This window comes from Ictalurus punctatus, chromosome 13, assembly GCF_001660625.3.
Source record: "Ictalurus punctatus breed USDA103 chromosome 13, Coco_2.0, whole genome shotgun sequence".
Taxonomy (NCBI): Eukaryota; Metazoa; Chordata; class Actinopteri; order Siluriformes; family Ictaluridae; genus Ictalurus; species Ictalurus punctatus.
The window spans coordinates 19,787,445-19,931,623 of record NC_030428.2 but is presented as its reverse complement, the minus strand read 5'-3'; the positions used below and the strand labels follow the sequence as shown (position 1 = coordinate 19,931,623).

At 38.9% G+C, this 144,179-nt stretch overlaps 5 protein-coding genes across 17 annotated transcripts in view; 4 read left to right on the top strand and 1 right to left on the bottom strand.

Annotated features, from left to right (window-relative positions):
• Window positions 1-35,510: 35,510 nt before the first annotated feature.
• Window positions 35,511-46,119, bottom strand: asb3 (ankyrin repeat and SOCS box containing 3). Its single transcript, XM_017484471.3, has 9 exons — window positions 45,511-46,119; window positions 41,293-41,451; window positions 41,097-41,209; window positions 39,220-39,352; window positions 38,782-38,959; window positions 36,592-36,798; window positions 36,243-36,512; window positions 35,905-36,038; window positions 35,511-35,764 (listed from the first exon to the last, which is right to left on the bottom strand). Exons 1-9 carry the CDS (start codon window positions 45,710-45,712, stop codon window positions 35,574-35,576), a joined length of 1,587 nt encoding a protein of 528 aa, XP_017339960.1. The 5' UTR covers window positions 45,713-46,119; the 3' UTR covers window positions 35,511-35,573.
• A 5,519-nt stretch (window positions 46,120-51,638) lies between these two features.
• Window positions 51,639-91,821, top strand: myo15b (myosin XVB). The gene is made up of 65 exons (XM_053685184.1): window positions 51,639-54,179; window positions 55,033-55,097; window positions 56,443-56,506; window positions 56,685-56,794; window positions 57,116-57,190; window positions 57,538-57,631; window positions 57,736-57,839; window positions 57,986-58,049; window positions 58,236-58,349; window positions 58,480-58,641; window positions 58,772-58,885; window positions 59,046-59,104; window positions 59,279-59,402; window positions 60,698-60,793; window positions 61,002-61,133; window positions 62,909-63,034; window positions 63,142-63,219; window positions 63,322-63,470; window positions 64,819-64,864; window positions 65,003-65,127; window positions 65,257-65,371; window positions 65,489-65,664; window positions 67,205-67,295; window positions 69,578-69,640; window positions 69,738-69,795; window positions 69,893-70,017; window positions 70,692-70,787; window positions 72,074-72,309; window positions 73,387-73,556; window positions 73,731-73,803; window positions 75,653-75,826; window positions 76,050-76,168; window positions 76,287-76,357; window positions 76,440-76,518; window positions 77,376-77,408; window positions 77,517-77,618; window positions 78,050-78,147; window positions 78,224-78,460; window positions 78,560-78,638; window positions 78,784-78,888; window positions 79,088-79,253; window positions 79,379-79,469; window positions 79,829-80,061; window positions 80,238-80,340; window positions 80,439-80,498; window positions 80,845-80,920; window positions 81,021-81,139; window positions 81,261-81,379; window positions 81,498-81,639; window positions 83,210-83,321; window positions 83,496-83,802; window positions 84,163-84,226; window positions 84,310-84,382; window positions 84,470-84,546; window positions 84,661-84,737; window positions 85,457-85,587; window positions 85,784-85,878; window positions 87,145-87,222; window positions 87,382-87,478; window positions 87,753-87,901; window positions 89,084-89,202; window positions 89,327-89,460; window positions 90,850-90,983; window positions 91,098-91,235; window positions 91,353-91,821. The coding sequence occupies exons 1-65, from the start codon at window positions 51,639-51,641 to the stop codon at window positions 91,422-91,424; spliced, it is 9,708 nt and encodes a 3,235-aa protein (XP_053541159.1). The 3' UTR covers window positions 91,425-91,821.
• A 2,394-nt stretch (window positions 91,822-94,215) lies between these two features.
• On the top strand, window positions 94,216-127,344 carry tmem94 (transmembrane protein 94). Of its 7 annotated transcripts, none has more exons than XM_053685094.1 (33): window positions 94,219-94,354; window positions 96,126-96,412; window positions 104,290-104,409; window positions 104,511-104,638; window positions 105,491-105,627; window positions 105,762-105,970; window positions 106,133-106,284; window positions 106,632-106,734; window positions 106,837-106,923; window positions 107,039-107,155; window positions 108,751-108,807; window positions 113,012-113,116; window positions 113,603-113,776; window positions 113,949-114,167; window positions 115,274-115,586; window positions 115,938-116,111; window positions 116,203-116,305; window positions 116,398-116,606; window positions 117,191-117,372; window positions 118,400-118,535; window positions 118,685-118,800; window positions 118,902-119,001; window positions 119,229-119,337; window positions 119,439-119,628; window positions 121,063-121,140; window positions 121,261-121,346; window positions 121,434-121,515; window positions 121,812-121,960; window positions 122,051-122,136; window positions 123,034-123,127; window positions 124,904-125,086; window positions 125,213-125,291; window positions 125,383-127,344. In XM_053685094.1, exons 2-32 carry the CDS (start codon window positions 96,389-96,391, stop codon window positions 125,283-125,285), a joined length of 4,095 nt encoding a protein of 1,364 aa, XP_053541069.1. In that variant the 5' UTR covers window positions 94,219-94,354; window positions 96,126-96,388; the 3' UTR covers window positions 125,286-125,291; window positions 125,383-127,344. The 7 variants fall into 7 exon arrangements, with proteins under 7 accessions (XP_017339593.1, XP_053541069.1, XP_017339594.1 ...); XM_017484105.3 differs by having other exon boundaries at window positions 125,213-125,313; window positions 125,426-127,344; XM_017484104.3 differs by having other exon boundaries at window positions 94,216-94,354; window positions 125,213-127,344.
• Window positions 127,345-128,167: 823 nt separating this feature from the next.
• On the top strand, window positions 128,168-141,991 carry tdrkh (tudor and KH domain containing). 2 transcript variants are annotated; one of them, XM_017484368.3, is made up of 15 exons: window positions 128,168-128,312; window positions 131,443-131,601; window positions 132,031-132,122; window positions 132,333-132,525; window positions 132,640-132,779; window positions 133,606-133,918; window positions 134,420-134,586; window positions 134,672-134,847; window positions 134,945-135,009; window positions 135,109-135,260; window positions 135,810-135,923; window positions 136,025-136,079; window positions 137,062-138,132; window positions 139,876-139,960; window positions 141,333-141,991. In XM_017484368.3, the coding sequence occupies exons 2-14, from the start codon at window positions 131,475-131,477 to the stop codon at window positions 139,929-139,931; spliced, it is 2,721 nt and encodes a 906-aa protein (XP_017339857.1). In that variant the 5' UTR covers window positions 128,168-128,312; window positions 131,443-131,474; the 3' UTR covers window positions 139,932-139,960; window positions 141,333-141,991. The 2 variants fall into 2 exon arrangements, with proteins under 2 accessions (XP_017339857.1, XP_017339859.1); XM_017484370.3 differs by lacking the exon at window positions 137,062-138,132 and having other exon boundaries at window positions 128,172-128,312.
• Window positions 141,992-142,766: 775 nt separating this feature from the next.
• Window positions 142,767-144,179, top strand: part of mbtd1 (mbt domain containing 1) — a 19,592-nt gene continuing 18,179 nt past the window's right edge. For 3 of the 6 annotated variants that reach the window (XR_008397673.1, XM_053685098.1, XM_053685096.1), the window contains exons 1-2: window positions 142,767-142,921; window positions 144,147-144,179. The exon at window positions 144,147-144,179 is cut by the window's right edge and continues 3 nt beyond it. Coding sequence is in view for 4 of the 6 variants with exons in the window: in XM_053685098.1 (XP_053541073.1) it covers window positions 142,901-142,921; window positions 144,147-144,179 (54 nt within the window). In the remaining 2 variants the exon portion in view is untranslated. Of the gene's footprint in view, window positions 142,922-144,146 lie in introns of those variants that run through there. The other 3 variants (XM_017483604.3, XM_017483602.3, XM_053685097.1) reach the window with 2 other exon arrangements.

The following is a 144,179-nucleotide window of genomic DNA, read 5'->3' as shown; positions in this document are numbered from 1 at the left end:
ACTGTATCTACTGTATAGACAAGTCAGTCCACAGGAACCATTTGTTACCAGCAGCATAAAGAGACAGAAATAGAGCTTGAGCAATCACAATACACTGACGCATTAACTGTTCCTAGACTCATTTTGGACTCACCCACACTTCTCCACTAATATTTCTCCTGCTCTTTCATTTCTGTGCAATATGACATGCTCTCTTTGATAAGTCATTGTGCGTGAATACTGTATATACAAACATTGGTGAATGTTGAGGAAGGAGGGGGTTTGATAGAGCTGGGGTTTGAGGTTGAGTTCTCATATTTCATAACAAATCTTTGTTCACTCACACTGAAATCATATTTAAAAATGATCTAATCTTAAATTGTCTATAAGCAAATTAAATAGACTAAATTAAAACAACACTGCATTTTTTTAAACAGTAAAACACGTACTTACGTACAGACTGGTCCATAAGGATTTGGACAGTGATGCAATTTTCAGGACCGCAAATATCTGGACAGTGACACAAGAGGCAAAATTACGAATCTTGTGTCAGTGTACGAATACTTATGGACCTACCTGTACCAGTGCTTGTTTAACAAATCCATAACTAACAGTTCTCATATACAGTATATACAGAATATCATGTCTAAACATAGTGATTTACTAAACTAATAATCATCCCTGCTTTTTCATACACACTGTAAACAATCAGAACTTGTCAGCTGACAGTAACTCACAGGCAGCAAAGTTGCCAAGTAGTTATTGTAATCAACATTTAAAGCATTCATATGATATTGTTTCTTTGTCTATTTTTTTTTTTTACATAGAGTGCGAAACTGTATTTGTACTTTAAAGACTTTGTATTGTTGTAGAAATGAGAGAAATTCTTTACAGTGCAGGCTGGTAGAAAGAAAACACATGGCAGATGGCATCTTGTGTTTTTGGCTTATATTCCAAATTAGCCTATTGATATTTTTTGTCATTGCCAAAGCAAAAAGACAACTTTCTCCAGATTTGAACACGTAGGAGGTTTTTGTGGATGACTAAGCTGTTATTTTTAAGACATCCCAAATAATATATGTGCAGATCTCTTCCTTGATAAAACTCAAGGAAGAGAGAGGTAAGGAAAAGCATTACTTACCAATAAGATACAATGACTAGCTGCCAGAACAGCATTAAGTTTTAGCAGCAGGCTGGCTAATAAACAACTCGCAGGAATATTGAATATCATTTTGCTAGTTGACAAAGCTAATTTTCATGCTAACACAGATAATATAATCACCGTGCACACTCTTTAAAGCCTCTGTAGGTGAAGCACATACTTAATAACCTGTCTGAAGAGCTGTATGTGCACTCCTGCTGCCCGGTGCAATGCTGGTGCCAGAGTCTGACACACTTCTACTGCTGTGGCTCCTCTCATCCTCCAGACCTGCCTGATTCATTCTGATCCTCTTCTCCTATTCTGCTCATCCTGCATCTTCATCTAAACTTTCTGCACCTGTGACTCAGCTCCTGTAGTAATATCCATTGCACTCTCTCCTGGATGCTCTGGATACACGGAGACTTAGAAAACAGGCTAACCTTTCATTTTAATGGATTTTTTTCACCTGGATCCTGTAGACTTGCACCTTTTAAGAATCATAAAGACTGCTGTATTTCGTCTACACGTTTAGCCTTTTCTTTATATCATGGTATACTGTAATAATTAAAGTCGCACCTCACACTGTCACCCAGAAATGGATGGGATCCCTTTTTGTGTCTTGTCCATCTCAGATTTTTCCAGTTTTCTGTAAAACTGCTTTGTGACAGTTTTTGTTTTAAAAAGTGCTATACAGATAAAATTGAGTTTAACTGAATAGAGTTGAAGACTAGCAGAATATTTTTAGTTCCAATACACTAGGGGGGCTTTTAATAACTGTGTTCTTGTTAATACTGCATCAACACTGATCAGTAAATTAACTGATGTTGTTGCCTTCAATCTCATTATCCTTGCAAGATAACTAAGTTCAAAATGGACCTGTTTTTGTTAGATGTGATTTGACATTTTATTAACTATTTTTCCTTTTAAGATGCAGATTACTGAGGTTGTTAGCAAACTGAAAGAAACCATGCATAAGCCCTATTCTGAAAGACACAGTATAGATCATACTAATATAGGTACCATGTTTTGCATGTTTTAGTTAGTCATATTTTGGTGGGAGAAAGTAAGCAACCCATTTGTTTCTATTTGCTTTTGATTTCAAATATATTTCTTAAAAAATAAAATAAATTTATTTAAAAAAAAATAAAAAATCTAGCCCAATACTTTGAATGGGTTGGTATCATTGTCAATGAAATTTCACCACTCCCATGTAATTGCTGATTTGCAATTCAAATTAGTCCATCTGGGCTGCTGCAACATAAATAAAAAAAAAGATCTTAGCTATAGAGTATGAAGCTTAAGGTTGGACTAAGCCCAATAAGACAGTCCGTCAGCTCTACAGCATGTTTGTAAAATTGCTTTAGCTGAGTGCTACTTGAGGATAAATAAACAGCAGTGGTGCATTAGACAGGCGGCCAGGAGTCGTAAGCAGATGTGTGGCTTGGCCAGGCGTAGCTGATTTTTCTCATAATTAGTGAGCCCTAACATAACACTGTTCAAGAGACTTCACTCCCCTCCCCAGACCTGAGCAAACAAAGCCCTGTAGCTTTACTCATAATGTAGCAACAGTAGTAATCCATGTGCAATTTCCTTTTTCAAATGCCACCACTGCACATTCACTCATGATAATGCAATCCTGAAATAGCTATTAAATTATCTGACCTCCCCACAGATTCTGACCTACTCTCTATACTCGCAAAAGAGAGAAGTCGCAGGTATGCTATTTTTTATTTTATTTTATTTTTTTGTGGAATATCATTAACCTTTGGGTAGATCTATTTTACAGATGATCCATAAAGAATGAACAGTTGCTCCAGACTAAAAGTGTGGCTTATAATCTAACACAGTATTTCTAAATGTTATGCAACAATGTGTTATGATCACAATGAAACTGCAGTCTTTTTTGAAAAAATACTTGAAACGTAGGGTGTGGCCAGTTTAAAAGGCATGTACCGCGATTCTTTTTAAAAAGAAATCTCACATGTACACCTTCTACAAAAAAGAATAAAGAAGAGGTTTTGTAAATTGTCTAATGTAAACAAAGCTAATATAGTTTGGGGAATCGTATACCATTACACACTTGTACTAGTTAAATATCTTAACCTTATTGGTTAGCATGTTTTCCTTGCACCGGTGGTATTGGAGGTTCCATTCCTTCCTCCGCCCTGCAGGGTTTGCATGTTCTCTCCGTGCTTTGAGGGTTTCCTCCAGGTACTCTGGTTTCCTCCCCCAGTACAAAGACATACACTGTAGGCATTTCCAAATTGTCTGTAGTGTGTGAATGTGTGTGCATTTGTGCCCTGTGATGCGTTTGTTCCCTGCCTCCTGCCCCGAGGTCCCGGAGGTTCCATGGGGAGCTCCAGGCTGTTTATCCTACACAGGGTCATGGGGAGCTCCAGGCTCCAGGCCAGAAAATGGATGGATGGTGCATGTTTACGGGAAATAGTAAAAACATGATAAAATAATAAAATAGATGAAATCCAGGCTCATCCTCAGAGTTATATAATAATGTGAGCATATGTTTTGTAAAATGTGAGACAAAGCCCCACTGCAGGAGTCCTTCATGTCAGCACTGACTGACTCTCCCCACTGAACAACTGGGCCATCTTTCCATCTGCATTTCATGCTCCTACACCCTTGCTTTATGTAATCTCCTTTATTTAATTTTGGCTCTAATTTGTCATTGCTGCTTCATTACTGCTTGCTCTGCTGCTTTGGCAGAATTGTTTTTCTTGCTTTGGTCGATAGAAAATGAGAATGACTTTTGGAGGCAGCCTGACATTAGCATCATTCAATATTCACCAAAGGTCTCGCTCCACAGGAGGGAGGGAACTGACTGAGAACATTACTAACAAATTTCAGTCTTTACAATCACTTTCTTCCCTTATTTCTCTTTTCATGCCACACTGGCACAAAGCAGTGAGGAGCTTTAACCCATTTTTTGCCTATCAACAGGGATGCAATTCTGAGTTTCATGCCAAATTGATGGATTGATACTAAAATTGCTGTAGAAAGTCGAAGGCAAATTTTTCTTTTTTTACATTTATTTATGCAGGGTGTGACACATTCTTATCTTTGACAACATGCTTTCATGTTTTTTAAGCAACCATTCTGATTTTGTCCCAATATTACCTGGTTTCTTCCCTGAAATGCAGCTGAATGCAAAAACCCAGCCTCAAGTCAAGTCAAGTGGGTGTTGTCAGCTCATCCATAGGACCATGGTGCATCATACAGCATATACCACAGCACAATACCTGCTCTAGGACTACAAAACTGCAATAGTGTAAGACTTGATACATGTCTACTGCTGTAGTTCCTTTCACCCTCTAGACCTGCCTGATTCATCCCGATGCTCTACTTCTGCTTGGAATTTTTGTACTTGTCAATCACGATATGCTTGAACACCATATTACATTTTTGCCACTGAGTTCACTGTTTTTAGTTTAAGAATGTTAGTTTCTTCTTTCTCATATTTTAGTTTGTTTCTTGAAAAGTTACATTCAATACTTTTGGCAGAAATTTAATTTCATATAAGTGCCTTGCTGATTTAGAATTTCAAATTCACCGTTGCCTCAAGATTATTCTGAATTCACATAAGCCAACTATTATAAAATGGCGCACTTATATAGCGGTTTAATCCAAAGCACTTTACACTGTGTCTCATTCACCCACACACACACACCAATGGAAGCAGAGCTGCCATGCAAGGTGCTAACTTGCCATTGGGAGCAACTTGGGGTTCAGTGCCTTGCCCAAGGACACTTTGGCACGTGGAGTCATATGGGCCAGGAATTGGACAGCCAACCCTATGATTAGTGGACAACCCGCTCTACCACCTGAGCCACAGCCGCCCCATTATGAAAACGTTTCACTGTTATAGTTCACTGTGTTGTTGTAGTAGTACGACCTTCATTTACTGCTAAGCCAGACATCAAGTACATTTAGAAATTCTTGACCTCCACATAGTTACCTTCTTCTTGTTGCTTTGATCAAATCTAATCAATAGTCAGGAGCTTAACTGAACAGACACAGGAGGTCGGGTCAAGTCATTAAAACTGGCTGTAAATCAGTATTTAAAGCTGTGGCTCTTGACATCTAACAAAATGGAGCTGCTATCAATTAGAAGAGAAGTCTAGTTCTTGTAGTTCTTGTAGTTCTTGTAGTTTAATTAAAGTTTATTTGTGTGATCAGACTTTTTGAAAATGTAAATACAAAAGTCTGATCATTCAAATAAACTTTAATTCAACTACAAATGCAAATAAACTCTAATTTTTTTTCTTTGAGTTTTAAGTTTTTAAAAATCATAGAGTCCCACCTATCAGATGTAGTTGTTAAACTGAGGCATATTCCGTAATAATTTGTAGCCCCTATTTTCACAATCAAGTAGTGCCATTTTAAAATATGGGTTGAGTTAGGATTAAAAAAAATTATCTCAAACGTTGAAATCAAATGTAAATTAGAAAATGGGACTTTACATTTAAGGTTTGCCTGGCTGGCAAGACCAATAATGTTATAATCATTGGTTGCATAGTTTGTAACCAATGGTTATAATGTTATAAACATTAACGTGGTTAGAGCTAGCATAATGTACCATAACTCAGCTCAGAAAACATGCACCATACTGACACACACACACACCTCAATATCTAATGCTCATTTATTTATTTTAGATGGTTTCTTTTTTCCTGGGTGTGAGAATCACTTATGGTAGCACATGTGTTTGCATAAAATTTTTGCATTAAAAACAAAAAAAAAAAACAGTTCCATAAAAAAATGTGTATAATGTATGACAGCTAATAGGCATGACTAAAGTTAAGTGCATATTCACTTTACATTCACCCATGCTATAATAGAGTGATTTGGGATAAGTGGTGGGAATGGTTGCTCTTACAGATTTACCATTGGTGATGGTATTAATGGAAGTATTGGGTACATCATTTGTTTTCATTCATTTTAATATCTCAGTAATTTTATATCTCATATCATATACTGTATATAATGTCACTATAGATTGGTGATAAATACTGTATATGATATATTATCCGAATTGTCATACCTTATATACTTGACGTAATGTTCTATGCTTAGTGGGGATTGCTTGGTGTTGGTGATATAGTTAGTTCAAAATGCAGGTTGTTTGTAGTTACAAACACTACTTATGTTAAGAATTTTTCATGCATACTAAAGTTAGCTACAATTTTAGTGCATGTTCCTGACTTATTATAAAATCTGTATAACACATTATGACATGAATATATATATATATATATATATATATATATAAAAAAAAAAGATAAATTAATTAAATGTGTACATGTTGGTTCCTTATAGTAAGCTAAAGCGTAATTTGTTGGCATAACGCAATGCTAATTGGGCTGGATGTAAGCCAGACTTTACCCATTTGTGCTCAGTTGCTATTTTTCAGGGGGCAGGAATGAATACACCTGTGCTGACAAGGATGGAATAGTGCAACAGGGGGTGTGACATTTGAAATCTGCCAGCACAGATGATCCTTTCCAGCTCACTTGGTCCAAAACCGAGACCCCCTGTTAGCACGAACACAGTGCCAAATCAGTACTTTCCTGATTTCAATCAAAAGCTTTAATGTCATGTTCCACTTTTACAACCCTGTTTTGCTGATCTGCACTTTTGCTGTCATCCCACTTCAACATGAAAAAACAGAAAATTTATTTTTTGTATGTTGTGTCAGACAACTGGTTATTTCTACCCATCATGACCCTGTCCATTATCCATGTCACACTACTTTTTATAACCGTGCTTACAGTATTGGCTCCAGATTCACCACAAAGATCCATCTATCCATTTTCTGTATTGCTTATCCTACATAGGGTCACGGGGAGTCTGGAGCCTATCCCAGGGGACTCGGGACACCCCGGATGGTGTTCACCACAAAGATAGATGATTGAATTAATACATTTGAAATGTTATATTTTGTAAGAAAATCATTTACTTAGGCAGTAACTTAACTCTTCCTACATGTCTTAGAGACAAATTGTAAGTATATCCCTTTATAAAATAGGTGTCAGGTGTGTCCAAACTTCTGACTCGTACTGTATATACGGAAAGTTGTAATAACACCCGTGACCTGATGTTAAAGAGGCCGCTGTCTTCTGAAACAACGCATGCCATTATCACAGAGGAATGGGTGTTTAATGGCCTCATAAATGATGTCAGGGACGAGCATTGTCATTTTTCACAGCTGTTGAGTTGGAATGAGTCCACATTGACACATTGGCTCTTAGCACGCATCTGCTGCACAACTGAGTCATCACGGCAACATGCAGCTAGAGGTCATGTAAAAAAAAAAAGTATTATTCCTCATTGGGACAAGCCAAATGGTCTCCACCAATACACAACCCCCCTACACACACACACACACACACACACACACAAACACAGGCACATACACACACTCTACAATGTTATTAACAGTTCATACTTGAACTGGAGTACTTTATGATAAAACCCCATCTTGTATCCTAATGCAATGTTACACACTGTCTATTTCTAGCTGATAGTTCTACATGCTTGGAAAATCTGTGATGTTTTGTGGTCTCGAGTCAGGCATCCGCTGTAATTACTGACATTCACACTACTCTCCTCTTATCTCTCCTGCATGGAAAAAAGTTCCCCATTTCACACTTACTGACCTCTCATCAAAAGCACCTATAATTGTTTAACAAATTAGGTTCTTCTTGGTGGCACAGATGAAGTATGACACCAAAATCTCCTGCATGAAGCCTCTCAGAATATATTTATCTAACTTGTGAAAGATCACACATACAGATCTCTTTAGTTTGAGAGTGTTTGTATTATAAAGTGCCTGTGCACCAACCTGAAGAAGAATTAGATACTGTCTAGCACTGGCCTGAGGGTATTATTTCGTGATCGTGATGTTTTGCTTACTGTAAATAGGAAGGTATAAATGGAAGGAGGTCTGTGGCAGCCTAGTCAGGCTTTGACACCCCTTCAGTTCCTAAGCACAGCTCCTTTTTGCCTCTCTTCAAGGCAACCGAAAGGTCAAGGGTGATGTATTATGTGACTATCCTAGTGATATTTTCAGAGCTTTTGTTCATGCAAGGCTATGATCACTGCAAGGAAACATTGGTTTAAAGTTCTTACACATTTTTTAAATAGCAACAACTTCTACAAATTCTATTACTTACTATATGGTTAGCATTACATATGAAACGTAATATATGTCACTACATACTGGTAAAACTCTACTCTCTTGTATGTTATACAGATTATATATATATATATATATATATATATATATATATATATATATATATATATATATATATATATATATATATATATATATATATATATATTAACATCAGCTGTAAAACATTGTACTTTTGGAAAGTAATATTTTATAAGTCCATGTGGTTTTCGTTGGAAAAAATCTTGCGTTAGAGCACTGTCTCTACCTTCAAAGATAAATTGCTATCCTCTGCTGACAAATAAATTAATACTTTAAAAAAAAACTTGAAAACAAGAAAATTGTTTTCACATTTCAATTAAAAGAATACGATTCTAATTTGCTGAGCGTATTTACTGTAACTCAGTATATCACACTGCTCTAGCCCTAAAATAGTCTGCAGATATTTTCCCCCCTAATAATATGTGCTTCATTTTCTAATGCACTGGGAAACCAGAGGAATCTTTGGTGTGGGGAAAGGTAAATCTAGCACCTTAAAAGATTCCCAAAAAAGATTTTGTTCCAAAATTCGATGGAATCATCTGCAATCCAAAGAACCTTTTAGAAAAATGTATTTCTATTAGTGTATCCTTGTTAATTTTATGCACACCAGTGTCTGTCTTGTCTCTGCTGCTCTCTGGCCTTGAACCACATGCGTCACAAGCCTGGCTCACTGTACACACATTCACCGACCACATCATGCGTGTATAATCAGTGATAAGCAATGAATCATTGTATATTACATAGAACCACTTCCAGTTCCACCCACAGCATTCGTTACTCTTTGTGGGTTATCATCATTGTACAGTAACACGGAGAGTTCACATGGAATTCAGTATTTTATGGTACACACCAGCATGTTTTTCTGCTAGCCAAAGCATGGATGGATGTTTTTTCTTTTCTCGATTAGGTTATTCAATGATATAACCATACATACAACAAACCTGAAATAGTTATGATGATGTAAGTATGAGACCGCATTAGCAGTACAGTAGGTAATATTAACGAGTTAGTCATAAGTCTTAATTTACATTTATGGCATTTGGCTGACGCCCTTATCCAGAGCGACTAACATTTATCTCATTTTATACAACTGACTAGTTAAGGGTTAAGGGCCTTGCTCAAGGGCACAGCAGTGGCAGCTTGAACTCACACCCCTCAATGGGTAGACCTATGTTTTAACCACTGAGCTACCGTAATCCCTACCCCTTAATAAAATAGTTACTGACCACTCCAAAATATAACATACAGTACATATGATGTAATTCCATGATGATATATGACCTCCATTCATATTTAGCACTTAACGGTTCTGACCTTTTCATTATTGATGAAGTGTCATTGGCTTGATTTAAACAGGGTCAGTTTCGATCAGACTCTATACATGGCATTTCTGTATTTTTTTCTTCTATAGTTCTTCAATGTGTTTAAGCAAGGACAAATTTGGTTCTATGCTCTTAGTTGCAATGCAATGCCACTATCTGTATCTGTTTAGTGCTCTAAATAGCTGGAAAGGGTTGTTGTTGTTGCTGTTGTTGTGGTTTTATGAACCCAACCGCTCTACCCTGGAGACACAGGAAAACACTTGGAAAATACTCAGAGGTAGAAATTCCAACACTGTCAACATGGCCTGTGAATTCTGTCTCTGACAGACCTCATCTACATCACTCAAGTTTCACATCAGACTCAACTAGAAATGTGCATAGGACTTTTGTGCATATGACTCACATGGCTATTATTTTTGTTTGTACATGTCTGTAATATATTCTAACAAGTTTAGTTTGTTCTGTTACCCACAATATAAACAAACGAGTAGAATACTTTAAACCACTACATCCCCGACCAGGCAATTACTAAGGAGGAGTGAATGAATGCTGTATATCCATGTTAATGATCCATGTTTGTTCATTCATTTGCATGTTCAACTTATATAGCCTCGTTCTAATACCTAAGGTTGCTTACTATTGCATATCTGATGTGCTTTTCGACAAGCTTCTTTCCCTCCCTCATATCCTGCTGTTAGCTGCTGAGCAGACAGTAGCTGTAGTGGGAGGAAAGAGAACAGCACATTGACAGGGCACCCTAGAGAGCTGCCTGTATCGCCTATGCCAGGAACCGCCACAGATTAGTCCAGTTAGCCTCTAATCAGAGACCCTCCACAATCCAGTGGCCCATCAGTGCTTTCACACACTCTGCTGGAGAGTCTACTGTTATTCTGTGAACAGATGAGTAGGTTTCTGTACAGCCAGTAAACTGGGGGAGTTTATGATTTCATTTGGCAAAAGAATTAAGGCTGACAAGTTAATAAGGTTTGATACATTCTTATTCACATGTGTAGGTTTATGTGGGATTTATTGACTCACCTGTGATATATTTAAATTAGACAAACTTTTTCTCCCCTTTTTTAATTGAATTTATTAAATGCAATGTATCCAACTACTATCACAACTACTGTAATAGAAAATCACCTTCTGACTAATTGGATTTGAAAAAATAAAGAGTGTTATTATTATTATTATTATTATTATTATATTACAGTGTGTATTTATAGAACCTTTTACTTTCAAGTGATCATGAGCTTGGAAGTGGACACACCTTCATTTTTACTTTCATTGATCATGCTCTACAAATGGACTCCCTGCAGCAGTACAGTGAGCTCTTATTGTTTTCATTGAGAAGGCACTCAGGCATACTCACACACTTGATTGAACAGGCATTTGGCCAGGTCATTTAGAGTGGCCAGTGGGCTGAAGGGAAGATCGAACTTCGAACCAAGTGGTGAACAAAGGAAGGCTAATGATGGAAGGAAGTGCTCAGGACAACTAGGTTTGAAACAAACACTAACAGTTAATTATCATTTCACGCACATGCTCTTAAAATATACACTGTTTCTCTGCTTTTCACCGTTTTCGTGGATCGTGAGATTACCTCTTCAGCAGAGCTTGACTGATGAGCTATATCGTAAAACCTTTCAGCACACATCCGACAGCTCAAACAGAGAAGAAGAGCACACCTTTGCTTTCCCACTCCTATGCCGAGGTGCTGTTGCCATAGCAACAGCCTCCCTTTACCCCATGGAGAGGTTCCCACGGCTGCCTCTCTCACAGTAACCATAATAAAAGGCACATATTTGTTCAGTCAAATTCCAGCCCGATGACCACAAGGCTGATCCCAGTTGGTCACCAAGCACAGACACTCGACATCCTAAGAAAGGCTGCGAGAGGGATGTTTCAGGCTTTCAGAGATGGCTGCTTTAAACCTTTGTCTTTGTGCAAGCATTACATAAATCTGTCCCTAGCCTGTCGAGCCGTTCTGTAAAGATCAGTGATGACACACTATGACTTGATAGGGCATGGCATTCACTTTCACATTTGCATATTTTCAGGGGAGCGATGAAGACATCAAATGTCAGATAAATGTCAAAATGCTATAAAATATTCAGCCTTTAAATCATTCATTTGAAGATGAATGAGGAGCACTGGCTCTGTTAGCTCAGCTCCTGCAGTAGAATAGCATTACACATAAAGAATTCATGACTATTTTTAACAATTGAAACATGAAATCATGGGCCTACATTTTGCAAACACAATAGCTCTACAAGCTCGGAAATGTTTCTTGGTAGAGACGGCCTGACTTGTTAAAGAAGAACAGATGCAAGAACTAAAAATACATTTCTTGCATGTAGGAGACAGGTTATCGAATGTAACAATTATTATTATTATTTAGAATTGCAAATGTTTTCTACAGCACATCGCATCACACCCTGTATTTCTATAAGCTCTGGAAGTCCTATGGTGTGATTTCACGCTTGTGTGTGCACACAGCAGGGCAGCATGGTATGGGGTAGAGCAGACCATTTGGGAGCTTTTCCATGGAGTCATCCCCTAGAGGAAAGCTCACAAGTTTGTCTCCTTGAGATCCACAGCTGATGGTAAGAACTATGTTTGGTGATAAAGCTGTATGATGATCAAACTGTTTGACACAACGTCTCCTCTATGTATTCAGTATGTTGCCCAGTCTTTAATAATTACAAACTCAAACATCTGGGGAATAAATAAAAGTGGGGAAAAACATGCACTTTGTGGGTGTAAGATATTATATTTGGGAAAGAACGTTTTTAAGAGCATGTGGCTTAGTGGTTAGCATGTTCGCCTCACACCACCAGGGTTGGGGGTTCAATTCCTGCTGCTGCCCTGTGTGTGCATAATATGTATGCATATTATCCCCGTGCTGTGGGGGTTTCCTCCCCCAGTCCAAAGACATGCATGGTAGACATGCCCAAAGTGTCCATAGTGTATGCTTGGGTGTGTGTATGTGAGTGTGCCCTGCGATGGATTGGCACCTTGTCTGGGGTGTACCCCGCTTTGTGTCCCATGCTCCCTGAGATGGGCTCCAGGTTCTCTGTGATCCTGTAGGATAGGTGGTATAGAAAATGGATAGATGGATGATTCAAAAAATCTTTGTTTTTTTAAAAGTTGCACTGCTATTGAATATTCAGCAACCTTAGCCTCTTGGGACCTGTTCAAATTGGAATAGTTTTACATGGGGAATTTGGGGGTTATGTAATTATTACTGCAGTATCTCCGGGGATTTTAGTCCTGTCCGAATCCATAACATCAGTATTTTTTTTTTTACAGTCTGCACATTCACACACCTGGAAAAATTTCCACCATCTAAAAAGTGATCAGTAGAAATAACCCCAGCCAATATATATCCTGTCTAAATTGTCAGGTTGGTAAAGATTCCATTACATCCTTTAGGAAAAGAGATTTTGCACTTTCCTTTACACTCAATCCAAACATATCATAAGTATTGACTGAGTTTAAAACACAGAGCAATAAAATATAGACAATGTTTAAAAAGATTTCTGGGAAGTTAAGGTAAGTTATTGAGCCTACATACATATTATGGTCATGTGACCTATCCATCTTAACATGTGTGACTATACACTTTACATTTATGGCATGTAGCAGACGTCCTTATTCAGAGTGACTTGAGCAGTTGAGGGTTAATGGCCTGTTGAGGGTTAAAGGCCCAGCAGTGTCTGATAGGCGGTGCTGGGATTTGAACTTTCACAACTTTCCGATCAGAACATGTCTTAACCACTGCTACACTACAACTAGCGGTTATAATAAAGGTCAAAACAATCCATTCGAATTAAAATTAGACTTTTTAGTGCAACAGCTACAGTATCTCTGTGATTTTCTACAGTTGTCCTCCTGCAACATTAATTAACGGACATATGTGTCACGTGATCCTTGTAATAAAGGTTAGGATGCACGTGCAGTTAAAGACTTTTAATAAAGAGAGACAGACAGACAAATCCACAACACGAGACAATAGCGAGGTCAAGAAACAGGCAAAGAGTCAGGCAATCTACAAACAGGCATAAACAGGGCAAGGCAAGAATCAAGACGAGAAACAAGAACAAGATCAAGGACCATGAAACAAACTGAGGAACATGGTATAAACACTTGGTACTGTGATAACACTAATACTTCATGAAGAGTGAATGCCTAGAAAGTCCTTTTAAACTGTGGTGTGATTGTGTGTGAGATTGGATGCAGGTGTGCGTGATTAGAATGAATGAGTGTTCTGGGAATTGCAGTCCATGACGGCCATGTTTGCAGGCCGCAGTGCAGGATGAGAAATGTAGTCACTGGTTTGCTGTGATATGACAATATTGTTGTAGTGTTAATTACAGTTGTTGAGTTACAGTTATTTTATATGTCTTAATAATGAGTCCGGTATTAGCCAATCAGATGTGGCTACGTCATTATACCGGAACTAGTTGACTGTTTTGATATGTTTTTAAGGGTGTATGCTCGTATGCTCCGGTGCAGATGGTTGTTGACAAATCCATCAGCACTGGGCAAGCATAACTCCGTTGTTGTATGTTTGTGCTTAATAAGTAAGTAAAGTTCCCGCAACGGATTCTCTTTGTTGTGCGTTTCTCTTCACGCCTCCATGGACACTTGTAAGCCAAGACGAAAGCACAACAATATGTTTATCCAGAAATCGTATTCCATCTTTATAGTACAGTACTTTTGACTCCCAGGGCCTAACTTGATCTGATCTGATCCAGACTTATATTCACTCGTTCTTGTAAGACATTTTCCTACTGTAATAGGAAAATGTCTACAAGACATTTTCCTATTACTTTGAATATAGTTGCTGAATGATTTATAGCAATTACTGAACAATATGCTTTAAAATGAATAACTGAATTCTGAAGGAATTAGCATAATGTATCATATGTATAATTAACACAGTATTTTTGTCAGTGATAATGCTTCACCTATGTACTCTTCAGTTTGTACATTACCTGAACATATCTGAACAATAATGCTTTAATGAACCTACCTCATACTGTATGATGCCTGTCACATGAATGTTCTGTGTCCGTTCTGCAATACCTTATTTGCCTCAAATTCTGGTCATTTTTGCTTTCCACTTTGATGTCCTGGAATGTAATTATAACTCTAGCCTGATCACTGACAGGTGTTTAAAGAAAATGAGTGCAAGCCCAGTCGAAAGACTGCAGAATGGACAGCCTCAAATCTTGGCAAGGTGAAGGGCTGTAATTTAATGGAGGATGACAGCTGATTATGTGAGCCTGAACGTCAGGTGAGGTGATTTTAATGATCCCTGATTACAGATCCTGCTTTCCTCTGCTCTCTCTGCTAATCTGTCCTTCTGAGCTGAACATGCCTGTCTCAAGCCCATGACCTCAGGCATATGCTTTACAGTAACCTTTACCACCACAGCGGACCGAGCTCTAAGCATGGAATAATATCTTGCATGAATTAGGTCTAATCTCCTCATGTTGCATATTATAGTGCAATCTTTTTTTTCATTCTTTTTTTAATATCTATACATTCGGAAAACTCTTAGCAGTTTGTGACAGAGGATGTAAGCAACCACATTTTCCATAAGGCAATGCATCAAAGATGGGCAAATGGGCTATAGTTTACCCTATTCTGCTGCTGCAGGATGAAAGCAGCTGCTTCAAAGCCATTTGTATGGAGGAGCGGAGCTTTATTTCTGGAGGGGGAAAGAAACGCAACACCATCACCATGGCAACTAGCCCAAGATGAAGACATTTTGAAACGGTGATAAAACATTAAACACAGAATTCAGCAAATACAATTATCAAGATGGTAACTGTGACAGTGGAGGCTAGTGAAAGGATCATTCTCCATATTCTCCAGTATTTAGCAGAGTCAGATATTTTGCTCACGGTATGGCATTTTCCTAGTCTAACATCTCCTCGAAGAATTCTGCTTTCAATATATCCTTGCTCTGGAGTTGTGAACGGCATACAGCAAATGAAGCTGATTGCCTTTGTCTTCAGAAGACCTTGAGAAGGAGGCAGCTGCACTTCAGCAGAGATTTTTCTTTTGTGGCTGGCCTCAATCAGCCAAAGCTCCATGTAGTCCCCTGAAACAGCCCTGTGAATTACCATGCATCTCCAGGTTGCAAGGAATCACACTAAACTCAGACAAAAGGAAGACAAGATAATTCACACAATTCCCTCATGTGACACAACATCCTCAGTGGAGAGCATGGAGAGAGAATGGCTATGCATAAAAAATGAACCAGGCAAAAGACTTGGTTTACTACAGGAGAATACATCCTCAATAATAATGATGTCTCAGGCACTAGATATACTCAAAAATACTAGATTTTTAAAAAAACCTTTGACACAAAGTAAAGGATAAGAACTGCAAGTTCTATCCATTGGAGAAATTCTGTTCATGCTTTATTGTGGCCACATTTGTTGTATCACATCACTTGTATACTTATTGTATTTAGGCAAAACCATCATTCTTTTCACCAGACCAGATTTATATGATGGGCTAGACAAGCATGGAGGACTAAACAGAGATGGAAAAGGATTTTTCTTTCTATAAATGTTAGTGAACTTCTTGTTTCATAAACAACTACATTTTATTTAATGCTTTACTTAACATGTATAACTGCTGTCTGTATTCTAGATTGTTCAGTGGTTAACATGAACTAGATAACAATGTTATCAGCAGTACCAAGTTTCAGCAATCCAGAGCCCTAACATAGCAACTTTCTCACCTATCAGCCGGTTGTTTTTACGTATTAAAAGTGATAATGTGGGATGATACTAAGGGTTGTTTTTTTAGCGCATGGTGTTTTTCACTGAAATTTAAAACATACCTTTGCAATATTTCAGCCTGATGGCTGCATCTGAATCATACAGATGATGTAGATAAATAATATACAGTACTGGGCAAAGTCTTAAGCACCCTATTGTTTTTAGTACAAACTTTGTTATAGATTTTTATTTTATGACTTCTACTTTTTCGACATTAGTTTTCCAGCACAAAATGAAATGTTACAGGAAAATGTTTGTATTTATTTGTTTAATCCTCTGTAAACATTTAACTGATTGATCATATTCTTTCATCATCCCTACTAAATGTGTCCTGTGCTTATACCTAAACGGTGAAAAGGTGAACTTCTGCGCGTATACTATGTGCTCAGTTAAGTAAATTATCAGCACAGTTTTCCATCCATTTTCTGTACCGATTATCCTACACAGGGTCGTGGGAAGCCTGGAGCCTATCCCAGTGGACTCAGGGCACAAGGCAGGGGACACCCTGGACATTGCAACAGGACAGACTTATAACCAAGAAATTTTTACTTTTGCTAGAGAGTCTGGTCCTTTTTGTTTAATAAATAATACAACACTGTTATGCAGAATTTTAACCTTAAATAATCCCGACAACTTGAAAAAAAAAAATGGCGATTGAAGTCCAAACCTCCAGCAGAGCCTATAATAGAGATTCTCAAACAGCAGTGTGATGTCATATGACAACAAACCGAAAGAAGAATGAGGCAGTGTTGGAGTTCACTAATAGCATAGCACAAGTATTAACAGTGCAGTGTTGTCGTGTGATTGAGAACCTTATTGGAGCTATAGTTGTTGGTGGAATTACTTCTGTTATGGGGGCTGCATTCATCACCGCTCTCACTCAACCTCACAGGTAAACAAAGACTGCATGGTAATCACTCTGTTCCTGTTTGCCATCGATCCAGCTAGATGATCAATAATCATATTAGGAGATAGTAATTGTGGCAGTTTGGGTTCCATAATGCCCACGGCAACTCAATGAGGCATACCACAACATATTAAGACTTAAGAAAGATTATTAAATTATTTTTATTTCATTTGTTGCCTATCAAAGGGAAGCTTGGCTTTCTCTTTCCTCTCTCATTCATTGAAAGGAAATGAATCAGTACTTTCCTTTGAGGTGGCATTTCAATAGATGTGTTTTCTGTTAATCCACTCAGTGACATATATCAAGGTATATCAAGGAAAGTTAGCACAACATTAGCACAATTCATTGTGAGTGGGAGTATAGGAAACAATGAAAATGAACAGTGCATAGTTCTGATGTATATATAAAGCTACTGTGCATGCAATTGTGTGAGGATATTTCAGTAAGTATTAACCATTTGTATTTCCATTTAATGTTGTGGAACATCTGCCAAACAATTTAGTTACTGTTATTATTTATATTATAGCAGCTATAAAAATCATTCCCTCAACAGCCTCTCTTATTTCACTCTCTTCAAGTTAATAAAGCGGTTATTAACAGGAAACTGGTGTTCTGTCCTGAAGACTCTCCCATGGCAGAAAACTTGCTGATATTGCTTCCATAAATGTTAAATAAATGTCTCCTTACAGAATACTTCACTATATCAACCATGATCTATTTTCCTTTGTTAAACACCCACCCATCCATCCATTTTCTGTACAGAGTCACCGGGAGCCTGGAGCCTATCCCAGGGAACTCAGGGCACAAGGAAGGGGACACTGTGGACATACACACACACACACACACACACACACACACACACACACACACACACACACACACACACACACATATTTACACACTATGGACAATTTGTAAATGCCAATCAGCCTACAACGCATGTCTTTGGATTGGGGGAGGAAACCAGAGTACCCAAAGGAAACCTCCAAAGCATGGGGAGAACTTGAAAATGCTACGCACAAAGGGTGGAGGCGGGAATCGCGGGCCCCAAACCTGGAGGTGCGAGGCAAACATGCTAAACACTAAGCCATCATGACCCCCTTTGTTATACAGCAACACATATTTTTTTAACATCCATTTATTGTTCGTTCTTCAGTCTTTGTGGAGCACAATTCAAGTCCCTGTGACTTAGATGTTACTGAAGAAATTTTCATGGCTTGGAATGAACACATCAATATAAACCTGCAATTTGAATTACAGCTGGAACTACAGTCTGAGCATTGGCACCCTGTCCAGGGTGTACCCTGCCTTGTGCCCGATGCTCCCTGGGATAGGCTCCAGGTTCCCCGTGACCCTGAAAAGGAGTAAGTGGTTGAAGATGGATGGATGGATGGATGGACTACAGCCAGAGCTGCTGTTATAAAACTAGTCAACCCTTTCTAACCAATCAGATTTGAGAATTCAACAGCACTGTGGTATAACAAAGTTTTCATATCAGAAGCCTACTGTAATGCATCCAGAATGTCTGGAGCTCCTGATAGGAAATCAGCAAGATTCAAAAAGTTCTTCCACAGTATCATTTTGCTCCCTTAACTGCTCAAAAAAAAGGACTTCATCTCCCTAAGGAACATTCCTCCACAAGATGTTATTTTTGTTCCAATTTCAAAGGCTTGCAGTTAAAGTTTATGAGGGGTTGAAAATGGATAATTAGCATTTAAATGATCTGACAATTCTCTTTTTCCCCTAATGCGGCTGCCACTGTAACCTTCTCTTTTGACGTTCTTACATCAGATAGTGCTCCGTTCTGTTTAAGCCAGGGAAGATAAGTCAGATATTTAAGTTTTCTGTTGGGAAAGGTGGAGGAGGGGAAGGGGGTGCATGGGGTCATGATTATGGACTTAACACTGAAGGTATGCAGTGGTGTGAAATAGACTGTTCAAACAAAAAGTTCAAATATGAGGCTAAATACACTGCTGAGCTCTTGGAGAAAGAGCAATTGAACATCATCTGAGGTAGGTCACTGTCAAAGTCATATGACTGTGGACAGAAATTCTCATATGCAAACACTGTCTTGTACAACATGATGTACTCCTAGTAACAGGACAGAGGATTGCATTTTAAAAGCTGATGACTGAAGTCTGGAATACAGTCTGGAGTTTACCACTCTCATCTAATACTCCAGAGCGCAGGAAGAAAATTGGTCCAATTTTCTTTAGATGCTTCCTTTGGCGCTTTTTGGAAAGACTAATGCAGATACCAAAAAGGAGCAGCACAAAAACGAGAGGATAGTTGGATGGGGGGAAAAATAGCTTTCAGGTCTATGTTGTAATTGCAGGCACTGCTCTGGCGACCTTTCTGGTGCAATCTCTTCCATCTTCTCCTTCCTGCCTGGCTCTGTGCTGCAGTGATTAACACAATGTCCAGGTGATTGACTGCAGTCATTATTTAAAGGGACGGTTACCTCGCCAGGGTATTACAGATTTCTCTCAATCAGCAACTTCTTCACATATTCAGCAACTAGTCTGCACCTGGAACCCACACGTGAGGCGAGTATCAACCCAAACCAATTATTTGTGCTAATCTACTCTTGTGAGTAATGAAGAACATGGGAGCTCAGCTATCACTGTACTGAATTAACAAAATATAGTCATAGATATCAAGTCATATAGACAGATTGCATGCATAATTTATAATATTGGGAGAGTTCTAATTTTCTGTTATCTATGCACAAAGGAAAATTGCACTGGCTAATGTCCTACATTCTTTAAATAAATAAATAAATAAATAAAAATGGGTTGTGAGTGGTTTTTGATAGTCAGGGGTTCTTATCTACCTAGAAGGGTTCTATGTGGAACCCTCTCTGAAAGGCAGGTTTCCATTAAGGGTTCTCCATGAGGGACAAGCAAATGTACCTTTTTTCGTATATACTTATATACAGTTGTGGTCATAAGTTTACATACGCCTTGCAGAATCTGCAAAATGTTAATAATTTTAAAAAATAAATCAATAAAAATAAGAGGCATCATAAAATTGCATTTTGGTTGTTTTTTTATGTATTTATTTATTTAGTACTGCCCTGAATAAGCAATATTATATACATATAGTCCACAAGACAAAATGATAACTGAATTTACACAAAGGTTCAAAAGTTTACATATACTTGATTCTTAATACTGTGTTGTTACTGAGATGAGCAGTGGCTGTTTTTATGTTTTGTGATAGTTGATTGATGTTTTGTGATATCGCGTAACTGGAGTGCAGTCGGATGCAATTGCAGTTAAAGGCTTTTATTTAAAGTCAGGCAGGCAAATCCAAAACAATCATCAAATACATGTCAAAAACAGGCACAGGGTCAGGCGATCAACAAACAGATGAAACGAGGTAAAGCTAACACGAGAAAAAAGAAACAGGCAAGAAGTCAAAAAACCGGCATGAGAGACATTAAACAAAACGTCTTGGTAATGATCTTCGGTAAATACTGAAACAATACTTCGCGATGATCAAAGAAACACGAGGGGTTTATATACACCAACTAATCAAAAGGGATAACAAGGAACCGCTGAGACTGATTAACTGATTAGGACACGTGAGGAAAACAACCAAAAACAAGGCAGGGGAGGAGACAGGACATGAATAAAAACTAAAGCACACATGGTAATGTAAACAAGACTAAAGAATGCACGCTGCACACTTCTGAATTCGGGGCGAGGCGGAAATCCCTGACACATGAGTCCCGTGTTTGTCCTGAGCAGTTAAACTGCCCACTGTTCTTCAGAAAAATCCTCCACTTCCTGCACATTCTTTGTTTTTCCAGCATCTTCTGCATACTTGACCCCTTTCCAACAGTGCCTATATGACAGATTCATCTTTTCACACTGAGGATGACTGAGGGACTCGTACAAAACTATTACAAAAGGTGCAAACATTCACTCATACTCAAGAAGGCAACACACTACATCAATAGCTGGGGGGTGTAAACTTTTGAACAGGTTTATAGGTGTAAATTGTTAGTATTTTGTTTAAATATCGTTTTTTTTATTATTATTATTTATTTAGTACCGCTCTTCAGAAGCTATATAAGTCATTTACAAGTCTCTGAGAAGACAAAATAATAGCAATTTACACCAAACATCCTGTTCACAATTAAGGTTAAAATTTTATTTTAAAAAGAGTTACCTTTAAAAAGAGTACTATGGTGGGGGTTTTCTTCAGTTACTGACATATCCTGGTTAGTGTCACTGCGGATTTGGAGCCTACATCCTGGGAACACTGGGCACAAGGAGGAAATACACCCTAACTGGGATGTCAGTCCATTGCAGGGCACCATGCACACACATCCACACAGGGTATGTTGTTCAGCAGTGGGAGCAAACCAGAGAACCCAGAGGAAACCCATGTAGGCTAGTGAAGACAAGGGGATCTGTGAGGTTAAAACGATGCCTACTGCACGACCATGCCAGCTATCATTTTATCAAATAATAATAATAATAATAATAATAATAATAATAATAATAATAATAATACTTAAAATTTCTGTCTCCAAACAGAGCTACTTGGTTTTGTAAGGTTCTGTCTGCTAGCCAGTTATAATCCAGGATGAATATGCAACATAGGCAGCCATGATCAATCAATATCCATGTTCTGTTTGCACACCGACAATAGAGAGCCTCAAGAAGAGACGTGTAGCCTCAGTATAGCGAGATGGATGAGAAAAATAGCATAGCAATAGTTTGGACAAACAGAATTGTATGGGGTTAGAATTGTTTCATAATTCCAAATAAATAGATTACGATCCATAAATAAATGTAGAGATTTACAATAAAATCAAATGAAACAAATTCACAAATGCATTGAATGAGATCCACAAATATATGTTAGTAGTTTCATAAAAATCAATTTAGTTAATTAATTAATTGATTAATTGATTAATTAATTATTTTTTTACAAATATGTTTTTCTGTCACAAACACAACTCTGCCTTGCATTCATTTGTGGATTGCGTCCTGTGCGTTTGTGGATTGCTGCACGCATTTGTGGATTTTTTATTTCTAGCATCAAGAGTGCACACAAATCCACAAATACTTGGACTCCGCCCACCATCTACTCAAGCCAGTCGGATAACGGCCACATTGCGCTGACCAATCGTACTACAATCTCGCTCCAACCAATCACGTTTTGTTTTACAATCAGGACAGGAACAGAGTCATATTGTACTGAAGTCACATATAATGAAGGCTCTCCAACGTGTTCGATCAGGAGGAATAATGACAGGAGAGTGGTTCTAACCATCAAACGGCATCACTGTAACAACATGTAAAAGAAAACACGCAACATTATGGGTCATAAATTCTTTATTTTAAGAGAATATATGTGTTCACCAGTGTTTCCTGCATCGCTACCGAGTACACGGTGAAACCTTAGTTCTCATTTTACAGTAAATTGAGTGTAGTGAGATTAAAAGACTGTGTATCGGGAAAAGATGGCATTGGCAAGAAAACGGTGTCCTCACAGGCAGCCTGCCATAACACAGCGCGACCAGCGTCATCCAATTCACAGGCTAATCATTACATTCTCTAAACAAACCATGCTAAAAGACTCAGGAACCTTTTCTAGGTTTTCTAATGAATACTTACTGAATCAGTGAATCAATCATTACTAAACCATCAGACCTCTCATCTATAATAACAGTGCATTTATGACCCATAATGTTGCTGGTTTTCTTTTAGACATTGTTACAATGATGCTGTTAGATGATATATGTGAGTTCATTGCAATATGACCCTGTTTCCGTCCTAATTGTAAAACAAAACGTGATTGGTTGGAGCGAGAACGTGCTACGAGTGGTCAGTGCAATGTGGCCGTTATCCGATTGGCTTGAGTAGATGGTGGGTGGAGTCCAGCTATTTGTGGATTTGTGTGCACTCTTGATGCTAGAAATGTTTCAAAATCCACAAATGCGTGCAACAATCCACAAACATACAGGACGCGATCCACAAACGAATGCAAAAAATGCAGAGTTGTGCTTGTGACAAGAAATATATATATATTTGCAAATCTCATTTTATTTATTTGTCAATTTAAAAAAAAAATTGTGAAACTACTAACATAGGCTATATTTGTGGATCTCATTCAATGCATTTGTGAATTTGTTTCATTTATGTAAATCTCACTACATATATTTATGGATCGTAATGTATTTATTTGGAATTATGAAACAATTCTAACCCCATAGGATTGTTCTGAACTTACAATGTGTAAACATTTACATATTACAAATTCAGCAAAGAGAAAATTGATATTGTATCTAATGTTAGATAACAATAGCATTACATATTACCAACATTAATTCATTAATGTTACATGCAATGTGCATAACAAACTCAACCTTCCAGTAGAACTGGGACTGAAGGTCAGCTAGCACATTTTATGATAATTTATGAGCTTGTGTGTGTGTGTGTGTGTGTGTGTGCGTGTGTGTGTGTGTGTGTGTGTGTGTGTGTGTGTGTGTGTGTGCACTCATAAACATACACTGTATGTTCTAATTTATGTTTAAAATTACTTCATTACTCAAACTTTTTAGATGGAATTTTACTGGAAAATATCACATCATAATTTGAAAGTGAAAATATCATACAGTTCAGAAAAATAAAACATATTGAAAAGCATTAATGATAATAATTTGGTCTTAATGAACTTATACATGCTTTTTTTCTTCCAAGTTTTGTAATTGAGGCTAAGGGATTGCGTAATGAGAACCAACCAGATAGAACCTGATAAATACTAACTGTATTTGTGTTTACAGAATTAAAATCATAAAGAATTAAAGTTATAAAATGAAAATAAAAAGTTATAGTTTGAGAATTGTGTAAATTTAACACAACCTTGAACTGTAGGCTTTTTAAGATATATATGCAAATTACAATATTTACAAAGGGTCAAAACTTATTTTCAAAAATTTTCAAAACTTAGGTAGAATCTTCTAATACCAAGGTTTCAAATTGGTGAAGCCTCATCTGCGGAGAAAACAGCACTGAGTCTCTTCCAATTTGCACCAATGCACATGCACCAATTTCTGGTCCAGACTTTTAATGTCTTCTTTTTATTTTTACATTATGCCCTGATTGAACACAATGGTATTTTATTAAATTTTTGCCATCGAACCTTTTTAGACATTTTCCTACTAAAGCACTTGAACAGAGACATAACTATGGAATTCATGCTACATTATGTTTCATTAAAATGTTTCATTTCTCCTGGTTAGTTCACACTCAAACAAGCACATAATGGCCTGTTTGAAAGGTACCACTGAGCAAACTCAATGACTGAGGAAACTCAAGACATGGGACATGGAATCACACATTGATGTGCAAAAACACATTAGCCTGGCAGTCAGCAGGAGCCATGAAAGACTGTGCTACTTCTATGCAGTCTGTGGAAGTAATAAATCCACTTCGATTGAGGAGACTGAAGCAGGTACCTTTACTCATCTAAGGGAACTACACTTAAATAAAGTATGCAAACTAATCTATACCACAGTGATGAAGATGTTTCTTATGCCCAATGTTTGCACAATACCTCTGATTGCTTCAATTCTCTTTTCTCAGCGTCCGAATGGCTTGCCTGTCTCCCATAGACAGCTCTCTGATCTTCATGTTGGCTTATCCTTTTTAACAACGAATGCAGTCTTCACAGGTGAAACTGAAGGCTAAAGCCAAGAGTAAATGTGTTCAGAGCTATTTATTGTTTAAACAATCAATCTAACAGGAAACACCTGGGTAACAAGGAATACCTGTCAGTCACATGTTCCAGTATTCTTGCTCGCCTACAAATTGGGTGGTCTCATGCAAAATGTGCTATGTTATATGTGCATCTACATACAGTGCATCCAGAAAGTATTCACAGCACTTAACTTTTTCCACATTTTGTTATGTTACAGCCTTATTCCAATATGGATTAAATTCATTATTTTCTTCAAAATTCTACAGACAATACCCCATAATGACAACATGAAAGAAGTTTGTTTGAAATCTTTGCAAATTTATTACAAATAAAAAGCAAAAAAAGACATGTACATAAGTATTCACAGCCTTTGCTCAATACTTTGTTGAAGCACCTTTGGCACCAATTACAGCCTCAAGTCTTTTTGAGTATGATGCTACAAGCTTGGCACATATATTTATGGGCAGTTTCTCCCATTCTTTTTTGCAGAACCTCTCAAGCTCCATCAGGTTGGATGGGGAACATCGGTGCACAGCCATTTTCAGATCTCTCCAGAGATGTTCAATCGGGTTCAAGTCTGGGCTCTGGCTGGGCCACTCAAGGACATTCATAGAGTTGTCCTGTTGCCGCTCCTTTGTTATCTTAGCTGTGTGCTTAGGGTCGTTGCCCTGTGGAAGATAAACCTTTACCCCAGTCTGAGGTCCAGCGCGCTCTGGAGCAGGTTTTCATCAAGGACGTCTCTGTACATTGCTGCATTCATCTTTCCCTCGATCCTCACTAGTCTCCCAGTTCCTGCTGCTGAAAAACATCCCCACAGCACGATGCTGCCACCACCATGCTTCACTGTAGGGATGGTATTGGCCAGGCAATGAGTGGTGCCTGGTTTCCTCCAGACATGACGCTTGCCATTCAGGCCAAAGAGTTCAATCTTTGTTTCATTATGGTCTGAGAATCCTTCAGGTGCCTTTTGCCAAACTCCAGGCAGGCTGTCATGTGCCTTTTACTGAGGAGTGGCTTCCGTCTGGCCACTCAACCATACAGGCCTGATTGGTGGAGTGCTGCAGAGATGGTTGTTCTTCTGGAAGGTTCTCCTCTCTCCACAGAGACACGCTGGAGCTTTGTCAGAGTGACCATCGGGTTTTTGATCACCTCCCTAACTAAGCTCCTTCTCCCCCGATCGCTCAGTTTGGCCGGGCGGCCAGCTCTAGGAAGAGTCCTGGTGGTTCCAAACTTCTTCCATTTACGGCTGATGGAGGCCACTGTGCTCATTGGGACCGTCAATGCTGCAGAAATGTTTCTGTACCCTTCCCCAGATCTGTGCCTCGATACAATCCTGTCTCGGAGGTCTACAGACAATTCCTTGGACTTCATGGCTTGGTTTGTGCTCTGACATGCATTGTTAACTGTGGGACCTTATATAGACAGGTGTGTGCCGTTCCAAATCATGTCCAATCAACTGAATTTACCACAGGTGGACTCCAATCAAGTTGTAGAAACATCTCAAGGATGATCAGTGGAAACAGGATGCACCTGAGCTCAATTTTGAGTGTCATGGCAAAGGCTGTGAATACTTATGTACATGTGCTTTTATAGTTTTTTATTTTTAATAAATTTGCAAAGATTTCAAACAAACTTCTTCCATGTTGTCATTATGGGGTATTGTTTGTAGAATTTTGAGCAAAATAATGAATTTAATCCATATTGGTGCTGTGAATACTTTCCGGATACACTGTACACTTTAAAACCGGCTAGTTCATTTAACTTGAAAAATTTGAGGAAACTAATTACTTCAATATTTTAAAGTTGATAAATCAATTTATTTAAGCCAAATACACTTATATATATATATATATATATATACTAATTACTTTAATATTTTAAAGTTGATAAATCAATTTATTTAAGCCAAATACACTTATATATATATATAAATTAACTCAATCATGTTATATTTAAGTGTATTTGGCTTAAAGAAATTGATTTATCAACTTAAAAATTTTGAGGTAATTATTTACCTCAAATATTTTGAGTTAAATGAACTTATCCGGTTTTACAGTGTATAAATACCAGGAAATAAAAGCTGAAATTCTCTTCTCATATTCATCTTTTGCGCTCAAACCCAAATATCTTGTCTACAGCAAAACCAAATGAATTGGCCTTGCCATTCCAATAGTTTTGGAGGGGACTGTATCTCATCTGTTCAGAGACCACGGCACTAGTCAAAAGTGGCAACATGACACACCATTACAAGACAAAACATAAACAGTTTGAACTGATTCATTTGTGTTATTGATAGCCAGAAACGAATCAATAATAGTTACTCAATAAAAGGTAACTGTTATCACCATTCGGTCAGGTTAGCTGCTTATCTGATGCTTTGTAAACATGGAATTTTATGGTATTGGACCTTTAGTTGAGTATTTTTGGTTGATTTACACTGCTAGCTCTAAAGGTAAGGTTTAGTCTGGCCGTACTGAACATCTGTAGTGCTTTATATGCTGCCACAGTGCAATTCTTTCTGAGAGTTTCTTGGATCATGAGTATAGTAGATAGTGCTCTACAGATAAAACATCAGGCAGCAACCCATCAATAAATAGAGAAAAGGAAACATCAAGACTAAAGACTAAAGCCCTAAGCCCTGTGGTCCTCCTTCATGTCTCCCTCGAGTCCTCAGTGGTACATGGGTGTAATAACAGAGCATTCGGGACACGGTCTCAATGTTATTACTCATAAAAGTAAAACGTTTGTCATTTTATGTTTAACAATGAATTAAGTTGCCATTTTGTCAGTCTTTTTACTGCAACAGAAACTGCACAAGAGCACACCTGCTAATATGGTCGACTGACCTTAGTGAAATCAGCTACGAAAAGATTACAAAAGAGTTCCATATCAAATCCTTTAGGCTGTAGATGAAATTATATATTGTCCTCAGTTTAATCGGACCACGAAAGTGGAACCCAAATGCTGCTCAATAACAAGTTTGAGTTTGTTATAAATACGCACCATTTAGACTCAAGACATGATGAATAACACTTTTAATTAATTCACAGTGATATTGTGAAAGTGTTATTTGGCATGTCCTACCTTCTTGGCTAGGATTTACTTGTAAAAAGAGATTTCTGTCTCAATGTAACTACTGTGGTTAAATAAATACTCTCATGGGCAAAAAAAAAAAGCCATAAAATGGCAAAATATTAAGCATTTAATGATCTTAACAACAAATCATTGGTCAGAAAATGAGCAAGAATTAAACAAATGCACTCCTGAGACCTTCTGTGCCACCATTTGCTCGTTTACTTTTGCTGCAGTGAAGTGTTCTAGAACCAGGGAAATTCACTTCTATAGTCTTCTTGTAGACAAAGATGAAATCATGATAATGATTAAAATGTTTGATATAAACTTCAAACTAACACATGTCTGGTGTATAATATGAAAATAAGGTAAAAAAAAATAAAATAAATAAATAACAATAAAAGAAATAAAAGAAATAAAAGAAATAATGTCCACCTATCCATTTTCTGTACCGCTTATCCTACACAGGGTCGGAGGAGCCTATCCCAGGGAACTCAGAGCACAAGGCGGGAGACACCCTGGACGGGGTGCCAACCCATCGCAGGGCACAATCACACACACATTCACACACTATGGACAATGTGGAAATGCCAGTCAGCCTACAACACGTCTTTAGACTGGAGAAGAAACCCAGAGTACCCACTGGAAACCCACTGGAGAACAATTAAACTCCGCGCACATAGGGCGAAGGCCAGATTCGAACTCCTAACCCCAGAGGTGTGAGACAAACATGCTAACCACTAAGCCCCCGTGCCCCTAGATAAATAAAATAAATATATATTTTTTAATTTATTCAAATAAAAAGCTGTCTGCAAATTTAACCATAAGGCTTAAACATTTAAAGAAATCAAAGGAAAAAGCTATCCCATACTAACTTATTTGATCTATTTGTTTAATTCTTGCTAATTTCCTGACCGGTGATTTGTTCTTTGACCATTAGAAGCTTAATATTTTGCCATTTTGGGCATGACCCATTTTTTTTGCCCAGGAATTTGTTACTGTTATGTGTTGCTCTGTATTCTCATTCAGTTTGTACTGATTAATGCTAGCCAATATTGCAAGATCTTTAGCAAGAGATCGGCTGCTGTTAAGGTCTGGGTCAGTGTGGGATTTGTCAACACAAGCACCACTTTGAACCCCCAAATGAGATATGGGATGCCCTAAAGCTTTGCAACACGCAACCACAAGACTGCACAAATGCTCTTTGGGACAGGACGGTTGAAAGGAACTTCACTACAGTAGATGGGGTTAGTGTTGTGCAACCTACCAATTAAGTCAGATAAGTAAGATTTGCAATGGACTTTATTTGCTAAGGCTGCTACAATTACAAACTGTGAAGTAATACTATTTCAGTACTGAAAACAGTAGCACGCTAACTATCTAACTTTGAAAATGTTCTAAACATTCCAGCTGTTAATTAACTGGTGTAAACTGTCTTGTCATGAGGATGATGTTGATGGTGATGACTTATTATTATAGATCTAGCTTGAGGCATGTTCTGCTTTGCCTGGTATGAAAGCATCTATTTTCACTGTTCACGAAACATTAGCTGTTAGCAAGCAGCCAGCTAGCCGGAAGGGATACCAGTATAGGCACTGAAGAATGTGGATACAGGCTGCGGATTTCCTGAAATAGGAAGACACTCTTAGATGTTGATGCTTGTTTGGTGGTTCACAGAGTGCAGCTTGCAGAGTCCTGCCACACAACTGAAATCGAAACAGTTTCGTTTTCTTGTTATAGCATCTTCATATATCAGTGGTGTTCCTGCTGCTGCGGTGCACAACACAATTGTATTGAAGATACAAGTCAGAGAAACACTGGCAAACAAAGTTTTCTACCTCAAGTAAATCATTTATATAGAGAGGATATATTCCCATCAGCAGGTCGCCAGGCAACAGTGTCCTAGTGATCCAGATCCATGGTGATAAAAGGATAATGAGCCGATAAGGGCACAGCATGGCTTTGAGAACCAGCCCGGCTTCTTACTGAAAAGGAAAATAACACACCGCCCGTACAGCATCCAGTCAAATTCAGCACGTTTTCTAAAATCAGATATGTGACCAAACAAAAACCATTACCTCTTAAAAGCCGACACTAAACGGGCCCAGCAAAGCACTAAATCAGTGCCAGCTGGTGTTAAATCTGAAAGCAGAGCTGAAATGTGCACACGTCATCTTAGGGTTTTGTTTTTTTTTCTTTTCTCACCAAGGAGAGAGTGCTGGCTTGATAGCACAGTGTGTAATGATACTGTCTGCAAGCACTAATCTGTATACCTCAAAAGCATCTTCTTCCATGTAGTCTTCAAAAGCCTGCTGCATTCTCTTCTACTCAGTGTGTTCCACAGTGTGAGCCATGTTGATCGTTAAGCAAAACCAGAGCCAGGAGTTAAACAAGGTGAAGAAGCTCTGGGCTGCGTGATGGTGTGCCTTTTTATATATCTCCGTCACTGCATCAAAGGTGGATACGTTGTACATAAGGGAAAGATCAATTATGTAGGTTTATTCCATGCACAATTCTCTGTATTACTTAGGGACAAAATAAGGAGTCTCCACTCGGGTTATATACGGTTGAAGTATCAGATTTTTTCATCAGTGATTTTCAGTGATCATGATAATCAATGCAAGGGCTGAACAAATTCTACTACTTATCAGTAACTATTATGAAAATGATTATGTTTGGGATTTGTAGGATGGGGTCTTATCATGGACAAAAAATGATACACATAGGAACACTCTCATTGAAAGGCAGCACCATTCTTGATTGCTATTTTTAAGTCAAGTGTTTCAAGCCTACAATCATCCCGTGTCTCTTCCGAGTGGCAAACATGATAAACAGAAAAGCTGCGCTTGTCTTTACCCAGCACTTCCATTCATAAAACCACATAAAACTTACGTCTCTTCATGTCATTTGCATTTTGACTGGACAATGTTTGATTAGTCTGTTTTCTTCAAGTTCCAACAAAGGCGCATGTGATAGTGATAAAGTATTTCACCTCATTTATGTTTATTACTTTTTTATATAATTTGTATTTCAACTGCTTCTTCTCAGTAATTGCTAATGACGACTTATGGATGTCAGCAAAGCGAGCTGAAGTAAATTAGCCCCAGTGCGTACACAATCTTGGGGTGTTTCCGACAGTGTAAACACTTGACATGTGTGAAGCTATAGTCTGGGTTAGAAAGAAATCAACTCCAAACTCTGTTTCATTCCATTCTGTGGCTTTTTGTATGGTGGTACTGCTGCTCTTGGTTCCACAAAAGTTAAAAAAAAGAATCCAAGCTAAACCAGTAAGACAAGGTGGATGCAAAAAATCAAGCCTTATTTTTAGGTATTTGCCTTCAAAGAGAGGGAGGATTTATCCAGAGTGGCTGCGGCTCAGGTGGTAGAGCGGGTTATCCACTAATGGCAGGGTTGGTAGTTCGATTCCTGGACCACGTGACTCCACATGCCAGTGTCCTTGGGCAAAACATTGAATCCAAAGTTGTTCCCAATGCCTTGCATGGCAAGCATGCTGCCATTTGTGTGTGTAAAATGTTTTGTAGAACTGCCAAGGTTAAAAGATGCTATATAAGTGCAGAGCATTTACCATTCCTGCTAGCCCATTTATTTATCAGCTGCTCCTTGTGCATTTACATCTAAAAACACAAACTGCTGGAAATTGAGGACTGTTCAAGGGCAACATCCGTCCTATGACATATTAAGAAAAATGTGATGAACAATGTATTTCTTCAATATATAATCCTTCAATAAATGCAGACATTGTGTGCGAGAGAGGAATTTTTCGATTGCAGTTAAAAAAAAGCCTGATTGCAAATCAAAGCCTTAACTGTTGGAATAAAGCTTACCAGCAGTACAGGCAGGACCTTAATGTCCATGATTGCCGATACCTGGCAGTCATGGTGTCTCCCACAGAGAAGCGGCCTGATTGTCTAGAACAAGGCTCCGAGTTCCTGAGACCCAGCCTCCACTTTGCTCAGAATTCAGAAAAGCAGGAGGTGAGCAGGAGCAGGAGGTGAGAGCTGAAATGGCCCCACTGAGAAATGGAAATGGAGTGCTGAGATGCTTAACAGAGCAATAGTTCCCCCTACTGTTGGCTGATGGCATTACAATTGTAACTGTCAGTACATTAACTGTCAGTACATTCCTTGGATTCTAAATACATATCTGGCCTTGCTAGAGTTGAGTAATGAGCCAATACTGGTTTGAATTCATTACAATTGATTATTAATATAACAGTTCAGAATGTAACATGTTGGGGGAAAATACAGTTCCAAATCAGAATCATCCATATGGCAAATAACTTACACAGTCATGTGAAAAATAAGTACACCCCATGGAAATTGTTGGCTTTCTTGACATATTTGGACAAACAAATATTTGATCATTTTTGAAACAGTTCCTATTAATGAACTTGATATATTTTAACAAAACCACAAGGAAAATTAGCATTTTCATTCATTTATTCAACAGAAATATCAACAGATGTGATATTCTTCTGTGGAAAAAGTAAGTACACCCTTGGCCTCAGAAGCTGGTATTGCTTCCTTTAGCAGAAATAACTTCTTGTAGGTGTTTTGCATAATTGTCCACCAGTTTCTGACATTGGCTTGCTGGAATATTTTTACCACTCTTCCATGCAATATTCTTTCAGTTACAAGATGTTTGAGGGTTTTCTTGCACGTACTGCCTGTTTCAAATCCCCCAACAATATTTCAATGGGTTTCAAATCTGGGCTTTGACTAGACCATTCCATAACCCTCCATATCTTCTTTTGAGACATTCCTTGTTGGATCTGCTAGTGTGCTTAGGATCATTATCCTGTTGAGGTCCACTTTAGGTTCAACTTCAACTTTTGGACAGATGGCCTCACATTACCTCAAGCACTCTTTGATATGATGCAGAATTCATAGTTGAATCAATCAATGCAAGCTGTCCAGCAACCGCAAACCATAACATTTCTACCACCGTGCTTCACAGTTGGTATGAGGTGCTTCTCCTGAAAAGCTGTCTTTGCTCAGTGCCAAACATGTCTGCTGTTACTGTGGCCAAACAACTCTATCTTTGATTCATCTATCCAGAGCACATTATTCCAAAAGGCCTGGTCTTTGCCTATATGCTCATTGGCAAATTGTAGTCTTGCAAAGGCTTTTTCCTGGCACTCCTCCCATGCAAGTCAAATTTGAGCAATCTCTTTCTGATTGTATAAGCATGCACTTTGACAGCTATAGTTGCAAGACTTGCTAACAGATCCTCTGATGAAATTTTGGGGTTCTTGGAGGCTTCTTTTTGTATCAGGCAATCTTCTCTTGGGCTGAATTTGCTGGGACGGCCAGTCCTGAGTAAATTGGTGGTCATTTGTAGCCTGTGCCATTTGTAGATTATTTTTCTTACAAAGGAATGATATATTTCAAATCATTTAGAGATCTTTTTAAATCCCTTGCCAGACTCATAGGCATCCACAACCTTATTTCTGACGGCCTTACAGAACTCTTTATATCTTGGCATGATTACACCACACACCTCAGAAACAAAGGAAACACCAGACACTAGAGGCGACAGTTTTAAATAAGACAGGTTTCACCTGCACTCCCAAAGCAGGTTCTAATCACTGTCATTGATAGGGTGTCTCAACTTTATTAATAGGCACTGTTTAAAAGAAGATCAAATGTTTGCTTGTCCAAATATGTTTAAAAAAAATAAATAAATTGAAAAAAACAAAACAAAACAAAAAACAATGTCCATGTTCCATGGAGTGTGCTTCTTCTTTCACGACTGTACGTTTATTCATTCAATCATCTTCAGTAACCACTTTATCCTGGCCAGGGTAGTAGTACAGCTGAAGCCTATCCCAGGAACACTGGGTACAATACACTCTGTGTATACATAGGAATACACTCTGAATGGGACACCAGTCCATCACAGGGTACCATGTGAACCCACTCATTCACACCTAAGCTCTTTAAAGTACTAGAAAACCTGACACCTACATGTAAATGGGGGGGGGGATGCAAAGACGGTAACCCAAGCTCAGGATTGAACCCTGGAGCTGTGAGGCAGCAACGCTACCTGCCACACATAATCTATACGAATGAAAGGAATACACAGTTGTTTTTCAAACTAATCACCATCTGGCACAATTGCATCTTATGTGTGTTTAGGGCAGACAATAATTTCCAAAAGACATATCCCTATAAAAAAAATATTATAATGGAAGTCTAAGAATAGATGTTAGGGGAGTTACATATCAAGTATTAATGCAAAGCACTTTTGTAGCTTTCATGAATATTTCAGTCAAAAGTGTTTGGAAATTAAATCTTAAATCTGTTAAAATCCATCCCTTCAGAAGTGTGGCTACTTTTTCAGGGGAAAGGATTTTGTGTTAGCAACAGGGTTGTTGCCTTTCCATCATGCTCATGGATACAACAAAACCATAGGAAAGCTTATATGAACTAGCATTAGAATTTACTATACTGTTATATAAATGACAAAAGACCAGCTTTGGTAAGACATTCTCACATTTTTGTTTCACCATAAGCACTATTGTTAAGGTTGTGATATTGAATTTGCACTGTATGAGTGTGTGTGTGTGTGTGTGTGTGTGTGTGTGTGTGTGTGTGTGTGTGTGTGTGTGTGTGTGTGTGTGTGTGTGTGTGTGTGCATGGTGTCCTGTGATGGACTGGCATCCAATACATGCTCTATTCTGCCTCATGCCCAGGATCCATCACAACCCTCTCCCCGATAAAGCAGTTCAAAACGACTTCATTACCTAATAAGATATTAAAAATGTTTGCTTACAGAATTTACCACTTGCCCTTAGACATCCCATTATAACAGAGTCTTAATAAACAGGTTATTTCTCAATACAGGGAAACGTGTTAAGATTCGTGTGTGTGCTAACGGCAAATGCTACAAGATGAAGCATAAAATACTTGAAATTCTGTGCGCCAACATATGGACAAGGAAATATTGAAGATGTTCCACACATATACACTGTGGAGTAAAAAGAAATACACTCCTAGCTTTTATCAGCATGCAGCGCCCTTCCATAAAATGTAAGAAGATAGTGTATAATAAAATATGATGACAAAGAAAAGATATGCCTCCAACCCGAACAGATGTGCCAGAGTCCATAATTAGCATTGGAAGAGAGTATGCGTCTTGTGCCTGTGTGACCTTGGAGACAGATAGCGAGGAGAGAAGCTGAGAAGGAGAAGGGAGATAACGAGGAGACCAAAGACACGGAGCAGAGGTGAATTTCAACTCCAGCTTTGTTTGAAAGCCTGCTGTGTAAGAGGAAATTGAACATTAAAAAGGAAAGGAAAACGTGAAGCAAGTCTAATTTCAGTAGTGTTTTATTAACATATATACAAAATACTGTGAGCGGAACATGCGAGATCACTTAATTAGCCGAATCTCGGTTAGCTGAGGCCGTGAACGTGTAAGCACTCGAGATGTCATTGAACTGGATGTAGTCTTGCAGAAGTGTGGGAACAGGCAGCTGCCGAACAAAGGCGGGTTTAGACAAAGCAGCACTGCCCACTGAAGCTCTTACAGCGAGTCTACACAGATGAGTCAGATCAGGAACACTCTCTGGAACACGGAGACAGGAAAGAGAGTTACAACACACAATGTACAATGGTGACATATGGAGCCATTTTACAGGTGAGATGAGAAGCAGTAATATTAACTCTCTCAATGTAGCTTGGTTGTGCCTTCTTAATGATCTTTACCAAAATGTTTATGTGGCGTCCAAGTGCCCTCTGCTCTGCGCTGAGACAGGATGTGAAGCAATGTTGATGGCAGAGTCTTCCAATTAATCAACTCCAGCAAGAAATTAAGTACTCTGGATTCAGCCTCTTGTAGCCTGCAGATGATTAAAACATCACATGGGAAATAATATACATGGAGGAGGTGGAGAGCAACATGCAAACCACTCGTTTTTCCCCACAAATGTCTTCATCATTTACTTTAAAAAAAAAAAAAAGAAAGAAGAAGGGGTAATCAGGATCACTGATGATTAAATATAAATCGACATGGAAGAAATCTTCGAAGCCTCTTTGTTTCTTACATTTTCTGCTGAAGGAGAAGTAGAGGGTCTAGTCCTGCTTTGAGCAGCAGTGGAAGCCAAAATGAAGCATGGGCCACTTTATTAAGCGCTGCCTGAACTAGTGCCTCCAGCTGCTCGCCCTTAGGCAGGCCAGAATATTCCAGGATGAGCGACAGATGTTCAGGTACGTGGCCCTGCAATGTCAACATGTATGTAGGCAGGCTGACGCAAGCGCCGTCAGCCAGCAGCATTTTTGTGATCTCTCTGCTCTGATGGAAATCACCGCCCGCACTGAGGATAAGGAGATGTACTATAAACACTGTAATACTGTATTAAAAAAAATGTAAAGTGTGTTTTAATGCTTTCATACTTCCAAGAGTTACACCAGAGAGCCATGTCTAACGGGCAGCGATATCCGAACTCACTGCAGCTCTGAGCATCTGGACTGTAGCCCTCTCTGAGAAGAGGCCGAAGGCTTTCCGCTTGACCACTAAATACTGCCAGATACACTGGACTGACTTTTCCTTCGCCCCGGTCACATGTCCGTTCCGTCACCGCAATCAATTTTTCTAGAATACTGTAGAAGGTTACAAGTAATAAGAGTATAGGTTAGTAGGACAATAAAAATAAAGAACAAGCCAAACTTGATTACTAAGTTTCATAAACTCCCCGGTTGTAAAGCCAGATGAAAATCTGATTTGTAAATATTTGATTATATCTTTTCATGTGACAACACTGAAGAAATGACACTCTGCTACAATGTAAAGTAGTGAGTGTACAGCTTGTGTAACAGTGTAAATTTGCTGTCCCCTCAAAATAACTCAACACACAACCATTAATGTCTAAACCGCTGGCAACAAAAGTGAGTACACCCTTAAGTGAAAATGTCCAAATTGGGCCCAAAGTGTCAATATTTTGTGTGGCCACCATTATTTTCCAGCACTGCCTTAACCCTCTTGGGCATGGAGTTCACCAGAGCTTCACAGGTTGCCACTGGAGTCCTCTTCCACTCCTCCATGACGACATCACGGAGCTGGTGGATGTTCGAGACCTTTTGCTCCTCCACCTTCCATTTGAGGATGTCCCACAGATGCTCAATAGGGTTTAGGTCTGGAGACATGCTTGGCCAGTCCATCACCTTCACCCTCAGCTTCTTTAGCAAGGCAGTGGTCATCTTGGAGGTGTGTTATCATGCTGGAATACTGCATATTGATCATGCTCTGCTTCAGTATGTCACAGTACATGTTGGCATTCATGGTTCCCTCAATGAACTGTAACTGTAAAATGTACATATCTGACTCATGGCTCTGCTCTCGTTTTTTATCCCTGGGCAGCCACAACGCCTTGACGATGTTGGAGCCTTATCTGTCACAATGAGCAGCACCTTGTTTTCTCCTATACCCCATGCATCTAATGTCTGATCAGTGGACTCCCCTGTGTGTGGGTGCTCTAATTGGTGCAGGTTAAGCAGATCATGGTGGACCTTGCTTCTGGGCGGATGATAAAACAAGCTGACACACCCATGAAAGATGCTGTTAATCCTCTCTTGCTCCAACCATCTACACATAGGGTCAGCTTCCTCGCATCCTTAATGATCTCTTTTCATTTTTGCTTTGCCTTATCCATCTTAGCTCCAATAAGGCTGTTGACCCTTGCAGCTCCAGGTGTTTTGAACTCTGGTTCGAGTAAAGTGGTGAACTTATTTAAGGCAATCGACTCACAGAGTTGTGTAGACATCCCAGTATCAATAAACATATTAACCAGCGCTTCCTCCTGCTTGTGGTGTTCCTGCTTATTTACTAACCAGCAGCTATCGGTTCGCCGTTGAAAGCACTGCTGTAGTGTTCTCCGTCCTACGGTTGTCTCGGTCATGCTGCCTAGCCCTGTAACGGGGTTAGGTTCTGTTTCGGGGGAGTCGGGCTTGGTGTTCTCCTTTACCTTATTAATGTAAGCTAGGTTTGTCTCCTTGTGCATGCTTCTCAAATGTACTTTCAAATTTGTGGGATTTTTCCCTTTAATAAATTGTCCACATATTTCACCACCTTCCACTGCAAGGCACTTGCTTTTATCTGACACACAGTCATATTCAAAGTAATCCCAAATAGGACTCTGCCGCTTTCTTCCGACCTTCGGCACCGCCATGATGCCAGGCGAGGAGCATGGACTATGCTGTGTTCAATTTGACATGGAATGTCGTAATTTCTGAGTTCCCAGTCGGAAATGTCAAGTCTGAAAGATATTTGCTCTATGAAAGACATTGACAAAGACGAAAACTAAGGACTTTTACTCAATAGTTTTATTTTATTTAAGTTAGTTTTGTAAACAGACAATACAGTTTTAGTTAGTTATCGTTTTTCTGTAATGCCTCGTTTTTATTTTGATTTCAGTTAACGACAATGTTTTTTCACACCTACTGTAGTTTTTGTTATTTCGTTCGTTTTCGTTTACGATTATAACCTTGGCTTTGGGACAACACACTGTGCATGTAAGTGTGACCTTTGCATGCTGCATACACAATGTACTGTATTTAACCATTAAACATACAGAATTTTCCGCTTACCTGATGCGACTGAACTGGGCTGCAGCATGGATGGGAAGCTGCCACTGGTCTTCATTGCAGTAGAGGTTTGGGTCCGCCTTATGGGCCAGAAGAAGCTCCACGCATGATAAATGGCCTTCCTGAGCTGCAATGAGCAGCGGGGTGGCCATGTCCTTCGCCTGGCAATTCACATTTGCACCTACAGCATTTACAGATAAAAATCATTCATGCTTGCACATGCTGTAACATCTGCAATTATAATTCTATAGCCCTCTCTTTTAATTCCCACTTGCTCTGCATTTCCCTGCTGATCAATATAGCAACTCAATATCATAATAAACACTAGTGTCATGCAGTGTGATATGGTAATGCTGTAATAAAAAGTAACAACAAACACTGCCCAGTACACAATACAATAATCATAAGCAGCTGAGGGAAATCATTGAATAACAACCTCACCAGCATTGGCAAGGATCTCTAGACACTGGTGATGTCCGTACTGTGCAGCAACGAACAACGGCGTGATCCCATAATCATCCATGGCTTCAAGAGAACACACGTTTACCAGAAATTTTACAATCTCTGTGTGGCCCTGGAAGAGAAACAAAAAAAAAGCATGAATTTAACTTGGCATCTGACATCTAGGCCAAAGCCTTCATTCCATGACTAATGACAAAAGAATATCTTTTGGTTTTAGTCTAAAGGTGGCACTATAAATCATTTTAAAATGGCACCGATAACCGATTGTGGAACTATCGGTCATGGAGGGCAAAAATCCATATCGATAGTTTTTTCCCGTTTGTGTCCGGTGCAGGAGCGGCTGAGAAGGGTCCGCTGTCATTATACAGTAGGAGAGCGACCTCCAGAGGCGAAATAAAAACTATGACTAATTTTGTTGTGTTATTTGAAGTGTTTTTTAAATTAATTTTGATGTCTCTATTTTTATTTGTTATTTGGAATGTTACTCTTTGGGTTCAGTTTAAATGTGTATCTTTTATTTACATTAATACTTATTAATAGTTAATATATACACTACCAGTGGGAACTCCTTTAATCCTGTTTAAAAAGCATCTCGGGGTCGATTGCTCAAGAAATCGGTTGAGAAAATGCCAAGAATACATTTCTGGAAATTCTAGGCAAAAAGGCTGACTACTTTGAAGATGCTAAAATGTTAAATTATTTTGATTTATCACCACAACATGAATCCCATAGTTCCAGTTGTGTTATTCAGAGTTTTGATGAGTTTATTATTATTCTAAAATGTGTTAAAAAAAATTAAGAATGAGTGTGTCTAAACTTTTGATCAATAGTGTATATTAATATTTATTTAATTTTAAAAAACACAGTACATTTTCATCATACAGTCAAGTAATGTTTATTTTTGTAAGAAAGTTCAGCAATATTTTAATTTGAGCGTTATGTTTTCATTCAGTATCAATTTTAAAAACTATCGGTTGATTAATCAGTCATCGACAGGTACAGCCCAACTTAGTTATCATTATCTGTAAAATCCACTATCGGCCAAAAGTATTTTTCATGATTCACAGACTCCTCTTTACAAAACCTCAGATGCGCCACAGAGACTATATTTTATTGACAGCTGTCGGCCTATAAGAACGACTTCTCTGCACTGTATATCCTGTGACCATATGAGCCACTGATTGTGCATGTGCTCATAAATGACCATTTGCAAGATACAGTACCCACTTATATCACAGCACTGTTAAATGCTCAGGGAAGAACAATAGGTGTTTTAACATAAGTGATAAGAGGATCTAACTTCTGGATGTTGTGGATGTTCCACAATATTAAAAGGAAATATAAAACCGTATATATCCACTCTAAAAAAATTATCACAATTATCACTTTAATAAATTTAAATGTGTATAATAATTACTGTGGTGTAAAAAGAAATGAAACATATTGGAATGTTCTGTTATTCAGATATAGAAAAACTCGGGGGTGGTAATCGCTTCGTGCCGAGCTGCAACACACCAACCCATCACTGATTATTTTCCTATAACAGTACACCCAGTCATGCTTTATTCCTTAAACAATGGGTAGAGGGTGTGATGTGATATCAGCAGCAGACTGCATAAACCATGACAACAGCCATGACAATAGTGGAAAGCTAAAGAGAAGCCAAGTATGCTTAACTGTCTCCTAGTATCTATGTTTGCTATTATAGTTGGCATGAAATGTGTTAAAATATCAGTCAGGGATGTTTCAGTCACGGTCTGCCCACTAGCGCACATGTTCCCAACCCTGGTCCTGGAACCAATGCTACAGATGGATTAAAGATACACAGTTAAAGTACAACTCTGACTTAAGAGTACCTTGTAAACAGCCTGATGAAGACAGGACCAGCCGGAGATGAAGTGTGTTCCATTAACCTCTGCTCCTTCGCTGACCAGCAGCTCCACGATTTCTTTATGGCCGCTATCCACAGCTTTCAACACAACAGAAAATAAATGCAGCAGGACAATACATTATGTAAAAATTAATCGTGCGTGTAAATATGCGAACTCGTACCGGCAAACAGTGGGCTGGAGAGGTCATTGGACATCTTGTTGAGATCTGCCCCAGCCCTTATGAGGCGCCGTGCTGCCCGGAAGTGACCGTTCTTCGCCGCAAAATACAGAGGTGTTTCCGAGTTGTGAGTCAGTGAGTTCACATAGTCTTCACCGCTATCTGGCGAGATCAACAAAAGGATATGTTGGAAAGATTAAATTAGTTCACACGTTATAGATGTGGCATTTAAACTTGTATTTACATATAGTAGGACAGTTTGCAAATTGAGTCATGTGACCTTTCAGGGAGTATGTGGAAGTAAAATGCACAGAATCATGTGTACAGATATATATTAACCTTATAAAATGTGCCAACGTTGAAATTTCATTTCACTATAATTGCCTAATATTTTCAGTTTTCTTTATTATCACGGCTTTATATATTAGTACTTTTTCCTCTCCAAAACCGTCACGGCTCGTCAGGTGAACAGAACTGTGGAACTGCTTTGTCTAGCAGGGTGATCATCAAAGAATTATGATTTAATCCGGATCAAATTGGATTGATTTTTTTTTTCTTCATTTATTTATTGGCTTTCGTTTTGGAACATACACAGTTAGGTCTGAAATTGTTGTGGGATTTATTATAGAGACTTATTTGAACAATTTTCCATTCAAACAGTAAATTATTAAGTGTTCATTTCGATAAATATAAACCATCACTTTCATTAGTGAAAGTAAAACTAATTTCAGACCATATTTATCTGAATGGAATATTTCTATTTATTTTTAACCAGAGAATGATGGACACTTCAGAAAGATCTTTAAAAACGTCACTGCTACAATATGTGTCTTCACTGATACAAAGAAAACAGAGCAATTTCACAGGCTGAGTAAATGAACTCACTTTATACTCGCATATGATGATGAGTCTTTATGGATCACATATACATTATAGCACAGTGAAATTCTTTTCTTCGCATACCTCAGCATGTTAGCATAATTTCACAGTGAAATTATTTTCTTCGCATACCTCAGCATGTTAGGAGGTTGGGGTCAGAGTGCAGGGTCAGCCATGATACAGCGCCCCTGGAGCAGAGAGGTTAAGGGCCTTGCTCAAGGGCCCCACAGTGGTAGCTTGAACCCCCGACCTTCCGATCAGTAACCCAGAGCCTTATGCCACAATAATAGTGCTTAATAATTTCACGAGGCAATGATGTGATCATACCAGCATGCATGTGTAACGCAAATATCAGTCAGAGGATAATGAACTTTGCTAAGCACAACTAATTCTCAGGGCACAAATTTAGAATTTAATAAAGCATGTCCCCATTAAAAAACCTTTTTTCCTGCAGCTGTTAAATCACCTGTTGTGATAACGATAATCAATCAGTACTGTTCTATATAGAACCTTGCAGGACAACATTTCACTTTTAATTGTAAAGGTGTGAAACAATGTACACACTACGTAGCCATTTTTAAGGGTAGGACTGTGCTGATGAGTCACTCAAAAATAAAAGTAGATTTAAAGTAACCTGGTTGGCAATAACAATGACCAAAGGGTTTTTCTTCTATTATTTCATTATTAATACAAGTATAACATTTTCTTCATCTTTACAATGTATAGTAAAGCCTAATTATACACAATTATACACACTTTTCTACTGTGCATACAATATATGTACAGTACTGTGCAAAAGTCTTACCACCTTATTTTTGTTTTTAGTACCACCTTTGTTATAGATATTTATTTGATGAATTCTGCATTACTGAGTCAGTACAAAAACATTTTAGAGAAAAGCAACATATGAAGTAAGAGACCACATTTCAGACAAAAAATATAATGTATGTTCCTGGGTTTAAAAGAAAATTTGCTGTGAAATGTTTTTCTTCTGTTTTTGTGTACATCTCATACTAAATAGTTTTAGATCTTTAAACGAAATAGAACCCTAAAACAAAGGCAACCGGAGTAAACACACAATACAGTTGTTATTTTATTTATTGAATCAAAACACCTATCACCAATGTGAAAAAAATAATTGCCCCATTAAATTTAAAATCTGCTTGAGCCACCTTTAGCAGCTATAACTGCAACCAAACACTTCTGATAACTGGAGATCAGTCTTTCACAGCGCTGTGGTGGAATTTTGGCCCACTCTTCTTTGCAGAACTGCTTTAGTTTAGTCACACTGGAGGGTATTCGAGCATGAACTGCCTGTTTAAGGTCGTGCCACAGCTTGTCTCAGGACAAAGTCAGGACTTTGACAAGGCCACTCCAAAACTTTTAATTTAGCTTTTATTGAGCCATTCAGAGGTGGACTTACTCCTATGCTTTGGATCACTGTCTTGCTGCATAATCCAGTTGTGTTTCAACTTACGGACTGAGACCGGACATTCTCCTTTAGGATGTTCTGGTAGAGAGCAGACTTCATGTTTCCCTCAATTATTGCAAGTTGCCCAGGCCATGAAGCAGCAAATCATCCCCACACCATCACCCTGCCACCATGATGTTCTTTTTGTGGAATTCTGTGTTTGATTTATTTATTTATTTATTTTAGTTACTGTCTAGTTCTACCTCTGTTTTGAGCAATGGTGTTGTTTGTGTTTTCTTTAACTATTACTTATATTGCTGTTATTCTTAATACTTATTGCTATGTTCTGTTTTGGCTGTACCACACGGTAAACAGAATGTTCAAATAAAGCATTTAAAAAATAAACTGAATAAGAAAGTGACTGAGAGACAAGATAAAGAAAATGTTTGTGTGACAATATCATCGGACCGACAGGTTTGTGGTGTAACTGTATGGAAAACCATTGAAATACTTTTTTGACTAACAAACTCAAAGTGGTTGTTTTCAAATTGTTACACAAATTTTATCCAGTTAAATGTTTTATTCAAAGAATTAAAAATGACAGACACTCAGTGCTGTTTTTGCAACAACTCATCAGCAAGAGTCCTTCATCTATTTCGGAGTTGTAATCACACTTCAAAATGTTGGTATGATCTTTGTAATTTTATTAAGACCAGCATACAATCCGACTTTGACTTTACTTATCGGCATGTGCTATTTGGTTTCCATAACTTTTAAAGGAAAGACTGTAATAGGTATTATGTAATAAACCTGTTGTTTTTGTTAACAAAGTATCATATACATAGATGCAAGTTTAGTAGTTCAAAACCGTGCATTTCTTTCTCCTTTTTTGCGTGTGCGCACACGTTTAGGACTTGTAGCCCCCACTGTTTTATTAGTCATTCAGTGCGTTTACATGGACAACAATAATCCACTCTTAACCCGATTAAGACCATACTTTGATTAAGAAACTACCATGTAAACAGCCATTTTTAATTACCTTAATCTAATTAAGGTCATACTCGAAGTAAGCAATAATCGAATTAAGACAGGTGGAGTACTCCTGTTTTAGTCGCATTATGGACGTGTATAACAGACATGTAAACACCTTAATCACATTATGAACGTCATGTGAGAGTTTTCACCACATTTTGTGACAGGACACGATCACACACAGCAGTTTTACGTTTTACGGTGAACAAGAGAGTTCGGCTGCATCCAAAACTGCATACCTGCCAACTATAGGCCCGTAGTGGGGAAAAATACATGTATCTCAGCTACTATATAGACAGTAAGTACGCGGTTTGGGACGCAGCCCATGGTTTCAAGCAGTTGTCTATGTGCACGTTCAGCATGACAAATAATTAACTGCACTTAAAGCGTTCATAAAAAAAATCAATAAAAACACCCAAAACTGTATACCGTACCATAATGAAGACGAACTGTATGTTGAAATGTGAAATTCTGGAGGGACGTCGGACGGCGTGGAGACGTAATGACGCGTGCTGTTAATCGCTCTATGTTCTATAACATGTAAAACGGGTACATGAGAGGAGTATTCTAAAAGCGACTCATGTAAACACCTTAATCACAATACTGTCTTATTCAGAGTAAGGACAATAATTAGATCATTGTTGTCAATGTAAACATAGTCATTGTCAGACAGTGTTTGATAACTAAAATATCCCTCCCTCCCTCTCTTTGCCAGTATCAGCCAGAGGAGGATGTCCTCCTGGAGAGTTTTTAATTTTATTTATTTTTAAACCACACCATGGTATCGACTTTGGTATCGAGTATTGTGTACTTTTAGTGGTATCGGTACCGACTACTAGATTTTTGGTATCGTGACATCCCTAATATATATATAAAACCAAAAGAAACGTGTAACTGACCGGAAGCAGTGAGCAGGAAGCGCACACACTGCGCATGTCCTCCAGCAGCAGCTTCATGTAAAGCGTTCCAGCCGCGGTTATCTTTCACATCCACCGAGTGGCCTTTCCTCAGGAGTTTCTGCACTAGCCTGCCCTCTCCTCTCCTCACTGCCAGCGCCACCGCCGAACAAGTGTCCTGATAACACTCTGTAAACATCATCATCACCACCACCTCTCCTCTCTCCACATGCCCTGCTGTCACATTAAGAACTCGGACACACCGCAAACTGATGCTCTAACTGATGTGGATAAAAAAAAATGAACACTAAACATCACCAGTAGTGTGAAAGTGTAACTACATAACAAACTCTTAGAGGAGATAAAAGCCTTATTCTAACACGCTACGAACTAATGTGAAGCGATAACTAAACAGGAGACCTGCAACATTAATGTCGCTATACAACTACTGGTTCAGGATAACTGCTAACTAGTTAAGTAACTATGAGCGTAAAGTTTATTATTTTGTTTTGAACGTGACGTCGGTAGTTTCTAACGAAAGAACTGAAGATATTTCTGCACCGAAAACAAACGACAGGAAGATGCTTCTAGAGGAAATTTACATCCTTTGTCAAAATAAAAGTCGCCAGAACACACACACACACACACACACACACACACACACACTCTCTCTCTCTCTCTCTCTCTCTCTCTCTCTGTGTGTGTGTGTTTCAGTTTATTTTCATCTGTTTAATTTTGTTATTTTGTTAAATAAAAAAAGAACCCCGTCCTGTGCTTACTCTGGTAATAGCACGAATAATTAAGCATAGCTAATGTGATTACTGTTCCTATTTTCGTTTTTTGTTTTGTTTTTTTAACAAAAGCAGAAATTATTATTTTTTAAATGATCATAAATTAATGACTTATTGCATCTCCTGCACCTCATGCAGCAATGTTACTTTCTGACAATGCTAAATAATTGATCACAAATAAGTAAAACTCAGTCTTGCGGCACAAATGCTTTACATACAACCCCAATTTCCGAAAAAGTTGGGATAGTGTGGAAAATGCTAATCAAACCAAAGAGTAGTGATTTGTATATGTACAAGGTATTTGATGTTTGACGTAATCAACTGCATAGTTTTTTTGAAGATAAACGTTAATTTTGAAATTGATGCATGCAGCACGTTCCAAAAAAGTTGGGACAGGGGCGATTTAGGACTAATAGCAATGTGACGAGTTGAAATAAGAAGGTGATGTGAAACAGGTGAGGCAATCGTCTAATCATAGTATATAAGCAGCCTCCAAAAAAAGGCCTAGTCCTTCAAGAGCAAGGACGGGTCGAGGTTCGGTAATCTGACAACAGATGTGTCAGCGAATGATCACACTTTGAGAACAACATTCCCCAAAGACAAGTCGGTAGGATTTTGGGCATTTCACCTTCTACAGTGCACAATATAATTAAGAGATTCAAGGTATCCGATCAAATCTCAGTGTGTAAAGGACAAGGCCGAAAACCAGTTCTGAATGTGTGTGATCTCCGATCCCTCAGCCTGTAATGGATAACCTGATATGGGCTCGGGGATACTTTGGTAAACGTTTGTCAGACGACACCATTCGCTGCTGCATTCCCATGACCTCTCTGGGCTCGGTCTCATCTGAGATGGAATTGTGTTTTATGGTCCGATGAGTCAACATTTCAAATAGTTTTAGGACAAAACAGCCATGTTCTCCGGGCCAAAGAGGAAAAGGATCATCCAAGCTGTTATCAGCGTCAGGTCCAAAAGCCAGCATCTGTCATGGTATGGGGGTGTGCCAGCGCCCATGGCATGGGTAACTTGCACATCTCTGAAGGCACCATTAATGCAGAAAGATATGTAGACAGTTTGGAGCAACATATGCTGCCATCCAGAGCAGGACAACGCCAAACCAGCACATGATTGCATAAGCAGAGAGTGCGGGTGCTAGCATGGCCTCCCTGCAGTCCTGACCTGTCTCCAATTGAGAATGTGTAGCGCATTATGAAGCGCAAAATAAGACAGCGAAGCCCCCGTACAGTTGTGCAACTGAAGAAATGCATAATGGATGAATGGGGGAAAATTCCGCTTGCTAAATTTAGCCAACTGGTGTCTTCACTCAGCAACCGAACGCTTAATAATTGTTATTAAAAGAACAGGTGATGTTACACAGTGATTGACTGTCCCAACTTTTTTAGAGTGTGTTGCTGTCATCAGATTTGAACTGAGTGTATATTTTCAAAAATAAATTAAATTCACAAAGTAAAACATCAAATAATGTGTTAATAATGTGTTTGTGTATTTGCTGGATGGACATGCTGTCGAAGAGAACAAGAGTTCATGAATTGTGCTAGCTTGTGGGTCAAATTGCATTCTATTGCAAATTTCTAACAATCTACATCAGGACTGATAGAAATGACTTTATTTTACCAGAACATTCTAGTTAATATTAGTAGTAATACTAGCGTCACTTATGAGTCTTTATTTATGTCTATAACATGTTTATGCCCTCCATGTGCGTCTGACTTTAATAAAGAACTCATTTAGAGTCACATTAGAATCTGAGAGCGAGCAGTTACATGAGAGTCATACATTTTATACATTTTAATGTACTGTGTAAATGATATTTACCACCTGTGGGATCAGATCATTTTATTAACTCGGGTGATCCAAAGTTGCATCCATTGTGCTATACGCACTTCTACAGTGAAATCCAGTAGGTGTAATGATATAAATATAGACTGTACTATGCATTCTTATGGAATTCACTGAGGAATGTTCAGCATCCAAGGAGACTATGAGGGTAGTGCTATTTAAGGTACTTAGATGTGCATGAGTAATAAAACAGATGCTGTCTATGCTTCATTGACCAGCCTGACAAGCAGAAGACAGGCCCTTAATGGTAAAATTAAGTCTATCAGATGACTGTAAAATTATAGATCATATACCAGGGATGTTTAGGTGTAGAAAAGTCCCTTTGTGAAGAAATGGCTTCAGGTTGGATCAGTTGTTATACTGTACATGTAGAGCCAAGAATTTGGTCATCTATTATTTAGTGCTGCTTTGTTCTCTAATAGGCTCAGGTCAAACACTTTGCTGACATCTGACTCCACCCTTTAAAGGGGGTGTTTAGACCCAACACATTACATGGACATAGAACAACTAATGTTTTGAGGAGAAAAAATGCACCAGAATGCAGCAAGAAAGAATAAGTTTCATTTTCCCTTGAAAATTCAGTGCATTAGAAACCTTCTTTAAAGCAGGTAGATAGAACCAGGCTTAATGCTTAATGAATTCCTGAGCAAGAACAGTGTCACAGTTGTCAGTTTTCTGTTTATTATGGCAAAGATTTAGTCTTAAAGTATACAAATAGAAAGGAAAACTTTTGAAGTTCTTTTATTTATTTATTTTTTACTAAAATTGGATTCAACAAAAGACTTTTCACAAACTTTTAATTTTTCTTTTCTGTTTATATTGTTTAGAATCAGAACAATATTTTTATTCACAAAGTACAATACAATATGATACAATACTATACTATACAATATAATACAATAGTGTGCAAAACAATACAATACAATACAGTAGTGTACAATACAATACAATACTATTCAATACAATATGGTACAATACTATGCAATATAATACAATAGTGTGCCATACAATACAATACTATTCGATACAATATGGTACAATCTATACAATATAAAACAATAGTGTGCAATACAATACTATTCGATACAATATGGTACAATACAATAAATGGTCTGCACTTATATAGCGCTTTTATCCAATGCGCTTTACACTGTGTCTCATTCACCCATTAACGCACACACTCACACACCAATGGTAGCAGAGATGCCATGCAAGGCACTAACTTGCCATAGGGAGCAACTTGGGGTTTAGTGTCTTGCCCAAGGACACTTCAGCATGTGGAGTCATGTGGGCCAGGAATCGAACCACCAACCCTACGATTAGTGGACAACCCACTCTACCACCTGAGCCACAGCCGCCACTATAATACAATAGTGTGCAATACAATGCAATACAGTACAATACTATACAATACAATATGATACAATACTATACAATATAATACAAAAGTGTGCAATACAGTGCAATACAATACAATACTATACAGTACAATATGCTACAATAGCCTGCAATACAATGCAATACAATACAATACAATACAATATGATACAGTAAGATGCAATACAATAGCGTGCAATACAATGTAATTGTACCTGCAGTACCTTCAGGTGCAATTACAGTTGAATTGTTCTGGTGTATTAAAGTGACTTATGTCAGCAGGGAGAGATATGGGAAGAGTCTTTATTTAGAAGTATTGTAGCCTGGGGGAAGAAACTATGCAAGTGATTTCAGGGCTCTTATTCTGGGTTTCTGTTTTGAAGGGAAATGCTGAAAGGGATGTTAGGAGTCTGCCTCGATTTTCCCTGTTCTCTTCTTCATGCTGGATGAGTGTAGCTCAGTGAGGGTTCGGAGCTAACAGCTAAACATTTTTTCTGCACTTCTGATGAGGTGCAGTAGCTTGCGTTTGGAGTGTGAAGTTACAGCACCGAACCAGACAGGAATGGAGGACGTGACTATTGATTATATGGTAGCTCTGTAGAATAGGACCAGTGGCATCTGTGACAGCTTAAATTTCTTTAGCTGTCGCAGAAAGTGCAGGTGTAGCAGGGCCTTCCTGATGATTGTGTTGGTCCTACTGGATGATGGTACCCAGGAATTTGTGTGGCTTGCAGTGCTGAGTGTGTTCTTCAGTTTAAGCACCAGGGTCATTGTTGATTTCAATAGTTTTAGATTTAAGTCCAGGTGAAGTTATCCAGTGTATAATGAATTAGACTTAAGTATAGCTTTTAGCAAGTGCAATGATTAGACTGTCCAAGTGAGAATATCCACAATCATCTTTAGTAACTACATAAGTCACTTAATCATTAAATTAATGTACAGATCACTTTCACACTTTAAAGGACTCTGCTTAATGATGGTTTTATTACTCATTTTTTCCATGTAATTACAGAGAAAGCTAAATTTATCAGAAGCATCTTTGGCCTGCTCAGATGTACAATTGGAATGCTTCAGCATGTCTGCTTTTCTGTCTCGGTCTCTCATATGTCGCCACCTTTTTCACTCCCTCAGCGCTGCCTCTCACCTTTCCAGAGTCTGTTCACCAGCTGTCAATATGAATGGGGTGTATAAGTGTGTGGGTTACCATGCAAACATGAATTATTCACAAGACCCTAGTGTTGCACTCGTCTGTTTTGGAGGCACTACAGAGCTGTTGGTATTACGAAGAACATTTCTGGTGGTCATTTCCTGTGATACCCAGGAAAGACAAAGATGCTTAGAACAGCCTCAACATGCCTCCAGTGCATCGATCGAGACAAGTAAGTAATATCATTCTGCATTGATGTAGTGGTCCAATGTTTTCTTTTATGTAATAAACTGGATCTGATGATTAAGTCTCAAAGCATATGTAAAAAAAAAATGTGTGTATATATATATATATATATATATATATATATATATATATATATATATATATATATATATATAATATACAGTACATGCACAACAGCAGGACTTTGGTGTATTTTGTGTATTTTGGTATTTTATTTTACAGACATGGGACATGGGACATGAATTATAGATGTAATCTCAGTATTTCAGTATTATTCATTACCTGTGATCAGAATGGAACCCAAAGTTAGGTAATATAAGGGATTAAGCAACTTTCATAAACGGGTCTAGCTTTTCACCCAAATCATATTACATGCAAGATCATGCCAGCTAAATAACTGAAATCCAGTCCTAATGATATCCATTAATTCAGGTGCACTGTTCATTTTAGCTGACAGAAATGATATATGATCTTGTCCCCTGCTAGTATGGGTCTCTTTACTGTTTCAGTTTACTACTGCAATACAAAATTGACAGTAGTAAAGTACAATTTATAGACAAACGTTAAAACAGTTGTACACAACTTGAAGACTGTCTGACTTAAATGTATTTGTCAATAACACGTAATAACACATGCAGTTAATCTGTAGGTTATATCCTAACATCTGAAAAACTGGAAAGAAGTCAACCAGGCAAATATAATTCTACATAATGTCTCCTGCAAAATCAGCAAACAAGGCAAGAGGGAGGAAACAAAAAGTCGAGGAAAGTAAGAAGGAAAAGGAAGAACCAATCAAAACCAGAAAAGGGAGAAAGGCGGGATCTGATATTCTCCCTAACACCAATGAGATTGGCACAGGAAAAAAGAACGACAAAGGTAGTGAGGTACAAGGCAAAAAAAGAAATATATTCAGTAAAGGGAAGTCCAAAAAAGATAAGGTGAAAAATGTAAAGACGGACCAAGCTGAGAAGTCACAAGATGAAGAAACTGAATCACCTAAAAGAAGGAGAAAGGGGAGGCAACAAAATGACAAACCGTTAACTGCTAAGGCTATTAGTAATGGAGTCACAAGCAAAGTAAGCAAAGGGAAAGAATCGAATCCTATTTTAAAACCCTCTGCAGTCAAAATAGCCAGCAAAACACATGAAGTTCGCATTAAAAGGCGTGGTCATAGAACAGTGGACTCAGAGGAAGATGAATCTGAGAGTGAAAAAGAGAAATCTGAACATTCTGAGGAAATGAGTGAAGAAGAGACAGAGGAAGAGTCCAAATGTGTCGAGGAAATTGCTGAGATAGAAGCAAGTAAAGTGAGCAGTGAGGAAGATGTATCGGACACAGATGTCAAAGTAATGGAAGCGGTGAATGTTGAATCAAAGAAACAATTGGAGGAAGGAGAGGAGGAGGCAAATGAAGCCATAAAAAGTGAAATTACAGTAGAGTCTGAAGAGGAATCCACCAGCAGTGAGGAGGAAGTAGAATCTGAAGAGCATTTCAGTGATAAAGCTGATGACAAGCAGGAGGAACCTACTCTTCCATCCAAGAAGCCGCAACCACTCAAGCTGGCTTCAAACCTCCAAGGCCAGAAAGTCTTGCTGAAAACTAAGATTCTATGTAAAAAAGACCCTATTACAGTGGAGAAGCCCAATGAAAAGGCTCCAGCTTCAGAAGAAGCTGAGATAAACAGGATGGCAGTCAGTAAGACTGATATAGTGAAAGGGAAGTCCAAGATCCTAAAATTGGCAAGTAAATCAAAGATAGTCAACAAGATAGAATCGATTCGGAAGGAAGAAGAAACAGTGAGTCCATCAAAAGTTTCAAAAGGTTTGCTTAACAAACAGTCCCTGATGTTGTTTACAATGAAAGGCAAGGGCAAAGATGATAAAAATAAAAATGCAACCAAGGTAGACCAGTCAGTGGATGAAATGAATGTAGAAACTACACAGAAACCAAAAACAGAAAATGTAAGATTGGGCTTAGGAATGGCAAGGATTGCCTCTCTAAGATACCAGGCAAAGAAGAAGAAAATGAATGAACAAACAGCAACAGAAACACATGAGACTGGAGATGCAGTATCCTCAAAGTCAACAGAACGTTTGATAGCACAGAAGAAAGGAGTGGCTACCTTGCATCGTGTCTCTGGCTGGATACAAAAGAAGATTCCCCGGAGGTCCAGTGTTCGGCGAAAACTCACTGCCGTCACGCAAGTGATTGGAATTTCAAGGTGGCTGCCTAGCCTGGTTTTGAAGAAGAAGAATAGTCCCACAAAGTGCAAAAAGTCCCTCCTCTGCCAGAAGATGGCCTTAAAAATGGCTGGCAGTTCCATAAAGACTAATAAAAGAGTACCAATCCCAGAAAATACAAAGACAGAATTGGGAACAGATACACAGGAAAAGTTTTCTGAAGACCCAGGAGAATCATGTGATGAAGCTTGTTCATCACCGCAAGATCCAGAAGAAAAGGCCAACTCAGGAGATGCCAAATATGCAATTGTATTTCCTAGAATGAACAAAATTGGCAAAGGTGAAGACACTGCTGCTTCTGCTAGCACTAGCACAGGCGACGGCCTCGCTCCAGAGCGTAAACCTCCCAAACCTGGTGCTCGCCTGGTGCTTCCAGTGAAGCCAGATCTTAACCTACTCAAATCTGTTAAGAGGAGGAATGCTACAATTCAAGCTGAGAGAAACTCTGAAGAACAAGTGTTCGAAAGTAGAAAAGAAACAAAAATTGACAATACAATACCAGCACTAGACAATAAAGATGATGTCAGTGCCTTGCAAACAGCAAAAGGCAAATTTGTGGGCTCACAGTTGAATCTTACTAAACTAGCCTTGTCAAGGCCTGTTCTGGCAGGAAGCAGAAGAATTGTGCAAATATTTGATGGTGACCAGAGGGATAAGAATTTGGGCCAGGCAGTTCCATCTGCCAAGGCTGAACCATGGACAGATGGTTTGGGGACAACATTTTATGAAGAGGAAGAAGATAGAGAAGTGGCTGAACTGATGGGTGATGGCCTTCTCCCATCAGCAATAGAACTCCACTGGGCTCAGCATCACCAAATGTGTAGTGATCCTCAGGACTGGCTGCGCAGTGAAAACCTGCCACCACATCAAACCAGAGAGAAACTCACTAAGTGGACTGTCTATGAAGATGACGAACATGCCCAAACGCTCCCTATACGTGATGGAAGAGGACCTTGGGTGTCAGAGGACCCAGCTCAGAATATGTTGGAGAGCAGGCTCAACAGCACACAGGTATAAATTGTACATGTATCTTGCATTGTTTGCCAACGAAATCTACTCCTAATGATCAATGATAATACATTTATCTGTGACGTTATGCATGATGTTATTTCAACGGCTTATGTTTCATCTGTTGAAGTTAGAGAATTCCCCTTTTGCACGTAAATACACTGTGCTCCTGATACTGTAGTACTAACACAAACCACTATCTGTATCTGTTTTGTGACAGTTTTTATTATCTCCAAATATTACTGTCTGTATTCAGATCTAAACTCAATGTGGGCATGGCCTAAAATGGAAAATACTTGAAAAAGCCCAGAGGTAGCAATGCTAGCACTTTAGCATGTTTTGTGAATTCTGGCTCTGACAGTTCCTCAACCTCAGCTACATCACTCGAGCTCTTAATTGGCTCCAACTAGAGATTTCCCACACAAGAAGTTGTTGTTTTCATTTGTACCTACCCATGATGTTTTCAAATGAATTTAGTTAGTTGTATTTCTCCAAATATAAACAAACTAGCAGGTGATTTTAAATCACTGTGGCCCTGACCAGGCAGGTACTAAGGATGCATGTTTGACATAAATGTAGTCTTCGTTTGTCCCGCAAGCTTCATGTCTGTCCGAACACACATGAACTTTCCAAATGAAAGTAAAAACCTGCTCACATGAATTTTTTTGTTGAGTCGAAACCAAAAAAGCAATATTGTGCATCTGTACACTATCCTTTCAATCTGAATAATGTATTCATATTTGCTTAAATCCCTATATACGTCCTCATGTGTGTACTGTACCTGCTGTGCCTGTTCACTGTTCAGCTGTTTATGATGTTATAGGGAGTGTGAGGCTGACATAAATCTCTACCTCAGGTATTCATGCCAGGAAGCAGCCAAGCTGTGGAAGTAGATGAAGTGGAGGACCTGTCACAACTTGAGTGAGTGTCAACATGCATTGTATTTCATAGTGCTGTTTCACAGGTAAGTTTGAAACTCCTGTTCTCTGGCTGGAAAAGATGTCCTTTCACGCACCCCTTTTGATTAGAGTAGCACTGACTTGTCACAGGAGTTCATCACGTCCATCTCGGAGTTCAAATCCCAACTTAAAACGTATCTGTTTTCTCAATGTTTTTTGTCCTAATGTGTTGCTATGTTTTCTCACAGTGATTGTACTATAGTACAGTGTTTTTTTTCTTTTCTGTGTCTGATTCATTGTTTTTCACATTTTGTGTTTGTCCATGATTGTTCATTGTATATGGTTTATTGTATTGATACTGTAAAGCATCCTTGAACTCTGGAATAAATTAGACATATTATTATTACTATTATTATTATTATTATTATTATTATTATTATTATTATTGTTGTTGTTGTTGTTGTTGTTGTTGTTATTAATAGTAATGGTAAAAGTAGCAGTAGTAGAAGTATTGTTGTTGTTGCTGTTATTATTATTATTATTATTATTATTATTATTATTATTATTATTACCCTTCATAACCTCCAGCAGTGGTGACAATCGCATGGATATCTTTGTGGTTGTAAGTATGTGTGTATGCTGAGGCCTTCCAACAAAGTCATGAAATGATGAATGAGGCAGTATTTGCAATCAATACTACTGTCATATAGCTATCTTTCACGCTTTCTGGAAGAAACTGGGGGTTCTTGCATACACTACGTAAATGCTATTCAGTTTCACTGCACCTAACCACCAGGGGCAGTGATAATCAACTGAATAACATACGCCACAATGTGATGAGGAACCACTTCAACGTAGGACTAACTAGAAAGGTATTTGTAGATGGGAGTGGCAATGTTAACATAGAATCTGGAGAAAGTGTGTGGTGACAACCAGGTAGCAGACTTCCTGGAGCACTTCATAAAGCCAAAGTTACATACTTTTTTTGGCTCATATATATGGAAGAGAACTCTCCTCCAAGCATTGTCAGCTGCCCCACAATGTTTCATAATCAGCAGTTCAAGAAGATAGGGTGTATTGTTTTTATGTCATGCACAAAGCTTTTGTCGTCTCTCCTTGTCACAGATTGGTAGCTGAACATATGTGGTTCTAATTTTTCTAAAAGGTTTCTGAAAGGGAAATCTTGTGTCATGAGGTTCTGCATAGAAACTTTAAGGGTTCCTACAGAGAGGCAAGCCAAATAACTTTTTAGTGTGTTAGATGAAGCCCTTTTTGAGAATTGAATACTGGTAATCTTTGGCAATTCAAATCTCTGGCATGATGAAGTTACAGTGCACATTATATTTGCTTTGCATGTATGTTTGCAGAGAGGTGTGTGAAAGTTCAGTGTTGCTGAATTTGAAGAAGCGGTTTCACCGGGACTCAATTTATGTATGTATTATCTATTCTCATCAATGGGTTGTACAAATTCCTGTAGTTTATAAACAATATTCTCTATTCTTTATACCTCTGTATCAAAACTGAATAAATAGCCTCTGCATCAAAACCTTTCAATAAAACACACTTTGCAGGCTTGCATTTTAATATAGTTCATTTTCATTTGTAACAGACATATATCGGCGATATGCTGATATCAATCAACCCCTTTAAGCCCCTCAGTATCTACACAGCGGAATTGAGACAGCAGTACCAAGGCAAGGAGAAGCACAGTAATCCACCGTAAGCAGTCAGAGGCTGTCCATGATACAATATTAATATTAGACCTCAACCGATAGCTGTCACTGATGTAATATATCTTTTTAATAACCGCATTCTACAAGCTTCTGTTTAGATTAGATTACATTACATTGCATTTTGCAAGTATGCAATGCGTCTTCTGTTTGATGGCATGCTTTAAGACAGTTTGTATCCTGTGTTCAAATATGCATAGGTCAGTTTCAGACCAGTATCAACCATGATAATGATACTCAGTATCAGATTAATGCATCTCTACTTTAAGGAGTTGTTTGACAGATCTTGTGATATTGTGTTTGTCTTTAGTCATGTTTATGCCATTGCGGATGCTGCATTTTGCCAATCTCAAAATACCACACAAGAGCAATGCATCATAATAAGGTGAGAGTTATTATTTCCTTTTCTCTTTAGCCAGCATGTGCCTCTAGTCATTATGGTTGTAACACAATGCCACTATGTGTATCTGTACCTGCATATGTTTAGTGATTCAATTATTAATATCTGTATCTGTATTTGGATTTAAACCCAAAGTGGCCATGGCCTAAACTGGAAAAGCTCTGGTCTTAAATTTCCTCAATTCATCACTCGAGCAAAAAAAAAAAAAAAAAAACAATGAATAGTGTACTCCTACATATATATATGTATTTGTATCAAATAATGTCTTGGTTACATCCATACAACCATGAATAAAAATGTGTGTGTGTTTGTCCTGTAAATCGTCTCTATAGTGGGCAGAGTGGATCTGGGAAGACTGAAGCAGCAAAACTTATTGTTCACTACCTGAGCTCTATGTATCAGGGTAGAAATGACAACCTGCGTCAGGTACTGGGAATAAAAAACATACACTGTCACGGTTTTTGCATTATATTTCTGTTGAGAAGAAATGGACCAGAAAATATTTTATAAAGGCTTTCTTGTTTCCATAGCCAATGGATGTTTTGCCCATATTAGAAAGCTTTGGTAATGCCAAGACAATACTCAACAACAATTCTAGTCGTTTTGGCAAATACCTACACGTACACATAAGAAGGTAGGTATAGTCCCTGTTAATGTGTGTATCTTATATGTATTATTTCAAATGTTAATATGTCTGGTTTGTGCTCTTCTATGAACAATGGAAATGCAACGATGTATTTAAACAGCTCGCTGATACAGATGTGTAAAATGTGTTGTCAGTGGTGTTGTTGTCGGGACTTCATTGTCAAAATATCTCCTAGAGAAATCACGAATTGTGTTCCAGGTACAGTTTGCTTTGTATTTTTATCTGTTATATTGGTTTTCATTTTTACATTTGAAAAATTGAGAGATTTGAATCTTAAGCAGTTTATATATATATATATATATATATATATATATATATATATATATATATATATATATATATATATATATATATATATAAGCAAGAGTCTATTCTGTCTTGTAGGCCAAAGAGGAAAGGAACTATCATGTGTTTTATGAGTTGTTGGCTGGAATGAATCAATGGGACAAGCAGGATTTCTACCTGCAGGGAGCCGAGACTTACTACTACCTCAACCAGGTGGGAATGCAGTCTTATGAAGTGCAATGATCTGAAGATAGAGTGCCTGCAAATCTGATATACTATGACATACCCTTGCATCCAATTATATATAGTAGAAATAGTTTGTTTTGCAATATTGGTAATGCAGGGCGGAGCCTGTGAGCTGCAAGGGAAGAATGACCAGCAGGACTTCCTGCTTCTTCTACGATGTTTGGAAACAATTGGCTTACGTGCTGATCAGATAAGCACAATTTGGGCCATTCTGTCATCCATTTTACAGCTAGGCAACATCTGCTTCAGCTCTTATGAGGTGTGTTCAAAGTTACTGTAATAATTAAATGCTTACACTACATAACTTTTTTATACAGTGTGTGTGTGTGTGTGTGTGTGTGTGTGTGTGTGTGTGTGTGTGTGTGTGTGTGTGTGTTTGATATATCCAGAGTGAGTCGTTTGAGGTGGCAAGGATCTTTAGTGAGGCTGAAGCTCGCAGAGTGGGTAACCTATTACAGGTGTCAGCTGAAGCCCTGCAGACTGTTATTACGCACAGAGTTACAGTGAGCACCATCCATCAGCCAACACTGAAATATTCACTTAAACACTTACTTTCAGATATCCTGTTCTGATATATTATCAACCTCTCCTTATTCCTTGCTGGCAACACAACATGGATGTCAAAAAGAGACACTGTTGTCATTATCTCACCTCTGTGCACAGGAAACCACTTATGATAGGATCTACTGCCCCCTGTCTGTGGAGTGTGCCATTGAATCCAGGTGGGGAATGGCACTAAGGTGTTAAAAATACACTCATGTAGAAAATTTATCATCACTCTTTAACTTTTTAAACTGAGGTTTCTTTCTTTCCAAAATATCTATGTTAGACTGTGTGTATGTATACATATATACAGTATGTGTATGTAAAGCACTGCCTGTCTGGTTGTGAATCAGGGATGCCATTGCCAAGGCCCTCTACGCTGTGCTCTTTGACTGGCTGCTTGAGCGCATCAACGAGTGGTTAATCCCCACAGAGATGGACAGCACTGTTGGCATCGTGGACATTTATGGTTTTGAGGTTAGGCTTTGATATTCCATGATGATATCAATAATCTTTGACATCGATTTCATATTGCCACATGATCTAGCACACAGATCCTCTTACAACAACAAAGCTTTAAACCTGGGTGAGATGAAAGTTAGTATTTATGAAAAATGGGATTTAGATTTAATTTATGCAGTGCCTTTCTCGAACTCAGTGTCACTTTACAAAGTCCAACAGTAAGTTTCACATAACAAATCAACAAATAATCAAAACATACACACATCTTATATAACAAAAAACAAATAATCATCGTATGCAAACATCTTATACAACGAAAAACAAATAATCATCATAATCAAACAGCTTATACACAAAATCAATTAATAATCATCACATACAGCTTATATAACAAAAACATATAATCATCACATACAAGCTTCTTATACAACAAATAAACAAACAATCATCATCATACAAACTTCTTATATTAAAAAATGCACAAATAATCATCACATACAAACAGCTTATATAAAAAATAAACAAATGATCATCACGTACAAACAGCTTATGCAACAAATTAGTGAATAATCATCACACACAAACTTCATATACAACAAGTGTTAATCATATAATGATTGACATAATGGAGATAGAAGCATTTGGATAAAGGTACAGTGAGATGTCTGAAAATAGATAGTAATGGTGTATCAAAGGAAAGAAAGGAGAGGAAATGGCATATATTAGATGTATGGATTACAAAAGTTAAAGTTATTTTTTAAGCATAACTTTGAAGTTATACTTTATAGAGCATGTTCTGCTAGTTTTATTGAAAATGATCACTTTTAAGAGTAACATTGTTGTTGTTTACTTGTTTATACTGGCAAATCCATCAGGGTGGACAATCAGAATTAATCTTCAAATCTAAAAATTTGAATCAGAGGTTGAAGGTTTTATGGCAGATTTGATGAGCCATTTAAAAAAAAAAAAAAAAAAAAAAAAAAAAACAAATAACAAATTTCCTTTAGATCAAAACTGTTTTAAATGTAATCCACTTTGGTACACCTCATCCATAGTCTGGCTAATCCTGGTCTTCACACACTTCTGCAAATTAGATGTGAGTAGGACAGAAACTAAACTTTGCAGAATGGAGGATGTTCTGGAACAGAGTTGTCCACTAAAGTGTAAAAAAAAAAAATCTCAAGTTCTTTTAAAATATTTTAACCCAATATCATCACTCACCGAAATAGAGACTGTGATAAGTTATATTTAAAACTATATATATATGCACTGCTATATGAGCTACATTTTTAACAGACACTTTCTTACAGGACCTCGGTGTGAACAGCTTCGAGCAACTGTGCATTAATTTTGCCAATGAGCAGATCCAACAATTTATGAACAAAGCACTAGTGTCACAGGAAGAGGTCAGTATGTGTACACTATGTTTATTTACTGAAACATTTCAAATAGCATGTATCGTAAAAACGTCATGACACAACTGATGTGTTTATCCCTAAAAGGCTTTCACTAGTAAAACACTGTTTGTCTGTAAAAGATGTAAAAGGTGTGTACATCCATTGTACATTTATTTCTGTTTCTTGTCATGGCTTTGTGGCTGGCTTTGTGTTGTAGGAGGAATACAACTCTGAGCAGATCCCATGGTATCCTGTGACCCTGCAGAATTTCCATCCCTGTCTTGAGCTCATTTCCGCTCGGCCGTATGGCATCCTCCGCATCCTGGATGATCAAACATGTCTGCCTCAGGTAGTTACACACCTCATCCTTGTTTCTGATAGAACTGAGTGTAGCTATTCATCCCACTGGTGTCTGATATCTGGCAGGGAAACCAGATTTCTAATATTTAGCCACAGTCTACCATTCTCATTAAATACACACTGTGTGACATGAAAATGTACTTTTAAATGAATCATGTACATTTAAATGTTACAAAGATATATTATTAGAAACCTAGAATAATAAATTGTTTAATCATTTGAATGAGGACATCTGTATACCTTTATCCGGATACTCCGCTTTCCTCCCCCAGTCCGAATACACGCATTGTAGGCTGATTGGCAGCTCTTAATTTTCCGGAGTGTGTAAATGGGTGTGTGTGAGATTGTTCCCTGCAATGGGTTGGTACTCCATCCAGGGTGTCTCTCGCCTTGTGCCCCAAGTCCCCTGGGATAGGCTCCAGGCTCCCCCACAACCCTGTGTAGGATAAGTGGTATGGAAAATGGATCCCACTCATATACTCAATTTCTAACACTCATAGAAGTGCTAGAATCTATAAAAACATAACCTAATCATTTGGAAGGACTCCAACATCCTCCTGCCATTCTTAACACCTACACTGTAAAACCGGATAGGTCATTTAACTCAAAAAATTTGAGGAAACTAATTACCTCAAAATTTTTAAGTTGATAAATCAATTTCTTTAAGCCAAATACACTTAAATATAACAAAAATTTAACTCAAACTTTGTAATTTAAGTGTATTTGGCTTAAACAAATTGATTTAACAACTTAAAAATGTTGAGGTAATTAGTTTAAATGCTAATGTGAATTGAAATAGAATTTTCATATTCTTAGTGATTCATATAAAGTAATCAAACCTGTCAAATAGATCTCTCTATATTGGACCATGATAGATTAAGCTTCTGGCCATTTTTAAGTCATCGCAAACTGAGTTCATACAAACAGTCAGTGAATCGGTTTTTGTACTGAGAAGGTGTCTGTTGTAAATGTAAACACGTGTTAACAAATTTGACCCAAGCACCAGTCTACAGTACGTACCGTATGTTCTATATGTAAGGAATAAAACACAGCAGGGCATGCTGTTATAAGAAAATAATCAATAATGAGGTGATGTGATACTATTACCATCCCAATGTTCGTTATTTTCATATAACAGCCAGTCCTAAAGTGTCCTCTTATACCACAGCAGTTTGCCAACAATTACAAAATTTCACACATTCACACCACAGTTTAAAAGGACTTTCGAGGTATTCACTCTTTGTGAAGTATTGAGTGTTATCACCGTACAAAGCGTTTGTACCCTGTTCCTCGTTTAGTTTCATGTTCATTGATCTTGCTTCTTGTTCCTCGTTCTCGATTCTTGCCTTGCCTAGTTCAGGCCTGTTTACAGATCACCTGACCCATTGGCTGTTTCTTGACCACGCTATTGCCTCATGATTTAGATTTGTCTGCCTGCCTCTCTTTATTAAAAGCTCTTATCTGCACTTGCATCCATCCTAACCTTCATTACGTGGAAAGCGTGACAATGATGTTATACTCTTTATCCATTTAATGTTATGGAATGTCTGTAAAAAACAAGTTAGTTCCTGTTATCACTTATATTGTAACAGCTATAAACAACTGTTGTATAATAAATAACAAATTAAAAAAATTAAAAATCATGTATTTTGAGTTCAGAGGTACTTCAAAACATTTTTTAAATGCCAACAGACTAGGACTGAGTTGTTCTGGAGAGATTGTGTGTCTTTTTTTCCCTCACCCTTTTTTCTTTCACTGTGTCAGGCTACAGACCACACCTTTCTGCAGAAATGTCACTATCACCATGGCAACAGTCCCTACTATGCCAAGCCCAAGATTCCTTTGCCCGTCTTTACTGTGTATCACTATGCAGGAGCCGTTACCTACCAGGCAAGCAGCTAACTTCATAATAACATGCTTTCCTCCATTGATTTAGATTTCATTATTCACCTAGTCACGACCACTGCTTCAAATAACTGTTGTACTCCTTCCAATAGGTTCACAACTTCCTGAATAAAAACCACGACCAATTTCGTGCAGAAGTATTAGAGCTCTTTGCACGCAGTAGATTACAGGTAGAGTCTCAGCTGCATTTTATTTTGCCTTACTAAACATACTCAAGTGAGGAATGGTGGATTGGATATGTTTCTCAAGGCTTATGCATGTGGTGTGTCCAGATGGTGTCAGGTCTGTTCCGTAAGGTGCAAGAACACTACATCCACCAGAAACAGCTGCGTGCCAGAGGGAGAGGAAACCGGCACCAGGCTTCAACTGTAGCTGCACACTTTCAGCAATCACTCACCGAACTCATCACACGGCTGGACAGGTCTTCAAAAACTCTCCACCAATATACTTATGTGTTCTCAGTGAACTGTGCTGTATTCTAAGGACCTTATTCATGTGATCATGGAATCAAATACAAAAATACATTTTAAAAAAAGGCATTAGATCACAGAATTGGGGTGTGTGGGAATGCCAGAATTATCGTTGGTAATTTCATGAATTGGTCATGAAAGTAAAAAATGGTAGGGTTAGAAGTAATACATAATTAAATACATATGGTTAAGAGGTACCCAGTCAGATTAACTCATCTCATCCTCAATGCTGTGACATTTGTGCAATGACATAATGTTGTCCTCTCACAGCTCCAGGGTCCCTGGTTCAATCGCTCAGGTTACTGTGTGGAGTTTGGCATGTTCTTCTCATGTCTATGTGGCTTCCCTCCAGGTTCTATGGTATCCTTCCAACTCCCAAAAACATGCCAGCAGATGAATTGGCGACTCTAAATTGGCCGTAGGTGTGAATGAGTGTGTGAACATCTGTTCCATACAGGATGTATTCCCATGTTCTGCCCAGTGTTGCTGACATAGGCTTTGGATCCACAATGAAAGTCAATGAAAAAGGATTAAATGCAATTAGATTTTTCAAATATAGCTGGTACATTGACATTGTAGAGGTAGAAATATCTGGCTTCATAAAATATGCTTTCTACAGTATGTGCTATATGTCTGTCTTTTGTTTTTATCCCATATCCCCATTTGATTACCTTCCAATTCCCACCCATCAGCCAACTCTCCCATATCATACAATAGCTACCAGCTGGGGAGTTTGAGGGCTGACACGTTATATGTGAAGCCAGCCAACCACGTCTTTTAAATTAAAGCTATCTACACGTACAAACCCAATTCCAAAAAAGTTGGGACACTGTGTAAAATGTAAATAAAACATAATGCAATGATTTGCAAATCTCATAAACCCATATGTTATTCAGAATCGAACATTGAAAACATACAAAATGTTTAAACTGAGTAAATGTACCATTTTAAGAAATAAAATAAGGTATTTTTTAATTTGATGGCTGCAACACGTCTCAAAAAAGTTGGGACAGGGCAACAAAAGGCTGGAAAAGTAAGTGTTACTTACCGTAAGTACATTCTATTTTTGTTTTCATTTAACACAGTGTCCCAACTTTTTTGGAATTGGGGTTTTACATGAGCTCACAGATGCGCAGTGGACTAGAATGAGATTCTGAATGAGATTATGCTAGTGTTATATCAATAAATTACACTTGCATTCTTGCTTGAATTAAAATAGACCATTTGGTTTATGTTTCTGATTCCTAAGTTGGTAAAAAGAAAAAAAAAGTTTATATGTTCTCTCTGCCTCTCTTTCAGGTGTAAAAATACATTTATCCGATGTTTTAAGCCGAACTACGTAAAGGTAAACTCTTTCAGCCTATTTTATCTACACCAAATTACATATACTTAAGTCATAAAATACCTCATTTACAATGCCTCGTTTAAAATGCAATCATTTACATGGTTGTGTATTTTGTTTCATTTCTTCATACTGTCTTAGCTCCCTGGAATATTTGACGTGGAGTACATCGCCACACAGTTGAAGCACGGAGGAATCCTAGAGACAGTTCAAATTAGAAAACAGGGATTTCCTATCCGTATCCCATTCAAGTGTTTCATGGAGAGGTGCTGAATTTATTGTTATTGTTAATGTTTAACAAGAAGGTAATTTAAACAAAATGAGGTTCTGCGTTTATTAAGCAATCATCTCTCTTCAAAATCTCTCTCTCTTTCACACACACTCACTAATGCTAGGTTTGGTGTGCTGTTAGCACAGCGGGCTGTAAACCTCTCTGATAAAGAACTGGTCGTTTCCTTGCTGGAGTCCATTGGTGCTGAGGACACGCAGTATCAATTAGGACTGACCAAGGTACAGCAAAAATGGAGCATTTCTTAGGGGACAGGCTCATATATGTAGTGTCTAAAGACAATTTAGATAAATGTATGCTCTTAAACTCGCAGCTATAATTAACCCTCACACTCTCAGGTGTTTATGAAGGAATTATTGTACCAGCAAGTGGAGCAGAAATGGAGTAGCACTCAGACATGGGCAGCCATCATTATTCAGAGGAACATCCGTGGCTTTATCTGCAGACGCAACTTCCGTTTCTTCAAGCAGAAAGCCATTATACTCCAGTCCCACATCAGAGGTCACCAGGCCAGGTCAGATCTGAGAGCACAGCTGGGTGGAAAGCAGGAGATAAGAACAGTATTTTAAACTGAAAGGGAAAGTGAAAGTGAGAAAGTTTAAACTGAAAGTGAAAGTCCAGGTTTCCTGAACTCCAGTTTCCCTCCATGCTTTGAATATAATAGAAATTGTCTTGACATTGTGTGCTATTGTCTTAAGCATTTCTGATATGCATATTCTTATGCATGGGGGGCATGATGGCTTAGCAACCCATGAGGTTGGGGGTTCAAATCCCACCTCCACCCTGTGTGTGAGGAGTATGCATGTTCTCCACTCCAGGAACTCCAGTTTCCTCCCCCAGTCCAAAGACATGCGTTGTAGGCTGATTGGCATTTCCAAATGAAATAGTGTGTGAATGTGTGTGCAGTTGTGCCCTGTGATGGGTTGGCACCCCATTTGTGTCCCGCCTTGTGTCCCGAGCTCCCTGGGAGAGACTCCAGGCTCCCCGTGTAGGATAAGCAGTATGGAAAATGGATGGATGAATGGATATACTTATGCATGTGAAAAAAAAAATCTGAAAATATTTTAGGATACAGTTTTGGCAAAATTGATATCTTTACTACATGAAAATATCATAGTAAACATCATGTAGTACATTTCCTTCTTTATGTTTGATTCTGCATGTTTTTAGACCTTTTTATTCAAATGGGATTTTGTCAAACAGTGAATATCACGCTTTGATCAAGTTGTTGGATAGCTACTGCATGTGGCATAGAGAAATACACATAAACCTAATCAGGCTAATCAGTTCAGTTGATTCAGTGAAACTGTCCATGATGCCAGAATGAAAGTTTTAAATGTAATTTACTCCTTTTTAACATTTGGGGGAAATTGAATGCTTTAACTGAGATATACACTACCCCCCCCATCCCCCCCCCCCCCCCCCCACACACACACACACACACACACACGTTTTAGAATATTAATAAAGTCATCAAAACTCTGGAATAACACAACTGGAACTATGGGAATTATGTTATCCAAAATAAATCAAAATTATATAATATTTTAGCATCTTCAAAGTAGTCAGCCTTTTTGCCTAGAATTTCCAGAAATGTATTCTTGGCATTTTCTCAACTCCCTTTCTTGAGGAATCCCACTGAGGTGCTTTTTAATCAGTATTAAAGGAGTTCACACCTACGCTGGATACTTATTGGCTGCTTTTCGGAATATTTCACACCGAGTCATCCATTTATATCCATTTATATCCATTTATTCATTTTTTTTGTAAATAAAACATTCATTTTCTAATGAAAGATATATCTTTCATTAGTTTATATCTTTGTCTATAACACTAAAATTATATCTTTCTCGACAACACAATTATATCTTTGTCTACAACACCGATTTCAATTATTTAATCATACACCAGATCAAAAGGCTTTTAAGATCATGAGAAACATTTCAGTCAAGTGTCCCCAAACTTTTGACCGGTAGTGTATGTAAATGTATTTAAAGAAAAAAAAGATATCTTATGATAAGCAGTAACTGTTATATATTGTCTCTCATTTACAGGAAGTATTATAAGAGACTGAAGCACTCCTTTAACCAATTCTGGGCAGCTCTTATGATTACTAGAAATACAATCAAGAGACGAAAGTGGAGGGTAGGTACATGACAAACACTCTCTGTTTGTCCTTTGTGTCTGTCACTTCTCTCTTTCTCTCTCTCTCTCTCTCTCTCTCTCTCTCTCTGTGTGTTGCTCTCCTTTCTTTCTCTCTGTCTCTCTCTTTCTCTTCCTCTTCAGTGTCACATATAACATCATACCATATATCACAGAGACGACTCATATTGGGCTGTCCTGTGTTGTGCCCATTGCTAGGCAACCAGCACCAGTTTATTACTCAACCCGTGTTATAAACTGCAACCTCACCCTTCTGTCACTTTTTCTAGACTTGGTTTTTATATCTCCACAGCTGGGTCAAAGTATGAGTTTACATCACCTGCCACAGGTCTCATTAAATGTAAAATCTGTTAACTGATTAAATATTTACCACAGTACTAGATCTCACCACCAACATAATTAAGGATACAGTGAGGGAAAAGAGCCTTGAATGATTCAGTGGTGTAGCGATACATAGACAGGGGGCATGAAACACATGCCCTAATGCCAGTGGCCAGTGTCAGTGACCTTGCCTAAATATACAGTCTTTTATCTTAGTGAGTTGTAAGACAGATTATATTAATATTTATGTATATTATTTATAAATAATATTTGTTCATTTGTATGCCCATAGTTATGCAGTTTGAAGACATTAGTTGAAAATTGATTTATTTCTTACTCATTACAATGCATCCCATACATTAAACGCCACTGCAACAAATTAAAATTCCAACTAAAACCAACCACCCTGCTTATTTAAACTAAAGAGGGGTGTGTTTCCCAAAAGCATCGTTAGCCAACTATGGTCGCAAGTTCTGTCGCTATTAACATAGGTCAACAGGTTGGTGTTACCTGTAACCATAATTCCAACGAACATTCACAAACTGCATCACAATCTTGTGTGGCTGGAGCTACATCTCTCCACCTCACATTAGCTAATTAGATGATTATAGTTCAGAGTAAGAAATGCATATGTATATGTATATGTATATGTGTAGATGTATACTTCAACATATTTAGATTTATACTTCAACAGCTATAGAAATTTTCCATAAAGAAACTGCAGGGATGTTTAAAAAAAAAAACATTACAAAAAAAAGTGCATACTCCCTAGTCTTAGTGCGTCATGAGTACTGTTACAGCTTGGTAATTTTTTTCCTGTCTTTATGCCCTTTCATCTTTGCTCCCAATAAGCTTCCTCTCTCTCTCTCTCTCTCTCTCTCGCTCTCTCTGTCTTTCGCTTTAAAACACACACCTTGTCACACTCCTCTGCCGTTTGGACTTCAAACCCTCTCTTTTAGTGAGATGTTACATGTATTATTTGCCTGCGTCTATTAAGAGCGCTTCTCGGCTGGAAACTTCTCGTGTCACACCATTTCTTTAGGTATGTTCTGTTTCGTCTCTTCTGGAGTTTATATTACAGTTATCCAGTTAATGTTTCATGAAATGTTAGCAGAATGTGAGAGTGATTTAGAGAGAGTGAGTGAAAAAAGATGGGTGTTCGAGAAGTTGTTGATTGCAGCTTATCTACAGCATAACTTGCAACATACTTACAGTAGTCCTTCATGTAGTCATGGCTGGGTTGTCTTTTTCTAAAATGAGGTGCTGAAATAATCTCGAAGCATGTTGAAGCATTAGATTTCTGTTTAGTTGTTTTCTTTATTACGTATCCATTTCTTGCCATTTCTTGTCAGTTTAATTAAGATTGGGCAATGTCCTATTTCACGGCATAATATTATGACATGGATTTTGATTGTTTACTTTCATTGTTTTAACTGAGAGCAGCGAAGAAATGTTTATTTGATTTCAGTGCTAATTTGTTCAGGATAAAGTGGGTTACTATTAAGAAGATATTCTAAGGAGACATGACTGGAGAGAGCAAATCTTTGGGATTTCTCACTTTTCTCATGAAAAAAACATCACACCTACAGTATAAGACCTGTGATAAACATGAACGAAACAGTGAAGGACATGTCATATTGATACCCAAAGATTAGGTGGGTTGATTAGGGTTGGCCTTGTGGACTTTTGTTCCATGTGACTTGGATGTTTGGGGTGGGGCAAGAATGATCCAGGTATATAAAAGAAGCTCTGTTTCCAAGAATAGCACAGTGGAGAGAGCAGGTAGAAAAGCGAACCTGAGAAAGCATGTTTTACACGAATGAATGAAAAGATGAAACACAAAAGAAACTAACTCGACTACAATAAAAGGATTTTGTCATTCATAACAAAGCCATTCAGTGTTTATTAGCTAGTATAATACTGGCTTTGCTTTGATGTTACAGGAACTCAACAAGAGAACCAGAGCAAAGCAGGTGGTCAAATCCCAGTCTACCTATTCAGGGATGGTACGAGTTCTTTTCATTTCAGCTTTCTTTTCACCCTTTTTTCTTAATCGCTCAAGTGTTGCTCATTGTAGTTTGTTTTAATTTTACTATATTTTAGGATGTGGGAATGCTGGAGATCCCAGCTGATCTATCAGCTCGATTGCGTAGTTCAACAGGTACAAGTTCGTAATGTGTTATTAATGTGTGGACCGCATTCCATTATCCAACAACTTTCCTTTCATTTCTTATTCCTTATATCATCATCCTTCATAGGGCGTCCACAGGGGTCAGGGGTCACAGAGGTAGCTCCACCACAGGTCAAAGCTGAGCACCGCCTCTCCCTGCCTCCTGATATCGACAGCTATCCATTCTCCCGATACGCCAACACAGTTCTTAAGGTACGATGTGTACATAAATGTATTTTTAAATGTGTGTATTCTTATTATGAGTGCTGCGTCAATCAGTATGTGCTGTGTTCATGGTTATTGTTACTGTACATGTACATGCTGAGGCCAAAAAATTGAATTTCTGCCTGTTTTGGGGGTTCCCATGTTCAGTATTTAATTTATTTGTGATGTCACAGTCCACGGTAGCGGTTAATGGCTCGTGTACACTCAGAGCTTTAAGAATTTGCAGTTTTTCATAGATATTTCTTTATGAATCTTTCTTTACCTAACCTACTTGGTTTAAATGTTATATTTTTATCGTGGCAGTTGTATATGGTGTTTTACTATCAAAAAAGCTTTAGCTGTGCTGTCTGTTTTATCCAGTGTTATTGTGGAGAGGTGTGAATTGTTTGGGCTCACACCCCTCACGTTTCCCATCACCCTGCTCAGCAGCATCTAAATCCAGTCAAGATACTCTACGCACAGAAACCCAACAGTGTCCTGACTAATCTTTTAACAGACTTGAATTAAAATAATTCATTTGTTTATATTGATTGTAAATATACATCTGATAAGTCAATTTCCATTACGCAGTGGAATGGAACTCAAGTGTACTGGTGTAAGGGGTTAATTCTGTCAATAATTGCTATGTATATCAGGGATGCTCATATTTCCCTCTGTTGCAGGATGGATGGTGCCAGGCTCAGGGTCAGGCCCTCCAGAGACCTCTCACCTCTCTGGAGCCGGGGGATGCCCGCATAGCTCTGGAGATATACAGACTGGTCAGTGAAGAGAGTGTGCCACACAAATGTACAATTAATCACACAGTCATGAGCTCTACATGTTGGATTCTATGACTATTTCAATATTCCAAGTTTGGTATTGTGATGTTTTGAATACATGTTTTACATTTCTAACTCAGTTGTGTGCTACTGTTTTGTGTTTAGAGGATATATTTCTGTCTAGAAGCAGGTTATATGTATTGTGTATTGGTTTGTCATGAGTCTTGGTTTTTCACTGTGTTTCTATTTATTTGTTTTCTCTTTTTTTAATGCATCTGCACTCACAACATCTGTCGGTGCAGAAATTTTACCTTTTTTATCATTTTACTTTGGGGCAAAATTATACTTTTGTTACTGCTTTTATTAGAGTGCCTCTTTACACGAACACAATGCCAAACTCTTTAAAGTAAGTCCTGAATTTCTTGCTACACAGTTTTGTGGCTCTACATTATTTATTTCAAACCACTTAAACATACACTGTCTCCAGATATGAACTAAATATTCCGTCAAAGGCTTTTGAACATGGTACATTTTAGCATTTCGTCAAATGACCTCATTTTAAAAACTCTAAACCAAGGAATTGTAAATAAGTGAACTGAGGAACAATCCAAATATAGTTGGAAAAGGCCAAAATCATTTATCACTTTAATTCGGCACTTATAACACACAGCATTTTATGATTGTGTTATGATTTATACTAGTACTGCCTATTAATCTTTTATTTCTAGGTTTGACAGATTTGCCTTCCAAGTTCATCTGCCTTTAATAAAACACTCATTTAGAGTTGCATTTGGATCTGAGAGCACCCAGTTAATAATTTCCCCAAAGATTTAGATTAGAAAGATTAGATTTTGTTCGAGCTGTGCCAAAAAAAAAAAAAAATGATTAGACTGTAATGCAACATATTAAACTGCTTACGCATCTACAAATGTGCACAAGAAGATCGAAAACACCATCATGTTATTTTGATATATTGATAAGTGAACTCTAATCAAATATAATTATGAAAATGTCACTTTCCTGAGTCAGCAACACTCACTCAGGTTTTTAAAGGGAAACAGAGGAGCTGATTTGATTGTACTGTATATCACAGCGGCACACATAACCTCGTACTGATAATGTGTTCGTTCTAACTGAATCTCGTTATAGCTAGCCAAGTTACATCCTGCTCCTGCATTATCATGAAAATAGCAAGGATACATCGTCCACACCACCATTCTGCAACTTAATCACAAAAAAAATAACGACTCACGAATAGCGACTGACTTTTTTTTCTTTCTCTCTAGCTTCTCCGCTTCTGTGGAGACTCCGAGATGACTGGATGGCAGGAGCAGATGTTGGGGAATTACATAGTGGAGAAAGGCCAAAGCAGACCTTCACTCAGGGATGAAATTCTGGCTCAGCTAGTCTATCACACGTGGGGTTGTGAGGGTGAGGAGGGCTCACTGAGGGCCTGGTTTCTCCTAGCCTCCTGTCTCAGTGCCTTCACACCATCTCCTTCACAGGATAAACCTCTCCTCAAGTATGTGCACCAGTCTGAAGTATGACAGTAGTGTAAGATGTGATAACAGTGTGTGATGTTTATTTTGAGTCCTATTGTTTTTTTGTTTTGTTTTGTTTTTTGCCATTTGGCTAGTACTGAAGCACTGAACTATTAAGTGAAAAGGTGGGATCAAGAGCTGTTAAAAGTATTTCTTGATAGAAACAACCAATATACACTGCCAGTTAAAAATCTTTTGAACATGTGTGTTCAAATATATACCTAAATATTTGCATTTAGGATCTTACTCATTTCCTACTCTCAGATCCTTTTGGTTTTCTAAATGAGAGCTTTTTTTGGAAAGTCGTTGAGACTAGACAGTGTTAGTATTAACTGTATGACAAATAAATGTGCTACAAGTGTCTAGTTAGAGTGATCCAGTGATTCCAGTTAGAGCTAGAGTTTTTTTTTCCCAGTAAATAAATAAAATAACAAAAAAAATTATTCGCTTATACCTATTTCATACTTATTTATTTATTTATTTATTTATTTGTAACTATTTCATGAAGCTTACAGAACAGGGAAATGAAACAGGAAGTTAGAGTAAAATAATTCAAAACAGGGTGGTGTGATACTCAAAGTCTTCTGTCCTGAAGAATTTCCTGTTACAAAAGTAAGCTTCTCCATATCAATGACTATACTGTATGTTTTTTTCTGTCGTATGTTCCTTATTGGATGTTTTTGACATGTTTATTATTAGTAATAGATTATGTGAAGCTTCTGCCATACAGGTCCCTGTGAATGTGTTATTTCTGTAGAAGCAGTAGCATATTAGAATAAGTGTATTGATATAAACCAGTGATTTACCTTACTGTACACACAGCAAACCTTAATACATTCTGACCAATCAGATTTGAGAGTTCAACAGTGCTGTGATATAAATTGGTTAATACAGTGTGTTCAAAAGCTTTTGACTGGTAGTGTATATTAAAGAATTGTTACCAACTAGGAGTCTCAACTTACGTTGTTAAATTAAGGGATGCTTTCATTCTCCCTTTATCACATCATCATTATCATCATCATCATCAGTCTATTGAGAAATTCTCCTGTATCTGTCAGGTATGTGTCCGACCAGGGTCCAGGAGAATATCGCTCTCTGTGTCAGCATAAGCTTCTCACATCTCTCCAGCTGCCATCTCCTGCCTGTAGACAACACCCCCCTACTCAGCTCGAATGGACTGCCAATCAGAGAAAGGGGAAGATGGTTGTGGAGGTCAACACCTTCATTGGTTAGAATCCACTAGGTGGTTTTTCTTGGAAAATGAAACAAAATGATCACTGGTGATACAATTGAATGATACATGCTACATGTATACATGATACATGACAATGCATGCTCTGTGCTTGCAGCTGTTTAAGAACCATTTAAGAGCAACAATGTTAACAATATTGTATTTCCATAGAGGAGAAGCTAACAGCAGAAGTGGAGTCCTGGACCACAGGAGAACAACTGGCATCCTGGCTCCTGAGCTTTAGGTCAGTAGAGCTATGTTTACAAAGATATTTGTAAAGAAGTACAAACCTACTAAAGATTGTGTGTGTGTGTGTGTGTGTGTGTGTGTGTGTGTGTGTGTGTGTGTGTGTGTGTGTGTGTGTGTGTGCGTGTGTGTGTGCGTGTGTATACTGCACTGTGAATGTCACACGTGAACATCTGCTTTAGTTATGCACTACACATGCGTTATTGTAGATCCTTTCACTATATAGTTCTTTGTGTGCTATACATTGTAAACACAGAATAATTACAATGGCTATGGTCTTTCTGCATAGTCATAGACAAAGGTAATTGTAGTACTCTAAACCTAAGGTGTCCTGCGTAAGTATTCACCCCTTGAACTTTCCAAATATTGTAGTGTTACAACCTGGAACTGAAATGGACTTAATTGAGATTTGATTTACACAATATGTCTGACATTTGAAAGTGAAAAATATTTTGTGTCATACAAAGTTTAATTAAAAAAAAACAAACATTTAAATTCAAACATTTGTTGGTTGCATAAGAATTCACCCTAGGGCAATAATTGCTAGAACCCCTTTTGGCTGCAGTTAGAGCTGCAAGGCTTCTGGAATATGTCTATATCAGTTTTGTACATCTGTATCCTGGTATTTTTGCCCATTCGTCTTCAAAGAACTGTCCAAGTTCAGTCAGATTGGATGGAGCCCATTGGTGAAAAGAAATCATCAAGTATTGCCACGGTCTCTCAATCAGATTGAGGCCTGGGCTTTGACTGGGCCATTCTAACACACCCACGTTCTTTGTTATGAATCACTCATGTAGCTTTGGCAATATGTTTTGGGTTGTTGTCCTGTTGGAAGGTGAACCTTGGGGAACCATAGCTTCACCTTCCAACTGCTTCTTACTTCTTCAGGTTCTCCAGAGTTACACTTGGTCTCTTGGCTGGTTTTTTGACTAATTCTCTCCTTACCTGGTCACTGACTTTTGATGGATGGCCTCATCTAAGCCGAGCTGCTATTGTACTTTGCAAGATGTTCAATGTTTGTTTTGTTTTTTTGTTTGTTTTTGTTTTTTTTATGACCAAACCCTGATTAATACCTTTCCCGAACTTTGTCCTGGAATTGTTTTCTTAGGTCCTTGGTCTTCTTCATGCTGTTTTAGTCATGTTCTGTCTGGGGTCTTTCAGGAGCAGCTGTGTTCATATTAAGCCCCATATGACACTTTAAATGTACACAGGTGGACTCCATTCACCTAAATATGTGCTTTGTGATGGTAACTGGTTGCACCAGAACTAAAGCAAACATTTTACAAACAAAGGTAGTTTCAGGTTTTAATGAAAAATATCTTCAGTCTTAATGTGGTTTGTGTAACACACTGGCTACATAAGTCTGTATACTGTACTATTATTATTCATTTATTCATTCATCTTCAGTAACTGTTTTATCCTGGTAAGGGTCATGGTGAATCTGGCAACAGTACCAGGAACATGAGGCAAGAAAAAACCCTGGATACACACACACACACACACACACACACACACACACACACACACACACACCTAGGGACAATTTAGAATAGCCAATCCACCTACCAGCACATATTTATACATTATACAGAAAACTGCACACAGACAGTAAACCAATCTTAGGTTTGAATTGGTGACCTTGGAGCTCTGAGGCTCAATACTACCTACAATACTGCCTACTGCACCACAGTGCTGCCTTAAAGCATTATTAATGAAATATAAATGTATTTGTAAAAATACAGCGAAAATAATTAGAATTCTAAAGGTAAAATAGAAATGACATATAGATAAAAACAACACTAGAAACACTAAAAAGTATTCTAACTGAGGGAATGTGCTTTCTTCAGAGGAGTGCCTGAGCTTCAGCGGGGCTGGACTGTGTCTCTGCTAGCTGAAGAGGGCTGGTCTGATCTAAACGGCTGTGACTATGTGATGGATCTTCTGGCTGGTGCTGAGATCGATGTTCCCTTGGGACAAACATCTGCATACCCTGATTATCTTTTCAGTGACATGGGAGACAGGTGTGTTATATACAGATTCAGGCATTACTGTGTAAATTCGCTATTTTAATTATAATATTTGGACTGGGGAAAATAAAAGTGAAAAATACATGTGCATATTTTCTCACCACAGATTAAGATAAACCCCATTAAAATGCTGTCTAGTCCAGTATTGAAAAATTACATGTATTATGTAACTTGGTGGTATGGGTTGGTTGTATATTTTCTGAACACTCAAAATCAGGATGATGGCCTCGGAGTTGGATGAGTTTATCCCTCCTGCCCCCTCCATGCAGGCTCCTGGCCTGCCTCCTTCTCAAGCTGCTCCATGGGACACTTATGGTCAGTATAGCACATCTCAGAGTGTGATAACTGCATGAATGTGCTGAAATGTTATTAGAATTACTTTAAAGCATTAATAATTAGTCACATTCATTTCTCGCATTTGTATTAGAGTCCTCATTTGTATTTCTCCTCCTAGGAGCCCGTGCACCTAAGTTGGATTCCTATGTTGATGACCTTTTCGATCCTGTGCTGGATCAGGGACCTCCAGTAAGTGCAGTTTGTAGAAATCTAAATTTGAACATTTAGTTTTGTTAATTTGGCATACTGATGAGTTGCTGTGTGGCTTTAGGACTTTGAGCGAACGGCCATGCTGAACCGCAGGATGAGGGGAGGAGGAGGGATGCTCCCTAGCATGTATAATGGATCAGGTACACTCAATACAACCCATGTATCATATTTATTTAAAGCATAAATAAAATGCTTTAAATACGATCTCAAATAATGAGTACTAATTAGTTTAATAATCACTTCAATTGTTTGTGCAGCTAGTAGGCATGCTGTTATTTATTAAGTAAAATAATGGTTTTGTTTTGCCTTCAAATGGCAGGAAAGCTCTTCTGCAAATTTAATACCTGTCCCTCTGACATATTAATAAGCACTCATCCCAAAATATTCCTTAAGGCAAAAACACAACATAGACACAACAGATTATTTAGCTTATTTCTGCCCATTTAAAATATACAATCCTTCATCGATCCTGTTAGCAAATCAGGTTACGTTTACACATTTTAGCCTAATCTTATCAAGAATTTTGACACAAAACAGAAAACATTGAGAAAACTGCAGAAAACACTAAAGCACACTTATCAATTGAAGCCTAAAGGCAGTTGTTGAATTCAATCAATCAGTGAAAACATTTTAAATATGTTAGCATGAGACATGACAGAATGTTTTGACAAATCCTTTGCTTTGTAGTTTTATCCGATGTTCAAATACAGTAAAAAGTGATTTTGTTGCTTACATTTTTCCAAATCTTCCTGAAGCTATTTCCTTCTCTAAAAGGTTATATCACACAAAGTTAAATTAATTAAGATACCTTTGACTGAAGATGCCATAAAAGCATTATACAAACACTAAGTTGCCTTAGAATTCCTTTCTGAGTGAGTTTCAAGTAGACACATTTTCTATTGTTTCTTCAGTACACAGAAATTCTTGTCTGTGGTAATGGTACATATGCTACTGATGTAGTGGATAAAGTTAAAAACACTTTTTCTTTGTTTTACAGGAGTTCCTATGCCAATGCCAGCTTATAATATGGGTGAGTGAATTGTATTGCACTGACATTATAAGTCCACTGCTTTGTGTTTAAAATGGCATTAGATGGTTATTACATGCTGTATTTTGTCATTTTTCACATTTTTCACAGGAATGCCCATGAATCCAGCCATGCCAGCCTATGGGGCCACACCAATGATGCCAAATATGATGCCTGGAGTTGCCCAAATGCCTATGATGCCACCTATGCCATGTATGGCTTCCTTTACCAGCCCTTACCAAAGTATCTGACAAATACACCAGAAGTGTCGACATTTATGGTTTAGCTGTAGCAATTACACTTTTGACCCCTTGCTATAGTGACACAGGAGACACATGAAAAGCAAACTTTTCTGCATTTTCAGCTAAAGTCGAGTCAGACCAAATATGACTAGATTTCAGCAGAATTAGAAGAAAAGCTCATTCACTTCAAGGGGTGTGAAAGATGCACATTTGTCCACTGATATATGTTAGGGATTTAATGATAAAATTCAAGTTGTTCTCTCTACCTGCTAGAATTTTCTTGTAAACAATGTTGGCACCTTTGAATACAATATTCCTTAGGACGTGTGATCATCAGTTTTCATAATGCCCAAGTTCACATTCCTTGTTTCTTTCCCATAGCTATGGTGATGCCAGGTGCAGTGGCACAATCAGCTTTACCTACCAGCCCTACAGCCGTCAACCCCCAACAGCTGGCTGAACAGCAGCAAGCTTTCATCAACCAGCAAGCGTTGCTCATGGTGAGGATACACTCTCCGTCTAGTTGGTGTTGTCAAAGCAGTAACTCTATTAACCATATGATGAACGTCCTTCCAGGCCCAGCAGATGACACTGCAGGCAATGACACTGTCCCAACAGCAGCAGCAGGAGCAGCTGCAAAAACAACGCAAGCAACAGCAAAAGCAGCAGCAACAGCAGCAGCAACAGCAGCAACAAGAACACCCCCAACCTCAGAGTTCACAGAGCACCACCCCTCGAGAAGAGCCCACTCGCACCATAGTGCATAAACCCCACAATCCACCTGTGCAGCATAACATCCCAGTGGTAGAGCAGGTAGGTGTTCTTGTATGTTCTGTCTGATTTTACATGTGCTTCTAGTTGTCATTCTGTATGAATTCACAAAGCATTAACCTATAAACAAATTTTGTATAGCCTGCAAGAGAAGACAACTCTGCCACTGCACAGAAGCCAGAATCATTTCAGGAGAAGAGAGCTTTCTTCCAGAAGATTGGTGAGATTTTGGTGCTGTTAGATCTGGTATTGTTAGATTAGGAAGGTAAAGCCTGAAAGCAGACTAATAATTATGCAAAATGTAGTTCAATAATCTCAATTATACCCATTGTCCTCACACTGAATTGTGTTTTTGTATAACACAGGAACTCAGGAACCCCGTTCAAAGCCCCCTCCGAGGGTCGCCAAACCACTTATCTATGCCGCCCCATCAGCCCAGGCCAGAGCTCCTTCTCCAATTAAGCTAGAAGGTGAGGACCACTTATGCCGAAAAAAATAAAGTTGTGTTCTTATATGGTATTTTATCTCTGTATTGTAATGTAACACCCTATCTTGTTACTTGAGTCACTTGTGGCTTACTGAATGCCCGGTAATTACAGCATTTAATAAAGCAAAGAACAATTTAAAAACATAATCCTTATGCATCATCTCCTGTGCTGTCTACTGAAGTGAAACCACCTCCAGAACCCAGTAAACCACCAGAGTCACCAAAACCAGAGGACGAATCCCCTCCACTGTCACCTTCTAAACCAGAACCCAGCAGTAACATTCGAGACATCATCAGGCAGTACCAGAACCGGCCTCCTCCAGAGCCCAAGGTTTATGAGCCTGTCAGGTAAGGCTGTGATCATCTGTTATTTGCATGAGACAATGTTAAACTGCTCTTATCACCTGTCAGAAATGAATGAGGTAACAGTGTTGGGTTATAGTAATGGTGTGGCTGGAATTCGAACTCCTCAGGGTTCCTGCCAAGCACTTTGCAAAAAAGAATGACCCTAAAGAGGAGGCACTGGCCATTCTCAGAGCAAAAGGAGCAGCCTCTTCAGAGAAGGTAAAAATATTCCGACAGACTTACTCTAACATTGATGCTGTATTATTTTTAAAGCAAACATCTGATACTTATCTTATATATGCATGGATTCAAAAACACAACTACCTCATTTTGAAATGATATGTTGCAAAAATTCCAGCATATTAAAAATAAAGTATAGATAAGTCCAGAAATATTAGCAGCCTTCAGGAAAAGAGGAAACTACTTAGATTTCTATAATAAATTAGATTTCTCATTCTTGTAAGTACCTTTTGTTTTAAATAAAACAAATAAATAGTAGTAATAATAATAATATTAATAACAGTATTTATTCTCAAAAACAGGAACAAAGGGTTGCTCCTCCACCACAAAAAAAAGAGCCACTATTTTCTCCTCCTCCTCCTCCTCCGGCTCCTCCGGCTCCTCCATCAAAGCTTGAAAAACCTGCTCCTCGCTCCATCTCCAACAACATGAAACAGAAGCAGCGCTCTCTAGCTGACCTCTTTGGTTCCCAGCGCTCTCAGGCCCCTCCCACTCCTCCTCCAGAACCTGCCCCTATTCTTCCAAATAACATCCCTGACCCACCCCCCATGGCTGCACCTGGACTAAGTGAGTCAAATCATGCACATTTAGTTCCTGGGTTGCTTTGATGTGACGTAGTGAAAAGTGGCAAATAAAAATAAAGGACTATATCATGTAATATAAAAAATAACAAATTTTTTTTTAAAAAGCTACATTATGTATTACGTAATTATGTTCATATCTCGTTTGTTCAGGTCTGCTTCAGAGAATGGGCAATGAGGAGAGTGTTCGCTCCCAGCTGCACAGATTTTCTGCTAGTGTCTACTTCTCCTTCACACATATGACTCGGAAGCTATTCTTGCGAAAAGAGGTCTGTTTAGAGAGACACCAATGATGGATTGCCTTCAAAAGCAGTGATCATTTGGTTTTGTTACATATCTTATTGGATCTGTGTTTACCTTTATCCAGTTGTTCTACCCCAGAGAGAAGTTCACTCACCCATATATCCTGAATTTACTGTGTGAGCAGGTAAGTAACAAAAGTAATGCCTTACAATGACCTAAGCAGTATGTAAAGTAGAGTACAAAACTTTGTGCACCCACTGGCCAAAATGAATAAGGCAAAGATGCAGATGTAATTTTCCATTTTAATTGACTACAAGCCATTTCTGAAAGCCGAATATTATACACCACCGTTTTCAAATCACATCTGGAGGCTGAGAGTGTCATGACAAAACGCTCTGTCTTTTGGTACTTCTAAATACATGAGAGATGCCAACTTTTACACTCTGTACACACTGGGTCTCTACTTGTGGCATTTCTGAAAGGTAGATTTTTTTTGGCATCCTACTGTAATGATTCTTTATGAACTCTAGATTATGAGAGACACCTACTCAGATGCCTGCGTGCGAATTTCACGTGAAGAGCGGCGCAAAATGAAAGATTTGCTCGGTAGGAATTTCAACAAGCCACTCTTCCGACTACTATAATCATCCTAAAGTTGCTGGTCCTATCCTGGTCTCTATCTGATTGCTTTTCTGGTCATTGACAGCACGCTTCCACGTCGGAACGAGTATCAGCGCTATGCAGGATGACGCCATGAAGAAGAGGGTTGTCATGGCAGCCAGAGACAACTGGGCAAATTATTTCACACGTCTCTTCCGTATGAACGTAAATAAGTTCCTATCCTTTTGAAATGAGCGCAAATCAAATGTCCCAAATTCGACACACACAAACACACTTTCAGATCTAATATCTTTTGTGCATCCATGCGTATGTCTTCCTGTGGCAGGGTGGAAACCGAGGCGATACTCAGATTCTTGGTGTTTCACATCGGGGCATCAAAATGCTGAAGATAGTCAAGGCATCAGGCATCAACCCAAAACACCTGAAACTGCTCCGGAGTTACAGGTATCGTAAAGATTAAGTAATACACAAGCATTTTCAAACGGGTCGAAAATATATCTTTGGGGTTGTTTGTTTGTTGTTTTTTTTACATTGGTGTAATGGATTTTTGTCATTCACGCAGCTATGCAGAAATGTTGTCTGTGGAGCAGAAGGGTGCTGAGACCGTTGTAATCAGCCTGAAAAGTGAGGAGCTGCAGCTACGCTCACCACAAGCCCCTCAGATAACTCACGTGCTGCGTCTCTTCCTCATCGAGCTGACCAAGGTGCTCATTCCTCATCCTTCTTATAATGACAGTGTTCAGAGAACTGCATAATCCTTCAACACGGCGTGCAAATGCAAAGTTGACACTCCATGTACATATGCATGTAAGAGTGTTGAAGGGCATGTGTGTGTGTGTGTGTGTGTGACAGAGAGAGAGAGAGAGAGAGAGAGAGAGAGAGAGAGAGAGAGAGAGAGAGAGAGAGAGATTAAAAAGTCAAGGTCTAACCCTTTTTGGCCCTATGGCTCTATAAACTTTGGTAGATTATCTTAACAAAATCAGGTTAACTCTGTCTTCTTCTCTTTTTTTTCCTTTTTGAGTCTTGTGCTGTGTGTGAAGTTGCTTCCTCATTCACTTTTTCACTAGTTACTACTGTATATAGGGCATCAGTAAAGGAGACTCCAGACTGAAGTGGCTTCGGAAACACAGCATTGTGACCTACTGATACATAAACAATTCGTTCATTCAATTCATTTATGGAACTAGTCACTCAGGTATCCATCCTGAGAAGTAAATTTCAAGCTGAATGAAATGGCTATGCATTTTCGTGCAATTGTACACTTTACTGTGCATTATGAGTAAGATTATAGTGCACTGTCCAGAGTATACAATATAGAATACAGATAGCACTACAAAAACAGCTGCACGCCAAATAGTGCACTAGAGGGTAAAGAGGGAATTCAGACAAGGGGGTAATTAGACCGAAATCTAACCAAAACCAAAAGCTTGTCACATTCAAGTCGTCTCTTCTTTACTGTTCATGTGCTAAACGTTGTCAGTTATAGAGCAAATTAACAAACGTATATAAACCTGATCTGCTTATTGTTGCCATAATGTGTTCGATGAGTTTGTGTTGTGTTCAGTTCGAATCACTGAATAGAAAGTTGAAATAATCCCAAATGTCAAAAGATGGCATAACCACCAGACCTGAAGAGTTTTAAAAATTTTGTGTACTATGTAAGTAATAAAACATGATGGATGCGCTATTATAGGAAAATAATAAACGACAGGTTAGTTTGTTATTGAATATTTTCCAATAACTGCATATGCTGAAAAGTTTTATTCTTCTTATACCACATCAGTTTACCAAGGCTAACAATTCTGTGTTTATTAAAGGCATGGTCATTTAAAAAAATTTTTTTATCTGTTTATAGTTATCTGTAATGTTCGGTAATGTTTCCACTGTAGTTTTACTGAGAAGCCGGAAAGCCCTCTGACCGGAAGAGTTAATGAAAGAGTCTTACCGCTGACTGATAGAAAGCATTGACACTTAAGGCTCCTTTCAAAAATGCTAAATAAACGTCTTCTCAGAGAAGTCATTACTGTGGCATACATTTTTCAATCTGTTAATGTTGAGCGCCCATTATATAAATCCCGATGTAACTTGTTACTACAGAAACTTATTAGAATGCGTTCATTAACATAGACTAGTGATTTGTCTTGTAGCCGGTAATACCGTTATAAACAATTAATCAACACCTTCTGACCAATCGAAATTGAGTATTCGGCATGGCTGTGGTATAAATTCAACTAAATGTTTGTTGTAAATCATGCTTCATCTGTCTCTCTTCAGGGTTCAGATTATGTTATTGCTCTGAAGAGCTATGTGACAGATGACAAGAGCCTGCTTAGCTTCCAGAAAGGTGATGTCATCAAAGTGCTGCAAATGGACAGCCTCCAGGATGGTGAGTTCTCCATTTCCTTTTAGATGAACGTCACGGTTACAGTCATCAAGTCAACAGAAAGATTGGTGTTATTATTATTATTATTATTATTGTTATTATTATTATTGCACTTTATTGTATTGCATTTGAACTGCATATGTCAATGTGTGCTTCATTTGTTTACCGTCTCTGCAGGATGGAAGTTCGGCTCGACCGGAGGCCGATCTGGTCTTTTCCCAGCTGATATCACTCAGCCTTGTGCACCTCCAGACTACCACAGCATGTGCATGGACCGACAGATTGAGAGGAAAAAAAGCATGAGGACCTCTCGTACCTCCCTGATGGCCCCCGGTAGACGCTCGGCCCGCATCAGCACAAGTGCCGAGTCAGTGGCCAGTGAGCGCAGTGTTGAGGTGTTGTCAGTCCACAGCTCAGAGATAGAGCCCCAAAAGTACCACATGACTGAGTTTGCCAGGAAGTACTTCAGAGAGGCTATACTGAGGTTAATACTTTAAAATTCTCTCACTGGGTGGTGTTTATTTGAACGCTGAAGTTGCATGAGTAAGGCCTAGGGACTTTGTAGGAACATAATCAACAACGTGGTGGTGTGATGTGGCCTGATGTGAAGTGACATTACTGTTGCAACCCCAAAATCGATTCTTTAATCAATAAAAAAAAGTGTTTTATTCAGTAAAAATTGCCATTTTAAAATGTATGAGTCAATGACCTGTCATGCTTTTTAACTGTTTACAGTTACAGTTAATGTTGTGGAATGTCATTGAAAAAAAGTGAAAAACCATATAACAAGGGCTACATTCTTGAAACATGAATAATGGTCTAAAAACTTCTCTCCTTCTGTTAGGCCAAATGAGAGAGGCCAAGCCAATGGAGTTAGAGAGCTGGAACAGATGGTGCAATACACAGCTGTATGTATTACATTTAACAATATATGAACGGTTATAAAACGGTAAGCATGTACTCGACCACTTACTGTCGTTTTCTCTCTCAGGAACCTATCAATGAGTCTCTAATCCTGTTTACAGACAACGAGCTCAGCATTCTGGGTGTTCAGTCTTTCATACGTGAGTGAACCCACACAAATGAATATTCTTACCCATGTAGGCTTCTCGCCTGAAAATACATTTCTGTTTCTGCTTCCTTGTGTGCAGATGTGATGCAGTTCATGACTGACCAGCCCTTAAGGAAGGACCAGACAGAAGGAAAGTGTGTCGGTTTTATTCTACAGGTGACCCTTTTATATTAGTCAGTGCAGTAAATCCTGTGTATGTGTATACTAGAGAATTCAGAAGTCAGAATATGTGTGCCGTTCATCCACTGAATGTGTGATATGATTACTCAGCTTGGGATAGAGAATGAGTTCCTCAGGGATGAGCTCTACTGCCAGATCATCAAACAGACCTCCAACAATCCACGCAAGTAAGTGGTGTGTGCACATGTACAGTATATGCTCTGTATCTTGGGTGTTTGGTAGGAGACAGGTATGTCAAAGGAGTCTGAGGGACAAAAAAGGAATGGTCATCATTCGAGAGTTAAGAACCATGTATCCATGGACCAAGGACTTTTTCAGGAACCTTTTTTATTTTTTAGATTCTGCTCCTGAATAGGAACTTTACTGCAGACCAGTAACTGCCTGCTCAAACATAAAGTTCATAGAATGATAAAACTATTATAAAGCCTGCTAACACACAGTGACTAAAGCTTGTTTTATAATAAAGGCAGCATGGCGTTTGTTTTTGCGATGTTTTAGCTTAGTTTTGACAAAAGTAGGAGTTTGTGTAAAAGTTCAAATTTTAGTGGTATACTCACACACACACAAAAAAAGATCTGAATCCTAAAATTGCACTAAGATCATAACATACCAAAGCAATACCAATCAAGAAAAACGCAACCTTAGTCCTCCAAGTTCGCTGTGCTGCTGTGCTTTTTCTTTACACTATAACATTACAGCAAGCGCACAGTTTGTGCCATTTCTGTTATTTCACATAAGGAGCCCTGTAGTATGGTGGAAACCCAAAACCAAAACCTCTCCACAGTTTGTGCTAAGACTCAGTATCAAGCTTTCAAAATAGGAACGTGAAGTAAGTAAATGTAGAACTGCGGATCAGGTGAGTCACTTTTGTACTGGATCTACGCAGGGAGAGTTGTGTACGTGGTTGGCTTCTGCTAAAGCTGATCACTGGCTTCTTCCCCTGCTCCTCGACAATACTGCCGTATGTGATGCACCATCTACGAAGCTACAGTCAGGACTCCAACCACCCTTACCGAGGTACGGTGTTCACCTCAGATCGCCTGTTTAAACATGCAGAGAGTGTTCCTAAATAATACATTACTAATAGTAATAGAGTTATGTTTGGAACCAGTGATGGTCATGTTCAAATACTATGCATCAATGTGATGTGTGTGTGTGTGTGTGTGTGTGTGTGTGTGTGTGTGTGTGTGTGTGTGTGTGTGTGTGTGTTTAGACAAGTCTCATACATGTGAAAATAATCTCAAACATTCACTCACCTACGGAGGACGCAGATATATTCCTTCCCATGTGGAGATGGAAGCCATGTTGGTAAGTTGTAAATATTTAAGCACATTGCCTTATATGTGAGGCGGTCTGGGAAAACCCATTGAACGCTACTATGGCAAATTTTCAAATTTTGCTACCTCTATTTTAAGAAAACATAAATGTATACTATTTCACTGTGGTAACTTTATTTACTTCCTAAATCCTGATAACATTAGGAAAGGAGCCAGTAAAAACAACTACAAATAAAGGCTAGTATAAAAATAGATCGTTTTCATAGTCATGTTTACTATTTTTAGATTTTTTTTAATTACATGTTAAAAGTTAATTGGGTAAAGATTTGTTAGAAATTTGACAAAATTAGATCTCAGTAAGATTTTATTATTGATGTTTTTACTCCTTGAGCCCGCCCCCATTCCTGCCCATGTAAACAAAGCTCCGCCCCACCAAATCCTACGGTGGTTCAACCAAACTCAGCATACTAACTAGAGTTAGTATTAGCAAGGACTGTCATGGCATCACTTTCAAGACATTCTACTGATTGAAAGCCAAACTATTACTCTATAAAGATACAAAATTCAGCTCATAATGATTTATGAGGATGTTCACAAGTGCAGTCACTGTCCCTTCTTCATGTTGATTAAAAAAAAAAAAAAGAAGTATTTACTTGATTTATAATGTAAAGCTGACCAGTCAAAAAAATCAAAGCTGTATACAGATTGTGTTTATGTACCTGTCCAGGAGCAAGATCACGAATTCTACCAGCTTCATTGCCTTAAGCAATAGCAAATTACTCCATCCTGGAAAAGCACTGCCAGTGTTTATTCTGGTTTTACAGTGTTTCTTGTCACTAAGGGTTTTTTTTGAAGCACAGAGTGGTTTTTGTTTCGCTCACATGAGAATTACAGGGCTGCACTGGTCGCTTGCTGATTTGAGACTAATATGTGGGTGGAGTAAAAGGGGCATTGGGGAGTGTCTATAAAATTACTGACAAGAGGCACATCCAAACAGAAACAATCCTTCTGAACCGCAAACTGTTTTTTCTGTGAAATTGGTCTGGAATCTGCAGTTTTCTCCCTTTTTCACTTTTGGGGGTAACATATACCCCCCAAATAATTATTATAAATTATAATAAATGGTAATTAAAACATAACTTTACTTCTGATTGAGATACATGCAAAAGAGAAAAGAAAATCAGTTCAGGAAAGTAAACATGGATAGTATAAATGTCAAAATTTGACCATGTAAAAGGTAATGCAAATACTAGCATGATGGATGTACAGTATATGTATCTATATTTTATCTATGTAGGCAGGTCGGACCACTAGGCAGTTGCCAGTAATGCTCCCAGGCGCAGCGGAGTTCCCATGCAAAGTCAACAGCTTCAGTGTAAGCAAACACTTTGCTTTAATCTTTGAAATTACAACACCCACTAATAAAAAATCCCATTCCAAGCAGCAATGATACAAGGGTGAAAATGTTCATATGAGGGGTGTGTGTGTGTGTATGTGTGTGTGTGTGTGTGTGTGTGTGTGCGCGCGCATTCAGGTGGCGAATGAAGTCATGACAGACATTTGCACAGAGATGGGTGTGAGTAATCCAGCTGAGGTGAACGAATTTTCCATCTTTGCCACCCGTGGACAGGGTAAATGCAGCCGTCTCTCAAACTCCCTCTCCATATTTTTCTCTCATGTGCGTTTATATTTAGCTTCTCTACCCACTATGTAGTCACACAGTGTATTAAACGACCACACTGACCCTAAAACCACTCTACAGATTGGAAGTATACAGATACTGCAATCCATCACTGCAACTCTCTGTGTGAAAACTTTCCATTAAGGCAATCTTGTGTTTTCATTCCAATCATATCCCTTGTCTTCTGTTGTTATCACCTCACATCACACCTCTTCCCCTTTTAGATGGACAAGTTCGCCCCATTCACCCAGATGAGTATCTGTTTGACTTCCTGCTGGATGATGAATCAATCTTACTCTCGTTCCATCGTCTTGTCTGGAGACATCCCCTGCATTTTGAGAACGAGCTCTATGTCGAGTTTCATTACTATCTGGTATTGTCACATTCTCGGGCACAGTTACTGTATATCGTTTATTTTATTCTGTGGAGTGCTGAAGAATTGAGGCAAAAGGAAAGAAACTAAAACGAACAAGCCAAAGAAAGTTCAAAGATGTGAACCGTTATCATACTAGCCTTTAAGGGCAATCTCTCTGGAAGAGTTTCTTTTTGTTTACATTTCTGACATAGTTGTATTATGGTTTAAAGCACCCTTAAACATAGTGATATCTATTTATCAATATATAAATTCCCATTATAAATTCCCATTTACAGAATTCTCAGTCAATTCAGTTTTAGTTCTCCTGGGAGATGCTTTACTGATCCCATTAACTGCACTCTCTAAAATGCTTGAGAGCTTGAGCCTTTTTCAACTTTTCATAAATAAATCATAAATAATATTTTACTCAGCATACAGCAATTTTAAATAAATTAAGTAGAACATGGGGAGAGTCGATAGGGATGCAATCGACTATCAACTTGCTTTTCACAAGACAAGCATGAAATGGAGTTACTGTTACCACTCCGAAGTGGATTAGTTTCGTATGACAGCAATTTGCAAACACTAACCATTTTTAATTCATTTTAAAAAAGCATGAGAAAATTCATATCTTTTATAATGATGTTTAATTTTGTGGAATGTCAGTGAAACAAGTTATCACATATGTAATAACGGCTATTTAAAAAAAAAAATTCTTAATATCTTGAAGTTAATAAAACAACAAAAACTTGTACAAAGAAACCACACACAAAAATAACACTTCTACGTCCTGAAGACTTTTCCATGGCAGAAAACTTCAGTCACTTCAAAAATTACACATATTTTTAAAAAAACAATTATGTGGAGCATCCGCTCGCTGTATATAGTAAATCCCTGTGTGAGCTGTTACTATAGACAAGTTAACATTGTAGAACATGCACATTAATATAAACCTGTGATTTGCCTTGTGGCTGGAACTACTGTCAGAGCTACTGTCACAGAAAACGAATCAGTATCTTCTGACTAGTCGAGAATTCCACATTACAGTTGTATAAATAATGTGTAGGCAATGGTCTACTTTTTCATTTTCTTACACAAAAAAGGGGATGCAAACTTTTATCCCATGCTTAAAAGTCAGACCTAGCTGTAATTGGTGTTGTCATGAAGACAGACAGGTGACTGTGTTGGTATTTCTCTCAGATCTTGGCTGATTATCTGAGTGGGAAATTCCTCCTACCTGGTAACACACTTCAGCAGCAGGTGGCAGAGTTGGCTGCACTTCAGCACCTCGCTCAGGGCTTCAATCACCAACCTACACAGTAAGATCTAGTATCAGAGACAGTATTATGTACTGACTAATATATCTCGGGAATATAAACTCCATGAATTGCTTTAGATCATGTATTGTATTGTGCACTTATATGAGATTTGTAACCCATTTAGGCAAGAGCTCAAGCAGTATTTTCCCAATATGGATGGAATCAGAGCCAGTGACCAAAATCTGTACAGTGCTACACTGAGACACTTTTCTCTCATTGCAAATGTCAAGCCTGCTGAAGCTAAAATACGCTTCATCGGTCAGTGATCATTTATAATCGCATCTTTCACATATCTTATACGCATATGTGCCAGTGTGGGTGCAGGTTTTCATTCCAGTCAAGCAGGAGCCAAACCTGATTCCACCTGTTTAATCAGATGAGCTTGGCTGTCAATAGACTCAGCTGTGGCTTCTGCTTGGTTTGAATGAAAACCTGAACCCACACCGGCCCTTTCCGGATGAGATTGGGCAGCCCGGTGTTATAGCGTCAGTCTGTGGGCCAGGATCAGTGGTCACCAACTGTTGTCCTTGAGATCAACCTTTCTGCAGGTTTCAAAATCTAAAACACCTTTTTTAGCTGATCAAGAACTTCTTAAGGCAATGATTAGATGGTCAGGATTATGGCTGGAGGTAAAGTCTTTCAGGAAGGACGATCTCCAGGAACAGGGTTGGTGCCTGGCCAAGATGGTGCTCAGTTTACATGTCAGCATAGGATAAAGAAGTATTTAAAAGTAAAAATCTCACCCATCTTAGTTTGATTTTCCTCATCTACAGCCAGTTGACATTCAAATAAAGCATTTTTTCCTAGCAAATCCAAGAAGATTGATCAATAGGACCTAGGGCTGCAACAATAACAATTTCTTTAGGCCGAGTATGACTTTAAGAACATGTTTTTGGTCCACATTGGTACCAATACCAGTAATGATACGGAAATCAGTAACCAACTTAGCAATCAGGAGAACCGTGCAGCTTTTTATTTTGCTTTTTTTTAATGTTGCATGTGCTCCTAGAAATGAACTCCTCATGCTGGATTTTATGTTTAAGATGTTATAGACTTTAAACTGGATCTTTAATAGACAGTGCGAGGACGGCTGGCCCGAGTGTGCAGAGTAGTATCAGAGAGTGTGGTCATTAAAAATTCCGTGAGTTGCACCCTGCAAAGCATAGACCTGGAGTGCACGTGTCTCAGTGCTCACCAAACTGAAGTGCTCACATGCACGACAACTTCTCTTGACTGCTCCATGCTCAAATACATTTGTGTGCATGCAATTCATGGTAGCTTGCCCTGATTTTAATGACTACACTCTCTATTAAAGATACTGTTTAAATCCCATATTGTAGGAAGATGCTGTAGTATCTCCTCTTGATATTTTCACAGAGCACTGTTTGCAGTCTGCTTTGCTTTGATTGTTATTATTAACTGTGAGTAATAATAATTGAGTCCAGATTGCTCTCATTTCATGCCATCTGTACATTAGTGTTTACAAGGCTTAGGTCACTTAATATCACTTGGTATTGGATGATGGTATCAAAGCATGTTTTATGAGTACAAGGAAATGATCACAGTTTCTTAAACATATCCAATACCAGTATCTGTGTAGATGTACTGAGGAACATTGATCCTCTCTTTATTGCTTTTTTTTCTCAGAGACTCTCAGTTTACTACACCTCTTTGGCTCAAATATATTCATGGCTCAGAAAGTCAGCCACAAAGGTTGTCCATCACCCTGTGTGGTGGCAGTTAATCATGAACGCATCAGCATTCTTCACCCCAAGACACAGGTAGAAATACCAATAATCTGACATCAGCTATGCAATTAGATTATTCTAACACAACCGCTTATTTATGCATGTGTTACCAATGTGATGGCCATTTTGTTTCTGTTTAATTTGTAGTTGTCAGCCTTAACAATTCCAGTGGAACAGGTGAAGTCCTTGAGATCTGTCAGTCCCAAGAAGGAAAAAGTGGCAGCAGTAGAGATCAACTTTGGCAACCCACCACATGTTAACAAAATCTCTATTTATTTGCAACAGGTACAAAATCTGAAGTAGCTTCTAATACACACACTACGTGGATTGATACATGCTGTATACTTTTGTTTTAAAGAGATATCTAAGTTTTGTGAATATTTTGTTTTCCAACTCACCCAGGCAAAGGAGCTTTGCCACACCATTGCTATAATCATGGAGCTAGTGCTAGCATCTACCAGGAACCACACATGAACATTTTATTAAGCACTACACCATTCTGCGAATGGCCTACTCACCAGCAAGCAGCTCAGTGCCTGGATGAATGCTGATGAAGAATTTGAAGAGTTATTACTAATGTTTACTTTTAAAAACTATTGTGAGAATATGCACAACAGTTCATTTCTCTATGGATTACAATCTGACCCCCTTCCTTGTGATTAGTTTGATTTATTCCTTTTTATCCTAAAAACGTAGTCACCAACTTGAAATTGTACTGAAGTCTGAAATTTCATTGGACTCAAATGTTTTATATAAATGTTTGTTTATTTTTGATTTTTGATTATTCCTTTGTTTTACAGAAGAATAATGAAGGCAAGTATATAGTCCATGCAATAAATTATTAAACCATTATTAAAACAAAATTCAAATATATATTCTCAATATGTCTATTTAAGTCTTCAATTCTGAAATATGTATGTATGTATATATATATATATATATATATATATAGTACATGTCACTCTTCATGTAAATTATTCTCATCTTTGTGCTATATAAATCCAAATATTGTGTTTGTTCTGAATTTCATTATATTGAAAAGACGCATTTAATTAAGTAATTATGTCACGTGTATCCAGACGTATCACTTGTAACATAAAAATAATGATGATGATGAAGTGATAGAGTCTCACTTATAGTGTAGGGTAGTGTAGTTACCACCCCAAAGCTGATAATTTTCCAATAAAACAGTGTTATTCTTTTTATTCCTCTTCCAGCCATTTGTTAACCCTAACAATTGTATTATTTATTTAAAAAATTCATTTACAGTTACATTTTACATGGAATATCCACAAGACAATTTAGTTCCTATTATAGGAACTACGATTAGTTAAGATTAGTAGTTCCTAATCTTTGATATGACTTTATTTCGGTAACAAACACACACCAGCCTCTCTTTTGTTCACACTCTTGAAGATAGTAAGACCAAAACAGCAGCGTGTCACATTAGAACCCACAAACTGCAAAATCCTCTCTTCTGAATTCTCCCATGTTGGAAAACTGAATTAAAATTTAAGTAACAGTTTTATCTCAGACTGTTATGAAGCACAGACACTGGAGAATACTTTCAAAAATGCTTAAAGAAAACATCTTTGAAAGAAAACTTCACCATATCAACAATTACACACACACACACACACACACACACACATAAACAAACAGTCACATTTTAAATCCGTTTATGTGACGCGTCTGCCGTACAATTATGTGTTAGTGATGTGTCGTTTATGAATGATTCGTTCAATTTGAACGAATCTTTGATATGACTCGGGAACAGCAAGTTGTCTCAGAGAGTGATTCGTTCATTTCTGACCGCACATGCGCTGCAACATCCCCATAGGTTCTGTACAGGAAACAGAAATGATTAGTTCACCTCTCGAGTCTTTGGGTTCGAGTGGTTCATTCACCACTGCATTCAGCCTATGGGGCAGTCACGGGATGAACGAACGACTCGAACCCAAAGACTCGAGAGGTGAACAAATCATTTCTGTTTCCAGGGAACAGACATGGCAAATGTGACGTGACACAACAACGACTCGGATCTGGAGGTGAGGTGAACTAACACATTGGTTTTCAATGTGGGGACCGCCAGGGGGCGCCCTGGTGGCCTCAACAATTTGGTGTGCCCATCCCTCCCACTAGTATGTTTTCTATTTCTCACTCTCAGACAACCACACACACACACACACACACACACACACACACACACACACACAATCAATTCCTAATGTAATGTAAAGATATAAGATGTAATTATTAATTTTTTTTAAAAAAAGGGGGATATATTCAGAAGTCTGTATTTTTAATGTGTTTTAAAGACATCTTGCAAAAGGGGGGCCTCGGTCAAATGTTAATGCCATGTGGGGGGCCTTGCCCTGGAAAAGTTTGGGAACCCCTGAACTAACAGACTGCATAACCTGAAGACCCAGCTAAGCTATAAATTAATCACTTCTGTTTCTCATAATTTGGCCTTGGCTGCATTAGCCTATAGTTTATTATTATTCTACATGTGATCAACGTTTGTGTAAGTACTAAATCCATCCATCCATCTTCTATACCGTTTAATCCTTTTCAGGGTCATAGGGAAACCTGGAGCCTATCCCAGGGAGCATCGGGCACAAGGCGGGGTACACCCTGGACAGGGTGCCAATCCATCGCAGGACACAATCACATATGCATTCACACACCCGTTCATACACTACGGACACTTTGGTTATGCCAATCCGTGTACCATGCATGTCTTTGGACTGGGGGAGGAAACCGGAGTACCCGGAGGAAACCCTGCAGCATGGGAAGAACATGCGTAAGTACTAGATGTGTTGGGCAAATTAACATGTAACATTTTAATTATATTCTGCTGAAATGAACGTGACGACTCGAGAAAAAAAAGACTCGTTCATTTTGCTGAGCGAGATTCAAAGATCCGAGTCAGTAAAATGATCCGAACTTCCCATCACTAGGCTCTGTGTAAATTATTACTAGAGAAAAACATATCCGATGAGCGCATGAATATGAACCTGTGATTTGCCTTGCAGCCGGAACTACTGTAGTCCTGACCTGCTCTTATAGGATATGACGCAACATCTTCTGACCAATCAGATTCCAGAATTCAACATACAGCCGCCGCAACTGTACGTGACGTCGGCTGCATTTACGCCTGCGTCTTTCAGACCAATCAGATGAGAAAACAGAACTAAAGTCCCGCCCATTCATAGATCTTGGCCAATGCCGTTCGTATTCAGTTGCATACGTAAGAAAAAAACAGTCAAGCCCTGTAGAATGTGTAACATGGCCGTCTGGAGGGAGAGGAGTACAAGGTTTAGGGGACAGATATTCGGCATTAGTTCAGCTGTGAGACTGACGGATGATGCTACGATTTATTCATGATGTAACTATTCTTTTCTGTAAGTTAACACTATTTGAAAGAGTGTTTGTTTTTGCTTATTTCGTATTGCCAACGCAGCAACAATTAGTAGTTACAGACATTATAATAAGCCCAGGAGCTGGGAAGTGGCTGCTCGCTAGCGGATGGGAAGACTTCTCATCGGCGCTTTATCCATAATCTAGGGGCACTTGATAGGTTATGAAATAATGGATATCGTGAGCACTACATATCAAACAGAGATTGAATTGGGATTTGCCTACGGCGCAGTGTAGTAATACTACAAAGCCGAGTGACCAGCAAGAAGAAGGAAATATTCTGGACATTCATTTGTAAGAATTGTTGTGTAGTTTCTTTACAGTGCAAGTTTGAAACATTACCTGTCTGTAACATCTGTAACATTGCTAATCAGGAGGGCGGGTTATCTGTTACCTCGGTAGATACAAAGTTACAGATGAGTTCAGTAGTTATTTCAGAGGTGCCACAGCTGGCCAGATGTATATTTTTTTAAAGCATCTAGTTTGGTATGCATTTTGTAACTTGTAAGTAGCTCATTTAGATAAAGTAGTAGGCAAGTCATGACAAGTTAGTAGAGAATGCACATGCCAAGTGAATGTACAGGCATGCAGCTCACACTTCTTGCTCTTGTCTGTGTTCATGCATTCATTCTACCTCTGTCAAGCTGATATGATATGATATGATAGTTGGTATGCATTTAAAAGAAACTCTAGATTTCCAGACAGTAGTTAACCTGGTGATAGCTCACACTTTGTACATGGAAACTAAGCTGGTGCTGAGTAATACTGCTATATACTATTGTATTGTACAGTTCTGCAAAAGTCTTGTAAAGAAACATGCAAAGAAATACTATAGTGTTATAGTAAATACTATAGTATATTGTATACCGGAGTTAAAACTGTTGCTAGAGAAAAACATTTTATTGAGAAGTCCAATGTCTTAACCGCTGCGCTTCAATTATTTCAATTATTCCTCTTGGCTGAAAAGTACTTATGTAGATGTTAGCAGAAATGACCAGAGAATACATTTTTGGGACATAGGATCGAGTTCAGTTCAGTAATGCTATATAACTAGTGAAAAGCCTTTACATAAGTCACAAATCATAAATTCATTAGCTAGCCCATCAATCAAGTGGGAGTCCTCGTGTGTGTAGTGCAGCAGGCGGTGAGTAGCGCAGGCATGTGCTGCTCCACCATGAAGCAACATTTAAACATAAACATGTCAGTAGGATTATTATTCGTTTTCTTTCTCTCGTCAGTGGATGGGAGAAATGAAGCAGGTAACCATTTTCTCAAACACGTGCTATCTAACGCTTAAGTAAACATACTCAACCTACTTGTCCATAGCCTGTCCTGGGTGCCCAGGATAGTCGTGATGCAGATCACACAGGACACAGATGGTTTTAATGCCTGCCTTCTTCATGCCTCTGATATTTTGCTGTAGAAGTTTGCTGAGAATTGTCTTCGCTTCCCTGAAGGTGTCTGTATCACATGTTTGCTAACATTCAGACCTCTCATATTGGTAACAAGTTATAAAATGAGGGGGGGGAAGAAGATCTGTGCCTTCTTACTGTACTATTAAGTGGATGTGGAATTGTTTTGTTTCTTGAAGATCTCTGGCATAATTCACAACCTTTCATCTGTAACGTTTTATAACATCTAAACCTTTCCCTTGTTAAAGATTATATATGAGCTAGATTTGGTTCCCTGGACGACGTTTACTTGCACAAGTTGACGTCATTCTGTTGTTGTTGTTTTTTCCCTCTACCCTCACAGATTAGTGGTTTCGGCCCATGTGAATAATTCTGGCTCGTTAGAAAGCAGTGTAGCGGAAGGGGAACCAGTGGCGGTGGTTGACGCTCACTGCATGCACGCTGTCTCTCAGAGTGAGGTTGCTGTTTCTCTTCTCACACTGGCAGTACTGTTAGGATTAGCGTTTGGGAGCCGGCGGACGTGTTTACCTGCAGCAGGACGGGACTCGGCCCTGACGACCAGCGCCGCGTCTCCTCACGGAGCATGGTGAGAGAGCACGGGTCACCATGGAGCTGCACGATAAGATGCAGGTGAGTTCCTGCGCCGTCTTCACTCTGGGGATGAGGGCACGTGATAGATGTGCATTCATTCATTCATTTATTTGCTTTTATTCAAAGCAACTCGCAATTGAGCTGAACAGTTTATGCTTCAGGGCTTGCTCAAAAGGCCAACACAACGCTGCTTTTCAGCTCACAACTTTCTGATCAGTAATCCCGAGCCCTAACTGTGATGCACCACTACACATTTGCTACGATTTTACGGTTTTGTCTAGCGAGCTTTTCCCAGCACCACTTCTGCTTTCTGTATACAATCCTCAACTGAGCTGTAAACATCCGACTTCTCCACATGATCCTTGTTTGCTGCTTGTTGATTTGTTGATAAGAGAAATTCCGGATTTAAAAATAATCTGAATTATTCTCCTGCGAACTGGAGAAATCTGATTTTTACATGGTTATATATTCTCTGTTGTGAATATTTATAGATTAGTTTTTAGGACTATGTTTTGGGGGAAACATGACAGCAAAGGCACAATTAATAAATGCTTTTGTTAGGGTGACATTACGTCCTCTTTTTCAGACTTTAAAAAAGTATCCAGCTGGGATACTTAAATTTGGGAAAATGTCCAGGATTCGGCTTTAGTTTCATTATGATATGCGTATGGTCTATACTGTATCATGTATGTGCATATTTGCGTTGCTTTAACCCCTCTCTGTAATTCTCGCCTTCTCGCACAACAATTGGTCGATTATAAAAGTCTTGCAGCAACTATTGGCCAAATTCCTCCCTCTCGACCATTAGCCTACTCTCAGCGAACGTGTGAATATCTCGACTCAAGGTAGGGGTTCGGAAACAAACGCAGATTTTCTAACAGGTTTTATTTCAATAAACAAACAACCGAAACAAAGACACAACGACAACTAGGCAAAACACTGTGGCATGGAAGAAAATACACGGGAACATGGAAGACGGAAGTCTAATACAAACGAAAGACCGAGAAACAGTGCAGACAATGGCTATATATACAAGTGTGCTCATTAACAAACGTGAAGCAGGTGCAGGTGGTCATGTGACATGTATGGCAGTTCAGTGGCTGATGGGAACTGAAGTCCAGCGTTTCCTTGATATATGACAGTGAAGGTGAAGAGCTGTTGTGTACGGCTTCAAACAGTTGCGTGACAATAGCAGCAAATGAAGCCGTCCTGCGTCCAGAGTCGAAACAATGTCCATGCCCATATAAGGTCATTTTTAATTTCATGTTATCACATTGCTTCGTATTACACGGCCATTAAAATGTGTCAATGATGGCTGAAGGTTCACTCGTGGCAGCTAATATTTTATTTTATTCCATGAACATTCAAAAGAAAGAAATGTAAAACATGGGCAGAGTGAAACCAATTTTATTTATATTTATATATTTATGTGATGCTAATAGTGTGTCTTTTTCAGTGTATTAAAGTCTGCATTCAGAATAACACTGCTTTGAACGCTGTTAAGACACACCCCAGACACCACCACCCCCATCACCAGTGATCTTTTATTTATTTACTTACTTACTTACTTACTTATTTTATTAAAGCAAATCCAAACATTGAACATGTTTTTATCATATTGCTTTTCTCTTGACTTTATTTACATATATGACCTTGAAGTAATCCAAAACTAATCAGATTACATTACTTTCATATTGTGATACTTGGATTACGTTACTGATTACATTTTTTATGGCGTAATTTGTAACCGTAACGGAATACATTTTTAGTAATCAAGTAACCCTCCCAACCCTGAACATTAAACAACTTATTATTCGACATATTTATTAGTAACGGTTTAAAATGAAAGTTCCAAAAGTACCAATATTTCAGATATCTCAATATCTGCTGAAAAATTTTGTCTCTTTCTCTAGTCACTTTCAGTTATCTACATTTTGAAAATAAATACAACTAGAATCAGTTTTTCTGAGTATGAAGATGTTCCCTTTGGCACTTGCTTAGTTCCGCCTGTATTTCTCATCAGTGTGTAGGAAGGAGAATCTCCTCACTAATTTGAATCTCGGAGGATTAAAAATGATGCGGACGTCGAAGATCACGAGGAAGAATAACTTTATTGCGGTGTAGCAGTGACGAAGTATATGAAGCACTTCGGGTTCAAGTGAATCTCGAGCAATATCAGCTCAGACATTTTAAACTGTCCTTCAAAGCGGTTTTTCCCACCAGTAATGTCAATGAAGTCTCGTTCTGAATGTAAATCAAGGACAACAGCTGAAGTGATCACTTTTTAAGTGCTCACATTACTAGCTATGTTTCCATGCAAGTTGCGAATTTAACTTTTAAAATTGGAATATCGCATTAAAACATTTGCGAATAAAGCACCGTTTCTATCCCATGTGTTGAAGAGAACCAAATCATCACTTCCAGGGAAACTGGCACAGAGGGTGCTTCTCGTTTCTTATTTGTGCATTTCCTGTCCTTGCGTCCTAGCTCCACCCCAATAGCACGCGAGGGAAAGATGCAAGGATGAGATGCTAGGAGAGAGGAATCGAAGCGAGTCGAATGGAATATCCTCGTCACTTAACGATGGCCGTGCTCAGCTGGATTACCTGGCTGCGCTTCAGGGATCTGCCCGTTATGTTCTTGGAGTTTGGTTAATAACAACATTCTTAATAAAGCTAAATGTATGTCAAATGTCTGGGTCCTTCCACAATGAATTAATGTACGATACATGATTTAGCTCGTCTTCTGTGCAGCTTTGCATGTCCCGACACGCAAGGATCAATTCATTACAATACTCATTGTAAGCATATTATTAGTTAATTATATTTCACACAAAATTCCATCATATCATGAAAGGACTTTTGGTTTAAGATTGTGGCAGATGTAAAGGAGGAGGGGAATTTGTACATGTGTCAGGTTTTTTCGACAAGAAACACTTCGGCATGGGATACACCTGTGTATCCTCGCTCCTAGCTCATCTGGAAGCTTCCTCACCCCTCGCTCCTCACCTCCTCACGGTGCAGTTAGAGACTTCGATCGGTTTCCGGGTCATGGGCTGGAGGACAGAGGAGCGAGGAAACTTCAGTATTGAGTATTAATACTGTTAGGATGTTGTTGCAACTGGGGAAGTCACTGTGGCTTTTTTTCCAATATAACAAATGACTTGCGCTTCAGAACACGCAGCTGAAACGTTATCACAAACCTCATATTATCTTGTGATCGGAGTCGGATGCCTGACGCCTGAGACAGTTCTGGGAGGTAAATATACCGAAACATTTCCATGATAGAAATGTCTTGGGCATTTCAGAGTGACAAAAAGATTATTTGAGATGCTGTGCAGTGAGTTTGGTCCGCTGTTTAGTCCAGTTTTGCGACCCACTGCGCACCAGTTCTGTTGCCGTTGCACTGTTTTTACTTTTCTGAGCCAGTTAGCCAATCATATGATTTGTTGAGGCAAAGTCACGAGTTTTTTGATGCGCATCGAGGAATTTCTTTGGTAAATGTGTTTCCATCAGATGTCCTTCTGAATGATTTAATAATTACAATCACGTACCCCTTTGTTCAGGGGTGGCGTTTGATCTCGCACTTCCCCTTCCATTCTATATTTGTTTGAATGACACTTTAGGTGGTATTATCCACATGTCGCTGACACGGAGATGAATTAGCCGTATGATAATTAAGCCTTTTTGGGGGATGAGCTTGTTCTTACACCTACCTTGGAGTGCAATCTGCTTAGAGGCTGTGTAATTTTTTTACAGTGTGCTTTTGAAACTTGGTGTCAGTTTTGCGAATCCTCAGCTTGTTAGTCTATTGATTGATTTCTGAGCTGTGGGAAGGCATAGCAGTAAAGGAGAGGTCCAGCATGTTGCTTGTTGGAGCTGTGTCTGGGTCACTGAGGATGCTGTCTGTCCCACGTTTATTTTCCAGCCCACAGCGCCGCCGCTGAGACAGCAAAGTGCTTCATTTGTTGAAACGGATGAATGTTTGCTATGCGGAGGGGTAAGGGCATCTATTTAATGGCCCGAGCCTTTCTTTTTTGCAGTCTGTGCATCCCTCTATTCACCCTAAACACCTCTCAGCACTGCATGATCTATGTGGAAGATGTCCAAACTTTATGAAATTATTCTGTACGATCTTTTTATTCAAGCATACGTGGTTTTTTTTTATATAGATTAACACTGCACACTAGATGAATACTACAGGAAAGATTAATCGGCTTTGCTTATTAATCGGCACTGATTAATCGGGTCAGCTGTCATTATACAGTACGAGAGCGACCTCTAGAGGTGAAATAAAAATGACATCAATTTTGTTGCGTTATTTGAAGTGGTTTTGATTCATTTTGGGTATCTCTATTTTTATTTGTTGTTTGGAGTGTTACTCTTTGGTTCGGTTTGGACGTACATCGTTCATTTTCTTTAATATTTATTAATAGGTAATATATATGAATATTTATTAGAGATGCACCGATATTCAATTTCTCAGACAATACCGATAACCGATTATTCAGAGTGATATCGGCCGATACCAATAGTTCTGCCTTTTAAACCTTCTTTTAATTTAATAATAATTAATTCCACAATTCTGTTAGAAATGCAAATAAAAACTTTATTCTCTCCATTTCAACAAGTTGTTTCACAGTAACTGGTCTCATAAACAGAAAACACATTACTCACATTAACATTAACACATGAACTCAATTCTGAAGATTAAAGTAAGATTTCTTAACTTATTGAATGTTATTCATTCATATTAACAGAATATAAAGTGACTGCATTGTAAAAAAAACAACAAAAAAAAAACAACCTCCTGTTAGGCTTCACACTCACTCACCACAAACAAAAGCATTTCTACTTCATCACAGACATCAAACTTGTAACATATAAACCTTTTTATATTGCCGAAACGCCCGCTTCACTACTGCAGCAACCGGTATAAAATTTTAGCGGTGCAGAGATTACAGAGCTTACAAACTGCAGTTTTATCATCATTCCGCACAAGAGACATCATCTTTACACACAGCACAAAATTGATGTGTTTTCCCGCCCTCTTATAATCGACCCTCATCATTGGATGTTTCTAAACCATTGGCCGACGGCTGATAGCGTCAAAAATTGCCTTTATCGGCCGATACATCGGTGCATCTCTAATATTTATATATCTATTTCATTTTTAAAAGGACAGTAAATTTTCATGGTACAATCAGTACTGTTTTTATTTCTGCAATAAAGTTCAGACATATTTTACTTTGAGTATTATGTTTTCATTCAGTATCATTTGTAATAACTATCGGTTTATTAATCGGTTCTCGCTATCTGCAAAATCCACTGTCGGTCAACCTCTAATGAATATTATCCTCTGAAAAGCGACGAAGTTTTGGCATTCTGCTCGTTAGCGGAGCGGCTCAGTGCTCAGGGGCAGAGAGGTGGTGTCTGGACCTCACAGTCTGGATGCTGAAACAGCAGCATACATTATCCAGCAGCCCCCGCTTTGTTCAACACTTTGTCCTGACCTACCCGCACACACTCCACACACACTGTCGCGTCAGCTTAACAGCTTCACACACGCACTTGGCCATGATCCTGAAAGATGCAGCTCGGTTCTGGAAGGATTATGTGAGTAGGCTGTGTGTTAGAAGTGCCAGCATACTGTAGAAAAGCTGTGCTGGTTGTTCACCTCGAGTGTCTTTACCTCCCTGCCGTTCGAATACGAGGACGCATTCCATCTTGAGTGCTTCTAGGTTTATTTTGTTGTTTTTTTTTTTACATTTTATTTATAGTGATATGTCCAATTATGTGAAATTGTTCATTATTCTTTGTATATGAGAGAGGCAACAAAAGAGAGTGAGTGAATGTGTAAGAAGCCTAGGCAGGCGACAAACCTGCAGATGTTTGCACATGCTCCCTCAGTGTGGGGGATTTAACTCAGTATCTCTCTCCAGCTGCTGTGGGAAACTGTTGGGTTTATTTATAGACGGTTGCTCCATGCATGGCTCCAGTGTGAGCCTGGCTAATACACAAGTGGGAGTGAGATTACAAAGGGGTGCAAAAAGATACTCTGGGAACACACTCTCCTGATTTTGGCCTTTTCAGGCAGTGAAAAGAGTAGTTGTTGTTTTTTTGCCTTGCTCAGACCATGAAACACCCATCAAAAGATGTGCACTTCCTGAGATGTGCATCGAAATTCAATGCATGTTCAATTCTACATTGCATAAAGTCTTGTAGCATTGAATTGCAAAAGCAGCCGGCGTGCACTCTTCATAGCAGATGTGTTCGATTTTTCTTCCATGCATCAAAATCCTGCCTGCATTCGCCCATGTTTTATTTTTGTTGTCAATTTTTAATCAATAGAGAAAGGTCTGACTAAAGAGTTTTAAAATCCACTACCCGCACGAATAAATAACGCTTTAACGAGAGTTTAAACGCTCACACACAATTATGGAAGTCTCTGTATGGAGTAACTTCCCAAAAAGAGAAAGTTCTCAGTTCATCCAGCTAGAGGAAGTGCTGTTTCGCAGATGGTACATGTACTCAACCCATGTGCTACTTTGTTAAAGCACCAAAGTATATCTAAAACATGAAGACATAATATATCATATATGGCTAGACAATATTCCATTGCTGTTATTACGGTTTGGTTTCATTTTTTTTCCTCCGTTCTTTTCCTTGTTAAATACTCTCACGATTATTGAATAAGAATTCTGAATATATATTTTGAGATGACTCCACTTTGGTAATTAAGCTATAATTGTACATATTATACATCATGAAAATGATGGTCTATATTTAGGATACAGCAAGTTTTTTTTTTTCTTTATACGTGTGAATAATTATACATATGCTTGCTGCATTAAAAATGTGCAGTAGTGGCTCAGTGGTTAAGCAGTTCCTCCAGGATTTAACGCAAAAGCAAGTAATCTCCGTAATATTCTGAGGAGCTTGCTCCAATTACTGTAGATTTGGGCCAAGAAGTGTCATGTGACGTCTTCACAACGAGCGTGCGTCGGACTTGAGTACAGCTACAAGTTCTGAATTACCAACGAACATCACTGCGAAAGACAATTTCATGCAAATTGCAATTTTGCCAATTCAAGTAGTTTTCTACAAAAAAATCTCAGCGAGTCGCATTTTTGCAGAGAAATTTTGAAGAAACACAACAGCAGCAAATCATTTTTGGCCATAACAATCGCAAAAAAACCCTCTGTGAAATCCTGTATGGACTGGTTAAAGTCTCTGGGTTACTGATCAGAAGCTCGAGGGTTCAAACCCCAGCACTGCTAGCTGCCACATTTGGGCCCTTTATTAAGGCCCTTCACCCTCTCTGCTTCAGGGGCATTGCATCATGGCTGACCCGGTGCTCTCGTCTGGGAAAAGTCATCTTAGCAGGTGAAAATATCTTGAACATAGTAAATATGAAATTTACCTAGTATTTCTTATACAATTACAATGAACCCATCATAAGATTGTTAAACCTATTTCTGAGCGTTATTGCTCATTTCACGCTTGTAGTTTTCTTGTAGTTTCTATTGGCAGATCATTTCTCTTCTTTCTAGAGCTAAATGCTTAAAATGAGCAAAATGATCTGCCAATAGAAGAAGACTATTTCAAGCTTTAAATGAGTACAGGTGGCTCGAAATAGGTTTAATAATCATATATATTTGGCTTATTGTAAACTTCTAACAAGAAATACTATATTCAAGGTATTTCCACTTGCTAAGATATTATTTTTTGCAGTGTAACTGCTACTGGGATACGCGATGAAAAGCATCTCTCTGTACTGTAACGTATATCTGACAAATAAATGCTTCTTAAGTTTTTAAATACGACACGACTGCGACACAGCGAGGCAGCCCAGTAGGGGATTCGTGTTATGATGGAGTACTTGCAGTGATGTATTATTATGGCCCTTTATTTAAGGAGGAAGGAGTGACTGTGTTGGGTCTGACTACAGCCCAGGCTTTAGGAACACTCCGGGATCAGCTCTCCAGCCTCCTGGAGCAGCATCAGAAGCCCAGCCAGCGTAGATCCACCATCCAGGTAATTCACTCCAGGTCTACTATATTTTGCGTCATTACGTATACCATATGTGTACGACGGTTTCAGCTGTGTTTGATTTGTATTTGTATTTGTATTTGCAGGAGCTGTGGGCGAAGAGTTTCCTCCACCATAATGACCGTCACTCCTGCTTCCATTGGCCTGGAGCTGCTTTCATGTTGCTCGTAGTCTTGGGATTGCTGTGTTGCCATGGCAAGCAGCCAAAGGGCAGGTGAGTTAGGCTGAGGGTGTGTCTCAAATCCACCTGCTCCTGGATGTTGTAAATTACTATAACAAACACAAGGAAGTGAACTGTTTGGACCATAAAAGGGGTAAATATGGACCATAAATATGGGCACCCAGTTTATGGCGGAAATCTTACATCAGGTTTTGTGAACAAACAGGTTTTACTTGTGTATAATAGCAGTATAGTAACTTCTGGATAACTGACTGCTTAAACAGATGTTAGAAACATCCGACAAGAATATATTGCGTATGTTAAAAATCAGAAGGCCTCAACATTTATATTGTACTTTTAAAATGTTCGAGAAATAATGATGTGTGTTCTACAGATATTGAACTGGGAGGCTATTCTGCTACTGCAGTTTAAATATTATATCAACATATTTTTGTGATTATTTTTGTATTTTAATACTTTTTTTTTTTACTATTTGCCAAAAACAAGTCTAATATTATAATATATTATAATATTTCTAGGTAAAGCTACTATTATTTATAAGCCACTTTGTAGTGTCATAGTGTGGTCAGTAAGATTTAGTTGGTGAAATGATTTTAGGGCTGTTTCTTTTTTTATTTTCGATTTTTTAAGCATGTATTTTATATCAGTGTGTTGATTGAATAAATGTCTCCTCCGCCCCTAAAATGCACTTAATTGTACCCATGTGGACATTTTAAATTGCATTGTGGAGTTAAGGACTGCGTGTGCTTTAGGTTTCTACAGTGGGAGCAAGCGGTTGATTTTGACACACTTGACTTAAAAAGCGAAATATTCTTTAAAAGAACAAATCCGATTCGATACACGATTGCTTGCGTATATACAACTGACCGTCCTCTATCTGATCAGTGAAGGCATTGAATTGGTGAATGCAGTTGCGCTCTTTCTCCTGCTGCTGCTCAACCTCGTCCTTATTGGACGTCAGCAGAGACTGAAGAAGAGCGAGATGTTGCGGCGACTGAAGTCCATCATTTCAGATCTGAATGGTGAGGGCTAATGTAAACTGTCAGTAATGTCCTATTTTATTTCTATTATACGACCATCGATAGGTTCTACTGAATAACCCGGAAACTTTTACTGAACTGACTTTTTGACATTATTTTCTACACAATCTTATTAGCTCACTTGGAAGGGAGTGGAGGGCAGCCAATCAGATGGGCCTCTTCTCGATACCCTGACTTGTACACACCTTCCTCTCTGTCCTGGTCTCTGCACTGGACGTACCGTGACGAGCAGTTGGTTAACCTACCTGTCAGTCTGTTGGTGGAAGGTGATGTCATTGCTCTCAGGCCAGGCCAGGAAGCATTCGTCTCTCTTAGAGGCATTAAGGTGATTTTGTGTTAGTGTCTAATTTCCTGTGGTTTAAGTTCGTGTGTGTGTGCGTGTGTGTTAGCTGATTTGTTATTGAGATATAGCACTATGCACCACCCAGGAGACATGTTTGTTGTATGACCTTCCCTGCCTGTCTCACCTTGACATGCCTGTTACTAGGATGATGAACACATTGTGCTGGAGCCTGGAGATCTGTTTCCTCCATTCTCCCCTCCTCCCTCCCCTCGAGGAAATAATAGAAAGGGGCTCCACAGCCCCCAGCAGCACCGCCTCTTCAGGGTGGTGCGCACACCCATTCTTGACAATATCAGGTAATTCCCAACAGCAAACAAGAATTATAGCAAACTAAAATATGGCTTTGTATTGTATTCATGATCTCTGATAAATGTTGGCGCATTTTAATAAGATGCATTTGTATTTCAGGAACGTTTTTTTTTTTTTTTTGTGGTGGGGGGGGGGGGGGGGGGGGGTTAGTATTTGATATGATTGCCATGGGGTAATATTTTTAAGGGTAGATGCACACTGAAAGCTAGCTCTAGATCTTGCTCTTGAGGACATGTACTATATGTAGTCACACTGCGTACAGTGAGCATTATGCCATGAGACTATATCATTTTTGTGGTCTGACTTAACCACCTCCTCTCCCCCCCACCAACAGGAACAGTCTTGATCTCGCTCTCTCGCGACCAGTCACAGCTCTCGATAATGAACGCTTCACGGTGCAGTCCCTTATAGCGAAGTTTGCCTGCCCTGCTGTCCTGGTATGTCAAAGAATCTTCTTGAAATCCATTCTACACTTTTCATATATATACTTTTACAAATCACTGCCTTTTTTTTTGTTTGTTTGTTTGTTTGTTTTCTAGGTGGCATTTTTTACTGTGAACACAATCCGCTATTTTTGTGGCACTCCAGGTCTAACACCAGGGCAATTCAACTTTTTTCAGCTGCAGGTAAACCTCCTGTTCTCAGGTAGTCCTAGATGAGATTAAAGCACTAGGCTTCTTCATTATGGTAGTGTGTGTTGGTGTGTTGATGGTTGTTGTTCTCTCTTCATATGGTACGTAGATGATGGGAGTGCTGCCCATTCTACCTCTGCTGTTTCCTATCATGTGGGTCCTGGTCATCGCTTATGGAGAGGCACGAGTATTAGCAGAATTCAGCCGCAACTCTCCAACAGGCCTGGTGAGCTCACGTCATAGCTGTAATTCACTAACGCCTTGATTTGAACACCTTAAAGCCTCTGTCAGCATGGCTACAGCATTCCCTGTGATACAAAGAACGTAGACATGATACTGTCACTTAAGAAGCGTACATTTATATACACCTGTGTGGCTGTGGGAGATATATCTGCCACACTATATGGCCAAAAGTATGATGACACCTGAATATCACACCTATGTATGGTTCTTCGCCAAACTTTTGCCACAAAGTAGGATGCACACAATTGCATTGAATGCCGTTGCAGCATCAAGATTTCCCTTCACTGGAACTAAGGGGCCCAAACCTGTTCCAGCATGATGGTGTCTCTGTGCACAAAGTGAGGTCCATGAAGACATAATTTGCTAAAACTCGAGACCTCTACCGCATGAATATCTCTGGGATGAGCTGAAATGCCAGCTGCATCCCAGGCCGAACTCATTCACTTATTTCTAGCTGAATGAACACAAATCCCTAGATGTGTTCCGAAACCTAACGGAAAGCCTTCCCAGAAGAGTGGAGGTTATTATAACAGAAAAAACGGAGACTAAATCTGGAATGGGATTTTCAACAAGCACATATCGGTGTAATTGTCAGGTGTCCACAAACTTTTGCCATAAAATGTATGATAATGATTGACAGTGGCGTCTCCCCAGTAACATAAACAACCCGGCAGGACTCCCGGTTCTTAAAAGTGGGCAGGAAACACAGAGCTTCCACAAAACCCATGTTTTTATAGACATGAGTCAAATAATATCACCGTATTTTGTGCCTAATTTTAAGGGTGCTGCTTCTAGCTACACCAATCAACATAGCATCATATTGCAACGGTGCGGTTAGGGCACAGTTATGGCTTTAGATGTAAAAGGTAGTTTGCTGTTCTTAAACTTAACAGCAAGGCCTGCCTTTTACAAACAGATACATCATGGGCAGCTGTTGAAGAGGTTCTTTGTAGTCACATGACTCTCTCACTTTATTGAAAAAAAAAAAAAAAAGAATATCACCTGTAATCTACTGTGCAAAAAAATATTGTATGTAAAAATACTAGCTTCATATAGTTTTGCTCATGAGGGGAAAAATATTGAGTGGTTAAAAAAAAAAAAAGGAACTTCACTTCCTGTATCTGTGGTGAAGAATGACCAGCATATTGCTAAATCTCATTTATACATGACATCCCCTACCCACAGTGTAGTCCTGCCTAGGTTAAACCAGGCACACAGAAACAGCAGTTGGGGGAAAAACGAAAATAAAAAATCTCTCTGCAGCGTTGTTCTTTTTCTAACAGTCAGCAGAGGCTTGGCCACAGAAACCACAGCTAATAATAAGAAGCTGATTATGAAAGTAAGTTGACAGCGGCTTTAACACTTTCTCCTCTTAAAGCTCTCGTTCCAGCTCCTCTTTAACACAGCCCCTCTATACGATGTATGCGGCATGTATATTAACCATGCTAGATGTGAGTTGATGAGTTCAGCTTAGGTGAGCACTAGGAAGGCTTAGTGTGTTCCTTGAGAGCAAAGGTGAGCGACTAGAGACGCTGGCGCCTCCAGACAGGATTTAATCCACCTCTTCTCTCGTCCCAGCTGGCTAAGTTCTCTGAGGACACTCTAAGCAGCTACACGGAAGTGATGTCCTCCCAGGTACATCCTCTGTATTCCTCATTTTTCCCTTCTCCTTTCGTTGCCCCACTCTGGATAAACCCACCATCACCACCACCACCAGCATCATATATTATTTTTACTCAGCCATTGCTTATGTATTTACACAGAAATATTGGGTTACCATATTTTCTGGACTATAAGTCACCTGGCCCCTAACTAGGTGCTTTGACTTGATTAGAAGTAGGGGAAACACTGACTACATTTACATGGACAACAATGATCTAATTATTGACCTTATTCTGAATAAGACAATATTGTGATTAAGGTGTTTACATGAGTCGCTTTTAGAATGTTCCTTTCATGTTCCCGTTTTACATCTTATAGAACATAGAGCGATTAACGGCACACTTCATTGTGGACAGTTCGCCTAAGTTATGGTACCGTATACAGTTTTGGGGGTTTTTATTTTTGATTTCACGAAAGCTTCAAGTGCAGTGATTTATTTGTCATACTATACGTGCAAATAGACGACTGCTTGAAGCCGTGGGCTGCGTCCCAAACCGCGTACTTACCTACTATATAGTAGCCGAAGTACATGTATTTCACCTACTATATAGTAAGTAAGTACGTGGTTTTGGACGCAGCCGTGCTCTCTTGTTTGCCGTAAAACGGTTGAGCGCTGCCGTGTGTGATCGTGTCCTGTCGCACAATGCGGTGAAAACTCCCACATGACGTTAATAGTGTGATTAAAGTGTTTACATGTCTGTAATATGTGTCGATAATGCGACTAAAACAGGAATACTCCACATGTCTTAATTCCATTTGTGTTTCCTTTAGTCGGGTTAAGTTAATCAGAAATTGCTGTTTACGTGGTAGTTTCTTAATCAGAGTATCGTCTTAATCTGGTTAATATTGGATTATTGTTGTCCATGTAAATGTACTGATCGATCCAATTACAAAATCTACCCACGAAAACTAGATGTCAAGCTGTCGTCAACAGTGATCTTTCAGACCAAAGCTACCTCTAAAGTGATTTCTGTTGAAGGCCTCAGCTCAGGAAACAATATAGCGCTGCACTATGGCAGCTGTAACAGGACAAAAAATAAACTGCACTACACCAGTAGTAAAGCAAAACATCATGCAAAATAAAAATGCCTGTTCATTAGTACTCCATGTACAGAGAAGCGACATACTGTGTATTCACTTTGTTCCTCCAAGCAGATTGAATGTTACGGGGTTTGTCTTAAGTTTTGGAACGACCTGTTGTCTGGAAAATATGGTAATTTTATACTGGCATTTGTTGCTGTTTTGTTCTCTTGTTCCTTTACGCTTGTGTAATGTTTATCTTTCCATCTTGCTCAACTGATCTTGCCATACAAAGAGCTAAAGTTTTATAAGGTGTGTTTTGTCGATTTATTTTAGCTTGTAGCTTTGGTGCTCATGCAGGTCCTGCACCAGTCACATGCACACTCTGCATGTTTTTGTACTGCTCTCAGTACTGGCTGTACTTCCTGAGATGACAGCATGGGAATGAGCTCTCTGTCATCACATTACTTTGAGTTGATGTAAATTCATGTGATACTTCGCATGAAGCTTTGTCAATCCGAAAGGTTCTGGTGATGGTATAGATGCATGAATAGATAGATGAACTTGCTTATATACTTGCGGTAGCGTCTTGTTTCGGATCTTCAGTTCATTCTTTCATGTCTGCAGTTGTTCACTTTGCATGAAACACGCAAGTGCTGTGGACAGACGTCTTACGTATACATCGATTAGGTACGCTATATGAGTATTTTTGTACAACCCTAATTCTGAAAAAGTTGGGACAGTATGGAAAATGCAAAAAAAAAAAAAAAAGAGAGTCATTTGAAAATTCAGTTCACCCTGTACTATATTGAAAAGACATTATTTGATGTTTTACTTTGTGAATTGAATTTATTTTTGAAAATATACACTCGGTTCAAATCTGATGACTGCAGCACACTCCAAAAAAGTTGGGACAGTCGACTGTTTACCACTGTGTAACCTCACCTGTTCTTTTAATAACACTTATTAAGCGTTCGGTTGCTGAGTGAAGACACCAGTTGGTTAAATTTAGCAAGCAGAATTTTCCCCCATTCATCCATTATGCATTTCTTCAGCTGTGCAACTGTACGGGGGCTTCGCTGCCTTATTTTGCGCTTCATAATGTGCTACACATTCTCAATCGGGGACAGGTCAGGACTGCAGGGAGGCCATGCTAGCACCCGCACTCTCTGCTTATGCAATCATGCGCTGGTTTGATGTTGTCCTGCTCTGGATGGCAGCATATGTTGCTCCAAACTGTGTACATATCTTTCTGCATTAATGGTGCCTTCAGAGATGTGCAAGTTACCCATGCCATGGGCACTGACACACCCCCATACCATGACAGATGCTGGCTTTTGGACCTGACGCTGATAACAGCTTGGATGATCCTTTTCCTCTTTGGCCCGGAGAACATGATGGCTGTTTTGTCCTAAAACTATTTGAAGCGTTGACTCATCAGACCACAAAACACAATTCCACTGTGCTACTGTCCATCTCGGATGAGACCAAGCCCAGAGAAGTCGGCGGTGCTTCTGGACAGTGTTGATGTATGTCTTCTGCTTTGCATAGTAAAGCCTTAACTTGTATAAACTTGGATTATTCGTGGACGCATCTGTTGGCAGATTGCTGATCCTCTACCCGTCCTTGCTCTTGAAGGACTAGGCCTTTTTTTTTTGGAGGCTCCTTATATACTATGATTAGACGATTGCCTCACCTGTTTCACATCAGCTTCTTATTTCAACTCGTCACTTTGCTATTAGTACTAAATTGCCCCTGTCCCAACTTTTTTGGAACGTGCTGCATGCATCGATTTCGATCGTTTATCTTCAAAAAAAAAAAAACTAAGTTGATTAGGTCAAACACCGAATACCTTGTCTTTATACATTTTTTGTTAAAATACAAGTCAAAGTACATTTACAAATCACTCCTCTTTGTTTCTATTAGCATTTTCCATACTGTCCCAACTTCTTTGGAATTGGGGTTGTATGTAAAATTCAGTGTTTTAAGTTGTTTAAAAACTGTCATGCTTTTACATTCAAGAACTTGGTTTGGTGAAGCTGCTGCTCACCTTGTGAACTCCACTCTAGGCTTCTGTCAAGTTTTCTTTACAAATAAAAATCCCCATTGAATCATCTAAAAGCTCTAAAAACTTTGAGTTTTGAGTGGCCGTGTTGTATGTCATTAAGCAGTCAGTAGTCAGTAACTTACTGGCACTTTTACAATCAATTAAACAATCATTCAGTCATTCATCTTTCAGTAACTGCTTCATCGTGGTCAGATGCGAGACGCCAGTCCTTCCCTGGGCACAGTGCACACATTCGCACACTTATTCACACCTAGGGGTCATTTCGCACAGACAGTCCAACTCCCAGCATGTCTCTGGGAGGAAACCGGAGAACCCGGAGGAAACCCACACAGACACAGGGAGAGCATGCGAAACAGTAACCTGAGCTGAGGATCGAACTGGAGACCCTGGAGCTGTAAGGTGGCAAGCTTTAAACAAAACGTGCATGCAGTGAAACTAGACTGATCTTAGCCCAGGGAAAGGAAAACTGGCTTTTTCACCATTTGGGATTTAAACACACTACAGGAGGGAGGGAGGGGGGGGGGGTTAAGAATATTACCCTCCCACAAGCACATACAAACACAGAGGGAGGTTTTGCCACCTTTCTTCTGTTTTCCAGTCATGACATTTTTCAGCTTCAACAGATAGTGGTGTTGATTTGGTTTCTCTACACAGCAGATGATTTAAAAAATAATAATAATAAAAAATAAAGGGTTTGCCTGCATGGTACATACTTGATACAGCAGTTGATCATTAAAAGGTGACATTATCAAATTTGCACAGTTAGTATAAAAATCCGTGTCGGTGTGAATATTGTGGCAGCGTATGGTTGAGTAGGGCCGCTTCATTCTCGTTATCTCACACAAGCCTAATCGGTTCTTCTGCATCAGCTTTGTCTTGAAAGAAATTTCTAGGTACATGCAACTATGTAAATAAGGGAAGAGTGAGTGAGTGAATGAGTATAAGTGAGTGAGACTTTCGACTGAATCTTTAAGAAGCAGACGGGGCTTTTGGGTATAAACCTCCAGTTTTCGATTTTCTCCTGCAGACTTTTATTAACCAATCCAAAATTGTGTGTGTGTGTGTGTGTGTGTGTGTGTGTGTGTGTAGGAGATGCTGCGCTGTGTGTGGAGACATTTGGTCGGTGTTCTGAAAGGAGAATCTCAGACACTGTGTTATACCTCGAGCCTGCTACGCAACCTGGGATCAGTCACAGTGAGTGCCTCCGACTCTCACACAATATTATAGAGAATCATTTGTTTGTTTTTGTTTATTTATTTGTTTGCTTAATTCCACATGTATAGTCAGGAACTTTAATATATATATATTTATATTATATTATATTATTTTATTTTATTTTATTTATTTATTTATTTATTTATTTATTTAACTTAAAAATCCAAAATTATAAAGTCTGAACCTACAGAGAAAATTTTGTAGCAGAGCAAAATGCAATTCAAGCGGCGTACATTGCATTTAAATGTGTGTTTTTATTCCATGATTTAAAAAAAAAAGTGATTGAAGGTTTTGCTTTTCAGTGTGGTGTGTTTTTTTTCTATACATCACTAATGGAAAAACAGGAAAGGTTGTGTATTTTTCACACTCGTGACTGCATTTCAGTCTAGCACGGAATCTTCTCGGTTAAAAACTGCGCTTCGTTAAGTGCAGAGTAACGCATGTCTATGTGTGTTGCCATCGCAGGTACTATGCTGTGTGGATAAGCAGGGTGTTCTGTCCTGGCCCAACCCTAGTCCAGAGACGGTGCTATTCTTCAGCGGCCGCGTTGAACCGCCTCACGACAGCCAGGAGGATCTCCGAGACGACCTGTCTGTTAACTCTTTCAGTCGTACAGACGGAGAGGACGACAGAGCTGAGGTAATTGGGTAGACATATATAGTGTAGTGAGATTTTTTGTTATTTAGTAAGCAAGTATATGGGGTCAAAAATCTCCATGTACTTTCGACAAAAAAAAAAAAAAGTAGGCCATGCTGGTTGTGTTGGTTCCAGCTGATTTCATTTTCTGGCCTGTGGACTGTCTTGTCTGTAGGCTCAGGAAGGTGAGGCTCTCCTCAGCGTACACACCCGTGAACCTGTCCTACATCTAGTTAACGAGCAGGAGTCCAGTGAGGTGTCGCATGACACGGGCCGTTCCTGCGACGTGCACCGTACACGTCGAGGTCCTCAGAACACACGCTCCAAACACCCGTCGGGTTCCAATGTCAGCTTCAGTCATGACACTGAGGGCGGAGAGGAGTCCAGCGCTCAGGTATTATTACATTTACAGTTGTGCTCATAAATTTGCATACCCCTTGCAGAATCTGCAAAATGTTCAACTTTTTTATTTATTTATTTTTTATAAATAACAGCGATCTGTAAAATTGCATTTTGTTTTTTATTAGTCTGTCCTGAATCAGCTATTTCACATCACAGATGTTTACATATTGTCCACAAGACACAATACTAACTGAAATTGCGCAGTTCAAAAGTTTACATACGCTTGGTTCTTAATACCGTGTGTCGTTACCGGGATAATCAACGACTGTTTTTATGTTTTGTGAGAGTTGTTCATAAGTCCCTTGTTTGTCCTGAGCAGTTAAACTGCCCACTGTTCCTCAGAAAAATCCTCCACTTCCTGCACATTCTTTGCTTTTCCAGCATCTTCTGCATATTTGACCCCTTTCCAACAGTGCCTATATAATATTGAGATCCATCTTTTCACACTGAGGAGAACAGAGGGACTCGTACACAACTATTACAAAAGGTGCAAACATTCACTGATACTCAAGAAGGCAACACTATACCTTAAGAACCCGGGGGGGTTTAAACTTTTGAACAGGATGATTGGTGTAAATTGTTATTATTTTGTCTTCTGGGAAACATGTAAATATCTTAATTAGCTTCTGAGGTGCGGTACTAAATGAAAAAGAAATAAGGTCTTTAAACAAAACAGTTTACACCAATCATCCTGTTCAAAAGTTTACACCCCCTGGGTCTTATTTTTTTAGTTTTTTTAAATGATTTACATTTTGCAGATTCTGCCTGGGGTATGTAAATTTATGAGCAGAGGTGTGTTAATAATTTTACCTCACAGGCTGTATTCTTTAGCACTGCACTCTGGAGTAGCGAGGCTTATCTCTTGTGTGTCTCAATGACTGTAACTGGGTTCCAGAGTCATAAATTCTTGCACTTTGGGTATCTGCAGTAGAATCCAAAAGACTTGAGAGAGTAATACAGTTTTGTCAGGTGATATTTTTCAATTTTAGTGTTTCTTTGTTCAATAAACGCTGTAGAATTGATAGCTGTAGACTTTCATCCCCTACTGTACATTTTGCTTACATTTCTTTGTCTGTACGCGTTTGTGTGGATCACCAGCTGTGTATCGTTGGTGATGATCTGTGTGAGGCGGAGGACTTTGTTTGCGACTATCATCTGGAGATGCTGAGTCTGTCCCAGGACCAGCAGAACCCTGTCAGTATTCAGTTTGACGACTCGGGCTGGCAGGGCCACTTGTCCTCTCTGAAGCCGTTGGGACTGAACATCATGCTGAACCTGTGCAACGCTCGGGTCACGCAGCTGCTGTGCCGCTTCTCGGACCACCTCTCCAACTTGGCACTGCAGGAGAGTCATGGTGCTGTGCTCCCTGTGCACGTTCCCTGGGGCCTCTGCGAGCTGTCTCGCCTCATAGGTGAAAACATGTTAGCGTGCACGTTTTAAGAATTACAGCACTGTTACAGCTTGAGGAAATCAATTCTACCACAGCACATGCTGTATGCTCATGGCTTTTAATGCATGTATTTTCAGACATACGAACCTCACATAGGTCTTCCTCGAATTAATTCAACATAATCAGTTACACTTTTGGTGAGTCAGCTAAAATTTGAGGCTTAGCTGACTCCATTGTGTTATATCCGTATTCATTTGTTGTAACAGTTTATTCGATTGCATGCTGGTTTAGTTTCTATTTAGCTTTTAAAAGATGCTAAAAGCTAATTAGTGCTACCTCTGTTTTGACCCGGTACCTGCTGATCTTTTTAAGGTTTTACTCCCGGCGCACGGGAGCTCTTTAACCAGGAGAACCATTTGGCTTTGTACCAGCTGCCTAACGGAGACAAGGCCAGTGAGTCGTGCACGCGTCGCGTTCACCAGGTCACCAAACGCCAGCCACCTATTAGTCATCTGATCAGCCTGCTAGTGCGAGACAGCACAACCAGTGAGGACGCTTCAGCCTCTCTCTGCCTTTTTCCTGTTTTCTCAGGAAATGTTGCTTCGTTCATGTCACCGATCGTTTGATTTCTTCTCAGACAATGTACAGATGCTCTCCCACGGCTCGGCTGACCTCATCCTGGAGGCCTGCACCGACTTCTGGGATGGAACAGACATCTACCCGCTCTCTGGCTCTGACAGGTCACACGCACACTCACTCACTCGATCTGTGCTCTTGGCTATTTGAAATTGTCTCATACAGATTGATGAGAATTATTTTTCTTTCTTCACAGGAAGAAGGTTCTGGATTTCTACCAGCGTGCATGCCTGTCTGGTTACTGCTCGGCATTTGCATATAAGCCCATGCAGGTGGCGCTGTCAAGTCAGCTAAACGGGAAGTGTATAGAGCTGGCGCCCGGCCCAGCACTCTTCTCCGGAGTGGAGCTGCCCGGCACCACGCCCATCAAACACAGCGGCCGCCGCAACAGCTGGAGCTCAGATGGTGAGAGAGACGGAGAAGTAGGCTGAGGCAGTTTTTCATCTCCCTTAGGGCTGGCCAGTACATAAATAGCATGTACATGTTTGGACATTTGAAATTGTATTTTGTGTATATTATACATTTTATTTTTCTCTCTTTTCATGAAGTACTTGCATGTTTTTCTTAATATTGAATACAAAACTCTGAACTTCGAGATTGAAAATATGACTCCACTAAGCATCATTACGCATGTAGCACCAGGATATATAACAGTATTATGATAAAAAATATATATATATACATGTCACCCCTCCAATCTCCTTTATGCTTTTACATGAATGGTTGCAAGCTACAAGTTTCAAAGTTGCATTATAAGGTATGTTATTTCAACGTTTAAAAAACAAACAACAACCACCGAGTATACGTTAAAATAATTGCATTATTCTACTCAACAGTCTAACTGCTGCATTGCAAACTATATAAAACCTTCAAATTATCAGTCAGACTAACAAAGGCAATTAAGACAATTTTTTGAACAGCAGTCTCAAACTTGTTTCCATATAATCATCTTCATTTACTATAGAAGTGTATCTCTGTGTGTGTTTCAGAGGGTATAGGCGAGGGCTTGGAGAAGGAGGACTGTGTTCAGGCCCTGAGTGGGCAGATTTTCATGGGCATGGTGTCGTCACAGTTCCAGGCCCGTTTGGACACGGTGCGGCTCATTGAGAACCTGGTGGGAGCCTGCATCCGATTCGTCTACTTCTCCAGGGAGGATGAGCTGCGCAGCAAGGTACTGTCAAATATGGAAACGAACAATGTGCACCCTCTCTTGGCAAAATGCATACGGTTTGCGCTCGTTTTAAGTGTTATTATACACTACCGGTCAAAATTTTAGACACACCCATTCTTTATTTTTCTTTATTTTTCCACATTTTAGAATAATAACAAAGTCATCAAAACTATTGAATGGCACAACTGGAACGATGGGAATTATGTTGTGATAAAAAAAAAAAAAAATCCAAAATATATCAAAATGATTGAATATTTTAGCATCTTGAAAGTAGTCAGTCTTTTTGTCTAGAATTTCTAGAAATGTATTCCTGGCATTTTCTCAACCGAATTCTTGAGGAATTCCCCTCAGATACGTTTTTAAACAGGATTAAAGGAGTTCCCACCTACGCTGGATACTTAACGGCTGCTTTTCGGAATATTTCACTCCGAGTCGTCCGTTTAAAAAAAAAAAAAAAAAAAAAAGTCTTTTTTTGTAAATAAAATGTTAGTTTTCTAATGAAAGAAGTGAATATGTTGGCACAGTTACATTTTTGTCTACAACACCGATTTCAAACATTTAATCATACACCTTCAGATCAAAAGGCTTTTAAGATCATGAGAAACATTTCAGACGAGTGTCCACAAACTTTTGACCGCTAGTGTATATAGGTAACTAAAACTAAGACTACAGGCTCCCGAGTGGTTCGAGTTTGAATCCCGGATATGTCACATCAGCATCTTTTGAAAGGTTACAGTGACTTCGTAAGTCTTCTAGGAAGCACTTTCATTCTCCCATCTTGGTGGCTTTTGTCCTAGGGGTGAGCTAGCTAGTGAGTGGGAATTCAGACAAGCAAATAAATAAAAGAATACTTTAACAGAAAAACGAAATAAAAGAATAGAATAATAAAAAAAAATTAACAAAACCATAGTGTATAAAACTAAACAGAATTTATATAACATAAATAATTTGTTAACGTTTTATACATGCGTGCGCGCGCGCGTGTGTGTGTGTGTGTGTGTGTGTGTGTGTGTGTGTGTGTGTGTAGGTGTTTGCAGAGAAGATGGGTTTGGAAACAGGCTGGAACTGTCACATCTCTCTGACCCCTAATGGAGATGGCCATGGTGATGGAGCTCCCTCTAGCCCTAGCCAGGCAGGCTCTCTTCATGATGATCTACTGCCAGGTCTGTGCAGAATGTGTGTAGTAGTTGAAGTACTGAACAACTGTCTGAATCAATTTAAATGCTTTCAACTACTATTTAACTGGAGAGATGGATCTGCGGTGTGTCCGTGAGCTGGGGAACAGATTTGAATCCGTTGTCCGTCTGAACAGATTCCCGGGATGATGCCGAGGGCCCGTTACTCGCCGAGGACGAAGGCCAGTCGGATCTCGCCAGCTTCCAGGCTACAGAGAGCGACGTGCCCAGCTTCCTCGCTGATGGCAATCGAGTATGCGGTTTCTTTCTCACTGGAGTGCTTTTTTGTGACTGAATTTATCCAGCTCCGAGAATTAAACATTGCTCTTTTTTTTCCCCCTCTATCTTTTGTAGGCCAAGCTGCCTCGTGGCATCCATCAGGTCCGCCCTCACCTGAAGAACATTGACAATGTGCCACTGCTCGTGCCCCTTTTCACCGACTGCACTCCTGACAGTGAGTCTCTCTCTTCCAGCATTACTTTATTGTTTATCACAATAGAAAAATATCTAGCATTTTCCCTTCTAGAGTTAACTGGGTTCATTTTAGAGACTTGCCTGTAGAATTTATTATTCTGATTGGTAGGTATGTGCTAAAAGTATTCACATTTAAAAATAAGTTGTTAGATTTACGTTTGGTTTTTTTGTTTTTGTTTCATTTGGTTGCCTGTGTGTGCATTACAGCCATGTGTGAGATGATGAAGATTATGCAGGAGAACAGAGAGGTGACATGCTGTTTGGGGAGCTCAGCTAATTTCCGTAACAGCTGCCTGTTTATACAGAGTGACCTCAGGTGAGGTGACTTGTTTTCTTTTCTTTTTTTTTTTTTCTTTTTTAATAATGTGCACCATGGTGTGTTATATGCTGTGTGTTTCTGTGCATGTTTGACTGCAGTATTTCTCTGGACCCGCTGTACCCATCTCGGTGCTCATGGGAGACATTTGGCTATGCTTCCGGCAATGTTGTGAACGAGGAGATGGAGGAACTGACCCCACTGCGGCTTAGTGCACGTCTCAACAGCCTCAGCTGCTCTGTCACCTTACACCAGGGCGAAAGCTTCAGCCTGGTCAGGCTTATAGAGCAGGTAACACACTCACTTTAGCTGCATTTAAATAAATGTGAATAAATGTGTTCCTCTGCTGCACTTTTCACGAAGGAGCCATGACTATCGTGTCAAGTCAACTTTGCGAGCTCATTTATACACATATGGAGTTTTGCACGGGGGGGCATACAAATAGATTTAAGTCATTTCAAGAATTTGAAAATAAATCTTGGATGCATTGAAGATCACATGTTAATAAGAAATGTTCAAATGCAATTTGTTCGGGCTGGATATTTGTTTTAAATACCATATGATCACAGAACACACGGATGGGATACACATGCAGGGTCACGCTGGTGTACAGGCGTTTTATCTTTTACACGATATTCTTCAAATGAGCTTCAACTGTGCGATAGGACAGCAGTAGTCTGGTCAAGTCTAGTCAATAGTTGCATTCCAGCAATTTTGTATTCAGGAAACAGTAAAAAGGAAAAGCATTGAAGCAACAGAAACACTGTTCTTTTTTTTCCACAGGTTGTTTGATTTAAATAAAGGTATATTGGACCATTGGGAGTGGAGTGGTGTTGGGGTCCAAGAGCACGAATACATACAGGTGCATCCTAAAAAATCGTGGAAAGGTTCATTTTTTCCCGTAATTGAAATAAAATTGAACTTTCATATATTCTAGTTAGTAAATTCATTACACATAAAGTGAAATATTTCACGCCTTTTTTTTTTTGTTGTTATAGCTCATGGAATCAAAAATCCAGTATTCTAATTTCTTTTAGATTCATTTTTTTCCTCCCAAAATATTCAAATGTTTTGAGATGCACCTGTATACAGTCCCCTCTGAAAGTATTGGAACAGCAAGGCCAATTCTGTTGTTTTGCACTATACATTGAAGACATTTGGGTTTGCTTTAAAAAGATGAATATGAGATGATGGGATGATGAATTTCAGCATTCATTTCTTGATATTTACATCTAGATGTGTTAAACGACTTAAAACATGACACATTTGGTGAGCAGACTGGTGAGCAACAGATCGTCCTAAATAACACTTAATATTTGGTTGCATATCCCTTGCTTGCAATAACTGCATCAAGCCAGTGACCCACTGATGTCACCAAACAGTTGCATCGGTCGCATGTTCCAGTATTTTTGATCACTTGAAAAAGTGGGTGCGTGCTAACCATGTTCTAAATTGTTCTAAGCTGAAATTCTGATCCATCGTCTCATTCATCTTTTTGATCTCAAATCCAAAAGTCTTCAGCGTATTGTGAAAATAATAGAATTGGCCTTGCTGTTCCGATACTTTCGGAGGGGACTGTATATCCTTATTCTAGCTCACTGCAGCCCAACACTGCAATGCAATAATGTGTATTGTTTGTGTGGGAACGGAGCACCTAACATGAAATCAACAATGTGAAATGAGAACTAAGTAGAGGTTGTGTATGCTTGCATGTTCTGTGTGTAGGCCAGGCACACCACATACGGCATTCGCAAGTGCTTCCTCTTCCTGCTGCAGTGCCAGCTCACGCTGGTCCTCATTCAGGTAACCACAGCTGGCACATTTGCTGACTATGAGACCATAGATTAAATCTGCAACATTCATATTTCTATTTTACACAAAGAATTTAGTTTTTTGTTGTTGTTGTTTTTTTCTTGGTGCTAGTTCTTGGCTTGTCTTACTCAGCTTCCACCTCCACTAAACATAACAGACATTCTTTGGCTTTCCTGCTTCTGTTACCCACTGCTGAGGTGAGAAAGAAAACTTTTTTGTTTGGTGATACCTTGTTACCACATGGCAGCTAATGTTTTTCACACGTATGTGCATGTGACTGTCAGCGTGTCCTTCTTGGGGAAGCCACCAGACAGCTCCGTGATGACAGTGGCTACTGGGAAAAATCTAGACGACATCCCTCGTAAGGTTGGTCATGTCTCATGACGAGGAGAACGAGCACTGCGATTCTGTCCAGTTACATTAACCCTTATTCGTTCATTTACAAATGTATGTAAATTAGTCTCAGAATTAGCATCAAGTGAGAGTACAAGTTGTTCTTTCATATTATGTCTGTATGACACACTAATGGGAATATAACTTCATTATAACTTCATTTAGGGATGAATATTAAAACTACTGATGAACTTGTGTGTTAATTTACACTCTTATTCATATGCAACTTTGATCGATAAAGGCCAGTGTGTATTTTATTCACTCCACAGACTCAGCAGTACTTCCTGGGTTGGTTCCTGCTCAAGTTTGGTCTGACAGTGTGTGTTTACCTGCTGGGATTTGGATTCTCCCTGCAGACAGTGTTTGCTAAAAATGCTAATGACAGCATTGTTAACAGTACCCATATCTTTACTGCTAGGTACACACACCAAACACTATAGATTACCATGGCCAAGAGTGCTTTTATTATTGATTAACAGGTTAATCGCGTCTTTATTTCTGATTGCAGCTCATCTGAAAAGTGGTTTCATGAATTATCGAATGGTCTGCTGCTCATCCAGAAAGTCATGGCAGGCTTCCTGGCTCTGCATACTGGTAAGCCCGACTTACAATGACTGCTTATTATGAGTAAAGTGAAACATCGCTCAATATGTTTACATGGACAACACTAATCCGATATTAACCAGATTAAGATAATACTCTGAAGAAACTACCATGTAAACAGCGATTATTGATGACCTTAATCCGTCTAAAGTCATACTCGTAGTAAACACAAATGGAATTAAGACATTTGGAGTATTCCTGTTTTAGTCGCATTATCGACGTGCGTTACAGACATGTACACACCTTAATCACATTATTAACGTCATGTGGGAGTTTTCACCGCATTGTGCGACAGGACACGTACACACACGGCAGTGCTCAACCGTTTAACGGCAAACAAGAGAGCACGTCTGCGTCCGAAACCGCGTACTTACCTGCTATATAGTAGGCGAAATACATGCATCTCAGCTACTATATAGTACGTAAGTATGCGGTTTCGGACACAGCCCACGGCTTCAAGCAGTCGTCTATTTGTGCGTATAGCATGATAAATAATTAACTGTACTCGAAGCTTTCATAAAATTAAGAATGAAACACCCAGAACTGAATACGGTACCATAACGGAGACGAACTGTATGTCGATACGTGAAATTCTGGAGGGACGTCGGACAGCGTGGCGTGGGGACATAATGACGTGCTGTTAATCGATCTATGTTCTATAAGATGTAAAATGGGAACTTGAAAGGAATATTCTAAAATCAACTCATGTAAACACCTTAATCAGAATATTATCTTATTTAGAATAAAGTCAGTAATTAGATTATTGCTGTCCATGTAAACGTAGTCACTGAGTAATGCAATGTCATGCACTTGTGATGGTATGATGATCTATTTAAGTGATATTACCATCTCTCTCTTTCTCCCTCTCTCTCTCTCTCTCTCTCTCAGTGGTTATTTCTTTTAGCTATGTGCACCGTTCTCAGCCACTCTGGAGGAAGAATCCTTTCAGCAACATATGGTGGTGTCTCACCGTGCCTCTTGTGTGAGTGTCTGTGTTTCACATCGCATGCAAATGTGGAGGTGAGGGGTGGGAGGGTTGGGGTGTGTGTTCTAGGCGACTGGTGTAGAGAGGTGGTTCACAGGAAGTCATGTGGTTTTACACTTCACTCTTCGATCCCTGTAGCTGCTTCCATATTTGGAGTTGTTGACAACTGAAAGGTTGCAGCCTCCTTACATGATGAACAAATCCACAGATTGAGGTGTGGCTGCTGATAAAAAAAAAATATATATCATTAGCACCTTGACATGATCAACATATCACTTCTTTCTATTTTATGTCTGAATGTGTTCACTGTAATACTGCCAAAGATAGCATAATAACATGGTTCATGAAGACATGGTACATTTTAATACCACTATTTTCTGGTGCCGTTAATCCATTTTCCATGTTGTATCTTTTGAACCATCGACACTTGTCTCAAGGCTAGTTGCTTGCTACTTGCTATGATTGAAAAATAGGTTGCAACCAGGTTTTTTTTTTCTTTGTTTTTTTTTTTTATAGACTGCTGGACGTCATTAATGCACAGTAACCAAAGATAATTATGATCATTGGCAATATAATGGAAAGCCTGAATGGCATTTAAATGGTGTCTTTGATGATGGAGATTGTGAGGTCAGTAGTGTAATATCAGTGAGTGTGATTGTTAGAGGAGAGTGCAAGCTGCTGTGAATTGCTTGGAGAGAAAGATATCCAAACTTCCATGCATGAGATCATCTCAGTTTGGTGAGTGCTGGACACTGACACTTTTCCACATGGACACAGTTTGCATCTGCCTGCAGTGTTTTTGATGAACCGAGTTTGTTCTTTTTTTCAAAATATACACAGCATGTTCATTTAAAACACAGTGACTTTGAACAAGATAAAGAAGAAGTTACTAAAGATGAATGAATGAAAGCAGTAGATGCGCCATGCTTCGCCATACATGCACCATATATACTCTCATGTTAATGAGTGTGTTCCACAAGCTTCATATCTGACCCCCAACAAGAAAGTAAAAAAAAAAAACTCATACTCCTTTGACTTTTTTTTTGTTGGGTTCCTCGGGATGGCCCGTGAACTTGTCCCTTTCCCTTGTTACAAATTTGACTTTTCTTCACACTTAAATTTGATTTTATTTTTATTTTTTTTTAAATTCTTATTAACCATGACCAATTACCTTATTATTGGCTAGTCGCAATTGATTATTATAATCACTTGATCACCTTAGTTTACAATTCCGAAATTTTGGTTTTTACCCATTAAATGTAGGCTCGTATAATAGTGGTATCAGTTAGGTGAGTGACACATCTACTAAAGGTAGAAAAAAAAAGAAACTGAAAGAAGCTGTGAAACAAGCCTGGAAAAGCATCACAAAAGAAAAAGGCAACCGTTTGGTGATGTCAATAAGTCGCCAGCTTTATGCAGTTATTGTAAGCAAGGGATATGCAACCAAATATTAAATGTTATTTACTATAACACTGTCTGTTCCAATACTTTTGTTCACCTACAAATTGGGTGGTCTGACACAAAAGGTAGCATGCTCGAAGCTGTTGAACACATCCAGACGTAAATATCAGGAAATGAAAGCTGATATTCTGATCTGTCGTCTCATCATATTCATCTTTTGATCTCAAACCCAAATGTCTTCAGTGTATAGCAAAACCAAGAGAATTGGCCTTGCTGTTTTAATACTTTTGAAGGGGACTGTAATGTTAGCGCACCTCTAAATGCTAAACTAAATGCTTGGTTCTACATTTCTCCTCTCTCTCTCTCTTATAGGCTGTTGGGTCAGGTGGTGCAGGCTATAATAGATTATCATTTATGGCACGACAGAAGTAATAATGGCAAGACAGGTCTGGACTTTACATTAAGCCATGTGCCCATGGAGGTGTGGCTGTTGGGGTCACTGTCCACTGTGCTGGTGGTGCTGATCAACGAGGCTGTCAAACTGCACGAGATCAGGTACGGCCCGATCCGATCGAGAGAGAAGTCAAACGTTTTCATTCTGATTGTCGGACTGTGTAAATGAAATATATTCACCTTTTAGAGTGCATTAATTGCTTTTAATATAAATCTTGTCCTTTTCAGGGTCCGTGTGCGTTACCAGAAGAGGCAGAAGCTCCAGTTTGAGACGAAGCTAGGAATGAACTCTCCTTTCTGAGCTGCTGTAACACGAGTCTTTTTTTGCTGTAAGATCACTGTTCCCATTGATGAGCAGTGGAGTAAGAGGAGTTGTGTTTTTTTTGTTTTTTTCTCAGTGCCTCACTCCTGACACTAACTCACAAACTCTGTGCGTTCCAGCATCGCTTCAAGCCACCAGAATACCGAGACGGCATCTATTCTCCATCACTAGCTTCCACGTTCAAATTTTCTTTACCTCTTATGGTGTGAGTTATGTGTATGCATGCTCCCTGTGGTTTGGCTAGGAGAAAACTGTAGTGTTATGAGTTTAGTACAATTGGTGTACAACTAAAGTTATCTTAAAAATGACAGGATGATTATAGATGGACAATCTCCTTACCTTGTAATGTAACGGTATGCAAGACGAGTGTGGAAGTTTTAATAAGGCACATTATGTGTTGACTCTGATTTTAATGATAAGCTAAAGAACTGTAGGACTTAGGAGGATATTTTTCGGTGGTTATAGGTAGCGTTTAGAAAGCAGAAGCAACGCGCTGTTTTGTCTTCATGTACGTTTCTTCACACCAAATACTGAGGAATCTTTTACATACATTGTCAATGTTTTTGTACATCCTTCCAAATACCTCATGTCTAATGCTTGCCACAGAGATAGTTTTGCACTTACACCAACTCAAGTAAGTTTATTCAAATAAATAAAAAGGTGTGCTTATCAAACGACACTATAAGAGTGGAACCGCTTTTAACGAATGCTCTGACTTGATATGTGTCAGCCAAAATAAGAGCCAAAATTTTGCTTACTCGCACATCCTTTGATCAGATGGATCACTATAGCAAATCAATTCTCTACACTTCTGAACTCTAACCATTTCATTCGAGTCCACAGATGACAGTCTTGTTATAGGTTATACTGGTGTGATTGAGTTTATGGCTGTTCTACCTCTTGCTGATTGCCTCGAAAATATTCTACATCATCAGTGGCTCAGTTGTCAAGGTAAAGGTTGTGAGCGAGTGATCAGAAGATCAAATCTAAGGCTCTCCAGAGAACCACTTCAGGTTTCTTGAGCAAGGTTCTGAATCCTCAACGGAGCGTCACGTTGGGTAAATGCATCTGCCAAACGAATAAATGTAAATAGAAATGTTTAAATTGGGAAAAAAGGGGGCTTTACTGATCAATATGTGATTATTAATATGGTTTATTGAAACTTACCAGCATTTCTTCTTCCTTAGAGGTGATGTTCTGTTTAAGGCCAAGCAAAACCTCGCTGTGGCTTTAATGCAGTGTGGCCACTAAAACATTGCTTCAGTTTGCCTGCATCACTTTCTTCCACTTTCTCACCCATTTTGCCGACTTCTAATCTTCCATGTACTTCTCCTCTCACTGAACACCATATAGAGTAGTAGGAGCTCTTCATGCCTTTTAGCTCTTTTTCATATCTATTAAGCTACCTTTAGTATAGATGTGTTGTAAGTACTTATTCCTTATGCTTATACATGACTCCATCCTACTAGTCTTAACCAGCCTTTACTTAATAGTCCCTGCATCTGATGCACTTATTTATTTATTTATTTTACGGCACACATGTCTGTATTTTTTATGGATAGTGCATTATATTTAAGAAGGCCTTTTCCCACACAGTTGCTCTGTCTGAATATGTGCACAACATCATGACTTGTGTCTTTACTGTACTCTTTTCACCATGTAGGCAGATCGTCACGTTTATACACAGAATGTATTAAAATAGTGTTGGTCCTCCTGCTATGTTTCCACCTCAGGGCGGTTTGAAACATCTGTATAAGCATCTGTGTATCAGACAGGGCAGTGATATGAAACAGGCGTTAACTGAGTGAGAGTCTAACTGCTGCTTTAGTGCTGGTATAGAAATGATAGAAGGTGACATGTTTGGGTAATCAGCAGAGAAGTTTGTATTATTTTTTTTTGTTGTTGTTGTTTGTTTGTTTTAATGCACTGATCAGTTCTGTGTATTGTTCTGTTTTCAGCTTGTGTAATGGAGCATGATTGCACAACTTTTTTTGTATAGTTCTGGAATATTTTTGAATATAGGAAATGATTAAATATACGTACATGTAATTTTTTTTGACGTATATGCATGACTTAAGACATTCACGAATGCAACGGTTAAACTTTCGAGAATGTTGGATCTTGCATGCACTGCAGATGTTGCTGGGGCTTCCATCATTCATATCAGCCTTAGCCAGCCCTTTGGAAACATGCCCAGTCTCTCTATTGTACAAATAATTGTGCAAATAATAAGAACAATAAAAAATAAACCTGCATTGGTTGGTGCCAGCTACTCATGAAAAGATTGCTATTTGTGAATGTTCACAAAGTTTATAAATTTTTAAGATATTTTTAAGATGTCATTGATTTGTATTTTTTTTGCCAATTGATTTGTGATCTTTTAATAAATATCTTCATTTCTAAAAAAAAAATATATATATATATATATATGGTGTTATGTTTTGTATTAAATATAAAACAGGAACGTGATGACCTTCTGTGAATATTTTTTTAATAATGTGACAGATTTTGATTTAATACATTTTTATAAAACTTGCTGTATTTGAGATATTTAGTTTTGAGTTTAATTGACTGGTACCTTGAATTTGATGTATTCAAACCACAATAACTTACAGTCTAACATGGTTTCAGAATAAATAAATAAATAAAACAACTAATGACTACTATAAATAAACATCATACATACAAAGTTTGAATACTGATTTATATAAATATTAGTATTGAGGTCATAAAATATTTCTCGCCCCAGCCTTGCATCGCTAGCAGTGTGCCAATACTTCTCAGCCTCCAGTTGGGGGCGTGGTCACGCTGTAGGTTCCGCTCGTGATTGGTTACCGAGGTTTGACCTGCCAAATCTCAGCCAATCGGCTGTGTGTAATTCCGGGCTGTGCTACAGACCTGCACTAGTTAGCAAGCAAGACATTACTTTGACTCATGGTCAGAAGGTTAACAGCGTTTGCTAAACCGTGAAAGATTGCGTTTCTTATCTCCGGTCACATTTGAAAGGTAATTATAGTGTATCTGTTAAGTGTTTACATTTTGCTTGCTCTTTAAGTTCAGCATATAGTTTTAAAATCGGCCAGGGTGTGAAGGTGACTAGCGCGCGCGTGCGTTGTTGCTGTTTCATGCTTCATATTCGCCATGTGCATTATATTTGTATACAATCCTTATCCATCTCTTCATCTTGGATAACTAACACTGCATTAGCTTTCCCTGATCTCCACACTGTGTACAGTATAACCAGTTCACTAGAAGGACGCCATCCCTGCTGAAAACAAACAAACAAACAATAGAAACAATCATAGAATTTGTAATGGTTTTAATTGTTATAATGGGAATTATAGTATTGGTTTTAATGGAAACTGTAAGGGTCCCTGTGGGTTTCTACTCGTAATTTGTTGCCTTCAACTGGTGGAATATGTCTAGTGGATACTATTAATGGTGATGGTTTTAATGGTTACCTGATGGTTTGTAATGGTATTTGTAGTGTAAACCATTGGTTTTTCTTTGATGGTTTCTATTCTTTGGTAATATATTATCTTTATCCTCATAATAATAATAATAATAATAATAATAATAATAATAATAATAAATAACTGCCAATTGTTCTGCTTGGCTCCTTTTCCACCGTTTTGGAAAACCAATTGTTGATGGGTAGAATATGAGACACAGAAAGCACCTTGCTTATAGCTTATTAAAATGACCAAAAAAAAAAAAACTGCTTTAAGTGTAAAATAAATTCTTCAGACCGTCTCGGCACAGATTTCTTTCACGAACGTTATTACAGTTCATGCAAGAATTTTCTGGCTGTTTAGCTTATTCCTGAACTTTCCACAGACAGAAGACATGTTTTTGAGTTATTGAGGTTTGCATTTAATACAAGGGACAGGTCAAACAATCTAATCATTACACTATATGCTCGAAGGTTTGTTGACACCTGACCATCACACCCATGTGGGGGTCTCCTCAACCACCATTATTGTGTAGTATCCGCCTGGATGATGCGACGGCAGCCATAGTGCACCAGAACCACACACCAGCTATTAGAGGAGAGGAGAGAGTGATGTAGCCAATTCAGAGATGGAGATTATTAGGGGGCCATGACCGAGAACGGCCAATGGGGGAATTTCACCAGGACACAGGTGAGGTCCATGAAAACATGGCTTGAAAAAAGTTGGTGTGGAAGAACTCGAGCGACCTGCACTGAACCCAGACCTCAAACCTACTAAACATCTTTTGGGATGAATTGGAACACTGACTGCACCCTAGACCTCCTCACCAAACATCACTGCCTGACCTCACTAATGCTGTTATGCCAGAATCCTAACAGCTGTGCTCCAAAATTTAGCAGAGATCCTTCCTAGAAGACTGGAGACTGTTAAAGCAGCAAAGGAGGGACCAACACTATATTAATGCCCATGGTTTTCACACAAAAGAAAACAAACACACCGGGGTCTTCTGGTCAGGTGTCCACATTCTTCAGGTTATCATATAGTGTATAAAATCTCACTAACACATTTAGTAAAGTCAATAACTTAAAAGTTGTGATTTCCACCAAAATAACTATGCATGTACGCTTGATGGACCCCACTTTGAGAAGCACTAGTTTTCTCAGTAGTGTTCGTTCAATCTAATGGTTGTGCTAGACCTAAAATCTGGATAGGCTGGGTATAAACCTGTATAAACAGGTGAAGGACCACAGTACAGTCCCTTTAATTTAAATTAATTCACTCATACACAAATTTGATTTGTGCAACACATTGGACAGTAGACATTGTCAAAAAACAAACAAACAAACAAAGCAGCTTTTCGGTAAGCCGGTAAGCAGATTTAGATTCTTAATGAGGAAGCCAGAGTCTCAAGGAAAAACTCCCTGAAACAATAAGGATACCGTATAGATCTGTAAAGAGAAAAAGCTGAACAGTACAAAGTGTGTTTATGGGATGTTCAGTATGAGCATAATGTCCTGGGATGGGCACAGGACAGTCTTTCTGATTACAGCAGCAGTCCTTATGTACAAATCTACAGTATCCAGGTGAGATGATCCACTAAAGCAAGGTTGAGTCTTGGACGTAAACTGTTTTTGAGAAGTGCAGATCTTAATGGAGTCAATGTGGGAATAGAGGCAGAAGGTGAGTGGCAGCAGGAATGCACATAGAGCTCCAGAGAGAGAGAGAGAGGGCAAGAGAGAGGGAGTAGACTATTACTTATGCTAATATTATAAAGTGGTTTAAAGGGGTGTACATTGAAAACTGGTGCTGTTCCTGCTGTAGTAGAATTCCTTCTTTGTCTCGATTATGACTTCGCTCCAAGATGTGATTTATGAGCTTTTAGTCTTTGCTGATGTGAGGGTGAGCTTAAGAGGATTCTGTGGTTGCAGTTCTGCATGTTTCTTTTCCAGTAAGAACCATTTTGCCTGGTGGGCATACTCTGTACTGCAAAATGGTATATCTTGTTTTACTAGTAGTCCAGTGAAGTGTGGTTTTAACTCCATACTTCTATGCTCCTTACCAATCCATTAGTTCACACCCCATGGCCTTGTGGAAGTCTGACAGAAACATAGAGGCTGCTAATGGGAATGTTTGAGAGAGGAAAAAAACAACAAAACTGGTGCCATGAGAAGTGGCATAGTCCAGCCTCTTTTGAGCTGCTTTACTGCATACTTGTGATTTTCAGGAGCTTATCTAATGTCGCAGACCTTCTATTTATTAAATGCGATGTTTGTGAGAAAAGGCCATTTTTCTCACAAAGGTTGCATTAAGGTACAAGCCAATAGCCAGTCTGCCTGTACTAGAGATCTTCATAGCAGAGCAGATAAACAAGCTCTGTTGTTTATCTGAATTCTTTGTTTTGTTCAACTTGAGATGTCTTTAGATAAAAGGTGTAGGTGCACTAGGGGGGAAAATACAACTGCATTTCATTTCCAAAAAAAAAAAAAAAAAGGAGAGAGAGAGACACTTAGTGTCATGGTGTCAGGTCCAGTTTTGCCCATAATATGGGTTATTTAGTTTGTATGCACTTCCTTGTTTAGAAGAGCCAGTCCATGGTTCAGAGCATCGGGATCGGTTCTTTACGGAAACTCCAGTACACACAGATCAAAAACACTCTATCCTATACCGTGTCTCTCCTGTCTCAGGTTCAGTCCAGTGCTTGGCTCAGCACAGCTAAATGGCAGTCGTACAGGAGGGTCCGTGGAAATGCCTGAGCACAGGGAAGAAGGTGGTGCTGGCTGCAGGCCTTTCTGTAGGGGCCACAGTGGGCTACATCTTGTACCGTCATATTCGGAGCAGCAGTGGTGAGAGATGTTTACCTGCTGTGATTCATCTTGTTTAATGTAGTGATCTGTTATTTTAGGGTTATAATGGTAAAACTCTTTTTCAAGGTTCATTTCATTAATTGTTTTTTTGTTGGGGTTTTTTTGGGGTCACTGTTCTGTTTGTATTGTGGCTTATAGCCAGCTCCAGAATTATTGGCATGCTTGGTAAAGACGGGTTAAAAAAAATAAATAATAAAAAAGAATCCCCCAGGTTCACATTACATGCACCATAGCCTGAAGATAGACATCTCTAGTCTACATAATTGGCATTAGTTATTCTACTATTTAGCACTGGCTGGGCAGCTCTGACTAGTTTGATTTTTATCATTGGATAAGATAAGTCATTGTAAAGATATTATCCAACTGCAGTTTTCTCTTTTTTTATTTAATTTATTTTTTGCTCTGCAGCTCAACAGCAAAAGACAGAACAGTCCAGGTTTTCTGTGCCCCTCGACGTGTACAGATCTATTGCAAGGCACCAGAGCACCTTTCTGGATCTAGTGAGTTTTTCTTTTCCTGATTTTATTTTGTTTCTCTGAGTGCCTGATTATTAAAAATCAAATTGTTTATAACATAGGAACATTTTCTTAGCTTGCTGTTCTGACTTTTCACCTAAACTGTACCAGATTGACAATGAATTGGTTACAAATGGCTGCAAAGGTTGAAATGTATGTATGTTTGTTTGTTTGTTTGTTTGTTTGTTTGTTTAGGTAAGTCAGAAGTCAGGCGCTAAGGTAAACGTTCTGCCGAATTCAGAGGATCAGAGCGCTGTGTGCTTCTTGCTCCAGGGCACAATGCAGCAGAACCTGTTGGCTAAATGTGCTCTGGAGAAACTGGCCAGTGACAGCGAGCTCATCAGTGATGTCTTAGAGGTGCCACAGACTGCCTTCGGACGAGTCATAGGTCCTGCACTAAACTTGACTTCTTAACATTTCTTGATTTCAAAATTGTTCTTCTGCCTCATTTGTTTCAGGAAAAAAAGTCAGTAGACTAATTAGAGAGCCTTTGGTGTGATAGGTCGTGGAGGCGAGACGCTGAAGTTAATTAGCCGTACATCAGGAGCTCGGGTGAACTGCCCACGTGAACGAGGTCGCGGCTTAGAGGAAAAGGGCAAGATTACGATCATGGGGACACGGCAGGAAGTACTACGTGCTAAGGTGAGGTGGTTGTATATGTTGTGAGGTTGTGAGGCGGTTGTATGCTCAATATAAGGTCTAAAGTAGCAAAACCACAACAGGGATGTTTCCTGCAGTGACTGGAAAATATACAACTTCAACAGGCAAATAGTTTAGCATAACCCTCTATCCACCACATGTATACAATTACCACAGAATCAAATTTCTGTATTTTTCCTTGTGTTAAAAAAAGAACAGAAAATCTGTCTACTCCAAACAATCCTATAATGCAAGTCTAAGAGCAACTGCTGAAGTCTCATCAATAAATATTTTACAATAATTGACCATAAAACAAGAATTAAAAAAAATACACCGGTTATAGTTGATCAATTATTATGAGACAGACATTAGAGAACTTCATATCAATGCTGCTCAGTGTAGTTTTATTTAACGTTCCATGACCGGAGCAACTTTCCATAATGGAGCTGCAGCTGCTCTTAGACGAGAGTTTTGAGTAAACAGTTTCAGTTTTTTTCTCAGGACAGAGAAAGCTGTCAGTCCTTGTTTGTGGTAATCACACATACTTCAAATGCTGTAGAGATTCGGCTGAAAATGGTGAAATATTCCTTTACGTTTACATTGATGGCATTTGGCAGATGCCCTTATCGAGAGCGACGTACATTTTGTTTCATTTCTACAACTGAGCAGTTGAGAGTTAATGGCCTTGCTCAAGGGCAGTATCGGGATTTTGAACCCATGACCTTCAGATCAGTATTCCAACGTCTTAACCACTGAAACCACTAATTAGTCTTAGGAACTCTGTTTCACAGCTTTTTTTGCTCTCTTTTTTGGTTTTGTTTTCCTTCAGGACATGATTATGGAGAAGGTGATGGAGAACGAGACGGTACGAAAACGGATCAGCCAGTCCTCTGCCCTGCGCCAGAAAAGGAAAGCTCTAGAACTGGAGCCAGTCCACAAACCTCAGGGCCCAGAAACTGTTCTCATCGAGAACATGAATGGAGATGATCTGCTCTCTCCACTGACTGAAGTGGGACTGATTCAGGCCAGTGGCTCTAATGGGTTTGCCAATAGTGGGGACCACACAACGGAAAATTCGCTTAGATCAGAGGAAGAGGAGATTTACTCACCAGCTTCACCATTGGAGTACTCAAAATTTGAAAGTAAGCACAGCAGAAGCAGTAGTGGTGTTGATGTAGTAGCTGAGGGTATTGTTTTGGGTTTTAAGTTTAAAAAAATGCCTAAAACGGTTCAAGCCCACTTTTTCTTTGATTTCCCATCAAATATAGCACTCACATTACTTTCTAAAATTGGGCAAAGGAAAGTTCTAGTCTTCTCTTTAGTCGATCACCATTTTGGTTTGCTCGTTGGGGAGTTGTATTAGTTTGTTGTAGTAGAGGTACAGTAAGTGACAGATCATGTGACCTGACACTAAATGAATGCAGAATTGCTGTATACCAAAATAATTTTCACCCTGTTAAAGCCGGCTGAGAAAAGTTGTCTATACTTATTAAACACTACTGAATATTACCATTTCCATCACCAACACTGACCCATTTTAAAGGCATTAAAATGTTTTCTGCCTAAAAGGGAATGTTTATTGTGGAGTATACAGTACAGTGGTCAGAATGCTCATTAATATTTCATCCGTCTCGTCTTACCAGTCCCGAGTCCAGACCTGAGCTTCCAGCCTGGTGAGCATTTGGAGGTGTATGTGTCTGCATCAGAGAATCCCCAACACTTCTGGATCCAGATCATAGGTGTCCGATCGCTTCAGCTGGACAAGCTGACTGCTGAGATGAGCCGTTTCTATAACGATGACACCTTGCATGTGAGTTTAGTGAGTTTCTCCTCGTTTCATAAATGTATCTTTTTAGCACACATGGTTAACTGGAAACGGTGTCCGTGCTGTCCAGGAGCACAGAGTGGACGCTATAGTTGTGGGGGACATTGTGGCTGCTCCTTATCAGGACCATGGCACATGGAACCGGGCTCGAGTGCTGGGCCTCCTGAGCTCTGGTTTGGTTGATCTGTACTACGTGGACTTTGGGGACAATGGAGAGCTGCCGCGGGATCAGTTACGCAGCCTGAGGTAGGAGTGATTGAAGTTCCTGAAGGAGATCTGAGTGATCTGTTCGTGTTGGTGTCTACTGGGACTGATCTTTTGTGCCGTTACTGTGCGGTTTTAGGAGTGACTTCTTGAGCTTGCCCTTCCAAGCCATTGAGTGCAGTCTAGCAGAAGTGCAACCTGCAGGTTAGTGCTCATGTTTGTAATGAAACCGTGAGAATAAAACATATGCCAGTGCAGATTTCATATTCTTATTCAAATAATTACACGTTATTATTGTTGCAGGAGATTTTTGGACAGAAGACGCACTGGACGACTTTGAGAGAATGACGTACTGTGCACTGTGGAAGCCTTTACTAGCTAAACTGTGCAGTTACTCGCACACTGAGATGTCTTCCTGGCCCAGTGTAAAGCTGTATGATAACAGCCAGGGAAAGGTCAGAGCACTTTCTATTTCAAAAATTAATAATTTTACAGTACAGCATTGTTGAATCCACAGTTTTGATCAGGAAGTGTTGATTTTAATTTTCTGTAACAGCAGCTCTGGCAGTAGTGCCAGCTGTAAGGCAAGTCACAAGTTTGCATTAATGCAATTAACTCATATTAATACACCATCTATAGTAACACCTAATTCACAGAGATTGTAACAATTACAATAAGTTTTTATTTATCGTTTTTTGATATGTTGAATGTAGGAAGTAATTTTTCACCATGAGTAGAGGAAGAGAGCGAGGAAAGAATGGTCTGGATGTCTGTTTTTAGCTGTTCTAGCACCAACACAATAGTTGTTCAATGATCATTGGAACTTGTTTCAGACGTTCTATTTCATTAAAGGTAACTATCAAAGGATAGCAATTTGTTGTGGTATAAGATGAATAAAACACTTGCTGTCACATGCTTTTATAGGAAAATGATCATTTGTCACCAACATACTGTAGGACCAGATATTTTGCATAAAATTTTCCCCACACGTGTGTGTGTATAAGGCTGTGGATCTGGGTGAAGAGTTGATTCGCTTGGGCCATGCAGTGAGCTGTCAGGATGAGGGGAGCGGGCTGAGAGGAGACCATGACGAGCCAAGGTCTCTGCAGAAATTGTTGGTAAGTAATATTAAACACCACGTTTCTCTCTAAATTGGAAATTGGGAAATTTTCTTGGCTCCAAACATCAAACGAACAAATGTCTTGTTGCTTGTTTACAGGATGACATGACCGGGGCCACCTCAGAGTTGAGTATGTCCTGCATAAGCTTGTCAGGTTAGTTCCAAAAGTGCCAGAGTTTACTTCAGGGACTGGTTACACCAACAGATCTTAACCGAGGCAGTCTTTACTGCTCAAAAGGTTTGGATTATTAAACAGGACTTGCGCCTAGACTCAGATAAGCTGAGTCTGACAAGAACTCTTGCTGAGAAACCTGTGTTCCTAAGCAAAATTGCCAGTTGTTAGACTACTACTAGCCCAATACCCATTACCTTGCTGACTCATGCTAACAGCAGTGGAACAAAAAAAATGCAGAAGTAACTTTTCTAATGTTTAAAAATGTAAATAGTAATTGAATTATACAATCTGCACAAAGCCACAAAAAGATGTGCGTTAGGTTTCACAAATATTTTTCATTATTTGCAAGTAACAAAATGTCAAATGTCACTCTTCAAATCGGGACTGAGATTGAAAGGGTCAAACTTTGGCTTCTGTCTGTTGGTACTGTTATTGGTACTTATTTAATGTTAATTTTACGTTATGTTTTGAATTGTTGTCTTGTTACACAATATACACCTTTTAATGTTTGTTTTTATATATTAATTTAGGTGCGTAGCTTCGCCCCCCATGGGGCTGCACATTTTTGCAGTCAGTAATAGACCTGATGCAATGGCTAGTGCTTAAAATAGATATTATAAAAGCAAATAGTCAATGTGAGTTGATTCCTGCTCCTGGCTAGGCATGACATTTATGCCTGATCTTAATTTTTTTTTAAAAAAGTCTTAAAGTGATTCAGAGAAGGTTATGAACAGCTAAGTATTCAATCAAGTGTTTTCCCTGTTGGTGAAAATGGCCCTGAACTCAAATGTGCATGAGTTTTATAATTTTGTGTCTTCAACACGATATACAGCCGGAGAGCGTAACATGGAGGTAAAAGGCCTGGCCTGGCAAATCCTCCAACAAATCATCACCCCATCACACTTTTATCAGATTACATGTCTCTCTATAAATAACAACAATTTAGACATCGTGTGTTAAGGTTCTACATATCCATCAGTGGCAAAGCAGTTGACTTGGTCTTCTTCGAGCTGCCCCAGCTTTTTAGATGTCGAGCGAGCTGATGTAGACGGGAATTCCTCCGACAGTCTCATGGCTCCTTCTTCGTCGCTACTCTACTCCACACCGTCTCTGAGCCTGAGTGAGCTGGTCAGCCATGTTCTCGATTCCTCAGGCTCAGTGCTGTCTCCGCCGAGCCCGGATCCAAGACTCATTCCTCACCAGAGCCTCATGACCTGCTCAGACCTTCCAGCAGCAACACAAGTAAAGCATATGCAAGGGTTCTCATCAGTCACAACATCCTCCTCATCTGCCATAGATGTCGTGACATCAGCACTGGATTCGATCAGTCTGAGTGATAGTGTCTTCCTTGGGACATTCTCTAGCAGCAGCAGCAGAAGCAGCAATGTCACATCTCCTTCAGAGCTGATGGAACCAGACTCTTCTCTCAGTACCTGCAGTGAGCGTGTGTTTAGCAGTAGGAGTAGAAGTAGTGATGGAATAAGAGGTGTCTGGTATGACCTTACGTCTTCTCAGGACTCCTGTGAGACGTCCCTCAACACCACCACGCCCACATCATCCACAGCTTCCTCGTCCTCCTGTCCAACTTCCTCATCCTCCTGTCTGACTGAGTCTGAGGACACGACCCCTGTGACCTCCTCCTCTGAAATCTATGTCGGCTCTGACCTGTCAAGTGCTGAGGTTGCAGAAATGCCTGATGGAGATCCATCTGAACCAAGCAAGTCTCACCAAAAGTGTAGTGTTACCTGTGTGTGTGATAGCAGCAGTAGTGACAGTGATGTCATTTACATTGGTGCTACTAAATCTATGTCTGACCCCTCTGTTAATGGAGCTAATAATTCTGATGATTCTACATCTAAGATCAAAGTGAAAAAGCAACAGTTAATAACAGGAAGGACCAATGTCTCAAGTGAACGCCTTGCTGAAGGTTTAAAAGAAAAGAAGGAGGAGGTCTGTGAAGAAGCTATGCTAAGAGAGAAAGTCCTGGAACTTGAAAACAAGAAGGCGAACAGTGGAGACGGATCAGTAAGAGGTGCTGCTGGTTTAATGGATAACATGGATAAAGGAAAATTCTAGTGTATTTTAACCTAATCACTAAACACCACACCTGTAGCATATGTGTAATTTATCACAGAGCAGGATTTCAGCATGGTTTCCCTGTACTCCCTGTTTACTCACTTATACAGGTGCATCTCAAAAAATTTGAATATCGTGGAAAAATTCTTTTTTTTCCATAATTGAATTTAAAAAGTGGACCTTTCATATATTCTAGATTCATTACACATAAAGTTAAAGATTTAAAGCCTTTTTTTGGTTTTAATCTTGATGATTATGGCTTACAGCTCATGGAAATCAAAAATCGAGTATCTCAAAATATCAGAATAAAGAATTTATAATGCAGAAATGTCGACCTGAGAAGAGCTCTAATCAGCTAATTAACTCAAAACACCTGCAAAGTCTTTAATCTCAGTCTGGTTCAGTACACACAACTACAATCATGGGGAAGATGAAAGAAATTTTGCATTTCATTTGGAAATCAAGGTCCCAGAGTCTGGAGGAAGAGTGGAGAGGCACAGAATCCAAGGTGCTTGAAGTCCAGTGTGAAGTTTCCACAGTCAGTGATGATTTGGGGTGCCATGTCATCTGCTGGTGTCGGTCCATCGTGTTTTCTCAACAAAAAAAAATTACTTTTCCACGATATTCAATTTTTTTTTTAGATGCACTTGTAGTAATATTTGAATGCTGAGTTCATGAAAAAGTGGGAACTGAAGTTTTTAACTGGGTAGGTCCATTAGTACAGCTCATAATCCCCAATCAAAAAACCTGACTTTCTCAGGTGGTTACATTTTGCCAAGTTGGAAATTCATCACATCATTTTTAACATGACTGTACCCATAAGTAAGAACATGGAAAATCGGTGTATTTTAAGCCAGCTACCTACCTTTTTTTAAGCATATTATGTTCATTTTTTTCCACTCTATTAATGGCAAAATACGAACTCCTTCACCCTACATCCATTTGAACATAAATCATGCACTAAACAAACTATCATGTTTAAAAGCTATTTGAGAGCTTTCAATATATTCTCAGAAGCCAAACAAGCATGAGCTTACTATGAATATCTATTTTTCCTGACCCCCAGTGGAGGTTGTGTGAATGCTTTGAGGTGTGAAGAAGAAACTTCAGATTTCCCACTTGTCTTGAAGGCTGTGTTAAAGAATTTGGGACCATTAATAATTGTGTAAATAATAAATACAAACTACAAATTTGTTCAGTCTAAACAAATAAAGGTTTTAGGATGGGACAAACATGAGGAAAATGTCTTACCAATGACATTTCCTCCAACTTTCAAACAATGGAGCAGTACAGCACTAAATATTTGGTTATTTACCTTTTCCATAATATGTTTCATGCTATAAACTGCTAGTCGTCCCCCCCCCCCCCCCCCCCCCCCTTGCACATAGACTACATTTGTGGTGGATGGTGATTGGAATGAAATACACGCATGTCCACTGGAGCACTATGGGAGTGGCTAATTCTCAATTCAGAAGATAAAACCGCTCACTATAGCTGGAAGATGTGGTTAAGATGGGGTTTCTTCACAGAAGCATAAAGAAATTAATATCACAGCACAGGGTAGTATGGGATTTGTGTGTTTTTCTTTAATATTGTTCACAATACAGTGTTTTAAACGGGTGCACAGAATTGAGTGGTCTTTTGTCACTGTGTATTCCATGTTTGTTTTTGTTTTTTTCTTTTGTTTCATCTTTTGCAGAAGTTGCCTCAATATCTGGAAGTGTAGATGATGTTCTCGAAGACGAGTTTAACTGATAAAAGGCCAAAGTCATGTATTCACATTGGTAAGACAAGCATAAACCTTTATGTAGGGTCTTTTACCCACCCATTTATACCGCAGCGCTGTCGAATTTAATTGGTCAGAATGTGATCCCCCCCCCCCCTCCCTCCCCCCCGACAGTAGTGATGGGTGCAAGGCAAATCTTAAGTTTATATTTATATGTGCACATTCTAATACACTATATGGCCAAACGTTTGTGGACATCTGACCATCGCACCCATATACGCTTGTTGAACATCCCATTTCAGATTTAGTCCGCCTTTGCTATTTTAACCTTCACACTTCTGAGAAGGCTTTCCAATAGATTTTGGAGCGTTTCTGTGGGGACTTATTCTCATTTAGCCACAAGAGCATTAGTGAGGTCAGGCAATGATGTCTGGTGAGGAGGTTTGGCATGTAGTCAGTGTTCCAGTTCATCCCAAAAGTGTTCAGTGAGGTCAAGATTCCGTGCAGGAGACTTGAGTTCTCCCATACCAGCCTTGGCAAACCATGTCTTCATGGACTTCTCTGTCTGCATAGGGACCTTGTCATGCTGGAGCAGGTTTGGGCTCATGGTTTGGGCTCATGGTTTGGGCTTAGTTCCAGTGAAGAGAAATCTTAATGCTGCAGTATACAAAGACATCCTATACCATGGGATGTGTGCTTTCACTTATGTGAGCTTCCAACTTTGTGGCAACATCTTGAGGAAAGACCACAGGCGTGTGATCAGGTGTCCACAAACTTTTGGCCATATGGTGTATGTGATTGTTTCTGGAGTAGCAGTTAATTCACAGGGACACTGAACAAAAATAGATTTAACAAAAATGTGTAAGTGTTGTGACATTTCCTGTGAGGGAAAACTAGCATTTTTGGAAGGAGTCTCCAGTAGAGTGCTTTGTTCAGGATAAAGCTGTAACATTACATTTTCAAAAGGGAAAGTCTTCAGGAAGGAGGGTTTCTTGTTCAAATGAGCTGCATTTTGTTATCTTATTCATTTCAAGAGAGGGGAAAAGAGAGAGGGTGAAAAAACATCTGTTTGTAGCTTCTGTAACAGGAACCATCTAACTAATGTTACACGGACAATCCACGACATTAAACGTAACTATAATCAGATTAAAAAGTACAGTGTGTCATTCTTTAATAAATTAAATAATAATAAAATAATAATCTTTGGCAAATTTTTTTATGGAACAATGAAATAAAACACATCAAGGGGTCTGTTATTAGAAAATAATCATTACCACCCTGTCATTGATTGTTTTCTTATAATAAGACAACTCATCGTGTTTTATTCCTTACATATGCCATTAAATACATTTTGATTAAATTAAAGATGTGCTCATTAGTTTTGATGTGATTTGAATGACTGTTTTTTGTTCTTTGTCTTTTCCTCTCAGAGACCACCTGTATACACTCTGCTGACATGGACCTCATGCTTCCTATCTGCAAACACAAGCCTTATCTCACTGTGCTATATGTTCTGTTTATTTCTTTGTCACTTTTTTCTGGTCTGTTGCTGTCAGTGTAAGATTTTGTTTTACTCACTTTGTACTGAACTACATGAGAAGATTTAAGTGATGACCAGAGGAGAAGTGGAGCTCAGGGACTTTGAAAGTGTGTGCTATGGAAATGAACCTCAGTATTATTCTAGTTGTGCACTTGGGTGATTAAATAGTTTTTATGGAAGTTGTTTGAAAGCATGTGTAATTAATTTACTGTAACTTTTGTTATTTATGTTGTGCATTTCAGTGTTTATTAACATGCTTGTAAACACCTATTATAAGGATATGAATATAATAAAATAGAGTATTGTTCTACTCTGGTCTCTTTCTCCTCATATTTAGTGTTCCTTGTTCATATAGGAACTGTTTTAAAGCTCTTTTCAGTGTTGTTATTCAGAATGTAGGCCTGAAGTTGATCTAAGACACAGTTTATCTAATTGTAGAATTGAGAATTTTAATATGATGAATGAGTGTTTAAGTAGAATCGATATAACACTTGGCAGGATGTTCGACCACGTCACTTTACGTTTACTTCAAATAAAATTTCATATTGATTACAGAATCCTTTTGCTGATTTGTACATTTTTGCATGGCTTGGCACCATATCAGTACTGTCCACCACACCGGTTTTCTTTTTACCTTTTCAGGAAACTGGATTAGGACAATATTAATACAAAACAGTACACAATAGGGAGTTTGCATTCCAGTTAATGGAATTAAGTAATACTGAGTGCAGTATTAGTGGTTAGCACATTCACATCACACCTCCAGGGTTGGGGGTTTGACTCCCACTGTGGCCCAGTGTGTGTGGACTTTGCATGTTCTTCCTGTGCTGTGGAGGTTTCCTCCCCCAGTCCAAAGACTTGCATGGTAGGCTGATTGGAATGTCCAAAGTGTCCTTAGTTTATGAATGTGTATGTGATTGTGCCCTGCGATGGATTGGCACCCCGTTCAGTGTGAACCCTGCCTTGTGCCCCATGTTCCTTGGGATAGGCTCCAGGTTCCCTGCAACCCTGTAGGATAAGCGGTATAGAAAATGAATGGATGGATGAATTAAGTAATACTATGGACTTCCAAACAGAAAAAGAACTATTAAATGTATTTACTATTTTACAATTTGTGCAAGATGTTATTATATGATATGATATATTATGATATATGATATGATATGAGAGTCTAAATCTGAGGCAGGGGTGTGTGTTTATTGAGCTTTATCTCCGGTTCCTCTCTGCAGTAAAAAATCGCTCACCTTATTTTGTTTGATCTGCTCATGACGACATCACTTCCGGACCAATAGTAAACAGGCACAGAGGGCGCATGCGCACTTATTTCAATGACAATTGTTGATAATCAGCTGGAGTTATTTTTTTGCGTTTGGTGAAATATTTGAGCACGAGCCCCTGCCAGTGGGGGCCTGCTATATAGCATACTCACATTAGCTTCCGGTCTTTCATGAAGGGCTAATGGAAGACGCAAGGGATTTGGTAAGAAAATTTCTCTTCTGCTTGCTTCCTTGTTTCGCTTCTAAAATAGCCCGAGCTAGCTTGTTAGCTAGCTCCATTACAATCCTCTTTGTTTTGGTTGTCAGTTCTGCAGCAAAGCTACTGTTAGCCTGCTAGCTAGCTTAACCCGCGGAACGGCGCTCTTTCAGTCCTGAAATGAACGTGTTAATGTACTGACATCCATGCAGCGGATATTTTCACTGCAGGCCGCCTTCTTTATTGTGCGTTTTGTGGAGCACATCAGAGCGAGGCCCATAGTGGAGCTCGGTTTGTAATGTTGTGGCTAGCTCCATAGCTAATCTGGCTTCAATCCAACAGTGTTCACAACAAACACAGGCGGCTGCTCAGTGCTCACAGGACCTGTTGCGTTAAAATAAGGACCATTTGTTGTGGGGATTCTGATATTGAGAGTGAAAAAGGCTTACAGATGAACGCTTTTCGACTTGTAGATTTCATTTGCTAAGCTAGAAAGGCTGTAACTGGTCTCTGAGTCTGTTCACTAACCTGCAAACATGAGTGCTGTAGAGTCCTGAGCAGCACACTTCACTGTTTATTCCCCATATCTGGGAATACAACTGACTGTCATGTGCTTTTGCTTTTGCTCTCGTTTACTACAAACCATCTAGATCTTAGCTTCTTTTTTTTCTCCTTTGTTTTTTTTTTCCACATCCAGTGACTATTTATTTTTTATTTTATTTTTTTTATTAAGTGTTGAAAATCCTTCCAGTGATTTCCCTTTACAGTCATGTTCATATTAAGATAAGTTAAGATAAACTTTATTGACCCCACACTGGGGAAATTCCCTGCTTATAGATAGGAAAGAATACGCATTAAATAGGAATAGAATTGGAGAATCAATTGTCTATAAATATATTTATAGAATAGGAATATAGAAACAAGAATAGTAGTAGTAAAAATAATAATAATGGAAATATGTACACTATGAACACCTCAGTGTATGTGCAGATGAATAAGAATATAAATATATATACAGATGAGTAACACCTGGTTTATATACAGAAAAGTGATAACTGGATTATTGCACAGTTAACATTAGAGGGTGAGCAACAAATAGTAATAAATGAATACATTTATTTCATGAATATAATGCATGTATTCAAATTCTGTTTGTATTCAGTTTTATTTATTCCTGTGCTTTTTAATTGTAATACCTAATAAGATCTGTGATGAATGCTCTTCTTCTTAGATACCATGCAGCTTGCTTGCTGACCTTCTGCTT

What these genes read in the sequence shown, in the direction of transcription:
- asb3 (XM_017484471.3), bottom strand. Translation starts at nt 45,712, where the DNA reads ATGATGATGTTTACAGAGTGTTATCAGGACACTTGTTCGGCGGTGGCG. An exon ending in CTCCAGCCCACTGTTTGCCG is followed by an intron (nt 41,210 to 41,292) that starts GTACGAGTTCGC and finishes TTGTGTTGAAAG; the next exon opens with CTGTGGATAGCGGCCATAAA. An exon ending in TTCATCAGGCTGTTTACAAG is followed by an intron (nt 39,353 to 41,096) that starts GTACTCTTAAGT and finishes TTTCTCTTCCAG; the next exon opens with GGCCACACAGAGATTGTAAA.
- myo15b (XM_053685184.1), top strand. Translation starts at nt 51,639, where the DNA reads ATGTCTCCTGCAAAATCAGCAAACAAGGCAAGAGGGAGGAAACAAAAA. An exon ending in AATCACGAATTGTGTTCCAG is followed by an intron (nt 58,050 to 58,235) that starts GTACAGTTTGCT and finishes TCTGTCTTGTAG; the next exon opens with GCCAAAGAGGAAAGGAACTA. An exon ending in CTCTGGAGATATACAGACTG is followed by an intron (nt 70,788 to 72,073) that starts GTCAGTGAAGAG and finishes CTTTCTCTCTAG; the next exon opens with CTTCTCCGCTTCTGTGGAGA.
- tmem94 (XM_017484104.3), top strand. Translation starts at nt 96,389, where the DNA reads ATGGAGCTGCACGATAAGATGCAG. An exon ending in GAGAGGAGTCCAGCGCTCAG is followed by an intron (nt 114,168 to 115,273) that starts GTATTATTACAT and finishes GTGGATCACCAG; the next exon opens with CTGTGTATCGTTGGTGATGA. An exon ending in CGAGCTGTCTCGCCTCATAG is followed by an intron (nt 115,587 to 115,937) that starts GTGAAAACATGT and finishes GATCTTTTTAAG; the next exon opens with GTTTTACTCCCGGCGCACGG.
- tdrkh (XM_017484368.3), top strand. Translation starts at nt 131,475, where the DNA reads ATGGCAGTCGTACAGGAGGGTCCGTGGAAATGCCTGAGCACAGGGAAG. An exon ending in GGAGTACTCAAAATTTGAAA is followed by an intron (nt 133,919 to 134,419) that starts GTAAGCACAGCA and finishes TCGTCTTACCAG; the next exon opens with TCCCGAGTCCAGACCTGAGC. An exon ending in ATAACGATGACACCTTGCAT is followed by an intron (nt 134,587 to 134,671) that starts GTGAGTTTAGTG and finishes CGTGCTGTCCAG; the next exon opens with GAGCACAGAGTGGACGCTAT.